The following is a 144,179-nucleotide window of genomic DNA, read 5'->3' on the forward strand; positions in this document are numbered from 1 at the left end:
TTAAAAGAAAGCATTTCTTCCATTAACCTATGGGACTCATTAGCACGTGAGGGAAACTTACATTTTTTGTTGTTAGCTGCGAAGTCGTGTCCGACTCTTATGGACAACCTTCCTCCAGGCCTTCCTGTCCTCTACCATCTTCTGGAGTCCATTTAAGCTCACACCTACTGCTTCAGTGACTCCATCCAGCCACCTCATTCTCTGTCGTCCCCTTCTTCTATTGCCCTCAATCTTTCCCAGCATTAGGCTCTTCTCCAGTGAGTCCTTCCTTCTCATTAGGTGGCCAAAGTATTTGAGTTTTAGCTTCAGGATCTGGCCTTCTAAAGAGCAGTCAGGGTTGATCTCCTCTAGGACTGACCGGTTTGATCGCCTTGCAGTCCAAGGGACTCGCAGGAGTCTTCTCCAGCACCATAGTTCAAAGGCCTCAATTCTTTGGCGCTCAGCCTTTTTTATGGTCCAGCTTTCACTGCCATACATTGCAACTGGGAAGACCATAGGCTTGACTATACGCACTTTTGTTGACAGGGTGATGTCTCTGCTTTTTAGTGTGCTGTCTAGATTTGCCATGGCTTTCCTCCCGAGGAGCAAGCATCTTTTAATTTCTTGGCTACAGTCCCCATCTGCAGTGATCTTGGAGCCCAGGAAAATAAAATCTGTCACTACCTCCATTTTTCCCCCATCTATTTGCCAGGAATTGAGAGGGCCGGATGCCATGATCTTGCTTTTCTTAATGTTAAGTTTCAACCCAAGTTCTGCACTCTCCTTCTTCACCCGCAACAAGAGGCTCTTTAGTTCTTCTTCACTTTCTGCCATTAGAGTGGTATCATCTGCATATCTTCCTTCCTTCCTTCTCATTAGGTGGCCAAAGTATTTGAGTTTTAGCTTCAGGATCTGGCCTTCTAAAGAGCAGTCAGGGTTGATCTCCTCTAGGACTGACCGGTTTGATCGCCTTGCAGTCCAAGGGACTCGCAGGAGTCTTCTCCAGCACCATAGTTCAAAGGCCTCAATTCTTTGGCGCTCAGCCTTTTTTATGGTCCAGCTTTCACTGCCATACATTGCAACTGGGAAGACCATAGGCTTGACTATACGCACTTTTGTTGACAGGGTGATGTCTCTGCTTTTTAGTGTGCTGTCTAGATTTGCCATGGCTTTCCTCCCGAGGAGCAAGCATCTTTTAATTTCTTGGCTACAGTCCCCATCTGCAGTGATCTTGGAGCCCAGGAAAATAAAATCTGTCACTACCTCCATTTTTCCCCCATCTATTTGCCAGGAATTGAGAGGGCCGGATGCCATGATCTTGCTTTTCTTAATGTTAAGTTTCAACCCAAGTTCTGCACTCTCCTTCTTCACCCGCAACAAGAGGCTCTTTAGTTCTTCTTCACTTTCTGCCATTAGAGTGGTATCATCTGCATATCTTAAGTTGTTGATATTTCTTCCGGCAATCTTAATTCCAACTTTTGATTCCACTAACCCTGCCTTTCTCATGATACATTCATCAAGAACAGATCTGTCTTAAAAGACTCTGTGGTAACTCCAGATTGAGGTTATCATGCCTCCAAATACCAGTTGCAGAGGGGAATAACTGTAGCAGAAGATAGATCACGTGGTTGGCTACGTTGAAAAACCAGATTCTTGATTAAGATGAGCCAAGGCTTGATCTAGCAAAGCGATTCTTACATTCTTATAAGTATCTTAAATACTTTTACTCTAAGACCAGAGAATCTTGGGGCATAGGTCAAATTAGTAAATGGCAATGCAGATCCTATCCTTTTGAACATATCTGTATGATATTAACAAGTAAGCAAAGGGGATGAGGAATAATGAAGAGAAGGAGGAGGAGGAAGGGACCTTGGAGGTCTTCTAGTCCAATATGCTGCTCAGGCAGGAAACCCTATACCATTTCAAATGGTTGTCCAGTCTTCTTAAAAACTTCCAGTGTTGGAGCATTCTGGAGGCAGGTTGTTCCACTGATTGTTCTGTCAGGAAATTTCTCAATTCTAGGTTGCTTCTCTCTTTGATTAGTTTCCATCAATAGCTTCTTGACCTAACCTCAGGTGCTTTGGAGAATAGCTTGATTGCCTCTTCTTTGTGGCAACCCCTTTGTATCACGACATTCTGTCCATTATCTTGCAGTTAATAATAACCTCCCCCCACGGCACCCCCTACCTAGGACAGTTTGGTCATGCAAAGGGTCGGAAAAGAGTCAAATATGTCAAAAACGTGATTGAAAATAGTGATCACCCTGCTCTCAATTTTAATGTACTGTGTATGTAAAGGGGAAACAACAAAGGAGCTGCACACAACTGACATGTGACTTCAGGGAGGATACTTTTAGAAAATGAGAAAGACAAAAAATGGAAAAGTAAAATCAAGATCAAATCCTTACTCATTTTAAAAGATTATTGTAAACCATAATAATAGCTCACCTAGAATGTATGCCACAGGTCAGAAATAACTGATTTATTCTTTATTTTTCTTTCTCTCTATATAGTGGGTTTCTTTCTTAAGAATCCTTCCTTTTTTTCTTTCTGCCTCCCTCCCTTCTTTCCCACCTCTCTTTACACATGTAATAGTAACAAAAAGGAAAAAATCTAAGAGCTCATTTTTTTATCTCTCTCATAATAAAACTCTTTACTTTCTGCTAATATCAGGTTTCTTTTAGAACATTACAGGTCCAGACTGGACTAGGCTAGGATTGTCTTTTGTTTTATTATTGTTTCTTCTTAGCAATTTAGCAAACTTGTTAAAAAAACAGAACTGTATAAATTCAAGGGCAAACAAAATAAACTCAGCTTTTCTGTAACAGCTTTTCAAGTATGGTTTAGGATCAAAGGATTCCTAAGAGTAACATCAATCTACTTGCTGTTCTTGAATTGCTGCTTTGTGCCTTAAATAAAGGCACTTTGTTTTCAAAACCTTGTTTTATTACAAACTGCTGCTATTCTACAATGTCTCTTTGGAATTTCACTGTTTTTTCATAATTCCTCTGAGTGTTTGAGAATACAACTGAAGATAAATCTGTTCTAGTCAGAGAGGTTATATCTGAACTTGGTTTTTTTCATATTTCTAATTCATATTTAAATGAGCCAGCTCTTTATATGTTTTATAGATTAGCTTACTGTTTCCTTTTTCAAATTTTAGTTTCAGAGGAAATATTAAAAAATGTTTATCTGAACAGTTGCATCTTATGAATGGTTCAAAAGAACTTCAAATTAGATACTGAAGAAAACCCATAAAATCAATAAAATTGAAGGAAGTAGGGTTTTGAAAGATGGATTCAGAAATGATGTTGGAAGGATTTGCTAACTAGAGCAATTGCTTTGTAATGCTGATCACCATGCTTGTTGGTCTTGCACTTAATATGACTTCACAGTGACACTATTCCCAGGCAGATATTTTAGTTTATTAGGATTTGGTCCACATCCTGCATACAATAACTGGACTCACACCTCAGATTGGAAGTAAGGGAAATCAAAGACAGTTCTATGAAAACAGTGAGTAGACCACTTCCTTGGAATCTCTTAATGAGAATGGAAAATCACTTATTTGCTTCAGTCAGTTGATCCTTGTGAGGAGACTGCAAGTCAATGATTTTCTGCAAGTTTCAACATTCAGACATTACAGGATTACCATATTGTTTGAAACTGGCAGAGACTTTTAAAGGACTGCTTTTAAGCTGTGAGAGAACTTTGGAATTAACAGATTTGAAAATGCAGAGTGAGTCTATCTTCAATCCTGAATGGAAAAAAAATTGATCAAAAGTTTTAAGAATTTAAAGAATCTGAAATAAACAGCAAGGAGATTTCAATTTCAGAATGTTATAAACAGAGTAAAAATACTAAATTTTTTACAAATACAGTAATTATAAAGCACTAACAGTTTCTTATGGGAAATAGACCAATTTTGATTATTACAAGACATGTTTCATATATTTCATGATTTCAAAAACTGGATGCTAGAGGGAATTGTTTTTTAGGTAGAGGAATCATACAGGCATATAAGACGATGCAAAACATGACAATAAAAATATTGAAGGAAACTTTTGAAGAATGGAATCAGAAAACAATAGTCTCAATATCGACAATGTCAGTACTGTAATAATGTCTGCTTCTATGGATAGACTATATCCAAAAGATATTACTACATAAATTTCAGATGGAGAACAAATCTTACGTGACAAAATAGAGATCATATTGAAAGTGAATTTACAACTGATAGGCTGAAAGAATGATTTAGAAATGGACGTTCTACAAAAGAAACTGGCTGAGGTGTTGAAATTTAGGAGGGAAATAAAAATGACAAACCAAGAGTGTGACTTAGATAATTTTTTCCAATTAGATTTACAAAAGAGGCTTGTTAAAATATTGAAAAACTCCGTGGTACGGGGCAAAGAAGAAATGAAGAAAAATCAAATCCTACAACAATATTTGATTAAGAAGTAAAAGGAAGGAATACAAAGTTGGTTTATTAGACCAAAATTAAAGCAAGATGTGTTGGTATTTCTGGTTATCTTTTCTGGACTTTCTATTGACACTAGGACTAAAAAGATGATGTTTTATAAATTTGTTTATAGATAAGAGATGGGACATGAGATGAAGAAATAAATATTTGTAACTTTAGAGAGGGGAAGAAACCTACGATAATCCACTGTCCATACGTTTGACAAATTAATTTCTTATATAGGGAAGGCAGGAAAAGGGAAACAACAATTTTAATACCATATAATGAGTGAATAGGAAAAAAGATAAACTTGCCATTTTAATCATATGCAAATTATTGCACAAAGGTGTGACTACATACTTTTAAGATGCATCATTCATAGCAAAGCAAGAAGAAAAGCATTTCTAAATACAAAGTATGGCACTGCTTTTCATGTCCATTTCGTTATATCAAATAGTAATTTATTTTCAAATAAAATTTGAGAAGAATCCTGCAGTAGCTGAACAGCCCATTTAGTCCAGCACTTTGTGTCACATAATGCTTGACCAATTATTAGTTGTTGTTTTTTGAAAGCTTACCAACTAGGAAAGGAGGATGGTAGCTCTTCTATACTGTTATTCTCTGACAGCTAATAATCAAGACACACAATACTTTGTTCTTAAGCTAGTAGCATCAAGATAAGTATCTCTTGGTAGCCCCAAACTCCATGGATATGGTGTAGAATGTAGATTTACCATATCTGGGTCACAACTGAATGACCAACCACTAGATGGTGCCAAAGACATACTAATTCTTTGGGTTGAAGGCATCTAGATTTTCCCAGGCCCTATTTGGGGGTTCCATACATACAGATTATTTTTAAAGCCATCTAAACAATTAGCATCCTGTTTGCTTTGTTCCACCACTAGGGATGGCAAGAGGATTAGGGACAAGGTTTCTATAGCTTTATAGCCAGATTTGTACAAAAAGTGTTCAAGTCATAATGTAGTTTGTTTGGATTTTGCTTAGCATGTTGCATGAATTTGCTCAATAAGGATGCTAACTTATGGTTTATGGATTAATATGTTAGCTAATTAATTTGTTCAAACCATAATAAAATAAGCATGATTTAGCAATGAGTACAAGCACATCCTAAAAGATTCAACATGAGCTCAATGTACAACTTACATCTGCCAAAATTTTCCCTTCCTTAGATATGGAAGATGCAGATATTTTTTATACAATACCACCCACACTTGTATTTGCCCAAATAAATAAAAAGCATGAGAGGAAGCAGATACTAATTTGCAGTGAACACTGCTGAGAATGAAACATTATCTTGAAGAATGCAGACAATTACCTAATCTGGCTTTATGACTATGTGGGGCTGTAATTCCCAACTTTCGTAATCTGTATAACTTTGAAAAAAATAGGATTAATGTAAGCTATAGCAGTAAAACAAATATAACAATAAAAACCAAACAGGTACATGAGTTCTCTGAGCTTGAATTATAGAAGCATTTCTATTTCATGTATTCTGCAATGGCCTCTTCATTTTTTGAAAAGTTTCCAGAAACTATCTTCTGTCCATACGACTAAGAAGGAAAAGATTTTTACCCATTACATTAAACATTAAAATCCACTGGTAATTCTTGATACTACACTGAAACTTGGGAGTGGGGAGGCAACAGGTTGTACAGCCAAGGAGATTGCAGTCGTGCAATTATTTTATATAAAATTCAGTAAATAATCCAAGCCTGGGTCTACCCAGGACTAAGTCCAAATAAATTACTCTGAGGCAAACAGAAACAAAATCTTAATCTATAGCGAACAGGTTGAGGATAGGTTGTAGTAGACCTCACTGAACCAAGCAAAACATACTTCCAGATAGATATGTCAGTCACTATCCTATTACTTTTGTATGTAATTTAAAGGCAGCATCAGTCTACAAATGACATGAACCTCCTCCAGGTTTTTAAGAGACCTTTTCCAGATTATGAATTTTGACAGCAGTTGACTCCATACTCACATACTAATATACAATAGTTTTACAAACCAGTCTTAGGTACTGTGATTTTATAGGGTGTCCTAACTCTGTTCTTTTTCTTGTTATTTGTATCCTGCCTGTTTATATATAATTCGAAGCAACAAACACACCTAATCCACCTATTTTCTCCACAATAACTTCTGAGGTGGTTGGGCTGATAAAGTGACTAGCCCAAAGTCACCCAGCCGGCTTTCATGCCTAAGGAGTCCTAGTTTAAGCTGTTGCTTTAAAAAGACTATTTCCACTGAGCTTTCCCTCTCCCGTTTTACATTGAACCTTGCATTCATTTAAATCCTGTGCAAGATATTCTAAGTGTGGATGATCTAGTAAATATTTTCACAGTAGCAATTTTCATCAATAGTAGGCATGTCCAACCTTTTGGCTTGCTGGGCCACAATGAGTGGAGAGGAATTGTCTTGGGCCGCATATAAAATAAATATATAAAATATGTATCTATATATCTATCTATATCCCTATCATTCTAGAAAGAACGTAGGAAAAATTTGCTCTTTATTACGGCTTACAAAATACGAATTTCAAACACCCAGCCAACCACAAGATGTCAGACTTTCCTTAATGACATGTTATGGTCTTCTAATCCTTGCAATCCAAATAGCGTTGCTCATTCAGAAGCAGAATTTGCGCACGGCACATGCGCCACTTAGTTTAGGATTGCGCATGCGTAGTAAAAGAGGTGGCCTGGCCATTTTGCTATCATGGCAAGATCAAACTCCGAGGACGGGTCGGTCGAAGCTGATTCATCAGGAATCCCTCCTCCCATGGAGGGTCTGCAGTTGATCCAGCAGGGAGCCGAAGCCCGCCTCTACCGGGGCCAATTCTTAGGCAGGCCGACCGTGATGAAACTCCGATTCCCGAAACATTACCGGCACCCAACGCTGGATGAGAGGCTCAGCCACAAGCGAACGGCGCAGGAGGCCCGTTCGTTGCTACGCTGTCGACGAGCAGGTGGGGCGGGGCTTAGCTAGGGATTGGATGAGGCAGGAAGTGGGTGGGCTGTTCTTGACGGCCAATCAAAGAACACCGGATCCGCTCTCCCCCCCCCATGAATAAGTAAAAGAGCAGCAATTGTACTATGTTCTAAAATAGGCTAAAGCAGGGAGATCGCAAAAGCGCTTGATTGACAAAGGAAAATATATATGAATATATATGTTGTTGTCCTTGGGATATTGATCCGTTTTTACTAAAACTTGATTCAAGTTTTTTTCACTTCCATTTATTGGAGATGCTATCTGAAATACGTAGCTAAGGAAGTAGATCTAATTTTTTAAAATGTAATGGATAGGTTAAACACGTTTGAATGTGTCTTATTTGGAGAAGATATACCACCACTTATTTGGAGTATTACAAAAATCCCTCTTCTATAATACTTTCAAATTTAATGTATTTTATTTGCTGTCATCAATTTCTCACAAATATTGCCATAATATGGGAAGTGTTAATGGTAGGAGCCAGTAATGTATTGAGTATCTTCCTGATCAAGTATGGCTTGTGTTTTACATTTTCACAATTAAATTTACTAAACCAGTTGGATATCAGACTGCTAGAAGTTGGATTTTTGCTTGGGGTAGTGGTTATGACATTATGACCTTCATTCTCAGCCATGGACGCTCACTGGGTGATTTGGAGGCAGCTCTTCATTTCAGCCCATATTCCTCTTTAGAGGCGTTGGACAAAAATGGAGGGCAGAGTGCTATGTTAGTGCCCTTGAGCACCTGGAGGAAAGAGAGGATGCAAGTTTTAATGTATAAAACGTGCCAGCCTTAAAATATTTTTTTTCTGTTTTAAAACATTTCTTAGCCATATCTTGTCAGTACATGAGCATTCCCAGTTTCTCCTGTATTTTTTTTAAATTCTGAAAGTTCTCATAATAGCCAGCTGTAGATAACATGGCAAGGTATTGATTGTTAACTACTTTAAAGCTCAAAAACAAGAAAGATAACGCATACAGTAGGACATGCCTGTGATAAGGGAAAGGGTAGAATGGTAACAATTTTGTCTGGAAGAAGGGTGAGCACTGAACAGAATATCAGTCTATCTCCTATTATGATATAATACACAGGTGTCAAACTCACCGCGTCACGTGTTGCATCATATCGTGACTTTTTGCATTACTGGAGCTGAGGTGGGTGCGGCCTCCATATGATGCAACCAGCTCGCGGATCGCCAGTTTGACACCCCTGGTATAATATATTCCATCCAAAACTAATGGTTTTTACTGTCCTCTTTTTAGGGATTTCTGCACCCGTTGTGTACTTTGTGGACTATGTTGCTAACTGTATATATCTTGAAGATGTTGTAGGATCAACTACTGTTCGGGACTATATAATCTCCCAGCAGCAATCTGGTGAAGGGATCAGCAGTCTTATTCAATTAGCTGAAAAGATAGGTGAGATATTGGCACGAATGCATGATGAAGACCTCGTCCATGGGGATCTCACAACTTCTAACATGCTTTTGCGACCACCAGAGGAGAATCTGGAGTTGATGTTAATAGATTTTGGACTAAGTTTTATTTCTGGCCTTCCTGAGGATAAGGGTGTTGATTTATATGTTTTAGAGAAAGCCTTTTTGAGTACCCATCCAAACACAGAAGCTCTGTTTGAAGCACTTTTGAAGAAATACTCAGCTGCATCTAAAAAATCAATTCCGGTGATTAAAAAGCTGGATGAAGTACGATTGAGGGGAAGAAAAAGATCTATGGTTGGATAAAGAATGTAGACAACACAGGGAGAAAAGGAAGAAGAATAATTTTATATGTGTTTGAAATATTTCCATTTATATCTAATAATAAAATTGAATTTGGCCATTTAATTTCATATTTATGTAGTAGAACTTTATTACTAGGATTTATATAATGATAGTAAAAAATTCAACAACAGAAGTTGGTATTTTCTTCTTTGTAATCTGTTTATTTCCTGAATCAGTCGGAATTTGACCCACAATCCTATTGTGAAGATGTAAATCCTTGACGTAATATCTTATACAACTCAATCATATGTTTCAAGTAGTTTGGGGCATTTCAAGGTTTGCAAGTGCCTATTAATCTCTTAAGATTTTATTTGCATCACTCTGTTTTATGCCAAGAGTACATTTATGGCCGCAGTAAAAAGTACTGTTGGATATTCCTAAGTCTACTGCCATCTGTGGTGTTAGATTCATTTCTTAGATTTGCTGCCCATTTTGCCTTGGGCAATTGGATAGGAATATCCCTTTTTTCCTGTCAGACTTCCTGTCCCCTTGACTACTTACTCCTTTGATAAGTATTTTTAATAGGAACTGCATAATGCAAAACAAAAGGTCAGCTCCATCCTCATATTTATTTCCAAGAAAGTTTCTGATTTGCTTACCGTAATTTTTTATTTCTGCAGTTCAGTACTTTGTCTTGATGCATATTCATCTGTCTAGAATTAAAAGATAGCTAAGTGTACTTGGGGAATGTGGCAGGTATCATTCTGGTATATGAGTAAGTGGGAATGTCATTCATAGTACCTCTATTGTGATTATGCCCCTGGGGTTCTTGATATTTCAAATGCATATTATTCCAGAGAGGTTGAGGGTCATAAGTCTATCTTTCACGTAAACCCACTTTGAATCGAATGAAGTTTGTTTCTAAATATATCCATGGAAGATGAACTATCTGACTGCAGTTCTGACTACTGGAAGAAATGAACAAGAAATGCCTCTTGTTTATTTTTGTCTTTTAATTTAAATGAATATCCTGTTGAAGCTATAGGAAAGAAATCATGTATCGCCCGAAGGGCTACTACAGATTAGATGCTAGTCTAGACGCATATTATAGATTCCCCCTCTAATACATTTCCCCCCTTCAAATAATAGCAGAATCACTTCAGGGTTTTTCAAGAAATAGAAAAGGTACTAATGTTGGATTTCCTTTAAAGTTGGAGCTTATTTGAGCTTTCAGAATAGAAAAATTAAAAAATTGTACAGGCTACGTTGCCTTCTCAGAAACCTCAGAAGTTCAACCTTTTAAAGTATATATTTGTATAAATTGTTAGAAATTAATAGCATTTAGCAGTTGCTTCTTATGAAGTTGCTGAAATGAAATAAATTATGGAAATTCATTTATAGAACATTAAAGTTACATTTTTCCCATTTCTCCTGTAGCAGCTCTTGCTAAATAGATGATAAAGATACAGTATACATTGGCAACTTTTATTATTTCTATAAATAATTCAAGACGGTGAACATACCTAATACTCCTTCCTCCAGTTTTTCCCTACAACAACTGTGAGGTGAATTGGGCTGAGAGGGTATGAGCCAGCCATGTGGCTTTTCTTAGGATTATGATTAAATAATTAAATTGTATTAAAATTTATTTATTAAATTAATGGAATTTGACAGATTTTCTTCTGCAAGTTTCTTGTAATAATCATCTGGCAGGTAAATATTCATTTCCCAACATGCAGGGTTTCCCAGAATTAGAGGTACAAATGCGCACAAAAAAATCTTTACCTATTCATTGCCTGCCTGTTATGAAGCTGTTAAGAGTATACAATACTTAGCAATGCAAAAGTGGCAATTCCAATAAATATGTCATCTTCCATAAAAGATTTATATCTTTTTTCCCATTTGGCAAACGATACAGTAAGTAGAACGCTGAGGTCGTATCATACAGTAGTAGTAGCTTTAGAAAAATAAAATTAGCTTAGTTCTGTGTGGATTTAGGACCTGAGGTAAATTTCAGCCATGGGCAGATGCATGGATGCCAAATTTCTACAAATAGTTGCCAAAGCCTCAGAAGAGGGAGAAAAATAATAGATATTAAGAAGGCAGATACAAGTGAGGTGTTTTAGTTAGGAAAACTAGTGGGAAAGGATTAGTTTTCCTCCCTGCATATTCCGTATAGCACAGTACGAGATTTCTGTGTCGCCTTCGCTCTCCTATTCAAGGCGTGGCGTTACATGCGGCAGGTTGTCTGCTGGGTTCCTTAGAGACATTACACTGGAGTAAGCGAGTGCAGCAGCGTCCTGGTTTACATCTGCTCTCTTAGGCAACTCTTCCAAAAGACTTGGTGGGGGCGATGGACTGGATTTACTTTGAGGGTAAAGGTTCCTTCTCCGAACTTGTGGGTTGGTTTCCGAACGTTTCGTTACCAGGCTCCGAGAACGAACCTTCACCCTCACCTACATCCGAGCTACAGATATTCGCCACTATTGGATTTACTTTCCCGGAGGGTTGCAAATGTCGAAATATCGTATAAGCTTCATGAAAGGCCATACACCCAGGGGATGAAGCTGATCGTCACTCCAGAACGATGGTTACGACTCTAGAAAATGTATAGAACGGCTTGGCGGAATCTGCTTCCATTTTATTCGCCTAAAAACAACGCCGCTGCTTCCAAACTACCGTGGCGCAGCGGCAACGAGCAACTGCAGTTAGTTATGAAAAGCTCAGCGGGTATCGAGTTCGAGACCGCGCTCTGTCTGTCTCCCGTCTCCCTGCAAGCGTCCTAGCGCCTGAGACTGCTCGTGTCAGAGGCGTATTCACTTACTTGCTAGAAAAGTTGCTCCAGGCCAAGTGCCCATTTCCCCGTGGATCCAGGGTTCCACCGGCCAGGGCATAATTTTAACCTGCTACGATCACTTCTCCGGTTCCCAATTTTTTCGCGTTCCTTGCACGAGGGATGTAGATGCCCCAGGACCCAAACAAGGGGCAGAACTTTCTCTACCCCAATGCCAACCTCATGCCTTTCTTTCTGAATAGCCATAGATCTCTTCCAGCATTTTTTGTCATGGGCATGTCTAAACCATTGTTTTTCAAACTTTTCCCAGAATTCATGGCTGGCTGGGAATTCTGGGAGTTGAACCCATCCATCTGAAAGCTGCCAAGCCTGGTCTAGAGCCGTTTTCTGCAGTCCCTGAACCACATGGAAACATGCCAGTTTTAAAATGTGCTGCCTGCATTATTGGCCCCTAGTGTAGGATTAGGAGTTCTGACCACAAGAAAAGCTGACTGAGTGGGGAAGAAAGAGAAGGGAGCCAAATCACTAAGATCTTTTATGAGGCTGGAGAATTGGTGCCAAAGCAGCTACACTCTCTGATTATAAGAACAGGAGGGGGAAGAAATGTGGGGGAAGTCTAGACTGTAGGGGCCAGTTCTCTTCCTTTGCCCCCTTAATTCTCTCAATCTCAGCAAATATAAGATATGTAGACCTCAGTTCTCAAAATTTCCTAGTCAGCATGCTAGTTGAAGTTCACATGTCTTAAGTTTGCTGAGGTTGAGAAACAATGCTCTAGGCCAGGGGTAGGCAACCTCGACTCTTTTATGACTCATGGACTTCAACTCCCAGAATTCCTGAGTCAGCATAACTGACTCAGGAATTCTGGGAGTTGAAGTCCATGAGTCATAAAAGAGCCGAGGTTGCCTACCCCTGCTCTAGGGAGTTGGGTGGGTGGGTGAGCTGAAGAGCCCCTTCTCTTCCACTTGCTTTAAAGAACAACCACCACAAGTAGTTCATATTCACTATCAACACTGGAGCTTAGAGGAGTTTTTCAAGCATGCTGGCTGGGGAATTTTGGGAGATGAAATCCACACATCTTAAAAGTTATACCAAGTTTGAAAAATACTGACTTGGAATATTTACTAGCTAGAATATGTGTGTGAGAGAGAGGGAGAGAGAGAAGGTCAAGATATTTTTGCAATTCAAGCTCTAATGTGTGTTACGTGCATGGTGGCTGTAACCAAATCACAGGTACCATCTTGACTTTTTTGACCCCTTAATAGATATCTCTGCTGAAGCTCACAGACAGATTTACTCCTGTTTTCCACAAGCATTTATAATTTCAGCAAACTTTTTTATTTTCAGTGCTGCTTAATCAGGTGCTTTATATTTTTACAGGGTGCCAAAAAAGCCCAGCTCCCTTGAGCCTATGCTCTCTTTCCTAATTATGTTCCTTAACACTAGGAAACAAAAAAAGGCCACAATCTTGTTTTCAGGATTAATTAACTTCTAGTAATCACAGACAGCATTTACAATAGAAAGCCTAATCTTGTATAAGCTATTTTCTAAAGAGTTTCAGTTTGCAATGTGAGGATCATCTAAATCAGGGGTGTCAAACTGCCGGCCCGCGGGCCGGACGCATCGCGACGAAACCGCGCCCACCCCATTGCCGGTAATGGGGAAAAAGCTCTGATACGTTGCGCGACGTCATGTGACGTCGCAAGTTTGACATGCCTGATCTAAATAAAGTGATGGAAATCTGATAATCTACATTATGTTGATTTTCTTCAGCTGGACCCAGTAATCCTTTCTTATATAAAAAAACATTTGAAAGAAGTTGCCAAGTTTGAAAAATATTGGCTTAGAATATCACAGAACTGGACAATGGCCTGTTTTCATCCAACAGGGCTCACTCCAGAAATACTCTGAATTCCCATGGCCAGTTGAGTTAAATTGCTGAACCACACATTTTTCTCCTAGTTTGAGCCATGTGATTTGGTTCCAAGATAAGGAACCATTAAATGTTGGGGTCTCTCACATAGACTCTGTAATTGGCACCAATGGTTTGTACTCCAGAAGCCTTCTGAGAGTTACATTGATGATGGAAATTGAGAAATATGAGGCTTACTTGCAGGGCAGAACACAGAGCATTAAAATATAATGTAGAAATTGTACATACATATTTAGAAGCATGCTGAGTCCTGTCTGTTTGAACAGCTGAATTGATAAAATCTTTGACCAAACAACATGGGGGCTGAAACGAGGGCAAAAATGCACTCTTGATAAAGCCACGTGAATAGAAAAGCAGTGAGGCAGCAACTTAAATGTGACCTGACCTGCATTCTGACACTCTTTCACTGCAGGATGCACAGCAGCACATTTTGGCTTTCCGTCTGAAATGGTCATCTGTGAAAATACCACATACTGTGGCAAGGAGATTAAAATTTGCCTACAGAGAGCTTTGAAGAGGTTCATTTCTAATTATTAATGTTATGGTGTAGCTATTACAATCAAAGCCATGACTGTTCCCTGTGACTGCAAGTAATGTGAACACGGACAGATCGGCCCCCGGATTTTACAGCTGGTGGGACCTCTGAGAGGCAAAGTACTTCTGACCCTGTTTGCACAGCACTGTTAACTTGCAAACACTCCAACCCAGTTAATTAACCTCAACAACAATTAACTCAGAGGGAGTTAACTTCAGTGCTAAGCGCCCCAGGACTACACTAACTCACTCGTTCTGGTCAGTAGTGTCATGCAAACTGCTAACTGGGGAAAATAATTGTTCATTTCCACTTCTGAGGCAGAACTGAAGCTCTAGAATGGTCCATGAAAATGGAAGTTCACCAGACATGAGGCCTCCATCTCCTGCTTGTCCTTTTCCTTTGGGTACATTGTGGGTGGATGAAATGGAACTGAAGATGTTGGTGTGTTAAGCCCACTTGATACAGCCTACGATGGTGCTAACCTTGAATTTTTTTAATTTACCCTGGTAACCAAAATAACACAAATGGTATTCACCTTCTTTTGAAGTTTCTTTCTGTACTTCAAAATGACAGATTCCGAATTAAATAAGTTAATGGGATATTTTTCCCCCAAATTAGGAACTCTTGATTATTTCCTGGGAGAAATAATCAAATTACACCTGGAAGTAATTTGCAGCTGGCAACAAGAGTAGAAATTATAATGGCCTGTCTACTAGAATCAGGGTGTGTGACTTCCCAGGTGGAAAAAAGACTTATTTTGAGAAATGAGGAAGAATGAATATTGGTAAAAAATACTTGTGGATTTACTCAGCAGTAAAAACAAAATGCCACAGCTAAGTGCCGATGATTGGATTAAGCATTCAGGCTGGAATAATAATTGCACTTATTTTTGCAAATGCAAAATTGTAAACGGGTAAAAACAGTGACATCCATTTAAGGTGAGTACTTGGGATTTTTTTTTAACAAAATGATTTCTGGGGATTTTGTTTTAAAACGGGTGTCAAACTGGCGGCCTGTGGGCCAGATGTGTCATGAGCAGGCCACGCCCACCCCAGCTCTGCAAAGGCAAAAAACATCCCGTTACGTCATGATACGTCATGTGACGTGATCGAGTGTGATACCCATGTTTTAAAAAAACAATTGGTAAAAGGGGATGATATTTCCAGATTCTATTGCTGTATTCTGATTTCCTTGCCTAAGTTTGCTTATTTTCTATTACTTTCAGATTAATGCAGAGACTATGCCCTGTTTAGGATGACTGTGCCTCAGCCAGGCTTCCTTGCCTAAAAGTACTCTTTATTTAAGGAAGGAAGCTGTTTAATATAAGCAGTTAATTTACTTTGAAAGGCAGGGGTATCTGCACATTAAAACTGAGTGGAGCTTTTACTGTATTGCCACAGGTCTCTTGACCTTTTGACCAAACCATACAGGCACACCTGTTTTGAAGCATATGTTCAACAAATGAAAATTGCCCTCATTTGTATTTGTGCCTTTAATAAAAGATTGGACAACTGAAATCAGCAAGTGATTATTTTCACAAGAGTAAAATTACTAATTAATATCTATAAAACAAGCTGCTGTTAAAGATACAGTTACAATGACTGCAGTTAAAAGTCGGCAACCTGAAAACCTGAATATATTTTACAAATATTTTCTATATTGATGGAAACTTGAACAGTATTTTTCAAATGGAAATGAATACAATATAATGTAAAAGGAAACCAAGTAGCGTAATTTGATTGAGCATCGACTTGAAAAGTGAAATATTGTCCACAGCCAACAGATGTCGCTCTCCCTTTTTCAACTAAGCTCTGGTCATTGTTCCTTCTCCAGCTGTAGAATTTATATATATTTTCTTTATTTAATGAAAAGAGAACAAAGGGAGGAAAACAGTAGAAAAGAACTGTTACAGTAAAATTATATATTATAAACGCTGATTTGTATTTCACCTTTAACATGTAATTTAAAAAGGTATCTTCAATGACAAAGAAAATACTCTGCAACAAATTTTCCTATATAATACCTGAATATATCTTTATATACAGATGTAGGCATTTGGGCATGTATGGGGTTTCTAATGAAGTAAACTACAACTGATTTGGCTACAATGGTCTGTACAATTTAGAAGATGCATTTCTTATGCTCAAATAACTTTATATTCCACTCTCCTATTAAAAATCACAAATTAACTTATAGCTCTGATTCTTTAGAAAGTACATCCATGTGTGATCATTAAGAGTTGACATCAACTTGATGGCATATAAATTTAATAAATAAAAAATAAATTAAAAATGATTTTTAATAATAAGACATCAAATACAAAATCCAAAGAACTAAAGGCAATGCAATTGAAAAGTTGTTCATTTGTGTTGTTCATGTTGGCAGTGCCAACACCATAAAGCTCCTTTTGTATGTACTGCCAGATTCATCTAGTTGTTAAATGACTTACATATCAGCACCATCTTAAATGTGAAAATCAGTGGGAAGACAGTGAGCATCACAGAGAATAAGTATGATTTTGATGTTATGTTTTATTTTATAATTATGCCACAGTAATATTCCAGCCAATCTAAAGCCTCCCAAAAATCTTCCACAACTCAGAAAAGAATCTAGATCAGTGGGATGAACAGACCCAGATGATCCATTGGAATCTAAGAAGATGTTAGAATATTGTTTTTTTCATCATTAGATCATACTTTTAAATATTGATGTTTTTTATAATGTATCTAATATATTGATTTCTAAGTGCTATATTGTTGTCATATACATTCTAAATAAATAAATAAACATTTTATATTGGGGGTTTAGACCCAATTGTTTTGACTGAACTGGTGATTGGCAGGGCTATTTCCTGCTGACTCGTGATACAGAGAAAAGAGTAGACTGAAGCTAGAAGAGTCAACCAACCAATTTGCTTATCACGTGCTTCATATGAAAAATCAGGACAGCATTATACTGGCATGACTGGGAACAAACGCAATAGAAGCTGAATAGGGATCAACAATGGAGGCAGTAGTATAGTAGTACTGATACTATAGTTTTCTGCAAGGTAATGCTATAATTCAGCAGTTGGAAAAGATCCTATTCCATAAAGGTGAGCACCTGGCACTACAATTATCCAAAGTTAGCAGGGCATTCTGAGATGCCGTCCACCAGAAGTTTCATTTCTGATTGTTTTGTGACTTGAGGATTTCCTTCTTTCCAAATTAATCCAATAATTATTCAATTGAGCTTTTCCTGTGTATACCTCCAGTGTAAGGTGCAACTTCAGCTCACTGTGATAGAATTGTTTTACAGCTAATATATAATTCTATCTCTTCCATCTAGTACTTCCATCTCTCTTGCTGGATAGTTATGTAGGAAGTACAAAGCTTGTCTGTCACTGTTACAAGGTTTGTTTATCAATGTCTAGAACAAGTACTAAGAAGTATTACGGATACCATAAAAATAGAAAGAGTTTAGTTGTTTCGTTTTCTTGTTATGGAGATTTTTTTCTTAAACACATCAGATCAGTGAGGCTGAAGGCAAATCCAGCTGATAATTGTCCTTCACTCTCTTATCTTTCTATGCTTTGATATCTTCTTCTACTGTATTTCATGATAAAACGTGGCATGAAAGTGGTATTTTTTTCTTTTTCCCTGTAGCTGAGATTCTCTTATTAGCTCCCTTGTTGAAATGGCTGGTTTTGCATTGCCTTCTTGTCAATTTTCTCTGTTTATGGAACTGAAAAGCTATAGTGCCTGATTTTTTGTAATGTATCAGTTATGGCAAGATTTGCTTATGTATAAATTGTTATTTTATGAGGCAAACTTTGGGTACAAAACAATTCTCCTAAATTACATCTTTTTGCTGCATGCTTCACTTTATATGCATAAAATAAGTGAACATATGTACATAAATCCTTGCATTCATCTGGAATGTAGACACATTCATAAACCTGACAGTGGAGTGCTTGGTTTTGACAACATGACCAACTGTTTTATTTAAAAAACAGCATGTTGTGTGAATCCAAAGACCCAGTCATTTCTGGCTCAGGATCCAGCTCCTATTAAGTATAAATAACTCAATTGTTCTGTGTGATTTACTTTAATTCAGACAGCTCACATTATGCATGAAAAAAGGATTAACATATGATAATTGTCTGAAGAAGCCTTAGATGACCCTATAGAATGAGGGTTTTCAAGGCACAGCCATACATTTTCAAATGCACCTATGAGTTCTGGAATTTCCCCAGTGTTAGCTATGATTACATCCTGACTTAGTAGATGGAGTAAATTTGCATATTTTCCCTTCATTTTTTTCTAGCAAACTCTTTTTTTTTATATGTAAGTTAGCCTTTGACATGGAAAACATAGCTGCTGACTCAGCCCTAGTAACAGAGCTTTGACATTTGCACAGGTTCTGGCTAAGATCTTTTCAAATAGAAGGATCTTTATTACACAAGAGCACATTATCAATTGTTGCCAAATTGTTTCAGTGTAGAATTGGTGCTTCCTTATTCTGGATAAAGAGGGTGAACCTGCCACCAGACTAAATGAATGGTCAGAGAGCATAGGATCATGTTCTAAACAGGTTAATAAATAGAAGTACTGTAACCCAAATATTCATTTACTAAAATAACTTAAGTATACATGTCCAGTGTTTTTCAATGGAACTGTTCTTTACAGGATGCCTTATCAACTGTTTATATGTAACCTTTGACATGTATGTGTTTCACTGCCCTTTAATCCTTCATTTCATTCAATAGTCTCCCACTTGTACTCAGTGGCCTTTAAGTTTGGTGGTTCATTTTAAACCCCACCTTGATTTGTTCTAATTAGTTGTGGTGCATATTGATAACTTTTAGTTAATACCAATACAGTACAAAGTATCTTAATAAATCCCTCATTCTATCCCTTAAGATGTGCTGTGGTGGCACAGTAGTTAAAATGCAGTATTGCAGGCTAACCCACTGCTCACTGTCAGGAGTTTGATCCTGACCGGCTCAAGGTTGACTCAGCCTTCCATCCTTCCCAGGTCAGTAAAATGAGGACTCAGATTGTTGGGGGCAATATGCTGACTCTGTAAACCACTTAGAGAGGGCTGTAAAGCACTACAAAGTGATATTTATGTATAAGTGCTATTATTATTGCTATTTTTGGGACAAAAGAGAATGTGTATTGTAACTATTCCATCACATGTAGGATATCTTTCTTTCCATTTACGCTGATGATAGTGATGCTTGGTTTAAATTATAATTCTGCAATTTAAATTTTATTATATGATTACAAATGCAGCCTTTCCCATTCAAGTTTCAGTCAGACATTTTCTTCTCTATATATTAATAACTGAAGTTCTGGATGTTAGCATTTACTTATTTATTTGTTCAACTTATGAGTTGCCTCAATCTCTGCATTGACTCTAGATGATATATAGTATATTTTAAAAGGTAGGAAAAAAACAATGACCTAAACTTTGAAACATGTTAAGCTTCTTTCAGGGAATGTAAACACCATAAACACCAAGGGATTAATATTTGAATTTCAAGATGGGGTCACAAATTGCCCTGCCCCAGGATTTGCTGTGAAGCAACACACTTAGAGATTTTGAAAAAATAGGATACATCAGTAGAGGGTTATTTTTCCAGAGGACTGGGTTCTATAGAAAAGTACTTCTATGTAATGTGTTCAGCATAAGTTCTGAAAGTGGGCTCTGAATTATGGATTGGACTAAAATGGTCCACTGCTATCTTTTTCTATATTTACTTCCCCAGATTTCTCATTACTTCCCTTCATCCTATATTGAGTAGATTTTGTTCTAATGCACCAGGGTGCAGATGTTCACTAAGAAAGCTTATGGAATCTTATTTGAGCCAAGAGAGAGTCTGTGATATAAATATGATGCTGAAGGCTAGCTAGCACTTTCTTTTGCAAGATGACAACTTTTCCATTTTTAAATTGTTATTTTTTAAAATTAAATATCAGGTGGGCCATGGAACAGGAAGTATTTTCAGGCTCCAATCTGGGTTGGTCACTGGGACCAGAGGTTTAGTTTTCCAAGCTTTCAGACTCATGCTGGAGTACATCATTCAGGGAACTTCTCTCTCACCAGAATACTACTACTATGTGTAGTAGTTATGTGGTGCTTAGTTGTGTGTGGCTTTTTAGTTGTTAATTGGGATGTTGATAGTCAGTTATTAAGTTGTTGGCTGTTGTTTCCTTGTGTTAACAAGTCTTCAGTTCCTACCTGATAAACTGGTGGTAAATCAGCACTCCTGTTGACTGACCAGTTTCCCAAGCTTCAATAATTCCCCTGGCTATTTTTGTACCTGCTCGGTCAACAATTTGAACAAACTGACTGTACGTCTTTGTTCATTGCAGTGTGAGGCTACCAATGAGTTTGGGTCTCCTCATCTGACCACTTGCTTGTGTTCTTGCAGTCTGATGGTTAGATTCCTCCTCATCTGTCCTACATAGTCACAGGGGCAATTCATGTAGGGGATCCATTAGATTACATGAGAAGTGTATCCCACCTCCCAGTGTATTGCAGGCATATTAGCATCATTAGATACCATGGTGGGTATCCCAGATGTAAAGGATTAAACATTATTTTGGCTTAAATTCAGGAGAATATCGGAATTGCATTTGGTAATGGAATCAATCATATGGGAATGGGTGGGTTTTCCTTTACTGTAAACCTTTAAGGAGAAATTGGAGTGTTGTCTGAACTATTCTATATTTGCCTTTGGAACAACATCCCCTGGGATCCCATTTTACTTGCCTTCAAGCCATATTCAAAAATCTGTCCTGCCGACTAGGCTTTGGGTTATGCTTCAGGTAGCCCTTTTTTCTTGCAGGGAATGAGTGGAGTGATGTAAAAATATGTTACAGAACATTGTCCATCTGACAATTGCTGTATGTTTACATTATACTGTTTTTCTTCCTTTTAGATAATATTGCTGTTTCTTTTAACTTCATGAAGCTGTCCAGAGTTGCTTTGGTCTAGAAATCTGACAAAAAATCAATAGATAAATGATTAGGCTTGTTTATTTTTATCAAGCAAAGACAAAGGATACCCAATCTATATCTTCAATTTGGAATTTGATGATTCTGCATGGGCTTCCATTATTCTTCCAGTTATGTTGGACCACAGGTCCCATAATTTCTAGATTGACTGGCATTGGCTGGGGGTGTCCTGATTCTGGGGGCATTTCATCTTTAGTTTTGAATTCAGAACTATTGTGCAATTTGGGGGTCCTGCCTCTTGCTGGAAGTGCAAACAGTACCATACCAACATGCAAATCTACCTTATGTAAGAATTCTTCTTGTTCCTAGGTTAGGAGGCTCTGCTCAATGTCACCCATTCTTAAATCACCTCCTCTTTGGACTATTGAAGTGCACTGTCCACGGGGTTGCCCTGAAAGAACATGTAGAGGCTGCAATTGGTCCAAAATATGGTAGTGCAGAAAACATGGGTTCACCGTGGCACATCTATATAACACTGCTGTTCCACAAATTGCATTAGCTTCCTATAAAATTCCAGGTGCACTTTGTAATCTTAGTTTAAAGCTATTCATGGGGTAGGGCTCAATTTGCCAGACTGCCTATTTCTGATTCTTTGCCTGTCCCATGAGATCTGGCAGGGTGGACATGCTTCAAATCTCCTCTGTGAAAGAGTCACCTAGGAAACACATCTTCTTGGAATAGCAAATCTTCGGTGATATAAATGGCTCTAATGCTGTTGGAATTCCAAAAGCTTCATTTTCTTCTAAGTATTGGGTTAGTTGGATGAGTTCATCCTGTCCTACTTTTAGATTGGAATATGTTGGCAACTTGGCCTCATTTTTTTTAATAGGCCTCATCAGTGCTTTCTCCAAAAACTGAACAGAGAGGGGTGGCCAATATGAAGACTGAATTGAAGACTCACCCATACACACACACACACACACACAAAGTGGATTCATGCTGCACAGAAATATATATATTTTAAAGTGGGGAGCACATTTACTGCAGGTAGTTCTTGACTTGTAATCATTTGTTTAATCACTTCAAAATCATAACAGCACTGAAAAAAGCGATTCAAGACCAGTCCTCACTACAACCATGGCAGCATCCCTATGATCATGTGATTACAATGCAGGCTTTTGGGAACCAACATATTTACAACAGCTACAGCATCCCAGAGTCACACGATCATCATTTGTGACCTTCGCAAGGGGCTTCCAACCAAGTCAATGGGAGAAAAGCAGGATTCTCTTAATCACTGTGTGATTTGCTTAATGACCTTGATGAAAACAGTTCTAAATTGGACATAACTCAATGACCACATCACTTAGTGATGGTAATTCCGGTCCCAATTGTGATCAGAGGCTGAGGACTACCTATTTACATTTTTCATTTCCCATCTTCCTGACCTTCTGATATTTTTGTACCAATTCATTCATCAACCTTCTGAGACTTTGGGGTTTCTTTATTCCCCCATGATCAAGTGACTCTTTCAGGATTGAACATTACAGTTTTGATGGAGGGGAAGGGAAGGCCCAAAAAGAGCTGCACATCAAAGCGTTGCGTTTGGACACTTGCCCTGTGGAACAACTTGTCCTCTGGTGTGAGGTTGGCCCTGACGCTCCTGACCTTCTGGAAAGAGCATGAAGGCCTGGACTTTGCCAGATAGCTTGGGGCTCTAATGGGGGAGTATCACAGTGGAGGGGGTTGATCAATTAACAATGGATCAATTAACCTTTTCCCCCATCCTGCTCCTGCCCAACCCCCATTTTTTAATTGGGCCATGAAGCTCTGCAATTTATAATAACTTATCTATGTTTTTAGTTTATATAGTTTTTTATTTTTTATAATTGTCAACCGCCAGAGTTACCTTCAGGTAAGATGGGTGGCCTATAAATTTTATAAATAAACTACCCACAAGTGAATTCCACGGAAGTGGAACGAGCAGACCTAGAGCAATACAAAAGAGGGCAAAGATGGATTGGAGTATAGGCAATCCAAGACTTATGACTACAATTGATCCAACATTTCTGTTGCTAAGTGAGACACTTGTTAAGTGAGTTTTGCCCCATTTTACAGCTCTTCTTGCCACAGATTAAGTGAATCACTGCAGTTAGTGACACAGAATCTGGCTTCCCCATTGACTTTGCTTGTCAGAAGATCACAAAATGTGAACACATGACCTTGGGACACAGCAACAGTCGTAACTATGAACCAGTTGCCAAGCATCTGAATTTCGATCACATGGGGATGTAACAAAGGTAGTACCGTAAGTGTAAGTGTGAAAAACGGTCATAAGTCACTTTTTTCAGTGCCAAGTTTGAATGGTCACTAAATGAACTGTTATAAGTCGAGGATTACCTGGATTATCCCTGCTCGAAGATGACAACCATCCGTTGGGCAGACTGACCTCAGAGGACAGGCAATGGGAGTCAGATGGGTGGGCAGGGCTGACGCCTCGTTTCTTTCTGGCCTCGCGCCGCTCTGATCCCGCCGCACTTTAGGGATAATTTCTGCCCTTCCACTTTTCTCGCCGCTTCCTCACGAACCAACCAGCAGAGTTTTCAAAAGAGCCGTGCGCCTCCTGGGCTGGGGCTGTTGTGGCGCTGAGCCGCCCTCTCGATTCCCCTCCGGCGGGTAGACACGGCGTGAGGGGGCGGGCCCCGAGGAGGAGCCAGCGAGCCTGGAGGCTCGTTTTCCTGGGTCCGAGTGCTGGTACGGGGTGGGAATCGGTCGGAGGAGCCCCCTGCTCCGGTCCGGCCGGCTATTCCCCCCCCCGCCCCCCGCCCAGGTAAAAACCTTTCCGCCTCCTCCGCCTCCTTCTCCTCTCTCCTCCCCTGAGATAAAACCTCGGTCCCGGCGCTGCGGCTGGTCTCCCTTAAGCCGCTCCCGTGCGGGTGTTTGTCAGGGTATGGCAGCGCTTGGAGCCGTAGTGAAGAAAGTGTGGTGTATCCGCCGCTATTTGGTGATTCTGTGCGCTCCGCTGGTGCTGCTCCCTATCCTCTTCAGCTTACCCCCCAAGGTAACGCCTTGCCCGCCATCCTTTTTAGGGTATTACTTGCACTTCTGGTAGCCCTATAAGAAGCTTCTTTTCCTTTCGTGCTTTCCTTGACCCCCATCCCGGACTCCGTGTCCCTCCTCTGCGGAGTAACCACCGAGCTGCTCCAGCCACCAAGTTGGGGGCCCCAGTCTTTCCAACTTTGTGTTTGACTAAGATAAGCTACATCTGAGCGGGTGATGTTTTCCTCTTAGTGTGGTGTGGGAAGCGCGATTCAAATAACTTTCTGACTGTCAGCACTGGCATGTAGTAGTTAAAGCAGCGGGGGTGGGGTGGGGGGAAGTACTACGTCCTCTACTTTGCTGAACTAAATCTCTGCCTTCATTATTTCTTCAGTAAAGCAACATTAGCTTCAATTAAGGTTATGTCTTTCATAAAGTACTGTTCTCTGGAACAGCCCAGAGATTCTGAGACCTTGGCCCCTGTTCCTCTTCCCCACTCCTCTGGTAACTTGATTTTTTTTCTCCGTTTCCCTCTTTATCAACTATCCTACTTAATGTTCCAACCACTTAATCCATGCCATACCTCTCTGCTCTCTCAGGATTTTAAAATATTACTATCACATTCTATGGGAATAATTACTAGCTTTTTGATCTCAGCAAACTTATTTTTTTATTTCAAATATTTTTATGCTGCCTTTTCCTTTTACAGTTCAGAGAAGCTTAAAAGTTGTTGGCCTTCATCTTGGTCTCCTATAATTTACTCATTGTACATCCCAGGGAATTTAATTTTTGATGACTGAAGGTCATAATGACTCAAAACATAGCTCTAATCCAGTGTGTTTGAAGGGCAGCAACTTGGAAATAACTGACCAAATAAGAATCTTTCAAAATACACGATGACTTTCTATGATAGTTGTTCTGTATTATATGCACCAAATGTATTTCCTTTCTTCTTTTCCAGGTTTCTTCCCTTTCCCCCCCAGCCTTTTTATCCCTAGGAAAAAATTGCCTCAAAGGAGTATTTTTTCTTCAGATCTAAATCATTAATCTCTCTGTACAAAAGTAATATTTCTCTGTCTTTAAAGTTCCAGTTTCTTCTCTGCTGTGTTAGAAGACTTGCAGCTGTAGGTGAATAACTCTTCCCTACCATCCAGTCAAGAATACTATGAGCCATGTACTGTTCTCTCGAATTAATTCTATCCAGCTAAACATTGTAGCAACTGTTCTCTGGCCTGATTCCCTGGTACAAGATTGTCTCTTAATGCAGCGTCCTTCTAAGTCTGAATATTTTAACTGAAGAAGACTGACTATTTCAAGTTATTGGAGAAACCTTCATTCCATTTTGTAAAAGAATTGTAAATTACAGTTCCAGATTGCTTTTTCATAGCAAAACGAATGTAGTTAGTTTGGTTCAAGAACTGCCTCTCATTTATATCACAAGGATAAGAATATTTTTTTCCTGGAGAAATAACCAAAACTTGATCAGTACTGTTCTTTCAGACGCCAAGTCCAGACAAACATTTTTGTACCAATAAAGGAGAATATTTATAGCTCAGGGTTGAAATGAGGGGTCCTTGGTGCTCTCTGAGCTTGGTTGTTTTCTTGCAGATGTTTCATTACCTGTACTAGGTAATACCATCAGCGCTAGTGACAAAAACATTTTTATTTCTGTGCTCCAAGCAAACATGGTCAATAAAATAACATCGCTTCATTCCAATTTTTCGTCTCTTCTTTCTTGGTCATTGCTTCCAAAATATTTTGTTGTTACATTTTATATTTTAATCACAAAAGATTTTGCAGAGAGAATGCTCAGAATAGAATAAGTAAATTCTGTACATTTTAATATACAAGCAGGTTCCATTGTAGTAGTTTAAGATTATAATCCAGTGCAATTTATTTTTAAGAAAAACTATAAAACAATTTGATCAAGAGTTTTCTAAGCAATTTTTGGTCCACTTCCTATATTTGTCACTCCATGCATAGTTTGCTACATAATTGTAGATTATTTTTAGCTCTTCAGTACATTTATAGGTGATACATACTGATGTACAATAATATTAGAGAAGGAATAGGATTTTTTAAAAATAGAATCAAACAGAAAAATGATACAGAATTTTCTTATAAATGCTAGGATTGTCATCCTTTTTCCCCCTCTTGCCAAGTTCTAATTGAGATATTCAGAGCTTTGTTGACACAAGGGAGACCAACAACTAGGACACCCAATTCCGATTGTCTGACAAAATGTCACTGTCTTACCTGCAGCTTCAGTCCTTAAATGTCTTTCAGATTAAAAGATCTGCAATCGTGCAATAAAATCCAGCACTATTGCTTTCAAGGACTGTCTCTCATTGTATATTGTATTTTGACCGTTCCTGAATATGTTCAGGATAACGGTGTAGCACTGTTGACCCAATTTAATGTTCTTCTAAACTGCATTCCCATCAATCAGATAGAAATCTTGTGGTATTTTTCCTTATACCATGAAAATGAAATTGTTTCTACAGGTAGTTCTCATTTAGCGTCTGCAATTAGGTCTAACAGCTCAGTCATTTTTTTTTATTGAAAAGTTTTTCAATACATTTTATCTTTAACAATCCCAAATAACAAGTCGTGGCCTTCAAGATTTAATAATCTCCCTTGTGTTAAATTAATCCAATCACTTATCGCTGACAAAGCAGCAGCTTCATAGTATAATTTAAAGTTGGGCATTTTGAGACCACCTCTTTCACGCGTGTCCTGCATAATCTTAAATTTAACTCGTGGCCTTTTCCCTGCCCATACAAATTTATTGATACCCTTTTGCTATTCCTCCAAATTTGAATCCTTTTTAAGAATAGGTATCATTTGAAATAAGAATAAAAATTTAGGCAGAACATTCATTTTCACTGCTGCAATTCTTCCCAATAGAGACAATTGTAATTTTTTCCAGCTTTCCAATTCTTTTTGAATTTTTCCCCATAATTTTTCATAATTATTTTTATATAACTTTGCATTTGAGGGTGACAAATACACCCCCAAATATTTAACCCTTTTAACAATCTCAAATCCAGTTAACCCCTCTAAAAGGGCCTTTTGCGATACTGTCATATTTTTAGCCAATATTTTAGTTTTTTGTATATTAACCTTGAATCCAGAAACCTTCCCATATTGCATTATTATCTCCATCAGGTCCACAACAGAATTTTTTGGCTGAGTCACCGTAACAACCAGATCGTCTGCAAACGCCCTCAATCTATAATCCTGATCTCTAATTTGAATTCCCTTAATTTTTTCCGAATTCCGTATTTTAATCAATAATATCTCCAATGTTAAAACAAATAATAAAGGTGATAACGGACACCCTTGTCTTGTGCCCTTTTCAATATTACATACTTCACTCAAACTATTATTTACTATTATTCGGGCTGTTTGTTTTTGATATAATGCCCTAATTGGTTGTAAGAATTTATCCCCAAAATTCATTTTATCTAATACTTTCATCAAAAATTGCCAATCCAGTTGATCAAAGGCTTTTTCGGCGTCTAGAAAGATCAGCGCCGCAGGGATCTGGTTGTTCCTTTCCAAAAATTCCAACAAGTCTACTATATGCCTCACATTATTTTTCATTTGTCTGCCACTAATAAACCCAGTTTGATCACCATGAATTATCTGTTGCAAAACCCTCATCCATCTGTTAGCTAAAACCTTAGCAAATATCTTGTAGTCTGTATTCAAAAGTGATATTGGTCTGTAATTTCTTACTTGAGTAACATCCTGATCTTCCTTCGGAATCAGAGAAATAAAAGCAGTTCTCCAAGACGGAGGCACCCCTCCTCCCCTTTGAATTGTCTGAAACAATTCCCTTAATGGCTTTATCATCTCCAATTGTAAATTTTTATAATACACCGCCGTCAGTCCATCCGTGCCTGGCACTTTATCCACCTTCAATTGTTTAATTGCTAAAAGAATTTCTTCTTCTGTTATCAATTGATTAATCTCTTCCTTTTGTTCTTGTGTAAGAACCGGGATGTTAGCATTCCTCAAATATACATCAATATCTGCTTCGTTGATCTTATCTTTAGCATATAGCTCAGTCATTAAGCAAAGTAGTTGCTAAGTGAAAAATCATGTGACTGCAAATGTGCTTATGATTTTATACAGGATGATGTGTACTAACTGACCATAATGTGAACACAGAACTGAAAAAGAGAGAGATGCTGTGAAGATGGTAAATGTGGACAATAGTCGCAAAATTATTTTTTCAGCACTCTTGTAATTGCAAACAGTCACTGTCTGAGAGAGCTGCTAAGTAAGGACTACCTGTATTAATGTAACTCTATATCATGTGACCCCCTGTTAAATTTCCTTATCCATTGATCTGCTTACTTGGCAGAGCTATAAAACTCACTGGAAATGAAGATTTTTCTTTTTTAGTGCCTTCAAATTAGTCTGCACTCCTGGCAATTGCCTGAAGAAGTCCATGTGGTTTTCTTGGGACATTTTAGAAGTGGTTTGCCATTGTCGTTTTCCTAGGGCTAGGCTGACCCTAAGTCTCACTATAAGTCAGCTTTGCCTAAAGCAGGACTGGAATTCCCGATATCCTGGTTTTTAGCCTGGTGTTTATAATCATTACACCAAATTGGATCTCTTTAGAAGCTTTGTTTACTAATTAAACTTTCTCTAACTGCATTCAAATACATGTTCACACAAACCAGAATGAATAGAAAAATACTAAGGCTCTTTATTTTTACCATTGAAGATAGTGTTTTAAGATGGCTGGGATATGAATCTGGCCATTTACTTGGAAGTTCAGTTGTTGGATAAGACAGTGTGGCATTTTTTGCCTATACATAGGACATCTCCTGGCTTTTTCTTCTACCTTTTTGAGCCATAGACTCCTGGCTATTTCCCAGCCTTGAGCATTGGGGACATCTATAATGTTGTGGTTTTTTTTTTTTTAAAAACACAATTCTTTCTGGGCTAAGAATTAAGTCTTCCCAATTCACTAGTTTCAGGTTTAGAGTATGTTGGACTTTCATAAATTTTTTATGACCTCACATTTGACTTCATAAATGTGCTGCCCTAAATTCCTGGTGAATATAAAAACCACTGTTTTGCTATTCATTTATAATTCAGTCCTTTGTAAAGAATTTCTGCTGATGAAAAAGGGCAAATTGGTTTTTTCTGTCGGAATTGGCTTTATTGTTTATATGTAGTGGATGTTTTTCTTTACATCACCTATGCAACATCTGTGGGAAATAAGATACGAACATTACGCAAGGCAGAAACTAGAAATCTTGATCTTTTCTCCAACACCAGTGGACAAATATGCTTCCTATAAGTTTACAGATCTCAGCAATAAAGACTGAAGGGGTTCCGGCTTTCTTTTTCTTGAACAGGACTAGAAGCTCCTTACCAATCAAAAATCCTATGAAAACAGGTCCTTGACTCCCAGGAAGTATATTCTTTACCTGAGACACTTCCTATTGAATTAGTAATGTGCAATAAAAAATTAAGAAAAATATTAAACAGTAACTACTGTTTATATATAATTACAAATAAACATGATAAAAAATTAAACATTTAATATCAAGGAGACAGGTAACTTTCTCTCCCAAACCATTCTTCCCTCAGTAGGAGAAAAGAAGTAAGTAGTACATTTTAAGGCAGTAATTTTCAAGCTTGGCAACTGAAAGATATGTGCAATTCCCAGGAGTGAATGTGGAATTCTGAGAGTTGAAGTTCACACATATTACAGTTGCAAAGATTGCAAAAACACTGCTTTAAGGGAAAGTCTAGTTTAAACATTGAATGTACATATCCACTCTTTTTCCAACATGCAATTCATAGGCTTCCAGTCACCATTAAATGTAGATAATGTCTTTTCTCTAATCAAGAAAAAATCAATTTACCGTATTTTCCGGCGTATAAGACGACTGGGCGTATAAGATGACCCCCCCAACTTTTGAGATGATTTTCAAGATTTTTCGTCTTATACGCCGGAAAATCAGCGAGCCCGGGAAGGCACGCCCTTCCCTCTCACTGTGGAGGAAGCAGGGCAGGCTGGCATCTGGCGGGAGCCGGCAGGGCAGTTCTGCGCACACGCGCGCTCCCCGGCTCCTAAGGAGTCCTCGGGGAGCCATGGCAGGCGCCTCACGCTCTTCCCTCTTGAGGCAGCATCGGCGGAGCCGTCCGGCGTCGGGCGGGAGCTGGCAGGGCAGTCCTGCGCACGCACGCGCTCCCCGGCTGTTAGCAGGACTGCCCTGCCGGCTCCCGCCCGATGCCGGACAGCTCCGCCGATGCTGCCTCAAGAGGGAAGAGCGTGAGGCACCTACCATGGCTCCCCGAGGACTCCTTAGGAGCTGGGGAGCACGCACATGCGCAGGACTGCCCTGCTGGCTCCCGCCAGACGCCAGCCTGCCCTGCTTCCTCCACAGTGAGAGGGGAGGGCATGCATTCCCGGGCTCGCTGACTTGCAGGCAAGCCGGAGCCGAAAGGGGCTTTTCCTTCCACCCACCCTTTGGGGTCTGGTGTTTGCAAGGGGGAGGGGAAGGGACTGAGAGGCTCTTGGGGGTGGGAAGGGAGAGTCACGTTGGAGGGGGGACTTGACTAAGGAGGCTTGAAGTTGCTTTGCAAGAACGGGGGCGCTCGATTGATTTATGTACTATTTTCCGGCGTATAAGACGACTGGGCGTATAAGACGACCCCCCCAACTTTTGAGATGATTTTCATGGGTTAAAAAGTCATCTTATACGCCGGAAAATACGTTACCAATTTCAAAAAAAATCTGTCGGTTTCACCAACCAGTCTTCCATAGTGGATTGTGTCGAATCTTTGCATCTCTGTGAATATAGTAATCTTGCTGAAATAATCATATTGAAATATTTTTCTACTGCATTTTTCTAACTGTTCATCCGTTAATCCTAAAAGGAGAACTTCTGACTTTAGTTGAATGACCTCTATTTAATCTTTGTCCTTTTTTTTTCTGGACAGCAGTGTATACTTACAAAAAAAGCACTGATATGGCCTTCTCTGCAATTTTAGAAAGGGGATTAAACTTGGTTTTTCAAGCAGGCTTTGGGAAACAGATGTATTGTGAATTCTTTCCTCTTTGAATATGATATGTTTGTTTGAATTGAGTTTATATACCTGCCCCTGACACACAGGTCTGTAAAGGTACTTTTTATTTTTATGTATATATTTAGCAAAGGAAGGGGTGGCTCAGTGGGTTAGGACGCTGAGCTTGTCGATCGGAAGGTCGGCAGTTTGGCGGGTCGAATCCCAAGTGCCGCGTAACAGAGTGAGCGCCTGTTACTCGTCCCAGCTTCTGCCTACCTAGCAGTTCGAAAGCACGTAAAAATGGAAGTAGAAAAATAGGGACCACTATGGTAGGAAGGTAACAGCGTTCCATGCGCCTTTGGCGTCTAGTCATGCCGGCCACATGACCACGGAGACGTACTCGGACAAACAGTGGCTCTTCGGCTTTGAAATGGAGATGAGCACCGGCCCCTAGAGTTGGAAACGACTAGCACGCATGTGCGGGGGAACCTTTACCTTTATATATTTAGCCTTAGTTTGGTTGCTCAGAATTGAAGTGGCATTTAAGGTTCATAAAACAAAAATATTTATATTTATTTAAGTATAAAATGTCAGGTGGAGTGTTGAATTTGGCAGGTATGAAGGAACCTGTTGGGAACACAAATACTCATGACTGTATTAGGTACGCTTATACCAGATGAAAGTGTACTAAAACTTTCCATTGTAATACTGCTAGCACTTGGATCATACTGTGATTGAAATAAAACAAGAAAACAGTTTTGCTGGATCAGATCAGTCTTACCTAGTCTAGCATCCAGTTACATAAAGTGTTGTTCACTTACTTCTGAGTGATACCGAAACAGAGCTTGCTCCTGTTGTCCCTTTCAGTAATACATAATTCAGAGCAATTCCTGAATTTCAGATCCTGAAAGCAGAAGCAGCATTTATTTAATAAGCAGTAGCCAATACTGTAATTTCCCATTAAACTGTTGATTCTGTTTTAAAGTCTTTTGCTCCTACATTAGTGGCCATCAGCATGTCTTCTATTACTTTAGTGACTTCTCCATATTAATTCCTCAGAAAAGCATTTTTTCTCTCTTTGTCCTGACTCTTTTGCCAAACAGCTTCATTGGCTAACTCCTGTTTCTAGTGTTTGCTTTGCTATGAGTATAGCACAGAGATGAGCAACCTATACTCTAGAATTGCATGCTCAGACATAGACACAAACACAGACACACACAAACGCACATAGAGTGTATCTTAGAGGCTTCACTGATCACTTTTGCTGAATGTCAGTTGTGGGTTTCCAGCTATTTTGAAACAGCAAACACAAATGTTGCAATGAAATCCATGAAAAATGCTTAGCATGGAGGCAGAGATGGAGAAGGGAATTCTACTATCATCTTGCCCATTAAACTTAGGAAGGATAACAGTCTGCCCAAGGTTTATTTGTAGATGGAAGGGAATGTATCCCAGTTTTGTTAGTTTTGTCAGTTTATTAATTGTAGTCAGTGTTTTTCAGGCTTGATACCTTTAAGATGTGGGGACTTTAAATCCAAGAATTGTTCAGCCAGTATATTTATTTCTTTTCTCTGAAACCTTCCAAAAAAAGAAAGATTTTGGAAATTCTAAGATTTGAAATTGCACAGGCTAATATCTAATAAGAAAATAATTCATTTGTACCATTAATAAACAATTTATTTTTTGCTATTTTAATTTTATTTACATTTTTCCTACTCTACCACATTCATAGTTTACAGTAAAGCAAGCTATGTTTTTCCTATTCACGATACAAGAATTTTATTGTATACATCCTACATATAATTAGCAAGATCCAAATTGGTCATCATATTTAAGAGAACTAAATCTGAGGAATAAATTTCTGGCACCTTCTAAAATGGTTAATCACATCACCTGTTCCCTCCTATATAATATGTAATAAGTACTTATTAACTGGATTTTGGTGCTTTCACTTTGTTTGCCTTCTTGTCACCAACCATTCCCAGCCTCTGTAATATTATCTCTAACAAAATTATCACATTTTAGTCCCATAAATATATTTAATAATTTAAATATGATGTACATATTTAGCAATGTATTGAAAATGTGTGTGTGTGTGTATTAGCAATGGAAATAAAACACTGCTTTTTAAAAACAAAATTGGTCATCATTATATTTAGGAGAACTAAATCTGAGGAATAAATTTCTGGGACCTTCAAAAAAATGGTTTAGTATTCCAAGAGTAATTAGACTCTTTAAAAACTGAGACAGTACTTGCAGACAAGCTGTTTCACAGGTTTGCTGCTATTTTCTTGTCAAATGTATTATATGTGCTTATATTTCATTGCAGAAAATACGTAAAATATGATTTGAATGTAGATTACTATAATAATGAATTCAGCTTAAATTTGTAATTGAATGAATCCAAAATTGATGTGATTCAACTCTTATAGTCAGTTTTAATTTTATAAAAAATGTTCACCAAAGGCTAAAAACTAGTTTAGTCACATTGGACAATAGGGTTATTGATAGATTATTAAATGTAAATTGCCAGAAATAGACTCAGAGAAATTTTAGAAAAATTAAAAGGAAAAATGAGTCCTGGGGAACATGATGTTGTAATTGCAATTAATATCAAGAGGGAAGAGTGCTGTTTGGTGATAATCAGAATCCCAACACAGCAAGGGGGGTCAGTGTAGAGAAGCATCTGCAAGGAATGAAGGAATTATTAAGAACTCAAATGTATTAACAAGTAAATCTCCTCTATCAAGTTACGTCAGCTTTACTTGGTTTGTGAGTATAGCCGTGGGGAGGGGAAGATTAAGATAGAAAAAGATGGGATGATTTATTTGTGAAAGTTCCCACAGAAAATTAGGGAAATTTGGCTAGTATTTTAAGTAGAATTTGATAAAATTCCAATGACCTCTCTTCATTGCTTCCTTCTCTTTTAATATAATCTGTAGTAAGTATACTGTATCTGCATGTGCTTAGATACCAATAAAAATCAATGTGCTTGGTTACTAATAAAAAAAAATCAATGTTTGGATCTTCAGAGAATTTCTTTGTACCATTCAACTGAAATACCTGGTGGTTATACCATCCAATGCAAAAGTGCTGGAAAATGACATCTGTTTTATATATACTGTTATATATATACATGTCCATCACATTCTTCCCTTTCCAGACAAGTAGCATTATGCAGACTTCAGAAAAAGAGTTATAAATAGCACGCAAAAGATCCTACATAACAGACGGGTCATTGAAAGGGTTCATGAACTTGCATCTTTGTTAGTTAGCAAATACCTTTTTTGGTTCATGAATCATCTAAATGTCTCCTTTCAAATCAATGAAATCATTAAATGCAAGATCACAACATTGAAAGTATTAATATTCAGGAATAGACTGCTTTAATTTAGTTTAATTCCGAAGAATCCTGGGCACAGTGATCAATTCCCAGCCAGCAATGGTGTCTAAATTCAACCAACCTGCTAAAAGGGATGCCCTTGAGAGAATGTTACAAAAAGTTGAGGTTGTAACTGCATTTGGTATTCATACACTGGCTGGGGGATTCTGGGAGTTGAAGTCCAGACATTTTAAAGTTGCCAAGGTTGAGAAACATTGTTCTGAAGAAACACTGAAGATAGTTGGAAGTTACTGGTTTTTTTTCTTTTTTACCTTGCACGTATTAGTCCCTTCTTTCTGATCTTTATTTTTATTTATAAAAATGATATAATAAACTAATAAAAATGTAAAAAAGAGACAATGCTGCAAGGGTGAAATCATTATGGAGTCTAGCCTATTAGGCTGGGAAGCTCAGTTTCTCAGTCATTCAACTCATGGGTCCAAATCCAAGGTGGAGTTATGCCTCTCCATCAATGAATTAGAGACTAGGACGGTATAGCTAGCTTTACAAGCCTTTGTGCCACAATAAAAGAGCACCGTATTCAGATTTTGGCAGTGTCTCCATAAAAGCACACTTGAGCATTCAATGGGGGACAAAGCCAAAATGGGCACCAAAATCTAAGCTTCAATGCCATTAAACAAAGAGTCAACACAAGGTAATTCAGAGCAAATCTTTTGCTATCTATTCTAAGTGATACCAGCAAGAACGTTAGTTCTACATACCTATCAATTTAGGGAAACTGACATGCACCTAGGCCCTATTAATTCTATGCAGTGCTACTGAAAAGAGCAGCAACATCTTCAGAAGCAGCAGCTCCCAGTTTCATAAATTCAACAGGCACATTTTATGATAGACAGCAATATGTACAGAAAGAATATTATACCTGGAGCTCCCTCCTTAATGTTGAAGTTCACCTCTCATCCTTTCCAAAAGAGAGTCAGAGACAAGCGAGCTCCAGAAATCTTCCTACACTTAATATATGTATTTATATATATTATTCATATAATTAATATACGTTACTGTATATATAGCATATTTTTGAGCAGGAGAGATATTGGAAGCTAACCACACTGCTACTAAATATCCCCTGAGAAGAGGTAGAGTCCACCAAAAAGGCCACTGTGATTATTGGTATTCAGGCCTGCACTTGAGCTTGCACAAGACACTCCAAGGAGGCCCACAATTTGTCCCAATATTGAAAAAGTTCTTTTCACAGCTTTTCTGCCATCTATATACTGTAATTCTGCTGCCGGGAACGAATTCCCATCGCCCAGTACGCTCACACAGAGAAGGCCTCCTCAGGGTACCATCAGCTAGGCAATGTTGGCTGGCGACCCCCAGGGGGAGGGCCTTCTCTGTGGGAGCACCAGTCCTATGGAATCAGCTCCCCCCTGAGCTTCGGATGGCCCAAAATCTCCAATCCTTTCGCCGTGGCCTCAAAACACTCCTATTCCACCAGGCTGACCTGGACTGACAGGCATTTTAATTAATTATATTTACAATTTTTAATTTATTTTTAGTTTTTAATTTTAATTTATTGCACAGATGATTTTAATTTTATTTTTATCTTAATTTCTGTACTTATTATATGTTTTGTTGTTAGCCGCCCTGAGTCCTTCGGGAGATAGGGCGGGATATAAATCCCATTAATAAATAAATAAATAAATAAATTCTGAAAAAAGGATGCTATATAGAAGAGGAAAAGGCAAAACAAAAACAGTGAATGGGTGGGAGGAGAGAGAAGAAGAGGGAGATCACAAAAGGAAGAAGGCACAGAAATATCATGGTCTCTTTTAGAGCGTTCTGTAGACCATTGCCCTCTATGGGAGATCTTACTCAGCTGTCAGTTGTTGAGATGGAACTCAGCCATCTTGGTAATTGAAAACTTTTTGCTGTTGATTAAATACAAAGTTATAGCAAAGGCAGATATTAAGAGATATTTTGAGCAATTATTCCCACAATCTTGTAATAATGGCATTCTGTCTGCACTGATGGGAATGGAAGTCCGAAAATAAGTAAATAAGAGAGAACAATGACGAAAGATATTCTTTTTTCTCTGTGGTAACAGATTATGTAAAATATGTCTTGGATAACTGAAGAAAAAACCACTCAGCTGGCAATTATTACATAGTTGGAAAATTAACTCAGTCACAAGACTCATAAGAAAGTTTGCATTTGTAACAAAAAAGTCATTTGAACTTTAATCAAGTCAAATAATTATTTTTTTAAAAAAAACATTTGGACTCATTCAGAGGCTGTATTAAACGAATTGGTCATTGCCGTAGAGCACAGTAAGGTAGATGTCAAAGCTGGTGGAATCAAGAAAGATGCTATTTACATATTTTTCTCTTTCCATGGGAGCTGATGCCCTTTGACCAAATTCACCATGTGGATGCTTTGTGCAGGAATTTTGGTTCCCAAACGTTTTTATGTTAAAATTGAGAGAAATTTGATTGCTTTGACAGATATGTTCAGAAACCTGTTTGGAAACCTGTAGAACAGGTGGACAACACAAATAGCCCATTTGTCAGGACTGCAAATTCCCATTTTTTCAAATTACATATGATACTTCTTTGCAGCCAGTTCTCAAAACTTTAGAATTACATTGCCTAAAGTTGGTGATCCTGTGGCTGTGACTTCTGTATTCGAATAAAGATTAATCACTTCATATGGCTTGTGGAAATGTAGGTGATGTTATTTACTAGCACTTTTATTGGTCAATGACAGAAATAAAGTTTTGTTGCCAACTCTTGTTGCCAACTCAGATTCTGCATGCTGCATTTAAGTGGGTGTTTAAGTAGATTTCTTAGTTCAGCTTGTATAGTTTCCATTCCAGTATGTGCCCAGCACTTCTGAAATATCAAATGATGAGCTAATGATAATGTTCTTCTTTCCTTGGCTCTTTTCATACTTGGATTTTTTTCACCTGAATGACTATTTTATTTTCTTATCTGATCTCTCTCCATTAATGAAATTAATCCATCTGATGCATATCTTTAACTTAAAATTCTACTTGCATCTTTAAATCCATTTAAAAAAAAAGAAATCTACTGAGTGCTCATGTAGAGCATAAATGATTTATTTATTTATTTATAATCAACCACACTTATAAAGCACCTTTTGCATAATTCAGGTATTTCTTGTTTATAGTCAAACTTTAATATAATAGATCACTATTATAATAAATATGAAGATATGCAGTGGTATAGAAATGCACAAGACATGGTGGAAGCCACCTTGAGCTTCATGGACAGACTGACCCCTTTCTGTCAAAAGAAAATTGTACCTGGTTCTACTGAGCTGCAGAACTGCCATACACCCCTAGAGAATGTCAGCATTTGTGTAGGCTGGCACAATGGGTAAGGGCAAGGAAAGCAGGCTGTAGGTGGTAGAGAACCTCAGTGGGTGCTGATTAGGGTAGCTACTAGATGGCTTTAAAGAGCTACAGAAACACTTAATCTTTGTTTCTATCTAGGGTTCATCTGGGTGCAAACTTTCAGCCCCCGCCCTTTCCCCCAAGGGAAGCCCAAGATGCCTGGCTCAGGCATCACCACGGATATACTTCCTTGAAGGCAGCTGCTAACACTCACTGATGACAAGTGTTGGTGACAAGAGGAAAGAGCTACAGCCGTAGACAATGGTCCAATCAATGAAAATTGAATCTGAAAGAGGAGGGTGGATGAAAATACGGCAGAAGGCACCCTCCATAGCTTTTATGGAGAGTGGTGTACCATCAGACTTGCATGATTCTGTTTAATATAACCAATAATAATACATACTACTAATGGGATTTTTATATTTTTTTCAACCTGAGTTTTTATATGTAGTTTTACCTGTTTGTTCTGTGCCACTCCGAGTTACTTTGATGAAATGGTCAGCTATTTACCTTTGATTAAACAATATATCAATAAATCTTGCAAAAGTTATACTCCTGACTGTGATTGTCTGCACTTCTTTGCAAGGCTAACAGAAACCTAATTTGTAGCGTTGCTATTGTAATCAATGAGAATAAAATATGAATAACAAAAGTCTTTGCAACTTTCCAAGTGGTTTAGAAATCCTTTATAATACTTTTTTTTTCATTGCAGGAAGGAAAATGTCTCTATGTCATTTTGGTGATGGCGATATATTGGTGCACCGAAGCTCTGCCTTTATCAGTGACTGCTCTTCTCCCTATAATTCTGTTTCCTTTCCTTGGAATTCTCCCAGCCAACAAAGTTTGTCCCCAATACTTTTTAGACACCAACTTCCTCTTTTTGAGTGGCTTGACTATGGCAGCTGCCATTGAAGAGTGGAATCTGCATCGTAGAATTGCATTAAGAATCCTTATGTTAGTGGGAGTCCAACCAGCCAGGTAAGTAATTACAGGAGCAACTAAAACTAGAGTTTAGTTGTGTCCAAAATAAGAAAAGAAGGGGTAGATTAACACTGCACTTGTCACAGTGACCTATTATAAGGCAGAAATGTGTGGATCCCAGTCACGTATTATTTGTTATATTTATTTCCTATCCTCCAAGAACAAAAGATGGCATAAGGTACTCTCTGTTTGCACTGCCTTCCTCCCCCCCAACCACAATGCTGTGGTGTAGGTTGTGCACAATTATGCAGTAACTTTGCCTGGCCTTTAACCCAGGTTAGTCAGATTCTTTTTTTTAATTTGTTGAATTTGGATGATGAATAGCAATAGCACTTAGTCTTCTATACCGCTTCATAGTGCTTTACAGCACTCTCTGAGGGGTTTACAAAGTCAGCAAGTTGCCTTGAACAACCTGGGTCATCATTATACTGACCTTGGAAGAATGGAAGGCTGAGTCAATCTTGAGCTGATTAGGGTCAAACTCCAGGCTGTTGGCAGAGTTAGCCTGTAATACTGTATTCTAACCACCATGGCTCCTGTAGTTTTGTTTAAAAAGATTTCTATAGCATTTGCAAATAAGCTGGTATGGTATGGTATGATGTATGGTATGATGTATGGTATGGTATGGTATGGTATAGATTTTTATTTGATTTGTATGGCGGCCTGTCTTGTCCTGACCACTCTAGGTGGCTACCTACATAGGAAAATACAATAAAAATAAACACAACCACTTGAAAATCTATGATAATGTAGCCTTACAATAAAATAGAATTAATTCATCTAATTGTGTCCCCTGTCTGATTTACCTGGGAGAGTTGGCATCAGTCTTGCAAGTCTGAAAGTACAGAATTCTCACCACCACTTCCATAGGGTGGGTCCTTCCTAAGCTAAGTCATTAGGAATTCCTGCCTTTCTTATCTGATTGTTTCCTAGGCAGCATCTCTTCCCTTCTTCCCCAAGGTCATCCGCATATTCCCTTACATTATGAGACTTAGATTTACTTCTTTGTGATTTCATTTAGAAGCAGCTATGGTTGAACCCACTAATACTTGCTTTGGAGTTTCCTGGTGGAAAGAACTTCTAAGTAAACATCCCTAAAATTATACCATTCAACTGGCCCCTGTCTCTGGAATATTCTCCTTTCAGATATCAGGATGACCCTGTTGGCTTTTCGCAAGGTTGTGAAGTCTTGATTGTGAGCCCAGTCCTGGACCCAACAACCCAAGTGTGTTAAGGGCCCCATATCCTGCTTGTATTAATACCTGTAAGAACAGTTTATTTGATGCCATATGTATTTATTTTGTGCAATTTAGCTACTTTTAATTGTTATTATGACTCATGATGTATACCACTGAAAGTCACTTATTGAGACGGGCAATTATAAAAAAATAAAATAAAATAAAATGGCTAAACTAAATTTTCAGCTGATTTTGGGATAAGCTTCATTAAACTCCATGTGTAGACTTGAATAAATATATAAATCTCCCTTTGAAATGATGGAACCCAAGTGATTTATTTTTAATGTGTTTCCCATATGGGGGAAGGGAAATGATGAAAATCACATATTGCTTAACATAAATGTCAAAGATTAAGTCACAGTGATAACTGTAGCCAGGGGTCACAATCAAGAGCTAAATTGTCTCTGTGAATGAGAAGCATGAATGAGAAATGACTCCAGAAAACAAGTTTCACAATTCAAAACATGTCAGGAATATAAAATGCAGTGCATGCTTGACACTGGTTAAATTAAAACAGATGTATAGCTTAGGTTGCCACAAAGCTATTGCAGGGGTTGGCAATATGTGATATTCAAAGATGCAGTTGGACAGTTGGCCACACTAAGTAGAGCTCATGAGGATTGGAATTCACTAACAGCTGGCAAGTCCGATTCCATATATTGTCCATCTCTTCTTTACTTTGTACAATCTGTTGCAGTAGGCATGCAGGAAAAGAAGCACTTGGAGTTAAATGACTAGGATATTGTTTTCTTTTAATAAAATCTCCTCTATGTTTACCTGGGGTTCAAAAGTTCAGTCTGAAGTGCAAAAACTGGAGTGATAGTGGTGCTGGCCTTTAAGGATCTCTTGATGGCCTTTGGTAACATTGGGCAAGGTATCTTTCTGGATTACTTTGGAAGGATTAGTATGGAGGGCACAGTGGTTACAGTGGTTCTTCTCTTTCTACTGGGGCAGGTTCCTGTCAGTGTTGGTGGGGGTTCCATGTAGTGTTAAGCCCCTGCTTTGCAGGTTTCCTCAGGACTCTGCTCTCTTCCCATTCTTGTTAAACACCTATATGGGATGATGCCATCAGTTGGAGTGGGGTTAATCATCATCAATATTCTGATGACACCCAATTACATATACTACCTCTGCACCAGGCCAAGCAAGTGATGACATCAAGGTTTTGTCCATAAGTTCAAAGAGTGTGAGGAACTGGAGAGGGAAAAAGAGATTTTGACTTAGCTCTAGCAAGATTGAATGGCTAGGAATCTTAGGGCTCACTAAACCAGAGGATTTTCCATCATTTGTTGTGGTTGGGATAGCATTTTCACAAAAAGTATCACAAAGAGTGTACAGTTTGGGAGACTTCCTAGATTCTCAGCTTTAACTTGACAAAAAGGGGACACAAATCCATTTTGTGCACCACTTATAGCTGTTCCGGAATTGGGAAGCCTTACTTATCATGCCTTGGTCACTTCCCATTCAGATTACTGCAACACAATCTACATGGAGTTTTACTTGAAGACTTATCAAAAGCTGCAACAGGTCCAGAATGTAGTGGTGTGAATAGTTAAGGATGCGCTAAGTTACTTTCAGGTAACATACTTCTGCACAAGCTGCACATGCTCCCAGTGGACTTCTAGGTGCAACTGAAGATGCTGGTTATCACCTATGAAATCCTTCATGGTGTAGGTTTGGTTATAATCTCTTATTATTTTGACACAGAGCAACACAAGGTGCCCACAACTACTCATATTGCTGCAAGATTTCATAGGGCAGACTTGCTTAGAAAAATATTTCCAAAATGGCTGCTCATTGAAAATAATTACAAAACATAAAACTTGTTTAACATATACTATGGATGTGGCTGTCACCTTGACAACAAATCAAGTTGTTTCTATTCTCGTAGTTTTCATTTTCTGCTGCATTTTAAGTAAGTAAAGTCAGAGAGCCAGCCTGGTGTGGTGGTTAAAGCATCAGGCTAGAAACCAGGAGGTTGTGAGTTCTAGGTACAAAGCCAGCTGAGTGACCTTGCGCCAGTCACTGTCTCTCAGCCCTGGGAACGAGACAATGGCAGACCATTCCAAAACACTTTAGCCAAAAAACTTTCAGGCATTAGTCGAGGCAATTGCCAGAAGTGAGAAAGTAAAATAAAGGAATTTTTGAGTCAATCTCAGCTCCTGTTGACTACATGAACACATTTGTATTGCTGTCATTGCTGTCTTCTAGGATATTGTTTGAATTTTTCAACCTATTCAACCATCCTGTGGCTTTCTGGTGTCTTTTATCTAAATACAAATTGGGTCTGTCCCAGCTCAAGTTTTTTGAGATCAGCCAGGATTTTTAATCCTGTTCCTATTAGTTCCTTATTAATTGTGTTGTACTCTGGCTCAATTTTGCTTATCCACAGTCAGAACAGAGAAGGCCAGTTATAGTCCAACATATATGGAAGTATAGAGAATAAAGAAGATGATCTTTTTTTTTATTAAAAAGTTTTAGAAAAAATTTTTTTTACAAAACATCCCCAAAACCCACCCACCCCAAACCCCCCTTCCCCCCCACTTCCCAGAGCTGAATACAGGGTCATAAATATAATAATCATATTCTAACTAAAATTATCCATTATAAAATTAACCAAATTCATAATGTGCTTTAACTCTAACATTGATACATTCAAATTATTAGAAACATAATAATAATAACTTAAACAAAATATAATCAATACTAATACTGAAATTAATAAAAATCTAAGATCTACTCATAAGCTAAATGGAACTTTTTAGTCCCATATTTATTCTGAATATAATCTATCCATCTCCTCCAAACTGAAATATATCTTTCTTGTGAATGATCCTTCAAATAAGCAGAAATCTTAGACATTTCTGCAAGATTTGATACCTTAAGTACCCATTCTTCTATAGAAGGCAAACTATCCTTCTTCCAATATTGTCCCACCAGTAACCGTGCTGCTGTTATCAAATTCAACATCAAATTAGTTTCTTTAGTATCACAATCTATAACAATACCCAATAAAAACAATTGCGGAGAAAACTTTATCTTTCTCTTAAAAATCTTTTGAATGTTCCACCAAATTTTAATCCAAAAAGCTTTTATATTTCTACAAGTCCACCACATGTGAAAATAAGTAGCATCTAAACTACTGCATCTCCAGCATTTAGACTGTAAATTAGGATACATGTTAGACAACTTTTTGGGATCCAAATGCCATCTATAAAACATTTTATAAAAATTTTCTCTTAAATTTTGAGCCTGAGTAAATTTAACATAGGGACGCGGTGGCTCAGTGGGTTAGGACGCTGAGCTTGTCGATCGGAAGGTCGGCAGTTTGGCGGGTCGAATCCCGAGTGCCGCGTAACAGAGTGAGCGCCTGTTACTCGTCCCAGCTTCTGCCAACCTAGCAGTTCGAAAGCACGTAAAAATGCAAGTAGAAAAATAGGGACCACTCCGGTGGGAAGGTAACAGCGTTCCGTGCGCCTTTGGCGTCTAGTCATGCCGGCCACATGACCACGGAGACGTCCTCGGACAAGCGCTGGCTCTTCGGCCTTGAAACGGAGATGAGCACCGGCCCCTAGAGTCGGAAACGACTAGCACGCATGTGCGGGGGAACCTTTACCTTTACCTAAATTTAACATTTCTGACCCAGATTACCTCCCAAGTATCCAACGGAATTGGTTCCTGTATGTTTTGTGCCCACTTTATCATACAATCTTTAATTAATTCCGTTTCCGAGTCCAATTCAATTAAAACATTATATATCCTCTTTATATGTGCACGATTTGAATCTCTAATTTGTTTTACTAAGTTTTCATCTGTAATTGTAATGCCAACCTTCTGATCCAGCTTCCACCTAGCTTTCAGTTGGGTGTATTGGAACCAAGAGTAATTTATGTTTTCTTGTTTTAACTCATCTAATAATTTAAGTTGCCAATTATTCCCTTCCAATATAAGTAATTCCTTATAGGAAACCATATCCAAACTCACTCCCATAGATACACCTTCTATCGCGTGTCCGGGAATTCCCCAAATCGGTATTTTATAATTTAATTTATAATAATACTTTTTCCAGACACGTAACAAAGCAGAAGATGATCTTGATAGAGCGAATGAAGTTAAAAAGCAGATAAACATTGTGGAAGCCCAAATGTGGCAAGAAAGATTTGAAAATGCCTCAGATAGACAACCCTTTATGTGAATTCACATGAACATAAAAAAGATAGGAGCAGGAGCACATTCAGACTTGCAAGACTGTTATTATAGCCATTTTTAACAAAAGTAGTTTTAGGCATACCTGGAATCTGTTTTTGGGTCTGGCTATCTGATAAGCCTGACAGTAAGGCACCAAACTGGTATATGCTGGTAGGTGATATTGTACTGTACTGATTAATCTTGAACGGTGTCACCATGGAATTTTCTTAATTGAAATGAAAAAAAATATAAGATTTTTTAGCCTCTCCTCTCCTCTCCTCTCCTCTCCTCTCCTCTCCTCTCCTTTCCTCTCCTCTCCTCTCCTCTCCTCTCCTCTCCTCTCCTCTCTTTCAGGCTCATTTTAGGCATGATGCTAACAACTTCCTTTTTGTCTATGTGGCTGAGTAACACAGCCTCTACTGCTATGATGCTACCAATTGCACTGGCAGTTTTAAAAAGCCTTTTCGGAGATAAGGAAACATCTAATGATTGCAATAAGGTAAAAGAAGAAAATAAAGGTAAGTATGATTGACCCATTTCAATGTTCCTAAAAGTATAAGTGTATATACAAAGGGGTGTGGTGGCTCAGCAGTTAAAGAAACTGAGCTTGTCAGTTGGAGATCTGACAGCCCAGATTCAAGACTCAAGTGCTACACAACGGGGTTTCCTCCTGTTACTTGCCCCAGCTCCTGCCAACCTAGCAGTTTGAAAGCATGCAAATGCGAGTAGATTAATAGGTACCACTCTGGTGGGAAGGTACAGTGTTCCATGCACCTTTGGCATATAACCATGCTGACCACATGAGTACGGAAATTGTCTTTGGACAGCACTGGTTCCCTCGACCAAGAAATGGAGATGAGCACCATACCCTAGAGTTGGACACGACTGACAGGGAAACCTTTACCTGTATATGTATATGCATATTAGTGCCCATGGTGCTGCAACAAGGAATAAGAAGGACATTAGATCCATGGATGTACACAGTGTTCAAACCTGCCTTTTCCTGTATTCTAACAACAGTGACTTAGTATGGGAAAATGTTTCTTCTGACAACAAGAGTACAAACTGAAGGGAAAAAAAATCTGATTTAAACCTCACCTGAGCACAAGAAAGCAGATCAGAGCTGCTCATATTGCTTGGATGGACAGTATCTTCTATACTTTTTGAAATAATATGATAACAGTTACAGACATGAGTGGTGGAGTAGGCAGAGCCTGCCAGATTTCAGAAATATCAGTATAAATATTTTATGACTTACTATTCAAGTTATTTTTTAAAGAATTATTGGCATACTAATAACAATAATAATAATCTGACTTTGCAAAAAAAATCTTATTTGGAACTGCCTATATACTCAGATGTTACCTTAACAGTTCTTAGGTCCTTGGTTAGGACTTGAACTGTTAAGGTTAATAGTAACAACAACAACAACAACAACAACAACAACAACAACAACAACAATAATAATAATGGCAAGAATGATTATAAATTACTACGGTGTAAATTACAATAGTAATGTTCCTGTTACTATCTGAAAAAGGGTACTCAAGATGGCTACTGTCATCAGAAATATAAAAACCAATGACTCAAAAATAATTAAGGTAAGACATAAAATAATTATGGCTAATGAATATTTTTTTAAAAAATGTAAGTTTAAGAGTTTAATGTTCATATTCTGCTTAAAAGCAGGGAGAATAGTCATTAGTTAAGGTTTTAGAAGTTATGAGCTGCACAGTTTGGGAAGAACAACAGAGAATGTTAAAAGGGGTGGGGGTTTGATTGCCGAGTCATGCCCAGTTCACATTGTTTTTACACTATTGACAACCCCTTCCCCTTTCCTAGGGATGCCCTGTTTCAGGTTGCTATGTCCTACTATATTTGTGGCTCTTAGTCTTAAACGCCTTAAACTGAGTTTGGATAATGGTTGGTAATCAACCAAGATTTTTCAGTATGGATATGATGGGATTATGGTATTTTCTACATGATAGCAAATTAGCTACTTCACTGCTTGCCAACTAAAGCTTTTTGTTATTTTTCAAGGGTAGTCTCAAATAGAATTATGTGCTACCAAGGCATGGATAACTGTGGCCAGATCCAACCAGCACTAGTTCACTTGTATCCTGGCACCACCATCATCAGTAGATCTAAAATAGCCAGGGACAAGAAGTTCTTGATTACCTGCTGTGTCAGAGAACATAATCCTTTTCCTAACAGTTTGAACAAACTTAAAAACTAGATTGTATCAACATTTGATCAGTCTGAGACATACATTTTTTTTGTACTGTTGAATGGAAAATGCATCCGGAGTATATTATTGTTTTAATTCCTTCTCTGTTGTTCTAATCATGAGCTGTGAGACCCCATTTTATTGCTTAAATAAGAAAGAATGCCAGGATTGGTGAAATAGTGAAGTATAAAACATGACAGTGCAAAAGTCACAGGTTCACTGAGCAGTAAGACACATACTTTCAACAGCAGAGTGAGCAGGTTCATAGACTTTGCCCACCTTGTGCTTTTCTCTAATATCCTGTCTGTCTCAGTATGAAGAAAGAAGTAAAAGCAGATGACAGTTCCAAGTGGAAAAGTTTATACAAGAAGATCTAGGGTCAAAAAAGCACTTGTTCTATTAAAATCAAGGCTCAACAGGGTAGTTTAATCCCTAATGATCCTAATCCTGGCCCTCTGCAAAAAATGTAGTAATAAGATTCTAATAAGATGAAAACAAGCATTTCACCGAGGTACAATACCAATAAGTATATTTTTCTTTAAAAAGGCTTCAAAGTTACAGATGATTTTTGTAAATTATGAATCTTGAAAAATTTTAATAAAATGAGTAAAATAAGTATGGTGCCATCAAAGGGAAAAAGTTCCAGAGAATTTGTCTGCTATAGTAGATATGAAACTGCAAGTAGATTTATTGTTCTTTTTTTTAAAGCCAAAACAAACATTAATGTAATATTATTGGGATCCTTAGTGCTCTCTGAGCTTGGTGGTATAATACTTTAAAGCAAAAAGCAACCAAATCATATTCTGAACCATTATGATTTGTGAACCATTTTATGATACCATGTAGTACCTAGCAAACTTTTAAATTGATCTTAGAGCAGAGGTCCCAACCTTTTGAGCACCAGGGACCAGTTCTGTGGAGAGATGTTTTTCTGTGGACCGGAGGGGGCGTGGTTTCATGTACTGCCTGCATCCCACAGATGGGACTTTGCTTGTTTGCGCAGCCCGGTTTCTGGCATGCCGCGGCCCTGTGCCGGTCTATGGACTGGGGATTGGGGACCCCTGTCTTACAGCCTCAAAAAAAATCAAACAGTAATATTCCATGCAGCACAGTGAGACTAGCAACTCTGCTTCTACAAATGGTAGAGATTGATTAAAAGTATATGGCTTTAAGAGATGATTACATATATTCATGGAGCACTAAGGTATGAGACTACTAATTCAGGATGGCTGTATTTTGTTTCTAGTATAAGCAATATGGTTTTGTAGTGAAATTTGTGTGTGTGTATGGGGGAGGCTGCAACAATTCTAGTGAGATCAGAACAGCACATTCTCTTAGGGCCAGGTTAATCTATTTATTACATTTTAAAAAATAATTACGGTGAATATTAACCTTTATTTCAGTGTAGTCTGAGATGAGTTTTATGAATATCCAGAAGCGGATATGCATTTTCTCCATTTTTTGAAAAACAGACATCAAGGAACACCACTTTTGATAAGGAGGAGTAAATGCGATTCACATATACTGTATACAAATTGGATAAATATGATAATAATATAAATATATTTCAAAAACATTTTTCTGTTTTGTGTAAAAACTCTTTTGAAATATCTATTTTTTTAGCTTCAGTACATCAGAATAAACTTCACATGGTGCCAACTGAGATGCAGCTTCTAACAAATATTAATGAGTAAGTTGCTATTGAAAAGGAAGACATTATCTGTATGAAATATGAAACTGCTTGCTTGGCAGTAATCACCATGGCATATATTCCTGTTTTTATAGAAATATCTTGCTATATTTTGTAAAAGTTGGGGAACTGAGATGGGGATTTCTGATTTTCTTACTGGGGTAAGACATTTTGTAAACAAGGGATACATGGCAGGAACCTTCACAGTTGAGAAACAAGCACAGATTTTGATGCAAAAAGATGGTAAGAAGATGCCTAGGATTTGGATCTGGGGATGAATTTATAGAAAAGGTAGGATTCTAAGGTGCTATATGAAGAATATCTTTCTATATATGTTTTTTGTAATTCTGTGCAATAAATCTACTTTATTGCACTTTATAGCACACCCATCCTCATTAGTAGCATTTCCAGATACTGCTTGCAGATCACAGTTCTCTCAATTTTCAAGAACACCAGACTTCTGGGCATTGTTCCCTACAACTGGATGAGAAATTTTTTTTGGAGAAATTTTGAATTTGGGGTTTGTGTATGCTTTCTTCCATTTTCTGTGGATATGGTTCCAGGGAGAAAATCACCTGCTTCCATTTTCAAGAAGCTGCCATTTATCAGGATGTCTTTCTAACCAGGACTAATTATGGTTAGTTTTAGTACTTAGTACAAATCAGTATTAAAATATGGTTGTACTCCTTGCTTGCTAAATCAGTGCCTGGGGAATCTTTTAATTTTCTAAAACATAGATGCAGTTTAGTGTCTCCCTGTACTCATATTCCCAATATCCCACTGGTTTGTTATGCTAAAGAGATCTCTCTTTTCTCCATATGGGTTTCCTATGAATTCAATCAATAGAAAGGGAGGCTGCTGTAATGGTACTATGTTTTTTTCCTGACAATCATCTCCCTATATCATGATACCAAGTGTAATTATAATGGTGGAATAGGATCGCAGCACAGTCCTTCCATCATTTATTTGTCTGATTGGAATAAAAAGCTTCTGCATTGGGGAAAAAGCATTTTGTTGGGAAGGTGAAGACACTGCAATGCAGTGTTGGTAACTCTGTGGCCACCTTAGTGGCCTCCAAAGCTGAAAAGATTGTGTTACCTTGATTAAATTTCAGTTCAAATCAACTACGGCAGGGGTCCCCAACCCCTGGTCCGTGGACCAGTACCAGGCCGCAGCATGCCAGCAACCGGTCCACACAAACCAGGAAAACCCCATCCATAGGATGCAGGCAACACACACAACCACGCCCTCCTTCGGTCCGTGGAAAAATCTCTCTCCACGTAACCGGTCCCTGGTGCCCAAAAGGTTGGTGACCTCTGGACTATTGATACAATAGTTGATACAGTTGTACAGTTGATTCAATCAACAAGACTGTAATTAATTGACAATGGAAGCAAAACTTACTTTTTTGCTTTGCCAGCATAAGAAAATGGAAAGGAAAGCAGGTTCACACATGTGTTGTTAAATCTGTTAAGTAGTGATTTTACACAAAATCCAACAAGGGCATTGTTCAATAAGGGTGTTATAAGGATATTGGGCATCTCCAGATTGAGTTGGGAAAGATCTCTTCCTAAAAATCTATGAAGCTTCTGCAAATCAGTGTTGATTGTATTGGACAAATGGACCTAGTCTATAGTTTATCTATGATTCAACTATGAATACGCCTATTGTATATGAGGCAGTGTCTTCTCTTCCTTCCTTCTGGCAAACATTCCTTGCTTTTAGGCAAGAGGTCTTTTATTTCATTTAACAGTAAGTGTTGAAGATTGAACCTTGAGCCCTCTGCAAATTAAGTGCATGTTCTGATACCAGGTTTATGGGCCATCAAGTTTCTCCTTTTGTCTTTGAAGGGAACAAACGTCTAGAATTTAAGTATTTTTTATACTTGCATAAAAGATAAAAAAACAAAGGACTTGTCATGCAGGAGATAAAAAACCTGTGGCTGCTGAAATTTCATCTTCTACATACTTTGAAAGCAGGGATGGGAAAAATGGAAAAAAAAACCCTAATCTAAGTTTTCTTGTTCATATAAAATAGCTTCAACCACTTTACATTATAATGCCATCCTTCCAAAAATATTGACCACGTCCCATGGTCAGCAATGGCATTCCCATCTCTGTATTAAATGTAGAGTGATACTATTTTTAACTTTGCATTCATTTAAAGATAATCACAAACCTAACCAAAAAAGATTAAAATTAATTAAAAGATTGGGTGTCACTAGTGCCGTCTATTGCTGCTTCAACTTAATCGAACCTGAACCCACAAAAGTCTTACCCCCCTGCAGAAGAATTAATCCTATTATGTATAGAATATACAATATTCTGTACAGAATATATAAATTGCCCCCAATATTTCTCTCTGAAGGTAACAGTAGACTTATAAGCAAAAATGTATTTCAATTGCTATATTTTTATTTGGAATGTTTTGAAGGAAAGATATGACTGAAGAGAAGGAAGTCACAGTTGACATTTCCTTGGATATAACGAAGGAAGAACATGACAAGACAAATGTATGGAAAGCATTTCTGATTTCTATCCCTTATGCTGCTAGTATTGGTGGAACAGCAACACTGACTGGGACAGCCCCAAACCTCATTCTTTCAGGACAGTTAAAGAGGTACCGTTTTTGTCAGAAATGGGCATCTGGTATTTGTAGAAAAGTAACAACACAATAATAGGAAATGTTCAGATACTGGACAGGTTCACACAAGGCACTTAGCCATAATGTGACTTTTTGATATTGGTGTATTATATTATGTGAATCCAGCCACCATATTTTGTGACCCCCAAATAGGTGAAGCAACTTATTATGACCTATTTAAAAAATGTTTATTAAGTACAGCATAGATTAATGCAATCTATGAAGTCAGTCTGTGTACGTGTCAGGAATTGCAGAATTAGGATAGTTGAGTAGGATTTTCCTAGAGAATGTGGAAAAAAAATCAGATAATCTTGGCTGATCTTTTATTAATTGCATTTTATAAATTGATTTTGGAGGGTTGTAAGACATATTGTATTGGTTATATATTTCATATTTGAAATGTACTCAGCGATATTTTGTCCACTTTATATTAATTGGTCTTTTTCTTTCTCTAAGTTATTTTCCAGGATGTGATGTTGTGAACTTTGGATCTTGGTTTGTGTTTGCCTTTCCCTTAATGCTACTTTTCCTTTTTCTTGGATGGCTCTGGATATGCTTCCTTTATGGATGCATTAGTTTAAGGTAGTGTTACATCAGAGTTATATGCATAATTTGAATTTGTTTTCATTTGCTGTTGAAATAATTAATTTAACTTGGTGTTCATTCAAACGCTGGAATGGGGGACACCTTTATTTGAATGTATATTTAACCTCTTTCGTTGATATAATTTTCTGTGATGTCCTTCATTTTTTTAAAAATCATTTTTGGGGTTTGTTTCTTTTGTTCCTTAAGCATGCTGACTTTTAAAATTGAAAATTTCCACTTTACACAAAAGATACACGGCAAGATATTTCAATTGAGAAATGGAAGTTGTAAAGATATTTCTCTTCCAGCCTGTTGTTTGCTAAGCCTGGAAGAGTCCTCATTTCTTTCTACGCTTATTCTTTCCTCATGATAAAAATTCTGTAACTGATGTTGCCATAGTTTTGTTGAGAGCTGCAGAGAGTTTCACTAATTTACTGTAATGAGTACAGGGTTCAAAGACTAGTATTTTTTTTTAAAAAAAATGTTGAATATTCAGTAACTAGAAGAAATGTTCTGTTCTTGTAGTTATTGATTTTCTTTAAATGTTCTGTGATGACAGTAAATATTCACATTTTATGAAAGTAAAAAGCTTATGGGTTTTTCCTTCTTTCAAGCTTCAGTGATTTTGCAGAATTAGAGTTAAAGTATCTCCCTGGAAATTTGGACCAGGGCATGTTACATCTGACAAGGGTTAAACTTCAGTGACTTCATTACGCAATTTGTTAATTGGTAACTCTTTTATTGTAAACCTTTTGTAATATGGATACTTACAACCTCCACTTCTCATCTCCACTGATTCCTTCTTCATTTGCTTTCAAACTGAAGGCATTTCTAAGGACTTCAGGGGCATTTCAAAAGAGGATTTTGTAAACTTTAAAGATAATCATTATAATAGTAATCTGCCCATAGCACAGGATAAGATGTCTGAGCTAGTTCACAGCTATTTTTAATAGTTTTTAATTTGGTTTTGTTGATGTTTTATTTTTTATGTTAATTGCTTTGACTGCCAAGATGAGGTGATGAAGATTACAATAATGCAATATCTGTATTTGAAATAATACTATATGTAAAATAATCTGTGTTATAAAATAATGTAATTTGACATTCACATATTCTTTCCCCAAAGAAAGCACATTACCTTAATTTCTGAATAAGAAATTATATACAATCTGTGCAAATTTTTAAAGAATTCATCTAAGTTAAATAGAAATTTGTCTCACCATAGTGGAGAAGACTATGACTAGCTGAACTATGTACAGTACCTGCTCCATAAACCTGTTCAGGTACTATAAATGGGTTCCTTTAAAGGCCTCAGTTTCCTTATTGTATTCTTTTTTTTTGTTTTAAAGATGTTGGCTTTTTATGATGAAAATTATTTTATGATGAAAATTATTCTCTACAAGAGCTTTTTTCTTCTGAATCAAATTTAAATAGGTTTACGTTTAAATGTCAATAGGTGATAGCATCTGGCTGACCTTGTCTTGGATCTAAAGATAAATAGAGTTAAACATCATTAGTACTTCAGGTAGGCTAGGCTGGAAAGTGAAAAGAAACATCACTGCACATCTTCATAGTATTACTAAAAAAAACTTTATGAGTATATCCCGTTGAAAACTTGAGCTTCATTCAGATGCATCCTTACCTTTTAAACCTAAGTACTTGTCAGACTGCTTATTCATATTGATTGATTGAATAAAGGTAAAGGTAAAGGTTCCCCCACACATGTGTGCTAGTCGTTTCCAACTCTAGGGGCCGGTGCTCATCTCCATTTCAAAGCCGAAGAGCCAGCGCTTGTCCGAGGACATCTCCGTGGTCATGTGGCCGGCATGACTAGACGCCAAAGGCGCATGGAACAGTTACCTTCCCACCGTAGTGGTCCCTATTTTTCTACTTGCATTTTTAAGTGCTTTCAAACTGCTAGGTTGGCAGAAGCTGGGACGAGTAACAGGTTGATTGCAATTATTTTTCCCCTGCCCCATTGTAAGAAAACAAATAGCTGCCAGATTTGCTTTAAAAAACGGAAACATAGGCAAAGATCTTTTTCTTCAAAACCCTTAGTTATACATTTGATAGCTTCCCAATATAAACTTTTATTTGACAGAATGGATCAAGACTTTTTAGTGTTAATAGAAATCCAGCAACACATTTAACATTGTGACATGGATATGACTAGATATGACTAGAAATGGAATGTGTTTTTATGCATACTATTGATAGTATTTTGCAGAGATATGTGGAATAACAAGATGGGTCAAATCACATATGAGCCAAATCCTACTCATTTAAAGGGACTTAGTCTGACTAATAAGCAAGAACATATTTGATGTCCACAAAATTCCTCATATTGTTTTTTTTTCTAAGTGAGCACTAATTTACATAACTAGACTAGCTGGAAACTGAGAAATCCCTTTGAAATGGAGCAACTTTATGATGAAATAAAAAAAAATCTACTAATCTAAAATAATGCACAGAGATAATGCATGGCTGCAGAAGATTGGAGATTTGTGAAGGTAGTTTTTATAGTTACAAGGACATTGTTTTTACAACTAGGGAGGGTGATTCTTTATTTTTCTTTTGCATTTACAATATTTTCAGGGCTTACTGATAGGAGAAAAGAAAGATGTTCAGTTATTTTACTGACTAAAAATTAAAAAAAAATCTTGAGTTTCTTACAGTTCTCTGAATAGTTCTCTGAACAGTTCTCAACATCATAGCTGCTTAAATTCTATTTCACATTGGTTTAAAGAACATTTCATTTGCCACATTTTGTGGAAATTCTCAACAATTTTCTCCCACATTATTTTAACTCTTTCCAGTTTTATAATTGGTATTTGTCAAAAATGAACATTCTCAACATGTACCAATGTCCAGGCAGACTGGTGTGAACCTTGCATCTTCCTCATTATGGCACTTTCTTTAGAATTCTTTCTCAAAAACAGGACTTTATAGGCATTAAATTGAACCTTTGGCTGCTGAAATAGTGATAATATATTTTTTAAAATGCCACAATAATGCTGAATATAGTTAGTACATTATATGTAAATAGCATATTTTCATAGCACGACAAAATTATCATTCAGAGGTATCTTTTAGACATATAGGCTATTTTCTCTAAAGTTAAAACATTTTTTTTTAAAATGTTAAAAAATAACCAACCAAAACTTTAAAATCAGAAAAATCAGAAAATAGAATCATATTCATCAAGAGCAGTGTGAATTCTTTTCTGCAAGCCAGGATCTTACAATAAGTATTGTGGATGATCTGGAGAAATATTGGCTACACAACTTAAACTGAGCAACTTTTTTTCCTTTTCTGGTTATCAGAGGCTGCAGAAAGAAGAAAACGGAGATAAGAGCTGATGCAGAAGGCAGAGCTCGGGCAGTTATAAAGGAAGACTATGAGAAACTGGGACCAATAAAGTAAGTCACAATGGGAATAACAAACATCACAAGAAAGAAGACGAAATTACCGTATTTGGAAAGGATGTGAGATATCACATAGATGCATTAGAATGGTAACATTTCTATTCAGTCACATTTAACATCATAGGTATCTGCAGGTCAAAAAAGTTATGATAGTGGTTGAGATGATGCAGTGGAAGCTGTGCTATTTTTTAATGTGCAATATGTGTTTAAATGTCTTTATTTATTTATTTATTTATTTATTTATTCGGTTTATATACCGCCCTATTCCCAAAGGACTCAGGGCGGTTTACAAGGCAAAATTTAAAAACAATCCAATATAAAATTAAAATAAAATTAAATTAAGTCTAGCCGCAAAAATTAAATCACAATTTAAAAACATTAAACCCCTCAGTCCAGACCAGATAGCTCAAAGAGCCAGGTTTTTAGGTCCCGGCGAAATGAACGAAGGTCGGGGGCAGTCCGGAGTTCCGTTGGCAGTTGATTCCATAGGGCAGGCGCACCCACAGAGAACGCCCTCCCCCTGTGGATTGCCCGTCGGCAATCCTTGACCGGCAGTACCCTGAGGAGGCCCTCCCTGTGGGAGCGCACAGGACGATGGGAAATTGACGCTGGCAGCAGTTGTTCCCTTAGATAATCCGGGCCCATGCCATTTAGGGCTTTATAGGTCATCACCAGCACCTTGAATCTCACCCGGAGGGCAACCAGAAGCCAATGCAGCTCGCGGAGAAGAGGTGTTACATGGGAGTATCGGGAGACTCCCATCACAACTCGCACAGCTGCATTCTGCACCAGCTGAAGCCTCCGAGTGGTCCTCAGGGGCAGCCCCATGTAGAGAGCATTGCAGTAGTCTAGCCGGGAGGTCACGAGCGCATGGGTGACTGTGCGTAGCGCATCTCGGTCCAGATAGGGCCGTAACTGGCGCACCAGGCAAACCTGGGCAAAAGCCCCCCTGGCCACGGCTCCTATATGATCTTCCAAACTGAGCCGTGAATCCAGGATGACACCCAAGTTGCGGGCCCTATCAACAGGGGGTAACACCTCACCCCCCATAGTTAACGATGGAAAAGATTGGTTAGTCTGAGATGCCGGTATGCACAGCCACTCAGTCTTGGCAGGATTGAGACAAAGCCTGTTTCTCCCCATCCAAAGCCGGACCGCTTCCAGGCAACGGGACATCACGTCGAGGGAATCACTGGGTTGGTTCGGGGTGGAAAGAAAAAGCTGGGTATCATCAGCATACCCCACCCCGAAACCCCGAAACCACTTTGTTTATGATTGTATATCTAGGTCAGAATTAAGGACCCTAGAATTAATTTAATCTGATGTCAGTAATGTCATCTAATAATGGGGATTTTTCACAAATTTCAGATTTGAATGCATATCATCTGCTGCACTTAACCCTTTTACAAGAAAAATCATTGTAGTGATAAGAATGTTCATGAAATACAGATTCTCCTATGGCTTTTCTGTTTCTGTTTTCATGTCTTCTTTTCATTGATGAAGACTGCTTAGTTGGAGCCATGCTTCGAGAGCAGATTTCAAATGACAGAATCAGTTTGAAATATTGTAGCTATTGTTGTGTTTAATTATCTCTACTAAATTATTTAAGTAAAGAGTGAGCTAATTCTTTAATTAGCTAGTCCATTGAGTTTTGAAAATTTGTAGCTCAGGGCACTCAAGAACAATCCTAAAGTAATAAATGATGTCCTTCATAAATTATCATGTATATAATGATTACAAAAGCTGAAAAACGTCAGCCCACATAATTAGAGGGCTGTTCTATATATTATTCATGGAGATCATTACTTTCACTTTTCCTCTTTAATAAGGTAGTTAGCTCGTGCAGCTTCAGTAGTTGTGTATTGCATCTATATTTATGCATTCTCAGATAGAATAATAAAAGGGACGTTTTCAGAAAAAGCCAGACAACCTTTTTAATTATTCACTTCCCTCAAATTTTTGTTGTTTTTGCTTTATACTTTTACCTTTATAAACCTGATGTTTAAAATCTGTGTATAGCTATTGCATAGATACTGCAAAAATAAGGTAGGACAGATTACCCAAAAAGCTGCTTATAAGATTTCATCATTAAGGGATGGTTATGCAAGAAATTAGTTTTCCACTCCACCATTCAAGTGATTATAAATCAGAAACCTGCAAAATGTCACCGAAAAAAATCAAAGGCCTTTTACTGTTTTAAGAATATAAAAACTCCATTAAATCAGCCCCTGCCAATTTGATTAGCAATTCCAGATTTCTTTGAAATGGCTTCTGTTTTTTGTTTGTTTCTTTAAATCTATTGATGGTTTTCTGCTTTTATTTATTTATTTGCTTTTGATGCTTTGGTTGCCTTTAGAGTGTTTTTTGATGCTGTGGTTGTTTAGTAATGAATCTCCTTTTAAATACTCGGTTATACTGCCCCTTCTCAACATCCAGCAACTGAGATTTTAACTGATTATTAAATTAGACTTTTAGTACACAGTGTTATATTTAATATAACCAAATTAAATTTAAATTGTTTTTGCATTCCTGGAAAACAATGCATATATGGAACAAAGCAGTTTCTATTTCTGACTCTGACCATTATATGCTACACTCCTATATGAATCTTGAAACAAACATACTCTCCATGTGTACAAAATCTATTTATTGAAAAACAAAGTTCACCTTTCAGGGTACTATCATCAGCCATTGATGTATAAATCACAAAGCATTTGAAAATATAGGTCAAAATGTACACACAAAAAGGCAGCAAGATAGTGGTGGGATGCAAATATGTGAACAACTGGTTCTCTGTGTGGATGCCCTTCCAGAAGTCCATTCTGGGCCTGGGCAACAAAAATTAGCTACCGGTTCTGCTGAACTGGTACGAACTGGCTGAATCCCACCACTGCACCACGATGATTTAATGCATCAAATTTATCTGTACCTGCCAATTTATCAGTTCTCACTGTCTAGCCAGAGAATAAGTTTTCCAACCCACTCTTAAAATACGGGCAGGTTCATAAAGTCCAAAAACATCATTTTGAATTGTGCATGGAAACAATAAGCAGCCAAAGTAATCAGTAGAAGATTATCTCCATTGCCACAAGTATATTGGCATTGTATTCCATATCTATTATAATTTCTTAATAGCTTCAAGGGCAGTCTCATTCATAGCACATGACAATCATTTAATGTGAATATAACCAAGGTATGGAACATCATGACAAACTTATTTCAGATATAAATATAGGCAAGACTCCTTTCGGTTGAGTGTCCCAGAGATATCCATTCATGTGTCTTGGCAATAGTATGGAAATGGATTGCTGATGCCTTCTTCTGGAATTGTTTTGACTTCCTAATTTTGTTCTCATGGTTCTGATTCTTATATTGTCAAAGCAAAAACATCCAATGTTTGCAGTGTTGACACTTATCTAAACCAGACATGTCAAACACAAGGCCCGGGGGCCGGATCCGGCCCGCGAAGTGGTTTCATGTGGCCCGCGAAGCCATCCTGGATACAGTGAGGGAACGGCCCCCACTGCCTTGGCCCTGGCCCAGAGACCCTCCTTCTGCCAGAGACCCTCAGATCTGTCCCACTCCTGCCCAGGCCCCCGTAGGCACTCTTGATGCCAATGATGTAGAGCTGGCCATGCCCACCCAGTAGGCCACACCCACTCTAGCCATGCCCACCCAGTAGACCACACCTACCCTGGCCATACCCACCCGGCCCCTTGAGGGCAACCGCAATGCTGATGCGGCCCTCAATGAAATTGAGTTTTGACACCCCTGCTATAAACAATGGGCTTATAGCCAGGTTTTACTCCAATCAGAGCAAGCTGCATGTACTTCTCAGTTTTGCCACTACAGTAGATGTCATTAGATGTCCATTCCCACCATACCTTGAAAAAAGTTTAAGAGGTTAAAAAACCGATGGTTTCCAAACAAAAAATAATAAAAAAAAGATTTATAAAACCAAAAGTTTTCCGAAGTTATCCTTCTTTTATGCCTCAAGTCAGTTTTAATTTCCCCAAAGCTTAAACCACCACTTAAAGTTCAGGAGGGAGGGGTAAGGAAACCCCCCCCTTCCTGGAGCTAAGGGCTTTGCTGTTGAATGCTGTTTCCCAGAACCGCTATTTCCATTTATAGAGAGATAAGGAAAGTAGTCTCACCCAGATCGGCTGTTTTGCCTTCCGCTTTAAAAATTCGTTGTCTCTGACAATCATCTGCTTCTGGAAGACCACATGGGTGGGGTCAGTCTTTCTTCCTGCCGGTCCCAAGGGCTCCTTTGAATCAAGCAGGCCAGCTATCACTGGCCCTTGATCTGCAAATTTTCAACCTTTGGCCAGTCGCCTCTACGGGGCGACTTTCGGTCCTATTGGACTCCCCAGCTGGTAGAAATCGGGCTTGGGGAAGGGAGATTCATTCCCCAGTGCCCATCTTGCAGCGACGTCACCGGAAACTCTCCCCATCGATGCCCTTTTGAAATTCTACCTGGGAATTGATGGAGATTGCCCAATCTTTTTTCATCTAGGACACGGGTGTCAAATTCACCACGTCATGTGATGTGATGCGACGTATCGCGAATCTTTGTGCATTGCTGCCAATGGGGTGAGGGCGGCTTTGGTATGATGAAACCGGCCCGCAGGCCAGCAGTTTAACACCCCTGATCTAGAAGCTGGGTCTGTTTTTCCCCTGGCCTATGATTAGTGAAATGAAAGATCAAAATGACCTTCCCTTCCCCATCTCTCTCTTTCTCTCTTGTGCTTTCCTGTCTTCAAAATGTAGTATAGATAGAAGTCAGGCTTTCCTATCTTCATACATTTCTGAATCTAGCTTTTACCTCAGATGTAATAAGCATCTGTTAGCATTTGCTGACAGCTGCACTGAGCCTATAATCTGCATCCAAGAGGGTCACATAATGAACAGTCTTTTTTTAAAGAGGGACACACAACATTGTTCCTCAGAATTCATTCAGCATTCTCCTTATATTTGAGAGCACATCCTCTAACATGGGTTCCTGCTGAATTCAAGCCACCAAGAGAAACCCATGTTTTCCATTTACCATAGATCCTGGCTGAGGAATTCTGGGAGTTGAAGTCCACAAGTCATAAAAGGGCCAAGTTTGAAGACCCCTGGCCTAGACATTTAAACAACTGGAAAGAGGCAGACTAAAAATTAAGATCCCCAGGAATGGCACATTCCTGACCGGAAGCTAGAATAAGGGTTAGGGAAATTGTAAGTATTCAGGGAAGGCTGAAATGAGGTAGAATAATTTGTAGTTCAGAATGTCTCAGGGTTGTCTGTAGCAAAGCAGGGCAATCCATCATTGCACAACTCCTTTCTTTCAATTACTATGTTGCGACACTCTTGCAGAGCATGGCTTGCATACTGGATAACTGCATGCTCCATGAAAGCTCATCTTGTTCCTTGCTTAAGAGTGAATAACAGGCTCAGCAGTTTGCTTTCTACTAGTAATTACCTACCACCAACTGAGCTCTTAACACCATTTTTAAATTTTGCCTTCCTTTACCTAGAGTTATTTTTAAAAAATCAGGGAATCGAGTTGTGTTAACTGTTTTGACTGGCTATAGTGCAGGTGTCCTATTAATCATTGTCTTAGCCTGTTGTGTGATGTTAGTGCATTGATATAATTGTTTTGGTTGCTTAAATGTTGTATGAATACAACATTGGGTCTTGTTGAGGTTTTGTGTTTTCTCTGTGTCTAGATGAAAATAATGGCTGATCAGGGATTTAACTTGCTTTATGAATATACTGTTGATTTTGCTAAAACTGGGGTTGTGCGACCCATTTCTAAACCTCACTTATTTTCCAATTTATCCAAGGAAACTTAAGAGAGGGATAAAATGAATTCATTCATTCATTCATTCATTCATTCATTCATTCATTCATTCATTCATTCCCCTTGTAGAACAGTTATATACAGTATTTCTCAGTGGTCACTCATTTAAATACTACCCAGGTCTGGCTCTGCTTAGGTTTTCATAATTAGCCCAGGTCAGCTGCTGCTGCTGCCTACTCAAGACCTTCCAGATATACATAAGCCATTTCAGACCTCAGTTCCTCAAATGGAATAAAAGTGTACGTAAGAAAATTCATGTTTGTTTGTACTGATATCACATTATTTGAATGCCCGAAGGTAGATTATATCCATGTTTATGTACAACCAAGATTCAAATAAGAAGGTGTAGTGGCTCTTGGCAATTGAATGGAGAAATTGCTGGAGGTTTCTTGGCAGCATTTCCGGAAGTGATCTTTTGCTGCCTTCTCCTTATAGCTAAGAAAAGTGACTGGCCAAAATCACCCAGTTGGCTTCATGTTTAAAGCAACATAAAAGCTCAGATTCACCCATGCCTAATCCAATAAACCAAACTGACTTTCATTATACAACATAACTATATGTTACATAACATATGAATAACATTTGGAGTTATATTCATTTCATAGGTTTTTTCCTGCATTTTATTGACTTTCACATGCAAAACACCTTAAATTATTTGTTCCTCTTCATGTTTCTTACCATTTGCTATTTCAGGCAAATATTTAAAGCAATGCTTAATTTTATTCCAAAACAGGTTTGCAGAGCAGGCAGTGTTCGTTCTCTTCTGTTTATTTGCCATCCTGCTATTCTCCAGAGATCCAAAATTCATCACAGGTTGGGCAAGCTTATTTAAACCAGGGTAAGCTTTTACTTTTAGTTTATTTGAACTCATTCAGGTAAATAGGAGATTTAGGAATGCTGTCCTTTACTGAATGGAAAATTTAACCAAATGTTCACATATTTTTTGAAAATATCATTCTAATTTGACTTTAACAACAACAACAACAACAATTTTGCTGTAAAACATCTATCAGGTTAATGCAGCTATATGGTGATTTGAAAAGTGAAACCATGCTTCCAATTTTCTCTGATAACACACTTTATAAACTTTGTTGGGATTGAATTGTATAATCCACTGACCTCAATTGTCTTCAAAAACAGCATGTATTGCATTTTAAATCTTTTTCCTGTATCTAAGAAATTACGTGATGCCAAATTTTGATGATGTCTTAGTTGAAGTTCCCAGATCTACCTCTTCTTTGCTGTGTTTGTTAGAGAAAGATGGAAATTATATCTCATTATGCCCAAAGGGCATCATGTAAGGGAGAACTGTCATATTTCATGTATCAGAGGAAAGAGTCATAGGTTTTTCTTTTTTATTTCCACCTAGATAATGGTTGTATTGTAGGATAATACTTTACATGGAAATTAAACACCTGGTATATCCAATTAAAAGCAAACTTGCTATCTAGAAATTGAAAGACTTTTACTTAAGGCTCCAGAGCAAAGACTGGCAAACTTCTAAAGACTACACTTAATATTTGCCAGGAGGGTATTTGAATTTTCATCATGCAGTGGACAGGGCCAAGATTTGGATGCTCACCTGACTTTTGGAAAAGTAGTTTTTTTATATTGCTAAGATAGGCTAAGCCTAATTTCCACTTCAACCCTGTATTGAAAAAGCTGCATTGCTACACTTGCTTTTTGAATCCAGTTCAAAAGCCAGTAGGGGGTTTCAATGTCCTACATCCACATTACTTTCAGGATCCTCTATTACTGTACAGTCATCCTACTCTTCCAGGTCTTTAACAAGGCATATTCACTGGGTCCCCTACTGGATATATGGTATCTGATTCTGAAATTCTTTGGCCTGTACATGGTGAAATAGCCTAGACTCTTCATTTTAGAATATGATTATTTCAATTATTGTACTCAAAAATTTGTCTGTTATCAATAATCACTCAATGATTAAAGACTAGGCTTGATTAAAAAAAATAAAGGATTCTTGTCAAGCTTTCTCTAATTTGTAATTTTAGGTTCCAAATTATTTTCTAATTTATGGCAATAATTTGTAGGTTTTTTTTAAAAAAGAATAATTATAAACTATAAATGTTCATTAAACCTGATGTAAAAACTTATTCTTTGACAAAATATGATTTGCTTACATAGAATCTTCTTTCCATTTCTGTTAGGTTTGTCTCAGATGCAGTTACTGGAATCACAATAGTGATAATACTATTCTTCTTCCCAGCGAAAAAGCCATCTCTTAAATGGTGGTTTGATCTAAAAGGTACGTTGCTGGTTTATCAAAGTTTGCTCTCAAGTGTCATATTTTTGAGTTCTCTCTAGATTATGTTGTGACACTGGTTTCCACAGCCCCATAGAAAACATTGATTGATAGGTTTCTAATTTTTAACACATTTATCCTATGGAGGATTAAAAATATTCAACTAGGCAAACAGGGACAAGGGACAACATTTACTGATGTTAGAACTGTGCCTCACATTGGACTGAAAAAAAAATAGGTTCCTTGGAGTGCACAGAGGCTTTCACATAACACCTTTCAGCACTTTGAAAACAACTGTATCTTTCCTCAAAATAATGTGGTTGCTTTCTATTATGTCAGGCATGTCAAACTGCCGGCCTGTGGGCCGGATGCATCACATTGAAACTGCACCCACCCCACTGCCGGCAATGGGGAAAAAGTCCCGATACGTTGTGCGATGTCACATGATGTTGCAAGTTTGACATGCCTGGTATTATGTGATCCCGGGGGGAAAAAAACCTCATTGGGCTTAAAGATTAGGCAGATGTTATGCATACCCAAACATGTTCTGAAGAACCTTGAGGAAGGAAGGACAATGAAGATCTGAAAGGGGTAACCACCAATGAGTTCATTGATAATGTGTTCTGTCAGGTGCCAACTTCTCTGTACACCACAAATCACCATGTTCTCTGCTCTCTTCAGCACAGATTGTAGAGGGCATTGGAAGCAATGACTATTGAAAATCCTCACTCTAGTTCCTCAAATTGTTTGCCTTCCCACGCCTTTCTTTCCAACAGCACCTGTTCTAGTGATGTATATAGACATTGACTAATTTATAGACATTTGGATAAGTAATACAGAGACAATATTGCAGAAAATTATTTTACTTGGCTAACTTTGTCCTCAGTATAAGGATATCATTTGAGAACTATAGTAATGACAGAAAACAGCTATTTCAGTTGTTTTGTGGGGTGGATATAATTTGGATAAATACATAAATACACAAATGTGCTTACTCTAGTAATAAGAATCCTGTTAGATGTCAGGATGCCTTGTTTTGCAAAAATCCATTTATAAACCTTTTCTGATAAGATTTGGATTATTTGTTGCCATAAGTGTTATGTTTGAACTATGAGTGGAAAATTAACCCTTTAAATCCAAAGTGTAAACTATTTTTTTAAAATGCCCACTGTTGCATTAGATTTTTTAAATATTTTTTTTATTTGAAATAAGCAAAAATCAAGTCCAAAACCTTAAATAGCAAATAAATAATAAGCATACGATAAAAGCAAAAGCCACAAAAGTGATTTCAAAGACAAGTGTAAAAATGTTGCTCATACATAGTCAATATTTCTGCTCTGATATTTGTATAGACAAAGGTCATTAGATAAATATTGAAGTTACAATATATCTGCACGCTATATCCTAAAATATATATTACTTGACTAAAGGGATAAGGTTACAGATTGAATTCGTTAGATTTTTCCATTTTTTCTTTGCAGCAAGTGTTGAATCACATTTACTGGAAGAAGTTTATTTATCAATTTACACATGCATTCATCCTTTGTTTGACCAGAAATTGCAATGTGGTAGATTTTCTGATCCATATTTTTCATAATCTGAAGTTGTTTCAGTAAAAAATGCTCTTATATATCATAGTGGTATAAGTCAGGTTTAATTATCTGGTATTCTTCAGACACTACATTATTGCTCCTTGTTTCTAGCCAAAATGGCCAATGATTGAATAGGCTGATTGAATGGGTGCTGATTATGGAAATCATAACCTATCATATTTGGAATGCAACAGTATGGTTGTGTACGAAATGAATTAAATGACATATTTTTATTTTCTTTCACTTCTGTGACTTTTAAGGCCCAATCAAAGTATTTCTTTTCAGGGTTTCTGTAAATCTGAAATGCTGGTATTAACATTACCATTTATATTATACTGAAAAGCCTTGTCTTCCCAAGCATTTGTATAAAATCAATTCCTGGTTCATTGGTCTGTGAAATTTTGATTCATATGCATAAAATTTCATAAATGGATTTCTTTAATGGAAGTTAGTTTATGACATAAGAGATAGCCATTACAACAGGAAAATAATTCATAATTTAGCATCATGAACTCAGCTCCTATCACCCCTCCCCTCCCCCCTCCCCCCACCGGCATAGCCATGAGGATTCCAGAGGATTTGCTCTTATATTTGCTTAAGCACTGCTTATCATGTTGCCTGAACTAGGAAATCATAGTTAATATTAACTAGTTTATTTGAAAGCTTGAGGCTTGGCAAAAGATGCAAAAACAGCTGCATGTATTATGGTTGCCTTGAATTTGGAGAAGGGCAAAAGACGTCAGCTTAGCTTTATCTAGGCTCCTTCACATGTTAAGCTATTATTTAGGGTAGCCTATTCAAACCTGGTGCCCTCTACTACATTGAGATTACAGTTTCCAGAACTCCTATACAAATTGATGATTCTGTTTGATTTATTTCTTATATTTGATATATTTGACCCTCTAGACCAGTAGTTCTCAACCTTTCCTTCACCATGGCCCCCCTTTAAATACCTGTTGTGGCCATGGACCATGGCCATGCACTCCAAAGACTTAACTCAAAATTTAAATCATAACATTTCTTCAAGCCTTCGCGGACCCCCTGTGACAACATTGCAGATCGAACCACTGCTCTAGATATATACAAAAGAAAATCAATTTGTAATAACTTTATTATGCAAATATGCAGAAAGGATACCAGTTTAAGGCTACACTAGACTACCCATGCCCCCTGGGTCATCGTTTCAAAAATATTTCTTTACCTAAACAGAGAAACGGTAGGATCATGGACAGGCGAAAAAAGCAGTAGCAGCGGGAGCAACTTCTAACTTTCTGCTGGCCTCCCCATTGTCTTTGCTTGTGGGAAGCTAGCATGGAATGTCAGAAATCCCAATCACTGACTGTGGCTACAGTACTGCAGTGACTACAACATTGTGAATACAACTGGTTTGAAGATCCTTGAAATTTCAATTACAAGGAAATAACGGGTCCTGGATTTTGTATGCATTGTTTTAAGTTAGCAGATTTAAGGTACCTCAATACAAAAAAAAGTGCTATGTTGGGACTGTAACTTCCATCATTCCTAACCACCTTTATTCCTGGGCTGACTGGTTAAGGATGCTGGACTTGTACTTCCAAAACATCTGGATAATCCCAACATATCTGGAGGCTCTAGGCTGGGAAGGCTGCCATAGACTATATTACTAATTTCTGTCCTTCTTCATTACAAACCTTTTCATCTAGCATCAAATGTTGAGAATAAACCTTTGCTAACTTGGAGCAAAGCCCAAGAAAGCGTGCCTTGGAATATAATCCTGTTGCTTGGAGGAGGGTTTGCAATGGCAAAAGGATGTGAGGTACGTCTGTTAAAGTTCAGCCTGTGAAACATTGTGTCTATGTGTCTGATCTTCTATAGGCACTATTGTGATATATGACTTTATATTATATTATGCTACATGCACATACCGTGGCCTGGTTCACACGTTATACTAAATTCAATGTAATTGGATCAGTGTGTGTATGAAACTGGCCACTTTATTTGTTTATTTGTTTGTTTATTCAATTTCTATAGCTGTGCAACTCAACCAAGTGATAAGGCAGCATAATATAGTTTGTTTAACTAGCCTGGAGACTAAAACATATGAAGAATGGCTCCAGGACCTGGGTTTGGCTAGTCTAAAGAAAAGAAGAAACGGGTGACATGATAGCAGTATTCCAGTATTTGGGGGGCTGCCTCAAAGAAGAGGGGGTCAAACTATTCTCCAAAGCACCAGACAGCAGGACAAGAAACAATGGTTAGAAACTGACCCAAAAGAGAAGCAACATGGAATTAAGGAGAAACTTCTTAACAGTAAGGACAGTTAACCAGTGAAACAGCTTGCCTTCAGAAATTGTGGGCGCTCCATCGCTGGAGGTTTTTAAGAAGAGACTAGACCAGGGGTCAGCAACCTGCAACAGTGAAAGAGCCACTTGGAACCGGTTCCCTCACAAAAGGAAAAACTGGGAGCTGCAAAAAATGTGTGCACATGCACGTACATGCGCGCATGTGCAAAACAGGGTTTGACTGAAGAGTGGAGCCAAGGCAAGATATGCACCTACCCTGCATATTTGAATTGATTGGTTGAACTTTTTTAGTCCCACTTTTTTTTTGGACTGCACATGGCAGAGAACTGGGAGCCACAGGAGACGTCTGAAAGAGCTGCATGCAGCTCCGGAGCCGTGGGTTGCAGACCTGTGGACTAGACAGTCACTTGTCTGAAATGGTATAGGTTCTCCTGCTTGAACAGGAGGCTGGACTAGAAGACCTCCAAGATCCCTTCCAGCTCTATTCTATTCTGTTCTAGCTAAAAATCAATTTGGTTTAGTGGTTAAGATACTTGGCTAGAAGTGGGGAAATTTGAGTTCTAGTCCTGCCTTAGGTCCAGAAACCAGCTGGGTGACTTTGCTCACTTGCTTTTTTTTAGCCCTAGGAAGAAGTTAGTGGCAAATAACTAGACAGGGATTTGTTCATATAATTGCTAGGAGTCATATTTAGCTGAAATGCAAAATAAATAGATCATAGAAAATTCATCATATGAACCTGAAGGGGAAAAAACTATAGTGACTGCTTAATTGAAAACAACCACAGATGTTGGTAATAATTCAAAACACAAATGTGCACGTCTTTTACAATTAATTATCTGGTCCCAAGAAGCTTGGATGTCTTTATTATCCTAATAGTATAAAGAGGTATTTTGTCACACCAACAATATATGAGGCAGTAAATATAAAGGGTAAAATGGCTGCCTTTATTCATCTCCCTGGTCCTCCTGGCTGGTGTCCTCCAGGGTTGCCTGTCAACTGTCAGTTAAATGATTTGTCCCAAATGCTGTCATTGCATGATAAGAACTGGAGATTTTTAAGAGTTTAAATATTATTGATTCTCTTACATAACTTTGGGGAATTTCTTTTCTTGCTATAGGAATCAGGTTTGTCTGTCTGGATTGGAGGTCGTCTTGACCCTCTAGAGAATCTCCCTCCTCCTGTGGCTGTAATTCTCATCACAGCAGTCATAGCTATGTTCACAGAATTTGCCAGTAACACAGCTACAATCATCATCTTCTTGCCTGTCTTGGCAGAACTGGTAAAAAAAACTCATATGTATCTTTGGAACAGCTTGCAGCATTACCTCTCTTTTCTCTTATCAGTGAGGAGATCTTGGCCCAGGCAGTAGCCAGCAATAGCTGCCCTTACTGTCATTTTTTCTTCTGGGTTGCATTATATCCTTGCTTGTGGCAACCTTTTTATGATAAGCACATTTGTAGAAGCCTTTTCATAGGACTTGGAACTTTGAATTTGTGTAGATCTCCATTGAATCTGAGGAGACTTCAGAAAGGGAGTTCCTTTTCTTGATGATCTTATTTTGATGATCTTATTTTAGAGATCCCATGAACATGATGCTTTCCTTGAATTATTCTGTCAAGTAGGTTCATATGGAATTATTTAGTGAAAGCATGTACAAAATGCCAGATACTATTCATTTATTAAATTTATTTGCTGCTTATCTTGTTCCTGCAAATCTGGGTGGCTTACAATAAAACAATATTATAAAAGATTAAAACAGTAAGATAATAAATACATTAAAATTAACAAAGAAATAGCCAAGTTGGTAGGGGTATACAACAGAATAGAAATGGGATCTTCTAATCCAAAAACCAGTTACAGGATGATAGATTTTTAGTCCTTTATGGAATGTCAAATGGGTTGGAGCAAATCTCATATCGGAGAAATATGATGCTCCACTGGTTGGTGCTGTGACAGAAAAAGGTCTTCTCCTGGAAACCCCCCCCCCCAGCTGAAATTCCTTGGCCAATGGGGTCCACAGCATGCCCTTATTACTGGTGCAAGTGAGGTGGGCCAATTGCATTGGGCTGAGATGGTTCCTCAGTTGATCTAGAGTCCCATGCCACACAGGGCATTATAGATAATAATATTTTGAATTGGACCCAGAAGCAAACTGGCAACCAGTGCAGCTCACATAATAGAGATGGAGAGATATATCTTCAGTCCTTCATCAGAGATATGTAATTCACTAATAAATTTTCATTTAAAATCCCTTTATTTTTAATTTCTGCTTTTCAAAGGCCATTCGTTTGAAGGTGAATCCTCTCTACTTAATGATACCAGGAACTGTAGGATGCTCTTTTGCTTTCATGCTTCCAGTCTCTACACCCCCAAATTCCATTGCTTTTGCTTCTGGGCATTTGATGGTGAAAGACATGGTAAGTTGCTTTATGAGGTAATTACTACTGTAGCAAAATTACCAAATATAGAGGAAGATGGATATTTTGGCCCCATAGGCCCAGATAGTTTGCAGTACCACATGTCAACGTAGTTACCATTTCTTTTATAGATCATTTATCATATGAAACTTAAAATTAGTTTAAAGTGAGAGATTAAAAAAAATCAGTAGAAAATGGGTACAGGATGCTCTTTTGCTTTCATGCTTCCAGTCTCTATACCCCCAAATTCCATTGCTTTTGCTTCTGGGCATTTGATGGTGAAAGACATGGTAAGTTGCTTTATGAGGTAATTACTACTGTAGCAAAATTACCAAATATAGAGGAAGATGGATATTTTGGCCCCATAGGCCCAGATAGTTTGCAGTACCACATGTCAACGTAGTTACCATTTCTTTTATAGATCATTTATCATATGAAACTTAAAATTAGTTTAAAGTGAGAGATTAAAAAAAATCAGTAGAAAATGGGTACAGGTAGGTGTGCCAGATAGAGATTTCAAGCTAGTGGTAAGGGATATGTTTACATTTGAATTGCATACAGCTAGTATTTTGAATTTACCATCAAATTTGTGGGGAGAAAAAATGGGTGGATGGTTTTGTCGTCGCTTTTGAAAAGAAAAAAAACCCCTATGAATATTATGAAAAGTTCCTTTCCAGGCTCTTTATCTGAAATTTGACTGAAGCATGGGAAGCTAGGGAGGCTACAGACAGCTGGAGAAATTATTTTCCAATGAAAGACAAGACATTCATCATACATTAAGGGTGTTGGAAATATTTCCAATTCTAATCATTTTGAATTCTAAGAACTTTGAAATACTGTTCCCCGAGTTTCAAGTACTTCCATAATGACTGGAGAAGCTCATTATGTAAAAGATGTTTTGTATTAAATCCAATTGCCACACTTCTTCCATGAGAATTTCAGATTTATTGTTCTCTCATCTGCCAAAAAAGAAAAAATTCTAAAGCAATTTCTCTGTCACATTGATAAATCTATTCATCCGACACTAGAATTCATTTGTTTTGTTTTGTTTACATTATAATACACATTTAAGAAAGAACTTAATTAGCAATGATTAAGCAATGATTAACTTCTCTCTCATTTCCCCAATCTTCCTTCATAGCTTTGATTTGCACCACAAAGGAAACACGTACAGTATGATATGACACGGCATGTAACTCTGCCTGGTAGCTGTGTATTTTACTTAACGGAAGACATCATAGCTTTATAGCAGTGGAATACAACTAGTGAAAAGAGCATAGGGGAAAAAACAATTAACAATTCTTCTCTTCCCCCTCATTTCCAGCTTCCCAATTTAGCTACCAGCCTGTCATAAGTATAGAACTGTTGAGATGGAGTCCTTGGACTTTCAAAGACCATGTGTTTACCAAAGGATTCTGAATAAATATGCACATCTGTATAAAAGTATTATTTCTCTTTTGGATTGGTTAAAGAACATAAAGGGCTGAATATTCTTATGCTAATGAACCAGTTCTTACAAATTTCCCCATAATTTGTCTGAGGTTAAAGTAGAGTAATTCATTGGCACGGTTGCACATGAGGCAACAATTTTAGGAAGAAATTGAAAAAAAGGAATTCCAAAGCACTCCAAAACCAATTCATGACCTATGAAGCAACTCACAATTTATGGAGCACATCCTGTCATTATTATTTCTATGATCTTTGGAGGCCATTAATAATAACAAAGAAAAACTATGACCAAAACCTATTGCTTATTTCTGCCCAAACTGCAAGATGGTTCCTGTGTTCTATGATTATGCAGAGATTTCCATTTTGTCCACTGCTATCCAAATTCACTAAAACGTTGTAAGAATATAACAGTAGACACCAGCTGGAACTTTTGCAGAAGTACATGAATCATCTCCATATCTTTTGTAGCTACTACACACCTTGCTTTTTAGAGACATAGGGGTTCAGTGGCTTAATGATGCTGGAGATGGTCTTTGCTTAGTGCAGAGGTTCCCAACCAGGGGTGCTTGCATCCCCTGTGGGTGTGAGATGATATTCCAGGGGGGTGCAAAAACTTGGCTTTTCAAAATTAGAGTATATATGCATAATTTGTTGCTGTTATTTCGAACTTTTATAAAGAGTATGAGAATATATCAGAAGCGTTTTAGGAGTGCGGGGTATAGAAAAGATTGGGAGCCACTGCTCTAGCGGTTCAAATCCTAGCACTGTGTGTTGGGGTGAGTTCTCGTCACTCATCTCAACTTTTGTCCATCTAACCATTCAAAAGTATGTTCTATGCGAGTAGATAAATAGGTACCACTTTGGTGCAGCGACGAACTGGTGCTATGTGAAAGCACTCAGATTCCTTTCGGCTCTGAATCTTCCCGGTCTCGGTGCCCATTTACAAAGTGGCCCCAAGTAAGGGAGGGATTACTCTGAAGGAAGAGTTGCTCATCTCTCTTTCTGGTGCAAAACCAGCTCGCCCTGCTGTGGCATACCTTGGGAAGTGTGAGTGTGTCCTACAACAGACCTGGTAAATTGGAGATCTCCTGGCTAATGTAACAACACCATATGATGACAGTGATGATGAGGATGATGAAGATGATGATGATGATGAAGAAAAAGAAGATACAAATTCACCATCAGTCAATTGTAAAAGGCAGCTTTACTTAGAACAGCTTCTATTCTGCGACAATATCTATAATACCACCAAACATTGAGATCTGCCTATCCCAGGTCCTTGGAAAGGACTCGATAGGTAGACAAAAATGCTAAACCCAGTCTGAACATTTGGATGACTGTGCAGTGAACCACAATATTAACAACCTTGCTATATATATACAGCATTAGGAATGCATCCAGCAATATAGTATGGCTGTATTCCAGCCAGAGCAGAGACATTAGCAAGTGAGGTCTAAACAGATAATCCTGGGAAAATTATTCCTTGGATTGGTAAATATCTAGTTTGAGCTTTGAGCAAGTAACTAAAAACTGTCCCATTTTATTAATGATCAGGTTTGCAGGACCTGAGGATATTAATTTATCATTGTCTTGTTTTAAAATAGAAAATAGTACAGTAATTATTTGCATATTAATCTTTTAGCAGCTCATTATCAAATATTCATTAAAAAACACCTTCTCTCTCCCCTCATTGCCTAAAATGCACATTTTCCACATTAACTCATTGAACACATTTCTGTACTATCACTGGAATTTAACTCACCATGAAGTTCTTGCACTGAAATATTCTTGGCTTCCTTGATCAGGAAACAGTGTCTGAAATCCCATGCTTAAGGCAGTTGCACAGATGATTTTCTGGAAGATGAGATGGGAAGCTATTAATGAAAACAAATAGCACAGATTATTTTGATTTAGTTCTAAGAGTTCTAAGTTAAGATGGATGTATTTCAACTGAATATTATTAGAGGAAATATCCTAATAACACACACACACACACACACACACACACACACACACACACACACACACACATCCAACTCCAGAAGAAAATATTTGGTATGCCATTGAATCTCTCTCCAGACCAAGGTTGAACAGCCACTAGTACCGTAGGTCATGGAGCTCTAAATGTCTTAGATTGATGACTTTTAAAGCCTGCTTCAGTTTTCTAAGTCTGTAATGACCCATTTTCTCCCTTTGCTTTCTTTCCTTACAGGCTAGGACTGGCCTATTGATGAATTTGATGGGAATCTGTCTTCTGAGCTTGGCCATCAATACTTGGGCTATGAGCATTTTTCAGCTAGGCAGCTTTCCTTCCTGGGCCAACATCCATACAGGAAATGCAACCACCGTAATGGGAGATGCTCAAAACATTACTTTGAACTTAACTATCAATAAACTAATATAATTATTACTTAACTATAAGTAAAGCAACTTTATTGAGATTGGGTGAGAAAACATCTGTCCTCAAATCTGAGCACTAAATTAAATCAATTTTGAATGCAGGTATGCATGGAAAGACATACTGCGGATGTGCCTGCATCATAGGACCATCAAGTACTTTTGTTTGTTTTTTACAAATCTTTGTAAATGTTCATTGATTATTTGAAAGACATAAAAGACTTTTATTTTCATTCAAAGAATTATCAAGTAGCTCTAGATACGCCTAGTCTTTCACTGTTTGAGGCCTGGAAGATCTTTTACCATCTTTCCTTGTTCAAAGAAAGGTGATTATTTTACTTTACTAATGATGATCATTCCCTAAATGCAGAAATATCTGGCTATTTAATGTAGGAACATATTGCCATCTGAATACAGAAGCACACAAGCAATTTAAACAATGTATCTTCCCTTGAATCACAAAGCCTATTGTAAACTATATATTTTCTGCCAGATACAGCCAGAGCAGGTTATCAAAGCAGAAATGTTTTTTAAAAAACATATGACCTTGTTTGACTAGGATGGTGACAACTTGGTTTAATCTGTGGTTTTTAGAAGAATCCAGGAGGACAGGTAAATTATAAATCCGAGTTGTTTTGAAAGATAAGAAAGATAAAATGGAAAAGGAATGGGTTTGTATGTATGTGCAAATATGGGTGGGAAAGTATTGAATATAATAAGAAAGAAAAGTGTTTACCATCCTTATTTTCTATGTGATATTTATTGACCACTTATAAATAAAATAGTCATAATAAGGCCAAATAAGGCTACTCAGAACTGGCAGGACAGCCAATTCTGTTGAACATTGATAGGAATTTATAGTAAAGTAAATGCTGTTATGTTCTTGGGCCAGGGTTTCATTTCTCAAAATTGTTGAAAACATTGATATGTGTTAAAGGGCATGTCAGTAGATCAATATTCTTGACTTGGTGCCTTTTATGTCTGTTTCTTGAGGCCAAAGTACCAGTGGTGGGATTCAAATATGTGAACAACCGGTTCTCTGTGTGGATGCCACTTCCGGAAGTCTATTCTGGGGTTGGGCAACAAAAAATTAGCTACCAGTTCTGCCAAAGAGGTGTAAACTGGCTGAATCCCACCATTGCAAAGTACTTATTTTGTTTTTTTTTATTTTGTCTGAATACGTACACTCTTTCCTCCCAGAATTACACACTTAGGGATTTTAATTATATTATTGATAAATTCTATATGTGCACGGTGATCTCTAAACCATTTCTCCACTGATATAAACTCTGAAGTTAAGCTGTATGGAAGAATTGGATATAGCATCCCAGAAAGTTGCTCTCAAATTGTAGTATTTTATGTGATAAAAAGGGACAATTGCTAAATATATGGCTAGAGAGTAGTCATTAGACATATAATTAATGTTAATTGCACGTAAATATGAGCAAAATGAAATTATGTAGGGTTATTGCCATGGATATGTCCATGAAGTTTAGGACACAATGTTCAAGTTCAAATGAGTCCTGCAGAACATAAAATGTTGGGTGCCCACAAGTGCCACACACAAGCTTATTAGTCCAGTAAATGTTAAACAATAAACTGGAGGAAAAAAGTTAGGAATGCAGACTTTCTTAATTAAAATTATCCTTTCACAAAAAGCAATTACTATAAAAAATTGTCAACAGTAAGATTATGAAATGGGAGCCTAGCCAGTTCTAGACCCTACCATGTCTTATTTCAGGCTTGCTAGATTCTTTCAGTGTGTTCTTGATCCCATTAATGGCAGGAACTTGAGGTAATCCAAAATAAAGTGGAAAGTAAAGCTGAATATTGGTCTGCTCTCATTGAAAAGTACCATTAAGCTTAAGAGATCAGTTACCCTTAGCATCATTCTAGATTTTTACAGTAGGCAGCAAAGTATATGAAGGAGATCTGAACTGGTACTAAGGTTTGTTTTGTACTGTTGTCCTCTAGAGCAGGGCTTTTCAACCAGTGGTATGGGTACCACCTGTGGTACATTGGCACCTGGCAGGTGGTATGCGGCCATCCTAGAAAAGTGGTAGCGGGGGAGGGGAGTGAGCTGAATTGGTGGTAGCACCGCACAAGCCTGAGCGAGAGATGGCTGGATCTGCAGGGCTGCCAGGGCTCAGCAGAAGCGCCAGGATCAGTGCCAGGCTCCAGCTGGAGCTCGGCACTGATCCTGGCGCTTCTGCTGAGCCCAGATGAAGCACCGATCAGCTGGAATGTTGCAGCATCTCCAGGGTCTTGTGATTTACATTCAGATGCTTGGCAACTGATTCATATTTATGATGGTCACAGTGTCCCAGGGCCGTGAAGTGACCAAAACCTGCTGCAACCACCCAGCAGACAGGGGGAATAAAAACCAAACACCCCTACCCCATCCCTGCTGCCAATCCTCAACAGAAATGCTCACAACAATGAAAACCTCAGTAAAGGAGGAAGAGCGCCACCAGGCGGGCAGGCAGGTGTCTTGCTCGGCTGTGGCTTGGGGGGCACTTTTTTCAATGCCATTGTAACTTTGAACAGTCACTAAGCGAAATACTACCTGTACTTCATCATTTCCCCCCCTCCTTTTTTTTGAGTCATCAAGTTTTTGACATCTTGCTAGGTGACTGGTGGTACTCGGATGTTGCCATATCCTAAAAGTTGTACAATGGGTGAAAAGGTTGAAAAACTCTGCTCTGGAGTGTGTTAAATTCCAGCAAATTCACTATCTGACTTCATATAGAATAAGTTAGTATGCTGGGTATAGGATAGAGCGGTGTTTCTCAACACTGAAGAGGTATGGACGTCAACTCCCAGAATTCAGTTTCCCATGCTAGCTAGGGAAATCTGGGAGTTGAAGTCCACACATCTTCAAGTGACTTAGGTTGAGCAAAACTGGAATAGGGTGTGACTTCTTTTTAGATGTGTCATTGTTCACTGGAGAAATTTATCTGGTATGAAGTAAAGTGACAAAGCTGACGTGGTAGCATTAGTTATTGATAGCATCATACCTGAGAATGCTTTATCACAGATCATAGTGACCATATGTGCCAAATCATGAAAATGGTAAAAGTTCTGATTGTTGATCTTCTCATGTCCATTAGTCTTTTGTGGGGAATTATTTGTTGCTTGGATTTGAGAGATGGATGTTAAAATCTGATCAGTTTTTTATTGATTGATGATCTGTGTACTTTCAGTGAAAGTGTTTGTGTATGAATATTGATTCCAATCAACACTTTAAACCTGATTCTGTATTATATTATTAAAAATGTATGTATAAGAAATGGACCTTAAGCAATTATAAGATCGATGTTGAAAGCATGCTTTGGAAAATATAATATAAGGAATTGTGCTGAGAGGCTGTAAGGAAGTTCAGCCATGAATTTTTGCTATGATTAATTTTGTTATTCCTTGCCTAGACTTAATTCAGGATTTGTTTCTGGAGCATATGTGGCCTTTCTTACTCTTTCTTGTTAAGGTTCATGTTATTATAAAAATTATATTAAATCAACATCACCAATATGAAAATAGGAAAAGGTCAAGCTAAAATCATTGACATATAACCACCCAAGCATCACAAGTACCCAAGATTAAATGAAATAACTCCAGATACCTAAGGTGCATAACTGTGATCACTGAGACATTCTGTGTTTGTGAGTCACAAGGAAGGGATGATCCTTAGATTTTTTTTCCATGAACATGATGTATTGTCCAAATAAACTTTTCTATTAATTCCCACACTATAAAACAATATATGTCGACTAAGCTAGTTATACAGTATAATTGTAGAAGATCTGGGCTGAAAAAATCCACTCGATGGCAGTGGTTGTCTGAATTTGTGCAGGTTGGATCTGGTAGCCTTAAGGGAATGAAATATTTTTGCTAAAACTGCAAAACTGTATTGATTTTTTTGACATAAGTATTATGAAGCTTCTAAAAAAATACATAGAAGAAATATAACTGATAAATCACCATGCTTATAAATAACTGATAAAAACAATAAAATCATTGCTTTAAAAAATACTGAGGCACCAGTAATGTCAGCATTTTGAATGACAGAACTTATTCAACACCCTTCTTTGTTAGCTTATATTATGGCTGCCATGCACCTCTGACTGGGGAACAAAATTTTAAGTATTGAAATTTTTACTTCTATAAAAGCATGCATGGAAAATAAACTAGCTATTGAATGTTTAAGTATTGGGCATGATTACAAATGCAACCATTAAAAAACACACCTTAATTTGGTCTCTATAAACTTAGCATCTGTTTTTTCAGGAATTTTGCATCTATCATACTGTATAGCTTTTACTTTGAAGAGAGTGGGCCCACCTATTTTTAGTTATGGGTGCAGCTACTTCTGCCATGTTGTGTTTGTTGTATGTGCTTGCCCAGATCCTAAAAAAATAAAGGCTTCTGTGATCAAGCTTGATTCTTGGCAGTGTAATTTATTTGGTAATAATGTATTTGACATTCCTTTCTTCTAAGATGTGTTTTGTTTTCCTTGCCTTAAAGAAGCTATGCAAGTACGTCTTCCTTTTTTAAAATATGCTTTCCTGCTGGAGAATTTTGAGATTTGTATTGGTTTGAGCCTCAAGATTGCCTTCCCTTAAAGGGTCCTTATCTTGCTTTAAATGTTATATATTAGCTACTGAACAAAAGGAAGCACTATGCACACACTTTCATCCTTATTGTGATTCTTAGACATAGATATTCTTCATGCTAAATGTTCTATGTTCAACCCAATGTTTAACTCTTGAACCCACAAGCTTAACTATGTGATGCATTTAGCTTTACAGTCATCTTGGCCTGTAGTCAGTAGCTTACAGAAAAGGTCAGTAGGGATGTAACTGGTTGGGTAGTGCCTTCTATTGGTCAGTAGCTAATATAACATTTCCCTGTCTAGCCAACAAGTCTGTGCTATCTTGGTGGTCTCCCATTCAGGTATTAATCAAGTCCAACTTTGCTTAAATTTTCAACATCAGCCTAGGTTGGCTAAGTGCTGCCAAAGTTTCTCTACCATATGACTTATGATGACTATTGAATGCTCTATAATGCAGGATATAGAAACATTTGGAGACACATACCATAATAGCAAGCATTCAGGAATGGTCACTTTACCAAACAAGTATTATCAAAACAACACATAGAAATTGCACTTCCTTGAAACATGACCAGCATTTCTACTATTATAAAGTTTAACTCCTGATCTTCTTTCATCCATTTTAACCTCTTGGAAGCTGGATTAAACTTCTTGGATCTACATGCACTGTGAAATTATCTTGGCAACAGCATGGAAATGGTTTGCCATGGCTGCCTTCTGGGGATGTCTTTCTGACTTCCCAGTTTAGCATATGGTTATAGGATTTCTGGGGGTCTTCTATCTGAGTACTAACCTGGTTGGACTCTCCTTAACTTTTTTGCAATCATTTTATATAGTGAATATTTATTTATTTAAGTGATTGATATCATTGCCAGTCACATCTATCCGACCCAGTAGAGTGGGGAGGCAAGGAATGTTGCATATCCTGTCCCATAAGGAGATACATCAGGCGGGACCCAGAAGAAGGGTTTTCTCTGTGGTGGCTCCTTCTCTCTGGAATATCAGTCCCCCAGAGCTTAGACTGGCCCCCACTCTAACACTCTTCCGGAAGGCCCTAAAGATCTGGTTCTGCCAGCAGACCTGGGGAACCCACAGCAGGCTAGATACCATTAAATGGTTAGTTTGAATGTGTTGTGGCCAGCATGGGATGGTGGGCGGTTATGGAGTGTTTTTATATCTGTGTTAAGCCAGTAGGCAGCAATATAAATTTTCTAAATAAAAATAAAATAAATATTGCCACTCATCCTACTAAATATATTCCTCTGCAGCTAACAGCAATTAACCACAGTAAACATATAAACTCCCTTTTTATGACCCTATAATTCCTCATTTTTTTTAAAAAAAAAAAATTTTTAAAAAATTAAACCATCACATACCAGATCATACAATAAGCCTGTAAATCTCAAGATCCCTGATTATTTTACATTTCTAGGTGATTGGGTCTTTTATCTCCTAAAAAATTATCTTTTTAGCATAACTATTCAACCATTAGCTTTAAAACAATTGACTGATGTGACTTAACATTAATTCATCTTATTGTTATGACACAACCACCCAAATTAGAGACATGACTTTTAGTTGATTATTTGAGATGTTCCTATCTAAACAATGGAAATAATTGCTAGTTTGTTTTATGATACACACTGTTGCTTTGCATTTATACTCATAATAAAGTGACCTCTGGTCACAATGCAGAACAATGTGCATTTTCAGGCAGCATTGTAGTAAAATTACAGCTTTGGCCACAAGGAGCCAGTATTGTGTTATACAGCAGTATTGTGTTAATAATACCACAGAATATATTTTTTTCACATGCTTTAGAGTAGACAACACTCCAGCAGACCACCAAGATCACTGATGAATTACTCAAAGGAGAGCTGCTGTTTAAAAGCTTGTGCTCTTTCTCTCTCTTTTTTTTCTGAACAAGAACCACCATAAGATGCTTTGATTAACATTTTCTAAAAAGTTTTTTGTACAAACATTTTCACTAGTCATCAACCAGAGAGCAAATAAATGAGTTCATGAAGACACATGCATTGAACATATCAACTGCAGAAATTATTAAGATGTGTCTCTGAATCAGGGATCTGAGAATGTTAACACTAGATCAAGGATGACGACAAACAAAACGTTTTGCAATTACTAGAATTCAGGTTTGGAGAAGTCTATTACAAGCTTGCAAATGATGGGTTTGCATTCACCACAGGAGTAGGGGTGCAGAGAGAAGAACTCTATGCAAGCTCTATTCTCTGCAGCTGCCTATGTCCCCCAAAACTCTGGAGAACTGGGGCGAATCCTTAGGAACAGCTTTTCTTAACTGGGGTTCTGCAGAATGACAAGAGATTGCTAGGGGTTCTGTGAGAATTCCTGATCTTTTTTTTTTGTAAAAACGTTTTAAATAACGTTTTGTATTATGCAATGCTGGTACTTGCAGTGGTTGAAATTTTTATGTGCCGTGACTCGGCTGCTGACCTGTCATTCATGGACTGTATACGTTAGATGCGGATTCTATTGTGAAGTTTTTGTATTTTGGCCATTTTTGTACAAGTGTTCCTTGATACCTGAAAATGGTTTCAATGATTTATTTACTTTGGTTTATCCAGGGTAAAAATAAAGGCTGGTTTGGAGCCTCATGAGAGATAACAAACAGGGGAAATCATTAGCTCCAATTTCCTTGTGCTTTCATAAACTGAATGAATCTGCTCATTCCCAGCTAAATCAAAAATCAAATCGACCATGTTTCCTTTCCTCAGGTACTTGTCTGATGGATAAGAGAGGAATAGGCATGTTGATAGCTGAAATAGCACTTCTGAAGGACTGTTTCTTAAGATGGCATTGAGATTATGCCAAGAAATCATTGCAGGACTGTGATTTAGGACTAGCCTTAAATGTTGTGAAATGGTAGAGCACTACAGTTGGATGTGAGAATTATTGCAAGGAGGCACAATCAAGCAGGAGATATGGCTCTTAGTAGGCTTTACTCTATTACTAAATGCTTCAAATCATAGGTTTAGTTTTTAAAATATAAGGATATCAATATACATTAATGTTCAAACAATTTGCTAAGAAGAGATTAATGTATGTTGCTATTATATCAAATGCCTAGTAAGATCTCACTCTTGTAGACTTGGACAATTTGGGGATTAAATTTAAGAAACAACTTGATAACTTGTATAGTCTATAAAGCGAAGTTATTTGATACATATAATATTTTGTAATTTTAAATCTTGGAAGGACACTCTTATCAATTAAGATTTTTCTCTGACAAACCTCTACAATTTTATTTATCTGCAATAAATGAAAGGAAGAGGGTAAAAAGGAGAAAAACATTCACGTCCCAAGGTGCTGCAAAAGAATGTACATGTCAGCAGGGCAAACTATGTAAGCCAATGATACAGCAAAGCATTAACAAAAAAAATAATCAAATAAAGCTTGATAAGGTTGTGTGTGATCTCTAGTTAACTTCTAATAAAACCAGCTGTGCTTGAATTCAAATCCACATATTAGATACTTAGTGGCAGAACCAGATGCATAGAGATCATCTCTTGTTACTCTTTGCCTCCGGTCAAAGAATGTCGACTGGTGGCCCCCAGGGGGAGGGCGTTCTCTATGGGCGCACCGGATTTGTGGAACCGTCTTCCGGTTGAGCTCCGAATGGCGCCCGACCTTTGCTCCTTCCGGCGCGATCTAAAGACCTACTTGTTCGAACAAGCCGGCCTGGCCTGATGGGTGATGGGTTTGGGTTTTACTGTTTTTTAATGTATTTTAACTTATTGCTGTAGTTTTTGGGCATCTTGTTTAATCTCTTTTAATATTTGTATTCTTGTTTTTTAACATGTATTGCCCTGTTCACCGCCCTGAGTCCTTCGGGAGAAGGGTGGTATACAAATAATAATAATAATAATAATAATAATAATAATAATAATAATAATAATAATAATAATAATAATAATAATAATAATAATAATAATAATAATTTATATAAAACGTGTGGCAAAATAGGTATTCTTTAAAACTCCTCAAATCAGGCCTATTTTACCATTTAGGGATGGCTGAAAATGATACCATAAGCCGCTGCACATGTGAGAATACCCATTAAATCTCAAAAAGAAAAGTAAAAGGAAAAAAAAATCAAGAAAAATTCACTCTCACCCATCACTAAAACCAATGATGTCAGGATATCCATGACTTTAGCTCTGAGCCGGAAACAAATAGTGAACATAAAATAAAAAATAAAATAAAATCCTGCTATAATGTCAAGGAAAATTACTGAAATTTTAATGAAATAGTCTTCATTATGAAGAGGGCAGCTTTGAGTCATAATTGTGGCAAGGATAGAAATGGAGCTGAAGAATTTATGTCTCTTTCCCTCTCTCCTTCTTTTGTCTGTAAACAGTATTACTTGTCTCTAATGCATTACCAAGAGACAGAAAGAGGAGAAAGAAAATGCATCACCTTAAAAATCTAGCACAAACATGGATCATGGCTATGACTGAAATAGGATTGAAATGTACCTCAACTTAAGAAGATGACTATGAGTGATGTGCCTACTCAGTCTTCTGATCAAATGTGGGGGCTATGGGGACAAGTATTTATTTATTTTATTTATTTATTTAGATTTATATACCGCCCTTTCCCGAAGGACTCAGGGCGGTTTACAGGGCATTCAAAAAAAAGTCAATACAAACGTTAAAACAAATTAAAAAAGATTAAATAGAACCCTGAGAAAATTAAAACCCAGTTAAAATTAAGATTAAAAAATTCTCAGCCTGGGCCAGAGAGCTCGAAGAGCCAGGTCTTCAGGTCCTGGCGGAATGAACGGAGGTTGGGGGCAGTCTTAAGCTCCGTAGGCAGCTGGTTCCACAGGGCAGGCGCACCCACTGAGAAGGCCCTACCCCTGGGTGTTACCCGCCGGCAGTCTTTAACCGGCGGCACCCTGAGGAGACCCTCCCTGTGGGAGCGCACTGGACGAAGGGAACTTGATGCTCGCAGCAGGTGTTCCCTCAAATATCCCGGACCCTCGCCATTTAGGGCTTTATAGGTCATCACCAGCACCTTGAATCTCACCCGAAGGGCAACTGGAAGCCAATGCAGCTCGTGGAGTAGAGGTGTTACATGGGAGTATCAGGAGACCCCCATCACGACTTGCACGGCTGCATTCTGCACCAGCTGAAGCCTCCGGGTGATCCTCAAGGGCAGCCCCATGTAGAAAGCGTTGCAGTAGTCTAAACGGGAGGTCACGAGCGCATGAGTGACTGTGCGTAGGGCATCTCAGTCCAGGTAGGGTCGCAACTGGTGCACCAGGCGAACCTGGGCAAAAGCCCCCCTGGTCACGGCTCCTATATGGTCTTCAAAAGTGAGCTGCGAATCCAGTAACCCCCCCATCACTCTTTCTCTCTTCTTAATTTTCTTTTTCTTTAAACTAATCTTGAATCAGTTTTGCACTGCTCGTCTCCCATGCTTCTCCAAGCAGTTTCTTAAGCCACCTCTTCCAGTGGATTGCAGTGGGTTGGCAACGCAGCTGGACTGGTTCTTAATCTGGACTATGACCACTACAATATCTGATTGTTCATTTCTCCGCTTTGTGCCTTTCACATCCCTGCGAGGAAAGCAAGACTCACTGGATGGCTCCTGTTGTGGCCTGATTTACCAGCCCCTGGTTTTTCTTCTTAGAGATTTTCCATCCTAATAAAAAGGTAGTCTTTAAGTTAGCCAAGGATCCATCCTGATCCAAACCACTCCCAGTTTGGTCTCTCTCAGTCCAGAGTCTCAGATCTTCCAAGATCATGGTTAACTCTCTGTAGGGCAGGGGTGTCAAACTCGCAACATGACGTGTCGCGATGTATCACGACTTTTTTGCCATTGCCGGGGTAGGCACGGTTTCACTATGATGCATCCAGCCCATGGGCCGGAGGTTTGACACCCCTGCTATAGGGGAATTTGCCTCTATGATGCCTCACCAGTGCTTTCCAAAGTACTCCTAATATGCAGAGATTTGGGGTTCATTTTTAAACTGGGGAAGAGAGTTCTTGTGTCTGTATACTTTGTGTTGATGATTCTATGACTAATGAGTACAGTATAGGTTTTTCACTGTGTTTTCTAATCAGGGGTTCCATGTGACTCCTTTTTAAAAGTCTTTTTCATTATTTGGGGAAGTGTCATTTTGCCTTATCCATGAGCTATTTCACAATGTTGTCAGTACTACCGTGATGAGGGAGGGAACACCCCAGGGCTCCTTACAGCCCCACTTCTGTACTTGTGATCTTTGTTTGGATTATTTCTGAGCACAGATCTAGTATTCTTAGTCTCTAATTCCACACTGAAAAATAACTGAGATAACTGGTCAACTTGCCCTGCTTCATGTTAGAGGGAACAGCAGGTTGTCATCTCTTACACCGGCAGGTAATGCTTGGTGGGAGAGAAAATTCTCAAGTCCTTTCTTTAAGTGGCCCCATATTAAAATTGAAATGGTTGGAATGGTTTCTCCAGGACTGGAGAGAGAGAACTGTGGGCACAAGTCATACATGAGAATAGGACATAAATGGGATGCTTTGGGAACATGTAAAAGGAAAGCACTTTCCTAAGCCCCCTGTAGTCTCTGGCTCTTGGATTCCTCAAAGGAGAAAAAAGGAGATTCAGAAACTCTTGCACAAGCAGGGATTTGGGTAGAAAGAGCTTTTCAAGATGGCGGACTTGTCGAGCTGAGCTCCGTGAGCTCCGTGAGTTCGGCGTTAATTGGTGGTCTTGGGGGTGCCCTAGGGGGTGCACTATGCTTCCGTGTTAGGGTTGGGTGATCAGACTGCCTTACCATCGCTGCTTTTTGGGGAGTCAGTGCCTTCCATGTCGGTGAGAGGCAGCTGGAAGTCTTGCTGGGAGATTGTGGTGGAGGCTCCAGCTCCGTTTTGAAACACCGCAGCTTGAAACGCCCCAATCAGCTGGTTTTTGGGGTGGATAGAGCCGCGGCTTGGAATGGCTGGAGGAACCGCGGCGGGAGTGAACGCTCCAGCCTGGAACGCTCCAGCTTGGAATGGCCGGAGAAACCGGAGGAACTTCGGCATGAGTGAATGCTGCTGGAGGAGCCGTGGCTTGAAACGCCCCAATCAGCTGGTTTTCGGGGCAGATAGAGCCATGGCTTGGGATGGCTGGAGCAACCGGAGGAACTGTGGTGTGAGTGAATGCTGCTGGAGGAGCCGTGGCGTGGGTGTGTTGGAATGCTGCGGTTCGCCCAGCGCAGAGTCCTGCATGTCGGTCCTTGCACGACGGTCCTTGTTGCGGACTGCCGGGCGGCGTGGACCATCTTGGTTTGGGGCCTGGCAGAAGATCAGCGGGATACTCCTATCTACTCCCCGCCTGTTTCTATCTGCTACCTACTGCTACCTACTCCCCGCTTGTTTCAAAGCAGCCATTGGAGACCATCGAGGAGGAGATCAGGACAGTGGTGGACTCCTATGTTGGCTAAGACCTGCTGCCTTTAAGGGATCTGAGGCAGCTTGGGCTGCTTCCCAGGTTCTTGGAAGGTTAGGTGGTGTACTGGCCTGTTGGTTAGCAACAGGAGTTATGGCTTCCAGGATCCTCCCCCTTGTGGTGAGGTGCCTCGGTCTCATGACAGTCAGCACGGCATGGGCCGGGGCCGGGGCTGGGGCCGGGCTCGCTTATCACCTATATGGAGATGGACTCCTGCATTCTGTTTCCCTTGTCCTCCAAAGACTCAGAAGGACCCAGGGTGAAGAGTCGCTGTGAGAGGGCGGTTCAGTTTTTTTCCATCTGCTACCTCTCCGGAAATGAGAGATCCGTGAGGGTATGCTGTTTTCCCCTGGATGGGGTCTCCATCCGCCTCCCAGATCAGTCTTGTGGTCGGGGTGAGAGAATGACTGCTGACTTGTTCTGGGGTGCCCAGTGCAAGTGAGAGTGGTGCTGGACTGGCGGTTTTGGACTCATATACTCCTTCTGATTTGATATCATCTTTATTCAACATCTGACTGCCTTTTGCCGAACTTACATGGCTACTTATGGTGCACTTACGTTATTCTGGCACGGACTTGTATGCCCTCAGGGGTGCCCCCCCTTCCTGGGTGCGACCCGCCTTTTTTTCTACCTCTCCTCTTGATGACGGGCCCAATTGTTGGGACCCTGAGAGATGGTTAGGCATGGATTGGGGTCTCTGGTTTATTTCTAGGAAGAGACCCCTGATCTGTTTTTTAGCTAAATTTTTAAGGGGTTAAGGGGGAGGGTTGGATTGCGGTTTGGGTTGGAATTTGGGGGGCTTCCACCAACCGAGGTTCAGTCCAGGCTTGTGACAGTTCGCGGTGGGATCGGGCTTGGGTTGGGTGCCTCCGGGTCTCCAGAATGGGGGGTGGGGTTGTGGATCCCCACGATGATTGGGAATGGCAACAGGTGGTTGCACAGGGGGCCGCATCAATATTTGGGAGCGTGCCCCCGCTATCTTCAAGAGGTGGCGTGCTCCGACCCCCCGGATTTACCCTGTATTCCCGGGAGCAGGGATGAGCAGGCCCCTGAGCTCAGGCTGGTGTACTTTAATGCCAGATCAGTAGTTAATAAGGCTCCCCTTATCTGAGAGTTGGTTGAGGAGGAGCGTGCCGATCTGGCTTGCATTACTGAGACCTGGTTGGGCCCAGAGGGAGGTGTCCCTCTGACTGAACTTTGCCCACCAGGTTTCCATGTGCTTCACCAGCCTCGGGCTCAGAGAAGGGGTGGGTGTGTTGCAGTGGTTGTAAGGGAGACCTTGTGTCCGTGGGAGGCTACCGTTACTCAGATATTCGGGTGTGAGTCGCTCCTCCTGAGATTTGGCTCTGGGGCTCAGTTGGGCTTGTTCCTGGCGTATCTTTCACCTACCTGTGTAGCAGCAGCCCTGCCCAAGCTCCTCGACACCCTCTCTGGATTGGCGGTTGAGTTCCCCAGATTTATGGTTCTGGGGGACTTTAACCTGCCATCCCTAGGAGGTTCATCGGGGTTGGCTTGGGAGTTTATGGCCTCCATGATGGCCATGGACCTGACCCAGGTAATTCAGGGCCCAACTCATGGGGGGGTCACACACTCAATCTTATTTTTCTATCTGGACGGTGGCTTGATGATCTGGGAGGGGGATCTCCAGCTATTACACCCTTGTCATGGACCGATCATCACCTCCTGCGGCTGGCCTTCCGTTTCGCCCCCCCCTGTCGCGGGGTTATGGAACCGACCAGGTGGTTCCATCCCAGGTGCCTAATGGACCCTGAACGGTTCCAGGAGGCGCTTGGATCTGTGCCTGCCATCTTCGCTCACAGCCTGGTCGATGCCTTAGTGGAAGCCTGGGAAAGGGCAGCCACGGAGGCACTGGACCGCGTTGTTCCCATGCGGCCCCTGACCGGGCGCAGATCCCGGTGGGCACCATGGTTCTCCGTGGAGCTCCGGGAGATGAAGCGTCGGAGATGGAGCCTAGAGAGCTGTTGGAGGTCCAGCCAGTCTGAGTCTGATCGATTGTGGTTAAGAACCTTCATGAGGTCTTATCTCGCAGTGATGGAGGCAGCAAAGTCTAATTACTTCGCTGCCCTCATCGCGTCCACAGATAATCGCCCGGCCGCCCTGTTTGGCTATTTGAACTTGCTGGCCTGGACTGAGGGATTGGGATTTTAGATTTTAGATTTTAAATTTTAGAACGTGTTTTATTGTTTAGGGCTACTTGGTTTAATTTATTTTAATTTTTGTATATTATGTGTTGTATATAGTGTTTTAATTGCCCTGTACACCGCCCTGAGTCCTTCGGGAGAGGGGCGGTATATAAATCCAAATAATAAATAAATAAATAAATAAATAAATAAATAAATAAATAAATAAATAAATAAATAAATAAATAAATACATACATACATACATACATACATACATACATACATACATAAATACATAAATACATAAATACATAAATAAATAAGTCCTTAAACCACCAAAGCATTCAGCAAGAAGAATTTTTGAACTATTAGCAAAACAAACTGAAATATAATTCTCGCCTTCTGTAAAAAAGCAAACCTTTTTCTTGCTCTTTGCAGGGTTTTAGAACCCATCACATGTATATACAGACACATACATCTATAAATGGAAATGGCTTTTTGATGAGATCAGCTATGATTTTAGGTAGTATGAAGAGACACAAAGCTGAACCAATGGGAAAAGTGTAGGCTTTTAAAAGAATGGCCTTTCTAATGAGAAATATTCCCATTCCCACACTCTTCTACCAAAACCTAAGTGGGGTATAACTTCCTTTCAACGTAACCACTGAAGGCAGGAGTGCAGATAATGTGGTCTAAAAGTCTCAGACTGAATGAGGCCAATCAATTTAGCTTTTTTAAAGCAAGTTTTGAGGGCAAAATGAATGCCTTAGCTTACAGCAACCATTTTATCCCTTTATTTCCCTACGTGAGTGTCTGCAAAGCCTGCTTTGGTCCTAAAGTCATGTACATTCCTGCTGTAAGAAGATTTTAAATGAAACACAGAAGAAATTTCCATTAATAGTCAATAAAGAAAATTTTTCTTTTCTGTGAAAGAGGAAGGGGAAGTGAGTGATATTACATTTCTTCAACATTTGGTTTTTGAGGTAAATGATTTCAGCAGTTTCATGAGGAAAAAGGTTTCATGGGATGTTATTACTCTATTAAACTACACGATTATAATATTAGTAACAAATGCTGCCTACTCAGGCACTATATATGTATTTATTTCTTCCATGTTTCTCTGAATCATTCATGTGAAAAGCATGCTCTTAGCTCAGTCATGGAATAAACATTTCCCCTAAATGTGGGGGAAAGACTTACGGGAAGCTGAGCTGGAAAGAGCATAGAACAGCCAAGCCTCCTCATCATCTTGTAAAATGTTTTTCCCCCCTTAATCTCTTTATATAGAATTAATAACATGAATTGCAGTTAAGAAGTACAGGTAGTCCTTGATTTACAACAGTTCATTTAGTGACTGTTCAGTTACAACATCCCTGAAAAAATATGTTATGACCATTTTTCACACTTACGACCATTACAACATCCCCATGGTTATCTGATCAAAATTCAGATTCTTGGCAACTGACTCATATTTATGACGGTTGCAGTGTGCAGAAGTCACGTGATCACCTTTTGTGACCTTCTAACAAGCAAAGTCAATGGGGAAACTAGTTTCACTTAGCAACCGTGTTACAAATTTAGCAACTGCAATGATTCACTTAACAACTGTGGCAAGAAAAAAATGTAAAATGGAGCAAAACTCACTTAACAAATGTTTCACTTAGCAACATACATTTTTGGCTCCATTGTAGTTGTAAGTTGAGGACTAGCTGTACCCTAAGAAATTCATAAAGATGGAGGATTGCCCTTTATTTCATGTCATAGGTCCAGTCAAAAGATATCTCTTCAAGCTGGTATTTATATTGTTTGCTTTTCAAGTGGGAAATTCTATTATAAACCAAGCAGAAAGAATTGAATATTCACCCTCCAGTTCTAATTTAGCTGCCACTGACTTAACAGAACATGTTGATTTCAATGACAACACTATCAAGTCTAGTTTGACTCAAAGTTAAGAAATGGCTGGTTATTTGGATCATACTGAGGGCAATATTTGGAGTTTGTAAGCATTTTTAGAATTTTAGAACACGTCATGACATTCTAATAAAATGGTTGTCTTGGTAGGCTTGGCTAGTCACAAAAAATCAGACTCACCTTATTATTTCCCTTCTGCTGTAAAACCTCTCTGATACTGTTTTTGAGATATGGGCAACTAGAAAACAGTTAGGAAATTAAATAATAATTATGGTACTTGTTGTGTTTATCATTGATCTCTTACTAATGTCCAAAAACTGATTGAATTTTGCATTGGTATAATGCATTGAATGAACAGATATTTTAAGTTTGGGAACATGATTTCTAAGTGAGCACAGTGCCATCAAAATATTTATTTATCTAAATCATTTATATAGTTGCCCATTTATATCAAACTCTGAGCAGCTCCCAATCAGCAATTAAAACAATAATAAAACAACACTGCATAAATATATTAAAGTAGGTAGCAATCAGATGATTAAGTTAACCACCATGATTCAGTGATAATTCCGAGTGACCAATCTCAGTATAATGTAAAAATAAATATTCCCTAGCTTCTGCTTTTTCTGAATCTACTTTTGCAATACTAAGTGTAGTTTTAACAATATACTACTAGCACAAGGAAACAGACTGGCAGAGATCCTCTAGAACTATAATTATTAATATTAGGTTTAATATTCTTGGTACGATATTCAATCAGGGACAGGCACAAATGGAGGAAATGTTATGTATTCTTATTTAGGATATACTGCACATTGGATTAACAATTTAAATGAACAGTTAAAGTTATTTTTTTAAAAAAATAACATTTTAAATTTAATTTAATAACTTGTTATCTAAATCCAGATTTTCTGGGTGATTCTATCCCATTTTGTTGATGGGTTTCAATTAATTTATTTTATTTTTTAATCTTAAAATAAGATGAATATTTTCAGGACTGCTGACTGTTTCCAAAGGATCTGGGGACTTCTTCATAAAACTGGGTATGTGTAGTTTTTTTAAAAATATTTTAATTTATATACTATAATACCCTCTCTTGTGTTAACAAAGAAAACAAAAAAATAACATTGCTAGTAAGAACTATTCCATTGAAGAAAATATCAGTCTGTTAAACCTTATTTTGAGAATGCTTTCATTAAAAAGATTTGGGTAATATAGCTGAGAGTTGAATGGTTGTATTAACATAACCTATATTTTTCTTATTCTAATATATAAATAATTAAATTATGGCCTCACGAAATCATAAAATGTCAGTTCTTAGAGACAGAAAGGAGTTCGTGTTCAAAATATATGTTTTAAATTCTCAGAATTCTCATTCAAACTTGAATGTGTGCATGTATGTATGGATAGAGAAGTGTGTGAGTGTAAATGGAATATGTGTAAATATGTGTGTAAAACATTTTTTAGCAATTGAAACTACTTTATTCATTACTGGCACAGGTTGGGAATCTGGACCTACATTTGGGATATAAAATTCCTAAAGATACAAGAATTCATGGTGGATATCTGGCTTGCTTACTCCATACCATTACCATCCAGCCACAGCCAATTGTTATCCTTATTTGTGATCTGCTCCTGCATTGCAGCATCTATCGGAGGTCTCTTCCACTGCTGGATGTTTTCCTCTCTGCAATATTCCTTCCAGTTTTCTGCCTGGGCATCCTCTGTCCTTAGTTTCTTGGTGTTCTTAATCCTCTTTTTGGTGCATCCAGTCCGGTGCCTGTTTACTATAATTGTGCCTACATTAGGGACGAGACAAGGGCGAAGGCTGCTGCTATCTGCCTGCTTTATGATTATAGCTATCAACATTATCCCAAATATTATGAACAATATCCAAGCAATCCTGAAAATCATTAAATGCACCTGCAAGAATTCCATGGACAGTCTTGTGACCTCAATGCTCCTGTTGGGTAATGCTTCCTGGGACTTCAGCCATTCTCTCAAAAGCATAATTGACAACATGCCAGACAAATTACTGAGTTCAAGGAATAGCCATGTTCAGTTTAAAAATCATAGTAATATCTTCCAACTCAATGAGAAAATGGTTAACAGTAGCCAAAGTATCAAGGAAGATTTTTTATATGCTGATAAGCTCGTCCAGAAGGTCATACTCCTGACCAATCGGGTGACAGCTGGTTTTTTTCTCTTCTATCTCCTTTTCCAAGCAACATGGTACCTGAAGAGTTATCTTACAGATATTTGTTTTGATAATATTTACATTACCCCAAAGCTGGAAGATCTGGCTCGTGTAAACAAAACAACTGATTTGCTGATTTGCACAACCAGGAAGTTAATTAAACCAACCAGCTTCAAATTGTCCCAAAAAGAACTCAAGGCTTCTCTCAGACACGTTTTTCTTCTCACATTAGTCCTGGTGGTGATGCTGCTTGTCATAGCAACTGATTACATTGCTTTTCATTTGGCACAAACAGCTGTAACTGAAGTCACTCAGATCCCTGTTGTCCCAGTTACTTTCTGGATAAAATACGAAGTGAGTACTGAAGTCTCTAGTTTGGGCTTAAATCAGTCTCTTTCAGCCTGGAACTTTTCAGATAAGATGGTGTTGCAACCTCCAAGATTTCAAATGAAATAGCATTTGTCAATGCATGTCAGATGAATGTTTCTTGATTCATTATGGAATTAATATAGGCAATAAAACAGCATAGCTGAGCCCATAGGACAGGAGGCTTAAGATCTCAATCATCAAACACTACTATTTTCAGGAAGAACTTCATTTGGCTTCCTTCCCCTAATTCCTGTGTATGATACAGGGAAGGTTTTCACAACCTGTGCTGCATTTCTGTCAATTATAATGTAAAAACAAAACAAAAATAAATGTATCAAACAAACAAATTAACAAGCCAAGTAGTAATTTCAATCTCCTAGTTTCCCCTCCAAAGATAAACCAATCTCATAAGAGATAAACAAAATCAAATTTGATTAGAAAAAGATAAATGGTGAAAATTTTAAATGTACACAGTATAAAAATTCAGGTCTAAAATATTCAGGTACATTGCAAAAGACAATGTAACATTCTGATGTTTGTATGATTTTTTTCCCTTTGAGGTAGCTTCTACATTTCTAATTAATTCATTTTATTGTTTCAGATCAAACTAAGTTTTGTTGGTTTCCAACCTTCCCTAATGGTTCCATTTGAGAGAAATTACCATCAGAACCTGACTTTTGTTTCTTCTAACTGCTTCATGCAAAAGCCAAATCCTCCCAACACAGCTTTGGTTCTGGCTGTGGTGCTTCTCTTTTGCATCATTTATGCTACAGTATTTTTGGAAGCATACTCACACCGTCTGTGCCGAAAAATTTCAGCCTCCTTTTTTGAGAATCAGGAAAACCAGAGAATCCAGTACCTCTACAACAAGCTCATTAGGAAGCACAAGAAACAAGAGCAACAGGAGGCATCAGTACTTTGTTGAATGCTATTTTTCAAGAGCATTTTGCACCATTGTGGTGCCAATATTATATAATCACAGTTCCAAAGGATAAAAGCAATAGAGGACAATATAGAAACTGGATGATACATAACTCAAAGGAGTTTGAATATACAGATTTATCATAAAATAAAAACGTTTCAATTGAACCAAGCACAACTCCTGATGATTACATAGGCATAGACATATGCTTTTATTTATTTATTTGTTTATTATGTTTTTAGAGCTGCCTAATTTGCAACAACTCTGAACAGGATACAGATTTTTTTTAAAAAAAAACCTAATATAAAAGATGAAAGATGCCAGTAACCAGAGAACCAACATAACCTGCACAGCCACCAACATAAATAGCACAATTGCTTTTCAGAACACGAACTTCAGGTAAGTCACAGCCTGAGAGGGGAGAAAACAGGTCTTCAAGGTCCATGTAAAGGACAGGACGGTAAGGCTATTTAAAAATCTGGGGAAGACAATTCCAGATGCACATTAAAAGAAGTAGGGCCTTGATTGTGCAGTTTGCTGCCGTTTTGATTTTCTTTATATCCTCCCCCTTCATGGATATTCCTGATTTACAGTATAGTTTCTGCATTACTTCCTGCCTCAAAACATCAGAAAACTGTGATACCTAATGTTGTGTAACTGGTTCTTTGCAGGCAATAAGCGATACATTACACCTAAACCTTTGGCAATCATGGTATCAAGAGTCACAAAAAGTGCAAAGAAGAAAGAGAGAGAGAGAGAGAGAAAGAGAAAGAGAGAAGAGAGATTGGTGGCTAGTTGCTTGCAACCCTTAGGCTTTATTGGTTAGTTAGTATTAGACTTGGATAGTGTCTCACTCCCAAAAGAGTGTCTTACAATACACAGTGAGAAACCAAACAATACAATCACACATGTACATTATCCAGAAAACAGCCAAACCTAGGAGAAACCAAAATTCAACATTGGCTTTGCGCCCATCCTAATCCTAGGCCTGGAAGCTCAGTCACATTTCTAACAATGTCTGCAAGAGCTGTAGGGCAGGAACCATATGAATTTCCGGGGGAGATGCTCTTATAGAGGACTGCTCAGTGCTCACTTACATTAATATGTTTGGTCACGCCAATGGTTCTCTTTCTTGCAATTCTTCAAATATTGTTGCAAGCCCAATTTCCAACACATCCAGTCTCATGGATGGGTTTGGGGCAGTGGAGAGTTGGCATGGATTCCTTAGTCCTCAGGAATTGATAAAATGTTCTTATTTAAATGTTTCTCTTAACATTTCTATGGGCATGTCACTGCCTGCCATTCTTTTCTTAAGCCCATTTGCAGGAGGGGAGAACTGTATGCCTGGCGTTTTTCACCCTGCCTCTTGAAGCTGACTAATTCTACCCACATTAAAACAAACAAACAAAAAACACCCAACTCTGTGTGTAACATCCACAGCAAAGTTCACAGCAAACTACAGTACTGGAGGAATTACCCTCCCTGACCCAGAGATACAAAATAAACTTCTTGCTAAATTAAGGGATTCACCTCAAATGCAGCCCACAGTTTTTGTTTGTTTGAAAACATGTGATTAAACTTCATTCTCCTCAGAGCTTTATTTATTTTCTTTTATGTTAAATTCTGCCTCCAAAATGGCACCAGTATTAATTATATTTTGGCTTGCTTAAAAATTCCACACTAATCTGCTAGAGCTAAAAAGGATGATAGTAATTATATCTATGCACGAAACTTACTCAAACGGACTCTATAATCTACAATCTATATCTCTACACAGTTTCATATCTCTGAAGTCAAAGGGGAGTTACATTGGCCACTAAACAGCTGCTGAGCTGAATATGATTCAACACTCCTGCATTCTTCTTTCCAATAATAGGGATCAGTTCCAGAAAATATTTATTTGAAGCATTTATAAGCAAACGTTAAGAGTACAATCTCCTTCAATATAGTTTGTTATAATACAAAAGGAAAAGAAAATTGAGGGAGAAAAGATTGACACACCCCCTTCTTCTATTCATAGTAATCCTAAAAGGACTCTTATTCTTAATTATGCAACAGCAAGATTACTAAAAAGGGGAACAAAAATACAATCTCTCCACCTACCCAATTTTGCAGATATTTTGTTGTTTATTTATTTATCAAATTTAGAAACCACCCGTCTCATTGATGTTGCTGATCTTTGCAATCTTTCAAACAGCTAAGTATAGCTGCACAGATGATGGGCTTGATGTGATCTGTGCGTCTTTGGTGTTCTTTGAGGTTGGTTGTTTGCTTTCAGATATTCGATTACCCAAATAAATAACATCATCTGTTACATGCTGGCTGGGGAATACTAGGAGCTGAAGTCCGCTCATCTTAAAGTACTGGTCTATATATAGAACACAAATAATCTGTGGCATTTTCACCCCCTCATCCTTTATTTATTTGACTCTGCAATTCAAAAATACCCTCCCACACACCATCTCCTTTTCTTCCTGGTGATCTTTTCAGATTTTTTTTTAATCTTTTCACATTTTTCCTATAGTGTTATAAGATAGAATTGAAGTATTTTCATTGCATAATCATGATGCCCAATGGTGATATTCACATTAAGCAATAAGGAGAATGCTTTGCAAGCTAAAAGCATATTCAGAGAATATCCTACCTAACCACATGCTACCTATTTCGATCCCTAGAGAATTTCAAGATGTATGACTCACACTTGTTATCTGGATAGTTTGGCATTTTGAAAAACAAGGTTATACTTGTGTCTCTGCAGCAGCTATGCATCTCTTTGAGAGCTGACAACACTTAAGGCTTCTGTTGGCTTTGGAAGGATGGCTTAGAAAAGTGCATGTTGACATTCCCCAACTGAAAAACAACAACAACAACAACCAGAAAAGTGTGATAAGCATTTCTAGCATCCAAACACAGCAGCAATAGAATGCATGTTCATTGTTATTTTCGCATTATGTTTTGTTCAATATTCATCAGCTTTTGCTTGTCACAATAGAGCATTTTGGTAACAGTTAGAAAAGCCTATTTTGGAACAAACAAGATTGTAATTAAAAACACAGAGAAGCGGGTTATAATTTTATTATTATTACCAACGTGAATATACTTTAAGAAAGCCAAGCGCTTGTTTAAATGTAAATTCTGACTGGAGACAATGATGTATTTTAAGTGTCTGATTCACAGGGGCTTTATTATTATAAAGAATCATTTCTTCCATGCCATTATTATATAATTTAATATAATTTAATTCTTTGTTAGCAATCTAAAAAAAAGTTTACACAAATATGAGCTGTCACTGTTGTGACTATTGCCTGTGGATGGCCTTCAGATAGGCCGAAACAGGAAATAAAGATTTGTCCCATGTTTGGGGCCTAGCAAGGTAATCTAAAAGTTAACAAGCATTTAATATATATATATATATATATATATATATATATATATATATATATATATATATATATATATGTCAAATGTTAACTATTTAGATTACCTTGCTAGGCCCCAAACATGGGGCAAATCTTTATTTCCTGTTTTCAGCCTATCTTGAAGGTCATCGAACAGGCAGTAGTCACACAGGACAGCTCATATATTTGTGTAAATTACTAACAAAGAATTAAGGGAGACTGAAATGCATTTCAAACTTATTAGTTTTCATCAGTCAGCCATACCCTTCTGAGATTCGAACATGGGCTGATTTCACATTAGGCAGTTGTTTTTACCTCTTGAGCCACAGGATCTAAATAGTAATCTAAATAGTTAACATTTGACACATATCTCCCCTTGCAGAAGCTAACAAAGCGAGAGAGATCCTGTGGCTCAAGAGGTAAAAACAACTGCCTAATGTGCAATCAGCCCAGGTTCGAATCTCAGAAGGGTATGGCTGACTGATGAAAACTAATAAGTTTGGCTTCCGGCAGCGGCGCGGCGCCGGAGACAGCCGTTTCGGGCTGCCCGCTGCTCAGCTGAGTTGTTTTCACCCGAAACAGCGCCGATCAGCTGTTCGGGTGGATTTGAAGCCCCCTCCTCGGGAGAAGAGGAGGGGGTGAGGCCCCAGGTACGGGTTGAGTTCTCCGGGGCCGCCTGAGCTTAAAGCTTGGGCGGCTGAAGGATTGAACTCCCCCGTAGCCTGGGTTGCTCCCAGCTGTTCAGCGTCTCTACTCCGGGATTTTTGGAGCAGAGCCAAGCGTTTGCGACCACCCCTGCCAGAAGGAAAGACCTTGGAATAAAAGGAGCAGGCAGAGCGGTACAGGAGGTCAAGGTGAAGAGGACTTTTATTTTTACTCTCTAGCTTAATGGACTTTATAAACTTAAAGTGAAAGTGCGCAACAAGTGAAAGTGAAAAGATGGCGGCTAAACCTCCCTCAAAAACTCTTCGGAGTGCGGGAACTTCCCCGGTGCAACAGACATCGTTGCAAGCTTTGCTTCCTCCTGCTGCACTGACATCGAAGGATTTAGAAGATGCTTTGGAAAAACAATCCCAGGTAATATCAGAAATGCTGGGTGACAAGTTGGCAAAGGTGGAGAAGAAATTGGAGAAATTGGAGGAGAGGATAGAAGAGAAGTTTAGTGCGATGAGGGTAGACATTTTGTCTATAGTGCAAAGCGTGGCTGAATGTGTGCAAAGTTTGGACGAAAAAGTGGAGGATCTGAGTCAAAAGAATGCTATATTAGAAGTAAAGGTACTGGAGAATGAAGATTTAAGGGATAGAATGGACGGAGAATTGAGTCTTGTCCAGTATCACCAGATGCAGTATGCTATCAGAATCAGGGGCTTAAAAGAGAATCCTAAAGAAGACCTAAAGCAGCTGATTTCTGAGGCTTTGGAAGAAGTATTGGATCAGCCAGCATCTGAAATAAAGGGATGCATGGATAAAGTCTTTCGTGTAAACTCATGGATTGCTAGACAGAGAAAGCTACCTAGAGATGTGGTGGTTTATTTTACTAAGAGAGAAACCAGAGATGAAGTTATTCAAGCCGCTTATGATACTAAAGTTGTGATTGCTGACCAAGAAGTTTTGGTTTTAAAAGAAATTCCTCCAAAGATTTTAAGGAGAAGGAAGGATTTTGCATTTCTTGTGCAAGAACTTAAGCAACGTGAAATAAAGTTTAGATGGGAGATTCCTGTCGGATTGGTGGTGATGTATGAAGGTAAAAGATACCGTCTGGTTACTGTGACACAGGCACGTGACTTCTACAATAATGTTTTAAAAGCGACCCCACTATCACTTCTGGAAGCTGCAAAGGGATTTGGAGAATGGATATCCTAAGAGGCTGAAGGTGGACAGAAAGAGGAGAATGGTGCTGGAGGGGATCAAATTATAGCCTCGTTGGCTGTTGCTGGAGAGCAGAGGGTGACACGTGCCACTTTAAAACGAGCAAAACAAATAAAAGAGCAAGACCAACAGAAGTTTATGGAACTTTCAAAGCGTACTTACAGTGAAGCAGTGGGAGGAGCGCGGCCCAAAGAAGATAGAGGGGCTATTAAAGATGTGCTCCAACAGCTTCGGGATGCCACGCATGGTGACTAAATTTCTAACCTGGAATGTTAATGGACTAAATTCACCACAGAAGAGAAAGAAAGTTTTTCAATATTTAAAACAATTCAAGATTGATGTTATATGTTTGCAAGAAACGCATATTAGGGCTATGGACCAAAAGTATTTATCGAACTCAAGATTGGGCACGCAATTTGTTGCATCTGCGATAAATAAGAAAAATGGAGTGGTTGTTTATGTCAAAAGCGCTTTATCAGCGGAATTAATTGAAGCAGATAAGCATGGAAGATATGTTATGATAGATTTGCTGCTTGAAGGCAAAAAAACGCTTTTAGTTGGACTGTATGCTCCTAATCAACAGCAAGCTGATTTTTTTAGCTCACTTCATACAAAGCTTACTCAATTGGATTACAAATCGTTTATTTTTATGGGGTATTGGAATGGTGTTTTGGATGTACAGATGGATAAGGCTGGTTCTTTTAAGTGCTCTCCGAGTCATGCCAGATTGCCTAAATCTTTTTTTGAAATGAAGGATGATCTGGAACTGCGAGATATTTGGCGTGACACTCACCTGCATGAAAAGGATTATACTTTTTTTTCTGATAGACATCAATCTTTTTCCAGGATTGATTTTATTTTGCTGACTAATGATTTTTTTTCTAGGATTAAGAAGGTAAAGATCTGTGCAAGAGCTATTTCTGACCATAGTCCAGTGTGGTTAGAGATCAATAAGGACAATAGAGATAGGCGCTCGTGGCGCGTAAATGAGAACTTGTTTAGAAATCAGAGAAATGTGGAAGAATGTAAACAGCGGATGAAGGATTTTTTTGAAATTAATATGAATAAGGATACCTCTATGGATATGGTTTGGGATGCTAGCAAGGCCTATATGAGAGGGGTGTTGATATATATGAATAACAAACACAGACGTACTTTGGAAGCCAGAAGGAAAGAATTGGAGAACGAAATTAGGGAAAAAGAAAAGGCCTTGATCTTGAACCCATTGGATGTGAAGGCTAAGGAGGTTATTAAGCTATTAAGAGGACAATTTGACAAATTAATGGCTGACCAAGTGGCAACCAATTTGCGGTTTGCTAGGCATAATACTTTTTGCAATGCTAATAAGCCAGGTAGATGGCTAGCTTATAGACTTAGGAAAAAGCAAAGGGCTTCTAATATAGACAAAATTGAACATAAGGGAAAGGTGGTGTTTCAACAGGATCTTATTAAGGAAGCCTTTCTGGACTTTTATTCTAAGTTATATGCTAAGGAGAAGATTAATGAAAAGGATATTGATGTATATTTGGAGAATGCTAGCATCCCGGTTCTTACGCAGGCACAAAAAGAGGAGATTAACCAATTAATAACAGAAGAAGAAATTCTTACAGCAATTAAGGAATTGAAGTTGGATAAAGCACCAGGTACGGATGGTTTGACTGCGGTTTATTACAGAAATTTACAAATGGAGTTGATAAAGCCATTAAAGGAACTGTTTCAGATAATTCAGAGAGGGGGAAAGGTGCCTCCGTCTTGGAGAACTGCTTTTATTTCTTTGATACCGAAGGAAGATCAAGATGCTACTCAAGTAAAAAATTATAGACCGATATCACTTTTAAATACAGATTATAAGATATTTGCTAAGGTGTTGGCTAATAGACTGATGAGGGTTCTGCAACAGGTGATTCATGGGGATCAAACTGGGTTTATCAGTGGTAGGCAAATGAAAAATAATGTGAGGCATATAGTTGATGTGTTAGAGTTTTTGGAAAGGAACAACCGGATCCCTGCGGCGCTAATTTTTTTAGATGCGGAAAAAGCTTTTGATCAATTGAATTGGCAATTTTTGATGAAAGTTTTAGATAAAATGAATTTTGGGGATAAATTTTTGCAACCAATTAGGGCATTATATCAAAAACAAATTGCCCGAATAATAGTTAACAATAGTTTGACTGAAGCTTGTAATATTGAGAAGGGCACAAGGCAAGGGTGTCCGTTATCGCCTTTGTTATTTGTGTTAACATTGGAGATATTATTGGTAAAAATACGGAGTTCGGAAAGAATTAAGGGGATACAAATTAGAGATCAGGATTATAGATTGAGAGCGTTCGCAGATGATCTGGTTGTTACAGTGACCCAGCCAGAGAACTCTGTTGTGGACCTGATGGAGATAATAATGCAATATGGGAAGGTTTCTGGATTTAAAGTTAATGCACAAAAAACTAAAATTCTGGCCAAAAATATGACAGTATCGCAAAAGGCTCTTTTAGAAGGACTAACTGGATTTGAGATTGTTAAAAGGGTCAAATATTTGGGGGTGTTTTTGTCACCCTCTAATACAAAGTTATATAAAAATAACTATGAAAGATTGTGGGGAAAAATCCAAAAAGAAATGGAGAGCTGGGAAAAATTGCAATTGTCTTTGTTGGGGCGAATCGCAGCAGTGAAAATGAATGTCCTGCCTAAATTTTTATTCTTATTTCAAATGATACCGGTTCTTAAGAAAGATTCTAATCTGGAGGAATGGCAGCGAGGTATCAATAAATTTGTTTGGGCAGGGAAAAAGCCACGAGTTAAACTTAAGATTATGCAGGATACTCGTGAAAGAGGTGGTCTTAAAATGCCCAATCTTAAATTATATTATGAAGCTGCTGCGTTAGCAGGAATAAGTGATTGGATTAATTTGACACAAGAGAGATTATTAAATCTTGAGGGCCATGACTTGTTGTTTGGCTGGCATGCATATTTGTTGTATGATAAAAAGGTAGATAATGTGTTTAAAGCGCATATTTTAAGACAAGCATTGTTGAGAGTTTGGAAGAAGTACAGACATAAGTTAGGTTGTAAGATACCATTGTGGGCAATCCCAAAACACGTAATAGAAAATATAAATGTTGGTTTCAAACATGATGTGACTACGTATAAGGAGATTTTAAGTTTGGAAAGAAATGTTTGGTGTCTGAAACCGTACAGTCTCTTGCGAGATGAGAAGATTGTTCAAACTTGGTTCCAATATATTCAGCTACGGGCCAGGTGGAAAGAAGATCAGAAAACTGGTTTTACAATGACTGATGAAAATCTGATAAAGCAAATTAGAAAGCAGGGTCCAGCACATATCAAATGGATATATCTTGCATTGATAGAAATTGACTCAGAAACAGAACTTGTTAAAGATTGTATGATAAAATGGGCCCAAAATATTCAAGAAGTTATTACAATGGACACGTGGGAAAAGATCTGGGTGAGGAACGTAAAATTTACACAAGCTCAAAACTTAAGAGAGAACTTTTCTAAAATGTTTTATAGATGGCATCTAGATCCTAAAAAGCTTGCAAGTATGTATCCGAATTATCAGCCCAAGTGCTGGAGGTGTGGCGATGAAGATGCAACATATTTTCACATATGGTGGACTTGTAAAAAGGTTAAGGCCTTTTGGATAAAAATTTGGTGGAACATGCAGAAGATTTTCAAGCAAAGGATAAAGTTTTGCCCGCAATTTTTTTTGTTAGGTATAATTACAGATGCTGCGGTTGTGGACACTAAGTTGATGTTGAATTTAACTACGGCAGCAAGACTCTTAATAGGTCAATATTGGAAGAAGGAGGAATTGCCGACTATAGAAGAATGGACTTTAAAGGTTTCTGACCTGGCAGAGATGGCAAAGATTTCGGCTTATTTGAAAGATCACTCGCAAGAACGTTATATTATGGAGTGGAGAAAATGGATTGAGTATATCCAGAACAAATATGGGACTAAAAAGTTTCATGTAGCATTTGAATAAGTCTTCCTTTCTTTTCTTTTTTCTTTTTTTATAGTTAATAGTAATAGTGTTTGTAGTTATCCTATATGAGCTAGAGAGTGATAGATTTTAGAGTTTATGGTTGCTAGCATTTGGATGTTCATGAGTGGTTTTTTTTGTTTTTATACCCTGTACTTAGCTCTGGGAAGTCGGGGGGGGGAGGGGGGGAGGGGTAGGGAGGGATGGGTGTGGGAGGGGGAGGGGGGATTGTTAAAGATAAAATGTATGTTAAAACTTTTTAATAAAAAAAAAGAAAACTAATAAGTTTGAAATGCATTTCAGTCTCCCTTAATTCTTTGTTAGTAATTTACACAAATATATGAGCTGTCCTGTGTGACTACTGCCTGTTCAATGGCCTTCAAGATAGGCTGAAAACAGGAAATAAAGATTTGCCCCATGTTTGGGGCCTAGCAAGGTAATCTAAATAGTTAACATTTGACACATATCTCCCCTTGCAGAAGCTAACAAAGTGAGAGAGATCCTGTGGCTCAAGAGGTAAAAACAACTGCCTAATGTGCAATCAGCCCAGGTTCAAATCTCAGAAGGGTATGGCTGACTGATGAAAACTAATAAGTTTGAAATGCATTTCAGTCTCCCTTAATTCTTTGTTAGTAATTTACACACACACACACACATACACACATACACACACACACACACACACATACAATTTTATTTTCCCATTTCTTCTACAAACAAGTCAACAAATATATCGCCATATACATAAAATACACATACAGTAAGTTTAGGTGCTGCTCGTCCATTTCCCCTTTCACTATATACACCCTCCTTCTCTCTCTTCCCTCTTCTCTACCTTCTTTCTCCCTTTCTTCTTTCTTTCCTACTTCCCTCTTCTTCCTCTCCTCTCCTCTTTCCCTCACCACTCCCCTCCCGTTTCTCTCCACTTCTCCTCCTCTTTCCCTCCAACCTTCCTACTTCCTTCCCCCTCCTCTACTCTCTTCCCTCTCTCCTCTCCTTTTTTCCCTCCCATTCCTCTTCTGATACAATTCAGGGGTAATGTCCGAGCAGCTCCTCTCCTTAGATTTTCAATGTCTATATTAGGTATGATAATATCCTTATCTCCTCATTTTTCTTCCAACTAAATTAGTGTTAGCTGTCTTTTAAGCATATTCTCTTTTTCACCCACTCATAAAATTTTCCCCAAATTTCATAATATTCTGACTCTGTCTTATCTTTAATTATCATTGTTAATCTATTCATTTCCACACATTCCATTATTTTCCTGATCACCTCTTCTTCTGGAGGAGCTTTCAGTGCCTTCAAGTTTTGTGCAAACACAATCCTATGCAGTGGTTATATGAATAATCAAATATGTGTTCTCTTTGCTATATTTCTCTGGTAAAATACCCAACAGGAATATTTCTTGTTAGGTCGTGGGCTCTGGTGAGCAGGAATGAAGACACACAGCTGAGTACAGAGAAACTCATTCTTTTATTCAAGCTGGAACTGTACTGGGGACTTGGGGTGCACCCTGCCACAATATATAGCCAAACCCTCTGGTAGCAACCAATCAGATTGAACCCATGCTTGCCGCCCAAGGTTGACCAATTGCAGGGCCGGAGACGTCCTGTCTGGGTTGCTAGAGAGCTGTTAACTCTCCAGCAACGCACATGGTGAGGTACCAAAAGCCTAGTACATAACATTTCTGGTCTTAATTCTATACGTTGTTGTATCATCTTTTCTATCCATGATTTGATTATGTTCCAATAGGTTTTAGCTTCTGCACACGTCCACCACATATGATAGAAAGATTTGATGGCATTTCCAACATTTCATAGATCTGTCCTTAAACATTTTAGCTAGTCTTTCTGGAGACATATGCCATCTGTAGAACATCTTGTACATATTTTCTTTATACGCTGTCGCCATTGTCAGTTTATAGTTTCTTTCCCACAATTGCTGCCATCTACTGTATCTAATTCAATCATATATCCAAAATTTCTTGACCATTTTATCATTGACTCCTTAACTTGTTCCTCCTCTAATTCCTTATATAATAAGTAGCTATACATTTAATCCATTTTTCTTCAGTTCCTGTAAGTATTTCGTCTAACTCTGTTCTCCCCAAATTAAAACCATCTATTTTAGCATCTTTTTCATATCTAGATTGTATTTGCGTTCTCATGTACTAATCTATCTTTATTCCTTGTTCCTCTAATTTTTGTTTGGTTTTCAGCTTCCCCGTGTCTGTTAGTAGGTCTTTATATCTTATAATGTTTCCCATGTTAAAGATATTGGGGTGTATTAACGCTTCCATCGTTGAGAGCCAATCTGGAATCCTCAAGTAATGCTTCCTCTTTATTTTCTTCCAAACCATCAATAAAGAATTCCTGATATGATGTCTCTAGAAATAGCTGTGTACTCTATTTTTCCCATACCATATGAACGCATGCCATCCCAACTGTAAATCATGTCCCTCTAATGTCAATAATCTACGTACTATTCCTCAGTAAAATCCATTCTCTCATCCATGACATTACTGCAGCCTGGTAATATAATTCCCAATTAGGTAAGCTAAACCCACCTCTGAGTCTTGCATCCTGTAACATTTTTAAATTAATCCTTGCCATTTTCCCCTGCCAAATATATTTCAAAATTATTTTATTTAGCCCCTCAAAATATTTCTTTCCCAATCTTATTGGTATTGTTGAAAACAAAAACAACAATCGTGGTAATATATTCATTTTGATTATTGCAATCCTACCCATTAACGATAGTTGTACCTTTTTCCATTTATCCAAATCTACTTCGATTTGTCTTTTCAATTTGTAATAATTTTCTTCTTTAATTGTTGTACATCTTGCTGTCAGGTGAATCCCCAGATATTTTACCTTCTTTACAATCTGTATCTCTAACTTTCCCATCAATTCTTTTTTTTGTTTTTCAGTAATAATTTTCACTAACATTTTTGTTTTATCTTTATTAATCTTCAAACCTGCTACCTCACCATATTTTTCTATTTGTTCTATTAATACAGGTCCTGTCTCTAGTGGCTCCTCCAAGATAAATACTAAATCATCTGCGAAAGCTTGTAGCTTATATTCTTCTCTCTTAACTTTCATACCTTTTATATCCTTATTCTGTCTTATAGTTCTATTTAGTACCTCTAGTGTCAATACAAACAATAATGGGGATAAAGGGCATCCCTGCCTTGTTCCCTTCATAATGTTAATCTTTTCAGTCATATCTCCATTAATCATTATTTTGGCTATTTGCTTATTGTAAATTGCTTTAATTACATTTATAAATTTCTCTCCCAAATCCATAATCTGTAGTTATCTTATCATGAATTGCCAATTCACATTGTCGAATGCTTTCTGCGCATCCAAAAACATCAATGCCATCTGTTTTTTGGGATGTGTTTCATAATATTCTAATGTGTTTAATATAATTCACATATTGTCTCTAATCTGTCTTTTGGGCAGGAACCCATTTTGATCCATATGTATAAATTCATTTAGGAACTTTTTAAGCCTTTCGGCCATGATTGATGCAAATATTTTATAGTCCACATTCAGCAAGGAAATCGGTCTATAGTTCTTTATTTTCTGTATTTCTGTTTCTTCCTTTGGTATCAGGGTAATAAGTGCTTCCGACCACGAATCTGGTATCTTAGCTTCAGAGAGGAGTTCATTATAGAGTTCCAGCATTACATTGCCTAACAGTTCCTGCAATGTTCTATATAGTTCCGCTGGTAACCTATCTGGTCCTGGTGTTTTGCTTCTGTTAATTCCATCATTGTCATTTTCTCTTCTAGTAGCTTTTTAAATTTCTCTGGTACTTTAGATATCTCTGTTTTTTCCAAGAATTGTTTTATCCTATCATTGTTGCTTATATAAATTCTCATAATATTCCCAAGCTATTTTTTTCTTTTCTTCATTCCGGTGTTGTAAAGTTTCCTCGGCATCTTCCAGTTGTTTAATCCATCTCTTCTCTGTCTCCTTTTTAATTTTATATGTCAACCATCTCCCTGGTTGGTTTGCATGTTCAAAAAAGGTTTGTTTAGCTGCCTTTATTTTCCTTGCCACTTCTTCATTTTCTATTAAGTTCATTTTATGCTTGTTCAACTGCATTATTCTTTTTATCTTTTTGTTTTGTGTATCTTTCTGTAATTCTTTCTCAAGAGTGTGATATTCTTCCTCCAGTTTTTCCCTAATTTGTCTTTTCTGTTTATTCTTTTTCCCCATGTAAGATATAGCAAGTCCTCTTATGTACGCTTTCACCGTATCCTAGACATTTTGAAGTGAGGTATCTTCTGTTTTGTTTTCCTTAAAGAAGAAAGTCATTTCTTTTTCCATATATTGCTGGAAGTCTTTTTCATTCAATACAGTTTGATTTAATGTCCATCTTGTTCTTTTTTTTTGTCCTTTCCATGTAATTGTGACTGGGTTGTAGTCCGCCCATGTGCTTGTTTCTATGTTTATATTTTGTGTACTTGTAAATAAGTCTATTAATGTCCATATCATATCTATTCTCAACCAGGACAGGTGTCTGTTAGAATAGAATGTATATTGCTTCTTTTCTGCATATTTTTCTCTCCAAACATCTAGTATATTTAATTCGTCCACCATATTATGAAAAGATTTTGGAAGTGTTCTCCTTAGGGTCTTTTTTTTTTTTGTCGTATTATAATCCAGCCGGCCTTTACAATAGAATTGAAATCTCCAATCATACATATGCTTTCGAATTCCAATTCTATTATTTTCTGGTGTAATTTTGAATAAAAATTTTCTTGGTTTTCATTTGGGGCGTAAATCACTACCAATAAAGTTATTTTACAATTCATAATTACTTCCACCATTAAAATTCGCCCTTCTTCATCTGAATATAACAATGTAGTTTGTATTGCTTTTTGAATATATAATACCACACCTCTTTTACTCTGATCTGCAAGTGAGGTATATAATTCTCCCAATTTTGGATATTCTAGTAGATTTTTATGTTGTTTCTTAATATGAACTTCTTGTAAACAAATTATATCCATTTTTAATTTCCCCAATTTATTTAGTGTTTGTTGTGTATTTACTAATTGTTATTATATTGAGTTAAACAGAAGTTACAAGGGCTGAGGTAAAACCGCGGCAGCTTTTGACAGCTGTCAAAAGCTGCCGGGCGAAACCGCGCAAGCGCCAACAATTGACAGTTCAACACGCGCTACAGATGACAGCTCCGAGCTGTCAAAACCGGACGGCTCCGATTGGCGGAGACTACGGCGCGGGAATAGACTCACCTCTGATTGGTCAAGCCGCCGGCAGCTGTCAGTATAAATAGATGTCTTGTTCCCTTGTTCTTTGCCTGGTTCAGAATAAAAAGTTAAACTGTTAACTTGCTGTCTCGCCTGCTTCTTAAGCAAAGCACTGGCGACGAGGATGGGATGCTGCTTGCTTAGCTGAAGTCACTACCTAAGGGGAGAAGAGATTTTTTCCCTTAGCCGAGCTGGTCACTTGCTGAAGTCACTGGAAGTCAAACTTCCATTCAACGCAAGCAGCGGCACCTCAATTACAGACAGCATGACGAACCACGGCCACATTCGAGAATTCGATACCCGCCACCCAGAAGGCTGGGAATCGCATCTGGGCCAGGTAGAAGGGTACCTGGTAGTCAAGAAGATCACGGATGACCGGGCCAAGGCGGCCGCCCTCCTCTGGCTCAGCGGCCCCGCCGTTTATGATGCCGCTGTGGGGATCTTCACCCCGGAGCCGGTCGCCACCATCTCCTATGCAGACCTCACTGAGGGGCTGAGTAAATACTTCATGCCCCTCAAGTCAGAACTCTACTGGAGAGTGAACTTCGCTCGGAAACTCCAGCTTCCTGACGAGCCAGCAAATGACTTCATAACCAGGGTCAGGCATGCCGCACGTCGGTGCCGGTTCCCGGATTTGGAAGACCGAATCCGGGACCAGATTGTCATAGGGCTCAAGGACGAACGGCTGAGGAAGAAGCTGATCGCCAAGCCTGAAATGACAATGACCGATGTGGCTAGGGAAGTCATCGCATACGAAGACTGCCACGGAGACGACCGACGGGTACCGGACAGCGGACCACGGGGGTCCGTGCACCAGGAAGACGGCAGGTTCAGCGGGTCTGAGGACGATGACGGCCCCACAGATATAGACGCGGTGCAACGGCGGTTCGAGAAACTGAGGATGCAACGCAACTACAGGGGGGGCCCTGCCAACAATCAGAGGGGGCCCAACTTCCCGACAAACAGGGCGAAGTGTGCCAGTTGCGGCGGAAGCCACCCTAGGGCAACGTGCCGGTTCCGCAGTGCCAAATGCCACGGGTGCGGGAAGACAGGCCACCTCAAAGCCGTGTGCCGCAGCCGGAGCCGGGAAAACCTGCACGACCTGGAGGTGACAGCCGAAGGTATGGCCCCATATACACTCAGAGCTAGGCACAGCCCCAGAACCCCAGTGTCTAATGTAAGGGGGAGGGCGGAGAAACATACAGTCCACAGCATTCTTAAGCCCAAAATCAAGGTGGACGTCCGGATTCAAGGAATTCCCTGTGAGATGGAGGTGGACTCTGGGTCCTCCGTCTCACTAATCTCATGGCAAACGTACAGAGACATTTGTAACCGAAGTAGGAAAAGGCCCGCCCTTAGACCCACCAAACTCCGCCTAGCCGACTTCCAGAAAACGCCCATTAAACTCCGGGGAAAACCTTCCGTCCCCGTAGAGTTCAAAAAATTTAAAGGATCCCTTCCTATTTTGGTGACCCAAGAAAACAGAATAAGCCTGCTAGGATTAGACTGGTTTGAGGCACTAGGAATAGCGTTGACAGGTGTCAACGCCATTCAGCTGTCAAAATTGGAATCCGTCTGCTGTCAATTCGCGGACGTTTTTGACAGCTCACTAGGGAAATACACGGGACCGCCCGTATCACTTAAACTGAACCCAAATGTGATGCCTGTCAGAATCAAGGCCAGAAGGGTTCCCTTCGCCTTGAGGGAAAAAATAGAAGCGGAGCTTGACAGATTAACAAACTTAGGGGTCCTCGAACCGGTAGAAGGGGCCGAGTGGGAGACACCCATAGTGACCCCAGTTAAACCAAACGGCCAAATTAGATTATGTGCCGATTATAAAGCGACCCTCAACCTCGCTTTAAACGCACATGCCTACCCGGTCCCGGCTGTCAAAGACATCCTCGCGGCCATTAAGTCAGGCGCCATATTTGCCAAGTTAGACTTGGCGCAGGCGTATTTACAGTTGCCTGTCACCCCTGACACCGCTCTGGCTCAAACAATAGTCACCCACAAGGGAGCATTCAAAATTAACCGCCTTCAATTCGGCATCTCTGCAGCCCCGGGAATCTTCCAGGAAATCATGGAGAAAACACTTAAGGGAATTCCCGGGGTCTGCCCATATTTTGACGACGTCCTAATTGCAGGGGAATCAGAAAATGACCTGGCTGACAAACTAACTAAGGTACTCCTAAGGTTCAGGAAGGCCGGTCTCAAATTAAAAAGAGACAAATGCTCCATCGGGGTGCCCTCAACAGAGTTCTTAGGTTTTAAAATAGACGCTAAGGGAATTCACCCCACGGACACAAAAATTAAAGCTATCAAAACAGCACCGACCCCCAAAAACAAACAAGAACTTCAGGCTTTCTTAGGGTTAGTCAACTTTTACCACACCTTCCTACCGCATAAAGCCTCCATTGCAGAACCCTTACATAGATTATTAGACAAGGGCAAACCCTGGACGTGGACCCCTGAGCATGATAAAAGTTTTAACCTCCTAAAAAACTTACTCTCCAGCAGCACAACGGTAGCCCTGTTTAACGATCAGCTGCCCTTATGTCTCGCCTGCGATGCCTCCCCGTACGGCATCGGAGCGGTCCTAAGCCATTTAACTAAAGAAGGAATACAGACCCCTGTAGCGTTCTATTCGAGAACGCTGTCAAAACCGGAGCGGAATTACGCTCAAATCGACAAAGAGGCTCTAGCTATAGTGGCCAGCGTAAAAAAATTTCATGATTACCTGTATGGTCGACCATTTACTATTTATACTGATCATAAACCCCTGTTATGATACAGTACATAACAGTAAACAGGCTAACACCACAAATATTATCTCCCCGCATCCTGAGATGGTCTACATTTCTATCAGCCTATTCGTACAAACTAGAATACAGACCAGGGAAAACCATGGGCCATGCAGACGGCCTGAGCAGACTGCCACAACCAATTGTTGACCCAGACCCAGCACCAGCTGGAAGAATACTGGCTATCTCAGAGCTGCCAGAATGCCCCTTATCTGTCAAAGATATCTCCGCAGCTACCGCGGCAGACAAAATCCTAGGCAGAGTCCTAGGCTATGTCACAACGGGCTGGCAATATTCACCCCAGGAACCACAATTCCAACCTTACTTCTTAAAACAAAAGGAATTATCCACCCATCAGGGATGTCTCTTATGGGGCAGCAGAGTAATCATCCCTGACAAACACAGACTTAAAGTACTAGAGAGCCTCCACGAAGGGCACCCGGGCACCGTCAAAATGAAGGCTCTGGCCAGGAGCTATGTTTGGTGGCCGGGTATAGACAAACACATTGAGGCACACGTAGCTGGCTGCTATTCCTGCCAGCTAGTTAGAGCAGCCCAGCCACAGGCGTCCATACATAGATGGGAAACGACAAAGTCACCTTGGTCTCGCATTCATATAGATTATGCAGGTCCGTTCCAGGGACAATCATTCCTAATTGTCGTAGACAGCTTTTCAAAATGGCTAGAAGTGGCGCCAGTAGCCAATACAACTTCCTCGGCCACTATACAAGTTTTAAGGGGATTATTCGCCACACATGGCCTCCCTGATGTTATAGTTTCCGATAACGGCCCCCAATTTACCTCCTACGAATTCCAGAGTTTCACAACGGCGAACTCTATTAGGCACACCACCTCGGCTCCCTTTCACCCATCGTCGAACGGCTTGGCAGAGGTGATGGTAAAATCAACCAAGGAGGCACTGCGCAAGATCATCTCCGGCAACTGGCACCAAAGACTGGCACAATTTCTTCTCTCTCAACACACCACGCCTTGCACAACTACCGGAAAGTCCCCAGCAGAGCTTCGCTGGGGCAAAAGATTGACCACCAGACTGGACCGTCTCCACCCAGACAGATCCCCTCCAGACCCAGAACTACCCCTCCATCATAGAACTCTCAACACTGGGCAAGCTGTCTGGGCTAGAAACTATGGGGGAGGGAACAAATGGACACAAGGGGTGGTCATCGAACAAACAGGCCCCTTGTCATACATCATTGACATTGGACAAAATATACATATCCGCCGACACATAGACCAACTACGCCAACGCAGTCCTCAAAACATAGGGGGTAGGGGGGACGACGAAATACCGACAGAAGCACCGGCGCAAAGACTGGCACGTCAAGACTCCCCTGACCGGAACATACCATTTCAACACCCCACTCCAATCAACGCAGATCCAGCAGAGCCAAACCCCCCACCCCCGGAGCCAACCCAAGAAGCGCCAAAAGAACCAGAACATACTACCGAGACTACCCCCCGGCGCTCCGAGAGATTAAAGAAACCTCCCACATACCTGAAAGACTACGAATGGGGAAACCCAAAAAAGAAACAGTTGGGGTAAATTCAACTCAATCAGAGGGAGGGGGAAGGGGTGTTGTGTATTTACTAATTGTTATTATATTGAGTTAAACAGAAGTTACAAGGGCTGAGGTAAAACCGCGGCAGCTTTTGACAGCTGTCAAAAGCTGCCGGGCGAAACCGCGCAAGCGCCAACAATTGACAGTTCAACACGCGCTACAGATGACAGCTCCGAGCTGTCAAAACCGGACAGCTCCGATTGGCGGAGACTACGGCGCGGGAATAGACTCACCCCTGATTGGTCAAGCCGCCGGCAGCTGTCAGTATAAATAGATGTCTTGTTCCCTTGTTCTTTGCCTGGTTCAGAATAAAAAGTTAAACTGTTAACTTGCTGTCTCGCCTGCTTCTTAAGCAAAGCAGTGTTCTTTTTCTTTTTATAGTCGAATTTAGTCCATTTACGTTTATTGAAATTGCTTTTATTTCTCCTTCCATGATTATTTATTTGAAGTTTTAGTTGCTCTCGTTTTTCTCATCTCTCTTTGCTCTTTTGCCTCTTTTGCTCTTGTCCCTTCTCTCAACACCCTTTCCTCCTGTTCTATGCTATACTTACTGCGTTGCTTCTCTGTATCGTCTCCTTGCTGTCTGATTACTCTTTCCCCTCTCAGCCTTTCTTCTTCTTGCTGCCCAAAGTATTGATCATAGAAAAGTTCTGCTTTCTCTATTGTGTCCAGTCTATGTCTCTGTTCTTGCTAATTTATCATTACTCCTTCTGGTATTAACCATCTAAAATTTATCCCTTTTTTAATTAAGCATTTTTTCAGAAATTGATACTCCTTTCTCAGGTCTCTCACTCTTCTTGGGATCTGTTTTACCATCACTCTCTCTCTCCCTTTGTATTTTATTTTAACATTTCTCAGCTTCTGTAGTATATCTACCCTTAATGCTTTTTTAGTAAATCTTATATGCACCTCTCTGGGGAGAGTATTTCTCGTTGCATATCTAGTGTGTATTCTAAATATCTCATCTATATCATTAATTATCTTTTCCTTGCTTTCCTCCAATGCTTCTGCTAATATTCCTGCCATTACATCTGCTAGGTTCTCTCCCTTTTCTTCTTCAACATTTTGGAATCTTAAATAATAATCAGCTCTATCCATCTCTAAAGCAATGATCATTTTCTCCTGGTTCCTGTCTGTTAATGTAAGTCGGTTATCAATCTCCTCTAGTCTCTTATCTGTTAATTCAACTCTTTCTTTCGCTTGTTGCAATCTTTGTTCATTTTTCTCCATCAGTTCTTTGACCTCTTTTAGATCCTCTTCTAGTTTGCCAATCCCTTCTTTGAAGTCTGTGTGTAGAGCCAGTATCATATTTTTCAATTCCATGTTGGATCTATCTTGCTGCATTGTGTTGTCCAGTGATTTCTGTGCCACCGGACTCTGTGATATTAGGGCAGCTGTTGCTGGGTGTGTTGTGGTCTTCTTCATTTACTCCAGTAGCTTGTAATCCAAATGTTGATGGGGTATTATAATCCAAATGTGCTCCCCCCCAAAAAAAAAAGAGTATGAAAAATTTCAGCAACAAGTAAAGGTGAGAATAAAGGGAAAAGGAAAGAAAAAGAGAAGGAAAAAGCCAAATATCCTTATATCTAAAAAAAGAAAGAAATTAATCCATACAGTTACGTTCTTTGTTCGTTTCAGAGTCTCTGTGCCTTAGTCCAAAAGAAAAAAAATCAAAGTAAAAAACAATCCACCATTCCGCAAACTAAAAAAACAGACTCTGTAAACTTCTTATTAGTGAGTCCAGCAGCTGTCATTCAAGGTCACTTACTCTCCCTTTTTTTCTTAAGACTCAAGGGTATTCTCAGATGAGATACTTGATTCATTACCTTTTTTTGCCTTCCATTGTTATCCGCCACTGCAGTTCCAGGAGAGGAGCAGTTTAAAAATCCGCTCCCCCCCCACTTCTCCACAGCATCAAATTCTTCTTATTCCCCCCCCCCCAATTTCCAGCATTTAAGGATTCTCAATCTTCTCACCCAGGCAATCCTCCAAACTTACTTTCAAGATCTTCCAAGTGGCCACCCTGGCTTGTGACAGCTCACAATGGCCGTCTGACAGCTGCTGGTCTGGGAAGCTTCCGTCGGCTCTCCAGGAGGTTGTGATCCCTCCTGTGCTGCCAAAACTGTGCCTCCCTTCTTCACCATCCCTACAGGACAGCTCTGATCTGTCTGAAACTCAGACAGATCCCCCAAACAGCTGAAAAGCGACAATCCTTTGGGAGCTTCCAAAGGATGTCATCCTGCCACGGCGCTGGCCCCACCCGTCCTTTTCTTCCATGCCATTATTGTTTGCATAGGGAATTAAGCTAGAATGCAAATGAAAGAATGCAAAAGATGGAACTGAAAATAAAATGAAGGGTTTAAGCCAATTATTATACTATTTTTCTTGACATGGGTTATGTAGTGCTTTTGCCACTGAAATCACAATAGTCAGAACAAAGCCACCAACAGCTTATGCAGTAAGGTAGTATTTGTATATCAACTAAAATTGTTTTGGAGTGGAGAAAGCAGAAAACAGTAAAATGCAATTTTAGTCTTCAGAGGGTGATAAAGTGCTCTGTAGTAGGGGAAAGTATTAAAAAGAAATTTGTTTGGTTTGCCCTTGAAAATGAACTTACCTAATTCATGCTTTGAAACAAATTACATGATCTGAAACAAAAATAACTTATAAAATTACACTGTTCTTAATTTTTCAGTATAACTGCTTAATTAAAAAAAATCTGAAAATATGTTTAATCGAAGAAAGGGTGCATATATCACCAAATCTGTAAATTAATTGAAATTAAATGTTGAGAACATTCCAAATAAAATGTATAAGTGGCTTTTGATACAAAAGGCAACTGCATGCAACTGTAGGTGAAGTGCATATGTATTATCACATAGACTTTTACATGTCTATGGAGATTCTCAGTCATTCAGGTCATGGTTGTCCCAAAGATGCTTTTTCATGAAGCAACTAGACTTTCTTTCTTCCCCTCTGAAGATGTTTTGCTTCTCATCCAAGAAGCTTCATCAGCTCTGACTGGATGGTGGGGAATGGAACCTTAAGACTGAAAACATGGAAAACTGAAATAAATCAGCTGTGACAGATTTATCCTACCCTAGCGACAGGTCATTGAAAAAAGACAAATATAGAAAAAAGCATGAATATAAGCATGTTTAAATAAACTCCATGTGCAACATCTTAAGTAACACCAGCTCCCTGCAATTAGTGCAGGTTCGAGTCCCACCAGGCTCAAGGTTGACTCAGCCTTCCATCCTTCCGAGGTAGGTAAAATGAGGACCCAGATTATTGGGGGCAATAAGCTGACTTTGTAATAATGCCGCTTGGGGGGTGCCGAAAGCCCTAATAAGCAGGCATATACATAGAATGAAGGCTATTGCTAAGCACATTGATTTGTGTTTTAGATTGTAAGCCGCCCTGAGTCTTCGGAGAAGGGTGGGATATAAATGGGATTAAAAAAAAGTTGATTTAAATCAAATCTGGCTAGTTTAGTATTATTTCTTACTGACTAGCAATGGCTCCCTTTCCTATCTTTTCTAGGAAAAAATTGATCATTAACCCTCAGACCTTTTGCAAGTAAACCAGGCTTTAAAAGCAAATGACATCCAACTCCCCCCCAAACCCCCAAGTAATAGCAGCTGGAACTACAACTTTGCTATGTGCTGTTCAGATTTTGGCTGACTTAAAATCATGTAAACTTCACCCCACTATCTCTAGATGCCTTTACAAAGAATTTCCTTGATATAGTTTGAGGAATGGGGAAAGTCAAGTTTAAATTGTATTTAAGATTGTTTCCTGATTTGATCTTCTTTCTTTTCACTGTTAGGTATTTAATTTTTCAAATTAATGATGCTGCTGGAATGTGATTTATTAGATTTTATAAATGACTCTGTGGGGATTTGTTTAAGAACAGCTCATAAGTTTGCAAAATGTTTAAGTGTATTGGTACAAAGTTAAAAAGTAATGAAAACATTCTTTATTTGAGATAACAATATTTTGATGGACTTCTCTGGTGATAAGGCAATTTGAATAACAATCAGCTGAATCCAGAATGTCAGGGGGGGAAAAAAGCTTGGTTCAGTAAACTGATGTGATACTCCTAAACCAGAAACACTGTTTTAGTTTTTTTTTTAAATGATCTTTAACAAAGATTAACAAAGTGATTAACAAAGCAATAGAATTCGACCATTTTCAGGAAGCTACTAGGAAATCTTCTGTCCCAGTTTTTTCATTTGTACTTTTCCTTCAGCTTTTCATTCATATGCTGTTTGTTACAACTGCCCATTTTTTTCTTCTTTTTGGTAGAAGGAAAATATTTCTTTTTCTAGTACATTGGCAAGGCAAGGCAAGGGAAAGGTGCACACACAATGAGGTTCACCAGCTGAAACTATTTTTTTATTTTAACAACCTTGTAATCCCTTGCATCTGGGTGGAGTCAAGACGACTGAATGGAGCTGAGCATTTACTGGCTGCATGCTCTTCCTGATTCCTATGTGGAGTTCACAGCAGATATTTTCTCTTTGCACCCAGAGAGAGAAATATCTGTGGCTACCCAGGATCAAACTCACAGCCTGATTGTGAGGCGAGAGCTCCACCTCTAGGCCACCAGGGCACCCTCACCAGCTAAAACTATGATCTCTTTTAATTTAAAAGCAAATGTAGTGACACCCAGATCAGTCAGGCACAGCCTGTCAAATTAAGACACCAGAGTGTCTCTTGGGCCATTATTGCTACAGCATACCATTTGACACTGGGTATCATTGATTTATTTTTCTTCTGTTCAATTATGTCCGATTTTCAAAGGCTGCTTGGACAAGCCCTGCAGTTTTCTTGGCAAGGTTTTTCAGAAGTGGTTTGCCATTGTCTCTTTCTAGACCTGAGTGAAAGTGACTGGCCCAAGGTCACTCAGCTGGCTTTGTGCCCAAAGTGATACTAGAACTTACAGTCTCCTGGTCTCTAGCCTGATGCCTTAATGATTACACCAAACTGGCTCTACAATTGATTACCAATCTCTAATCAAATGTTCTCATAAAGACAAGAGGCCTGACAGCCATTTGTCTGAAATGGTATAGGGTTTCCTGCCTGAGAAGGGGTTGGACTAGATGACCTCCAAGGACCCTTCCATCATCATCATCATCATCATTATTATTAAACTTTTATTCATAAAGCATGAAATTCAGTCAACTGAACACTCAAATTGACTGGCACTAATGGTTGACACGGGTTGTTGCCAGCATCCTAAGTATCAACCAGGTATCTTCTTAAAATGTAAGATGTTCCGAGTAACACAGTTTTTTGTAGTTTTGCTGAAGTTATTGCAGGAAGCTGCAATTTCTTGATGTATTTTGCAAAGGTTTTGGACATAGTTCCCAGTGCCTTGATGACAATGAGTATCACTGTTACACGTTTCATCCATAATCGCGCAGTTTTGATGACCAGGTCATGGTACTTTGTAATTTTTTACAGTTCTTTTTCTTAGACTCTGGCATCTCCTGGTACAGCGATATCAATCAACTGTACGCTTCGGTTCTCTATGACTGCGATATCTGGCATGTTGTGTTCCAAATGGTGATCTGTCTGTATTTGGAAGTCCCACAAGATCTTCACCCTCTCATTCTCGACAACTTTTTCCACCCTACGTTCCCATGACTTTTCGGACACAGGCAAGTCATATTTTTTACACAATGCCCAGTGGATTAGTTTAGCAACTCGGTTATGTCTAGCTTTGTAATCAGTTTGCGCAATTTTGCTGCACTCACATATTAAATGTGAAACAGTTTCAACTTTATAGTTGCAAAGTCGGCAATTTGGATTGTCAGTAGATTTTTGTATCTTCGCTTTCATGGCATTAGTTTGTAGTGCTTGTTCTTGAGCAGCCAGTATTAAGCCTTCCGTTTCTTTCTTGATGGTTCCCATCTTAAGCCATACCCATGTCAAGTTGTTATCACATTTTCCTTCAATGCTTTTAAAATGCTGTCCATGCAAAGCTTTGGTTTTCCATCTATTTAATCTGTCATCCAGCCGTTTTTCCTTATATTCTGCCTTTGTTTCTGTTATTTTTATAATGCTCTCTGTTTTCACAGCCTGTAGCAATTTTTCTGTACTTTGATTTACATAGTCATTCAAACTTCGTTTTTCTTCTTCTACAGTTTGGTGGATTTGCAGTACGCCCCTATTCTTCTTGGCAGATACAACCTGTCAATGTCACTTTGTGGATGTAGAGCGTTGTGCATATTCAAAAGTTTATGCATTTTCCGGGCTAGGTGTTCCAATTCAGCCAAAGTCCAGTTGATAATTCCATCTGGGTAGCATATTTATTTTATTTATTTTATTAAATTTATATACCGCCCTTTCCCAAAGGACTCAGGGCGGTTTACAGGGCATTTAAAACAACCAGTACAAAAGTTAAAAACAAATTAAAAAAGATGAAATCATCCCTAAAATTAAAAACCCCAGTTAAAAATTCTCAGCCTGGGCCGGAGAGCTCAAAGAGCCAGGTTTTCAGGTCCCGGCGAAATGTGCGAAGGTCGGGGGCAGTCCTAAGCTCCACGGGCAGCTGGTTCCAGAGGGCAGGCGCACCCGCAGAGAAGGCCCTTCCCCTGGGTGTTATCCGCCAACAGTCTTTTATCGGCGGCACCCTGAGAAGACCCTCCCTGTGGGAGCGCACTGGATGAAGGGAGCTTGATGCCGGAGCTTGATACATGGGACTGTCCATGTATTAATGGCTTTGATTATATTTCCAGCATTTAGCTTTGATTTTAGTATTTTGCAGACTCTCCTGATGTATTCCTTTTGTGTTGACTCTTTGACTTTTCCATTCAAGATGTTATCTGCTTCCAATATGCCTAGGTATTTGTAACCATCATCCTTTGCTAATGCTTTCATAATGCTTCCATTTTCCAGTTGTATTATTATTATTGTTATTATTATATAGATTACTGACTGCTGGAAAAGTGGATAGAGGAGAACATAGAGATTAAACACACTGAAGCATTCAGATTTCGCTTTAGTAGAGGATTCCTGCACTGTGCATGGAGTTAGGTTAGATCAGTATTTGTCAACCCTGGGAACTTTAAGATATGTGGACCTCAACTCCCAGCATAAGTAGCTGGAGAATTCTGGGAGCTGAAATCCACTCATATCCCAAGGCTGAACAAAATACTGAGTTATATGATCTCCAAGATTCCTTCTTCCTATCATTCTATAAATTCAGGGGTAATTATCTGTATCTTATTTCCTTATATTTGCATATTGTATATTTTCCCTTTATTTATATTCATTTTACTTATAGTTGTTCAAAATATTAAATAAAATTAATTTTAAAAAAGAAAATCAACTGTCACAGAAGGAGTATTATGTATGTTCACTACCTTGAGTTACTTGTAAAGTAATAAAGATGGGATAAAAATGAAATGCATAAATAAATAAAAGTAAACTTTATGAGAAAACTGCCATGCTGAATATTGGGCAGGGGTGACTCTCTCTCTCTCTCTCTCTCTCTCTCTCTCTCTCTCTCTCTGTGTGTGTGTGTGTGTTTCAAAATATTGTAGCCATAATCCTATGATCAAAGCCTCATCCTTCTTAATGTGTGTTGCAATGCATGTAAAATAGGATGTGCTGATTGTAAGGTTCTACCACTGTTTTGACTTTTTTGATCTCTCTCCCTGCAGACAGCACTGAAGTTGGGGAATGTTTGGGGCCAAATTGCAATAATTGAGGGCAATCTAATTCTAGAAGCTTTTTCAGAACTAATATGGACTTGACATCTCCATGTTGCCAGGGCAACTGCCAGACCTTTTGTTCATGTAATTGAACAAAATCATAATAAACCTTTAAAGTTTTTCTTTGTGACTGGTTGGATAAAGAAAAGGCCCCAGTTGAGAAAAGACAAATACTGTCATTAACAAAGCTGGATATTTTAGCTGTTTTGTTTTGAATGGCAGCCCAGGTATATTTTAAAGGAAATTAATAAAATGAAATAAATAGATTGAGGAGACTCTTGCTAACAGTTTAAATTAAAATACTTTCAATATGGTTATTTCTAGTTGCTAACTAAAGTTTGCTTTTTAACTTTGAATAAAGTTCTTTTCTTAAAATTCACCAAGCTTAAGAGCAGAAGATAAGAAGAACATTCAAATCAGTTACTTTTAATGATAATCTCATATCATGACTTCTGTAGAAGCTAGTAATCCAGTCATTATATTTATATAAATGCTCCTAGGTTTAAATCCTATATCTCTTTATTCTACTTTTTGTGGAAACACTTTTCTTCCACCCATTTCCAAGCCTTGGATGTTGAAGGCATCTCCAAAGACAACAGCCATGACTAGTCCCAGATTCTTCACTTCCGTTACTTTACTGGTACTCTCCGGTATTCCTACTTTGTCTGTAGTTAACTTAGTCCTCTCCATCTGCTTAAGAACAAACTACCATTCAGTTTAATATTTCCACACCAAAATTGAGAAAGCTTTATCATCACAAAGTCTTAATAGTATTAACAAATATTGGAGATAACAAAACTTCTATTTTTTTTTACTTGTTTACTGTAGAACATTTTCCTCATTTTACTACTTTACACTCCAAGTGATTAATAAGATAATTGAAGAATTATCTGCTTTTTATGTTCCCTTCAATGCATGGTTGAAAACAAACATTTTAATCAAACAACTTAGAGTGCAGGAGATCATATCATCTATCTCATACACCAATCAAATGAATAGAGCTAAAGTAACATATATGATTAATTCCTAGTGTGGAGAATAATCTATTAAATCTTATTTATATACAGAGTTTCTATATATATTGTTCCTATGACAGAACAATATTTTTGATCCTTTCTGAGATTTTGAAAGATTTATTTGGTAAGAATAAATCTCCTTCCCTTTCAAAGAACAGCTAGAGTGATTAATTGGGAGGATTAATTAGGAGAGTGATACTAATTCAGAGTGCCACATGTAATACAATGAATAGTTCAGAAATATGTATGATGGGGTCAATACAATTTTGAAAGGGAAGGTTGAGTTCATTGGTTTTCCATGCATGTTATTCCCCTTTTTGTTACTGTTGCTATAGATTCAGACTGAATCTGTAAACCTTTTCACACATTTTGGCTAAACTGAGTAGGAAGGAATGAACAAAGCTGATCTCAGCTTCTACATCTGGGATGTAGAACATATAAAAAAATCTTCCCGCCCTCTTACACATTCTAATATGAAACAACATGTAAAATGAAAGCAAAGCAACCCATCTCCCAGAATAATCTGGGAATGCTGTTGGAATTTACCTAAATCCCTTTGCTCTGCTTGGAAAATAAAAATGTTCAGTGTCTGCTGTTCAGTCTTCATTGAGAAATATAACCAATGGTCTACAAAGAAGATAAAGATTTTCTGTAAGTTAAAAATATCAGAATTTTTCCTCCTTAATGTATTTCTCTTTTCCTTGGCATTGAGTATTTATATTTATTACATTGCTGAACATTTGATGAGACATAATCATAGGGATTTCAGGTCACATTTGCGCACTCAGAAAAAGAAATGATACTCATTCAGAAATGGAGTTGATATTCATCCAGAAAAGGAATTGAGCAGATATACTACCATAGGAAGCAAAATTCTTTGTGAAGATCCCTACTTGGGTTCTCACAAGTTCTCTGCACTGTGCTTTATAATACCTACAATTTCTTCCTCAGTTGGTTACATTTGTCGATTAAGCTTAGCACAATAATCCTCTTGAAATAGTCTTTTCTGCTCTGTTTAATGAAAGGTTCTGTGTCATTTAATGCTTGATAATGTTTTAAACAATTGCCAGTTTGATAAGATATTATTATATCTATATTTTCATTTTTATTCTCAATATGCCAAAGTTGGCAAAGTTCCTGGATCATCCCTGCCAGCAGCACTATCTACTTACTGTATGATTCTAAATGACTATTAATTATTTGGGGTTTTAAAATATAAAATATAAATACACAAAGTGTAGGCCAACAATCCTGTCTGATAATGAAGTTGTCCAGGAGAGTATGAAAATATCCCAGCAAAAGTACTGTGAGAAAGGAAATGCTCATGTTATTAAAAGAGCAGTCTGAATTGCAACAGATTCCTATCATTAAAACTGAACCCTGACAAAAAGCAAAAGCTTTTTTTAATTCATTTTTTGGCAAGCTTTTTAATGTTTTCTTTTTATTTTCTATATTTTGGATATATAATAATCAGCTTCAGTGTACATCTGTATATTGTATATTTACATACAAATTGTCTGTCTGAAGCTAATTTCAGCATGCTTGTAAGCAAGGATATCTAGGGTGGTGGTGGTGGTGGGACAAACTATGAGGTAAAATGGTGGGTGAAGCTGGGAAATCAAATCCTCAACCATTTTTAAACTTACATTGCATGTATTGTGGACTCAAAAGGAAAAGGGACTTGGATTGCCCTTTTGTACTACTATTTCATTCTCCCTGTGGGCACCCTTGTCTGTAGCACCAAATTCAAGCAAGAATCCAAGATCCAGGTTTCAAGATCCAATCTGGCTCAGCCATGGGGACCAGAGGACTCATGCTAGAGGCCATCTACAGGGGACTTCTCTCTAGTCTAGAGAGAAGTTCCCTGAGGATGGGGACTCCAGTACAAGTCCAAACATTTGGAAGACAAAACCTATGGACCTGGTGACCAACTCAGACTGGATCCTGGAACATTATCCTGGGACACGTATATTTGCCTTCATTCATAAGCACGGTTTCAATCATACCATTTTGGGGCACCAAACTATACATTCAGTGTCATGTTATACTATTACAGTAGGTCATTTACGAAGAGAAAATGTACGTGGGAAGGAGTGTTGAATTATTCCCTAATTTGCTGATTCTTCCTCTCTCCAACACTTGTACTCCTTTGCTAGCTTTTAAAGAGATTCCTGCTGTCAGAAACTCACGTTTCTGTTATGCAGAAAAGAATTCCTTCTAAGCTATCAAATTCACATCTGCAGTTGTCTCCGGAGGCGCTTCTTTCTCTTTTAGGATAAGACTTAAGATTTTACTCCTCACTCATGCCTTTTGAGCCAGACTAATAAAAATATGGTCATGGTAGGAGATGATTGGCACTTGAATGGGAGACGATCAAGAATCTCATGATTGCAGACTGAACTGGAAAGTTAAACAAACAAACAAAGAATTCAAGGGCAACTATTTCCTGACTCTTGGTAATAAAATTGCATGAACATGGACATATAATAACCAGGAGTCATGCTTGACTCAGACTTTACCTAAAAATAATTTTAGCTATTTACTTGGTTTTATTTGTTTATAATTTATTTTAGATTATTAGACTTGTCTGATGCCTTACAAGCAAAAAGGGTTGGTTTTTTTTTACATATTTAAATAATTTGCTGGTTCCAAAACCAAAATAAATGTGGAATAGGAAGAGGGTCCAGTAACAGAGTAGATTACAAAGAATGAAACTGTAGATAGATATTGGGATGGGAGAAAAAAATCATTTAGTTTGCATATGAATGAAAATTTATTTAAGTTCACATTTTTAAAGCCACATGCACATGCCAAAACACTGGGTCATAGATTTAGAGTTACAAAGCAGGTATAGAATTTCCCAACAGTGTAACATCAGTCTTTCTGTTAGCCCCACTGGATAGATTAGAAAGAAAATCAACTCTGCAGGAAGATTTCAGATTTAATTCTGTTGAGATAGACTATAATAACAGAATTTTGCAAATCTGACTATATTTTATCTCCCATCCTTCTTATTCCTCAGTGAAGCAGTGAGATGTTTCCCTTAGCTGCTTCTGAATATTGTCTTAGTCCCAAAAATTTAAGTATGTTTCAGCCCATTTTGCTTAGCATATTTGTATATTTCTGACAAGGTAATCTCGATAGGAAGCAAGCAATGGCCAATCATTTCTGAAAATATCTTGCCAAGAAAACTGTAGGGATGTCCAGGCAGTTTCCAGGAGTAAAAAAATTGACTCGAAGGCATTGCAAATAAACAAACATTGATAGGAATAAATAAGGATACATGCATTTTATACAATTCCTGTCCTCTATTCTGTTAGTTCATCTGCTTTCCTTTGGTGTTGAATAAGAGGCTACTTGACACATACCCAAAAGGGGGAGGGGGCAGTCTGAAAGACAAGATCAGTCCTTCCCCCACAAAACAGCCTTATTTTGGAATGTTCCTCTGTTAGCATTAGGCTGCTTCTCACATGCCACTGCAAAAAGTAAATGTGTCAGTTATATGAATGTTGAACAAAATGTGAATCAATATTTAATAATACATTTTCCCCCAGATACCTTAAATTGGTTTCTGTAATATGTTTTCCTAAGTAAAACTCTGTATAAAATGTTTCCACTGGTTTCATATTTCTTTGCTATTAAAAATACAGTGAGTTGGTTTTGTTTTACATATTGCCTGTCTTGCAGAATACAAAAAAGTCTTTCAAAAAGGAAGAACAACTTTACTAAACAAGCCAACTATACTTTAATAAAAAAAAATTGCATTGCCAAATTAAGAGAAGAGGTAACTGCTACACTGCATATTTTGAACCTGCATTTTTTTAATTATCCTGTTTTTTCTTCTTTCTGTAAAAAGAAATAACTTATTGGTCATCTGTGAATTATAAAACCTAGATGACAACCTTTGGATAAGAATGCAATCAAAGACTAAGTATCGACTTCAGTCTGAAAACTGTCTAGGAATAAAATTTTAAAAAGGACTTCAAGGATATGTATGATTCTATAGTGTGAAGGAACATGGCATGGATATGGTGATGTCACCAGAAGCCCCAGGACCAACATTTTCAGCTAGCAATCCAATGAGAAATATTATCTTCGTTGCTGCTGACTGAACTTTGCTGAAGAAGCAACTATTTCATGGCTTTATTCATGCCAACATGGAAGTACAGCTTTTGCACAGCCAGGGGTCAGAATTCTGGAGTAGCTAGCTGTGGCCTCTGCCTGTAACATGGCTTTTTCACAGTGCAGATTTGATAACCCCCTTTGGAGTAATTTCTACAGGGTAATCTATTTGTTGGTAGCACTGCTCCTGCTGCTGCTGAGAAATGTGCAGAAAAAGAAACATGGATGGAGTCATAAATCTTTTTTGCAACCCCTGTAGTAGCTCCACTTTGCTCCTCTAACAGAATAACAGAGTTGGAAGGAACCTTGGAGCTTTTTTATTTTATTTTTATATTTTATATAGTTTCATATAAGTTTTCAATTGTTTTACACTGTTGTATTTTGTATATTATGTTTTAGCTGATAGTTTAATGTCAGTTTATTCCCATTCTCTTCACCATTGTGGGGTCCTCTATAGTACTCAGAAATGTTTTTTTTAAGATAAAAGTATCCCCTTGAATATCTGAAGTGTACATCTGAAGTTAATACAAAATGCAGCAGCCTGCTTGCTGGCAAATGAGAACTGCTCTATTGCACATATCTGTATTGGTAAGAGCTGACTTTAACCTCTAAAGCAGGAGTTTCCAATCTTGGCTGGCTGAGAATTTCTGGGAGTTGAAGTCCACATGTCTTAAAGTTGCCACAATTGGGAACCCCGATATGGCTTGCTTCCTAAATATTTATAAGATCATGTCCTACAATAGAACCTGAGTGAATATGCTTCAGATTCCTCATGTATGAGAGGTGAGAAGCCAGGGGGCCCAGAGAGAACATTTCATATCAGGGCCCCAACCTTATTGACCTGCCTCTCACATAAGGCCTAGTTGCAATTGGGATTATTCCATAAGGCTTTTAAAACAGAGCACTTCTCCAATGACTTCGAGGCTTAGAGGTTTTGTTTTTTTAAAAAATCCCATTTATATCCCGCCCTTCTCCGAAGACTCAGGGCGGCTTACAATTTAAAGCACAAATCAATGTGCTTAGCAATAGCCTTCATTCTATGTATATGCCTGCTTATTAGGGCTTTCGCCCCCCCCTCAAGCGGCATTATTACAAAGTCAGCTTAATTGCCCCCAACAATCTGGGTCCTCATTTTACCTACCTCGGAAGGATGGAAGGCTGAGTCAACCTTGAGCCTGGTGGGACTCGAACCTGCACTAATTGCAGGCAGCTGGTGTTACTTAAGGAGGCATTAGCCCACTGCTCCACCTCTAATAGACTGTCTATTAGTTGCCTCTAATAGACTGGGTTGGCTCTAGTGATTTTAATGTATCTTTGTGTGTATGATGTATTTGTATAAAGCACTGTGAATTATTTTAGATTCAGTGAGATAGATGATAGAAGGGAGAGGATTAGATCCAAAATTAGAAGCATAATTAAAAGAACCAGTGCATGAGGGAATAGAATTCAGCAAAACAATTATATTTTCAGCATAAACTTGTATTTTAAGAAAAATAGTGTGAAAGATTGTTCAGTTCTTATCAAATTTAATGTAGTAGTGATGGTTGACTACATTACTTTACATGAATTGCATTACAATCTTAAAAATTAATATCAAGCAGAAAAGAAAATGACTGCAAAATGCAACATTTTGCTTCAACTATCAGATACTGAAGAAACCAATGGATATATTCTGAATTGAACTGTGGGAAATTAGCTGAAGCCACCTGATAGATAACTGAAACTGTTATCAACAACCAATGTAATCAATGATACCAAGAAATAAAAAGGCAAAAAGGCAATTTTTCAGAAGACTAAATAAATGATACAAGATGACAGTAGAATATGAACAGTCAACTAGACTATTTGAAAAAGATATTAGAAAATAGAGCTGTCTGGAGAAATAACAGTGTGTGGAAATAACTCTTCAAGAGAAAAAAAAAGACAATCACAAGAAATCAGTAAAATAGCTTAAGGTAAAGGTAAAGGTTCCCCCGCACATGCGTGCTAGTCGTTTCCGACTCTAGGGGCCGGTGCTCATCTCCGTTTCAAAGCCGAAGAGCCAGCGCTTGTCCGAGGACGTCTCCGTGGTCATGTGGCCGGCATGACTAGACGCCAAAGGCGCACGGAACGCTGTTACCTTCCCACCGTAGTGGTCCCTATTTTTCTACTAGCATTTTTACGTGCTTTCGAACTGCTAGGTGGGCAGAAGCTGGGACGAGTAACAGGCGCTCACTCTGTTACGCGGCACTCGGGATTCGACCCGCCAAACTGCCGACCTTCTGATCGACAAGCTCAGCGTCCTAACCCACTGAGCCACCGCGTCTAGAATGCATCAAAACCTCTACTGTGAATTATATGCTGACAATGCATAACAACTGAACACCTCGAACTATTTGAATGCTGGGGTTTTTTTATATAATTCCAGCAAAAGTAGAAGATGCTATTCACAACTTTTAACATGACAAAGGAACTGGCAAAACTCACTGGCGATATTTCTTTACTCGTGTGGTAGTGTAACACACAAAACATTGCAGAATTGTTTGGTGTTCAAAACTCATTGCTGAGCAAGTGTGATAACATTTTTTTAATGCACCTCATGTTATTTTGACTTTTTTGACCATATCCTGCTGAGATGCCTGTTGTGTCACCTCTCAAGCACAGGAATCATCTCTCAAACACAGAACCAACTTCTGTTATAATTGGAGCTTCATAAACTTGGGCTATAAAAATTTGGATGAAGACTAAGTTCAGCACAGGAGTATCTAGATAGATAAAGAAAACAGTAACTCTTTGCTGATATTATGTGTTCATTTAGTTTTTTTGGAATCCAGATATGACTCTTGCCTGATCCAGTAAGATGTTATTATGCAGAAGAATAAAAGAATCTCAACAGCAAGAGGTGAAAATGAGACAGCCCCTTCCTGTGCATAGATCACTAAATAACAGCCATTCTTTGCAGTTTCATTTAGATTCAATGGTGAGCTTTCATTAGCAGTGTCACAAAGAGACTGTTAACAATTTTGTGCATTTTAATATAAGACCAAACTGAAGAATAATAACTACACTTCCACATTCCCAGAGGGTTGTAATAAATCAACACTATGTTCTGACTTTTTACAAAAATTACAGAATAACACGTAGCATTTGTAATTGTGGTGCTAAAAAGTTGACAGATATAGGCGTTGAATTTAACTGTAATTACAACTGCATTTTTCTCCCAGGGACCTCTGTTTTTCCAAGAAAGCACCTGATCTTTGTGTCTCCCATCTGCTTCATCTCTATCATTATCTTTTCAGAAACATTTGTTGCAACTGTTCACCTTGCAGAGATCTATTTTCAGGAAGTTCTTCTATCTGCTCTAGGCTGTTGCATTCTAATTGTGTTCCCACATTTCAGATTTCAAGACTGTGAATTTGATGTAATCGAAGCAGTGCTTTAACCCAACCCCATATGTGAACCCTGTGATTTTGTTGTGATTCAGGGTCAGCCTGTGGGTTCGGCAGTTGGGTCGGATGACTCAGATGAGGGGGAGGAGGGGGGTGTTGAAGAACTTGCTGACGATGGCTTTGAGGCTCCGCAGAGCCCCCAGCCAGGCCCCTCCTACCTGGTGGAGACCCAGACCCAGCTGTGTGAGCCTGACAGTGTGGATGAAGATGACCCACAGCTGGCCCTGTTCAAGGACGCCCGACGCAGGAGGCAGTCAAGTAGGAGCAAGCAGAGGAAGGCTGTGGGACTTCTCGGAAGGAGGCAAAGAGAGGCCACGCCCTGAACTCTTTATAAAGGGAATGTTTGGGGGAGGGCTGGTTTGCTGAAAGCATCCGCTCCGATAGAGTTTCAAAGCTCCGGTATCTTGTTTCATGTTTTGTTTGTTTTTGTAATAAATTTGGCAGACGTATTCCAGCCTTTTGCCGTCTGTAACGGGGTTGCCTTTTCTGCAAGGCTGGTAGCAGGCTGGTACAGAACAGATTTTACTTTATTTGAATCCTACACATAGAGACAAATAAAACAGAACTCTGAGGCTTGCAAATTCCTCAAAGAACATGTTTATTGGTTACAAAATTTCGGCACGGTCAAAAGTGAAACCAAGTCTGAATACCCCATAACAATTCCCCAGTTACAAAGCATAAAGTTCCCACTCCCAAAACTATGTAAGTGACTACGTTCCCCAATAAATGCAAAAGGTGGGCTTTTTTTATACAACACCCAGTTCCTGGTCGCAGGAGCAACAGACAGCTGATTATTTTGACTAGCAAAGCATCTGGGCAAGCCCCCTCCCTCCGTTCCATGTGGCAACCTCAAATGAGGGGGAAAAAATGAGCCAGGCTCATTTGCAGACTTGGCACCATATTTTTTATATGGTTTGAATTGTACCAGACTGCTTTACAATACTTTAGATTTCTTGTTCTTAAAACCATTCTGTTTGGTAAATAACTAATGTTTACATTATATAAACATAGAATTCAGCCTTTGAAGTATTGGGAACATAATTCCCAGCTACCAAACTTTGCCTTCATGGTGCAAAATAGAGGAGGGATCACCTGGTATCCTACTTTCCATCTCTGTTCTGTTATTATTGTTATGTAGATAAAAGGGTTGAAACTGGAGTAATCAAAGTCCACTTTCTTTGGGGCCGTCCATGCTATTTATCTACCATATTTTCATCTCCCATATGATAGATATATTGTATAAATTGTTGTCTATTGTTCATGCCTTTCCTTTCTGATTTTTCCTGCCTTTTATTTTGTCAGTGATATGTTTTTGATGTTTGCTAATGTTTATTTAATAAACATCAATCTCCTCTTTGCTAGGTGAATTGAGAGGTATGTACAGGTGTGGGTGTATTTGTTGTGATCTGGATATAGAGATGGACTGGGAGTAAGCTGAATGTAGATTAAACTGGAAATTACAATGAATTTCCTGCATGAAGATACTGCTATTGTCAGACTATCAATAAAGACATAATTCAGGATAATTGGAAGAGCTCACTTCCATAGCTTATAACATATTGTCATATTAGGTCTTACACAATTGATGCAATTGAGTTACTACCTTGTGCCAATAGTGGAAAGCTAGACTTTTAGTTCTGAATGCTTTGAAAGGTTTGGAGAATTTGTGGGCAATCTCAAATCCTCTCCTTGTCTGCAGAAGAATTATCCAAGATCTGGTCTACTCGTTGGCTCTTCGTTTTATAATAGCCGGTGGCTCCATTTTTCATGAAACCATCTTCAGTTTGCCATTTCTTCCCTGGAAATGATTAACAACTCCAGTTTCCAATATCATATTGGTGTAATTCCAGACAATTCTGTGATCTGTTGTGACATAGTTACTTTAACTCTGTTCCAAGCAAGCTTCAGAGCAATTTATAGCCACATTCCATTTATCTCTTTTAATATTTTTTCATATAGAGTTATCATCTCTCTTCATCCAAATACTGCCTTCAAACTTGTTTCTTATAGTTTTTTCCATGTTTATTCCTTCTTCTGCCTTCATTGTTGACATTATCGAATAATGTTCCCAGAACCTGTCATCAACTATTGTTCACAACTGTTTTCAAACTTTCACATAAATAATCAAATTAATCATGCTTTTAGATTTATATTAATTCTTTTGCTATACATATACATGATACAGTTACACTTAAATTATGTATTGAATCTAACTATTTCTAAGGAGATACTCACCAAACAATCACAGTTCTCTTGGATCTTTGAATAGCTCTATATTTTTTTCTTTACACTTATGTCTCATTTCCACCCAGTCATTGATGTGATAGAACATCTTTTCTCCTGGATTCCATTCATTCAGAATGTTCCACATTTTCTCCCAAAGTCATCTCTGGTTCTATAATCACCACACAGTTGATTGTAACATGAAACTGTTGGTTTCCTTTCCATCAGCCCTATATATAAATATGCTGTACAGATTTGCTGCTTGTTTTTTGTTTCCTGGATTGTAATGGCTATAGAAAAAGTATGTTTTGGAGATGGGAAATTGATATCATCGTAATGCTGCATAGTCTTGTAGGAAGTCAGCAGCACCCCGCCCCCTCTTAGAGTAAGAAATATTTTGGGGGATATTTAAAAAGGCAGAATATTATATTTCCCTAAAAGAATAATGGAAGAAAAAAATCTTAAAAGGTTTTTTCCCCAGGCAGAAACAGAACAGGCCAGCTCTGTAGAAATGCAGATTTGACAATCTTATTTGGAAAGACTGGGCCACCTATTCATAAGCAAAATGCTTTCAACACAGCCCCAGAGAAGAATTTGAGCTGATGGGATTAGAAAAACAAAGACTCCCAAGGACGGAATATGACCTTTAGGATATAACAGGATTAACACACCACCATTAGAATACCAAAAACTCAGGTCAAAGTACATGACACAGGAACAGGAACAATCTCAAACAGGAACAACTCCAAACCCAGAACCCAAAAAAGGTATAAAAACCCACCCACTTCCAGCTCCATCCTGTGTCATCCTGTGTCACTGAAGTTTCTGGCAACTAAATAAACTGAACTTTCTTTCCTACGCAGTCTCCATTTTGTTTATTCCCAGCTTGGACTTGACCCTGATGAAGATTTTTCTTTCAACAGTCTTATACAGTCCTCCAGGACAGGAAGGCCTGGAGGAACATTGTCCATGGGGTCACGATGGGTCGGACATGACTTCGCAACTAACAACAACATACAGTTCTAGAACACAAGAATAGTCATTATATGCTAGTATATTCTAGTCACATTCTCATATCATTCTCCATATGCTTACAAGCTTTAGAAATATATGACTTGAATGTCAGTATTGCATTTAAAGGGACGCGGTGGCTCAGTGGGTTAGGACGCTGAGCTTGTCGATCAGATGGTCTGCAGTTTGGCGGGTCAAATCCTGAGTGCCGCGTAGCAGAGTGAGCGCCTATTACTCGTCCCAGCTTCTGCCAACCTAGCAGTTCGAAAGCACGTAAAAATGCAAGTAGAAAAATAGGGACCACTACGGTGGGAAGGTAACAGCGCTCCGTGCGCCTTTGGCGTCTAGTCATGCTGGCCACATGACCACAGAGATGTCCTCGGACAAGCGCTGGCTCTTCGGCTTTGAAACGGAGATGAGCACCGGCCCCTAGAGTCGGAAACGACTAGCACGCATGTGCGGGGGAACCTTTACCTTTACCTTTTACTGCATTTAAAAGAAATCAAATAAGATTTCTTTTCGATAGATTATGGAATATAACATAGATCAAGCAAAGACTAAGCATGTTTGGGAATTTTAAAACCCCACAATTTATTTGGAAGTTTTCAAAACATCAAAGAGATAAAACTGATCAGGAACTACAGAATTAGCCTTGTCTAACATAATTCAAATTGAATAGATAGCCCATCTTCACTCCCTTGATACCATTAACCAGTCTATCTTTCCGTATTTTTCTGAAAGAGTTTGAGGCACTATTTCATAGTGTTTTGACTCTACTTTAGTGGAGGGTTCTAATTGGTGCAGATTGGGAAAGAAAATATTGGTTTGATGGCTGTTCACTTGAGGGTGTCATACAAGTCAGACCTCTTTCTTTGGTGAAGTCATTTACTAGTCTGGAGCAAGTTATCCTAAGCATGCCAATGATACCCAGTTAAACATCACTATCTAAGCTAAGCCAGTGATGCTGCTGAAGTTTTGTCCAAACATTTGGAGGCTGTTGGACTTTCTGGGTGGGACAAAACAAGTTGAAGTTCAATCCAATGAAGTAGCTCTCTGTTCATCAGGGTTCTCTGTTCACTTTGGTGTTGTATTTTTGGGGAGGAGGGAAATATCCCTTTGAGGGAGCATATCTATAACTTAGGAGTCCTCATGGACTCCTGGATACTGCTGGACAGGCAGGTGAAGATTGTGGCCAGGAACTCCTTTGACCAAGGATGCACCAGTTGCAGATGAAGATGGAACAGAAGAGTATCTCATCTCTTCATCACTACTTCATTGGGCTACTGTGATGCATTCTACATGTAGTACTTTTGAAGATTGCTTAGAAACTGAAAAGTTAGTACAGAATGCAGTGGCTTAGTTATTAACCAGTGTTAGTTGCCAGGATCAAATTAATCTTGTGGCTGTGACCAAGAAGTTTCCTAGTTCAATTCAAAGCTCAGGTTTAAATTTATAAGATCTTATATGGCTTAGCCGAAAGAAACATGCAAAATTGTCTTTTCCAACTAATATATTCATTTTGAAAAAGAGTCTCTTGGCAATCCCGCACTTTTATAACATAAGATGATTGAAACTTGGGGGCATCTTTCCTTTGCTATGACCCTAGTATTGTGGAATCATCTCCTCCTGAGAATTAAGGTTTGCAGTACTAACTTCTGTCTGAAAACTGATAGAATCCTTCTAAAGTACTTAGGATAGGCTGATTAGCTAATGCTCCATTTTTATGAATGGGTTCAATGATTCCTTAAATATAATGACTGTAGGTATTTGAATTTAATTGACTTAATTAATTTTTAATTTTAATTTACTGTGGGCATTTTGATTTGCACATTGTATTGTTAACTGCTAGGCATCTTAGTGAAATACAGTAGCATAGATAGATAGATAGATAGATAGATAGATAGATAGATAGATAGATAGATGCTAGATACTGTAAATTTTAAAAACTTTGGTATGCACACAATTGAGAGAATCCTTTATAACATGCTGTCCATAACAGCTGTAACAAGTAATATGTGGCTGCTGTTCACACTTTATATATGTAAAAAGTGGTGTAATTCTATTCAGCATGATGTAAATTGTGAAGTATCCCACAGTGAATGTTTTTGCTTGAAATGATTCCTTTTTTCTTACTTTTCAGCAGTGTTAGCAAACCTCATTTATGCTCAAAGTATTAACTTTCTCTTTTATAATGAACATTTTATTGCTTGGAGAAAATAATTACAATGCAAAAGGGAGGTGTAGTGGTAGGTTTATTTTATTTATTTCTTAGATTAGCAAGTGTTGGACACAATAACTAAGGTCCGGCCATCTGGTTCTTTATGGTACAGAATAGTGTAATATAGAAATTGACTGGAAGTGTACTGGGTATAAACTAAATTGGAAATTATCACGGTTAGGAAGTATAAGTACAGAATTGTCATGCATCTTATAGCATAGTCCACAGTCTAAATCCATGCCACAGATCAATAAATATAAGGGGAAGAACTGCAAGAGACATAAAATAATGCTTGAGGTGCAAAGAGAAGACTACACACACATATGATCTGGTCATAGCCTCCCTGCTAACATTTGAATTTCTAGTCAAATGAGAGCAGGTGGCAACATTTCACCTACAGTCAAACTTGATGTGGAAGGCTAATTGGTATAACAGTAATGCTGTAATTTTTTGTCTTAATTTAGACCTCAGAAATAAGAAAGGTAACTGTTACAAATTCACAAGAGCCAGCATTTATTTTGTGTAATACTGAAAGATAAGTGTCCTTTACTTCCTTGTCCAAATCTTACTGCAATAATGGAGAATATATGTAGTTCAGGGTTGAATTCTTGAGTTCTTGGTGCTTCCAGAGCTTGCTTCTTGCAGACATTTCATTACTTAGCCTCAACAAGCTCAGGCAATACCAAAAACCCAACCTTAACTTATTCTCCAGACTTGTTTTCAGATTTACATAAATATTTGGAAGGGGAAAAAATTGCTGTATGTGGTCATGCTCCCCTTTTCACCTAGATTTAATTTCCAGAAGAGGGCCTTTTTGTATTTGGACCATATCTGTAGGGAGTTGCATTCTTCCATTAGAGTTATCTTCTGGATTTCTGTAAATGTACTTTTTTTTTTGCTCCAGCTGTGCTCAGCTCAAAAAGAGAAATGATTCCCAAATGTCTTTCGAGGATAGAGCCACAGCAGATGGTGAAACAAAGTGGTAGCAAGTGTTGCAGCATTAAGGAAAAAATAGAGGCAGGGCTTCTCGTGGTAATCCCTGAAGAAGAAAGCATCAGAAAGAGTGATCTGGGACTGGAGAGCAGGTTTTATTTTTATTTTTTTATGGCAACCAGAGAGAAAAAAAGTGATGATTTAAACACTGATACAGTGTTTCATGCAACACACTTTGACTTAGGGACAAATACTTGTGATTTCCTACTCACACAAGCACTAATTTAGCTCACACTTATTGCCATCACTGATGTAAGCGGCAGAGACTTCTGACGTTCTGATTCAAGCCACTGAGCTTGGATGGGAGTAACCAGAGGAAATGTAACAAGATTTATTGAGACAATCTCACTTTGGCAGACCAGCATAATTAAATGATCTGCACATAGAGTTTGTTTCAAAATTTGAAACATGGAACTCTCCTTATGATCAGAAATAAAAGAGGCTTGACCTTCTCTGCTTCCTCACAATGGTCCAGTCCATCCTGGAAAGACATCTGAACTGTTTGAAGGGAATGGGGCAAAAAGAGTAAAGATTGGCAGTTATGCAACTGAAGCCCCACGTCTTTTTGTATGCACCGGAGGGGCAGAGTTTCAAACACATGAGGCCTCTCTTACCTTGTAGAGCATTCTTCCAGCCCCATAGGTTGAGGATCATTCAGAGAATAGAATAGAATAGAATAGAATAGAATAGAATAGAATAGAATAGAATAGAATAGAATAGAATAGAATAGAATAGAATAGAATAGAGCTGGAAGGGACCTTGGAGGTCTTCTAGTCCAGCCCCTTGCTCGAGCAGGAGAACCTATATCATCTCAGACATGTAGATGTCCACTCTCTTCTTAAAAATCTCCAGTGATGGAGCACCCATGATTTCTGGGGGTAAGCTGTTCCACTGGTTGATTGTCCTCACTGTCAGGAAATTTCTCCTTAGTTCCAGGTTGCTTCTCTCTTTGGTCAGTTTCCAACCATTGTTTCTCGTCCTTCCATCTGGTGCTTTGGTGAACAACCTGGCCCCCTCTGCCTTATAGCAGCCCCTCAGATACTGGAACAGTATGCTTTTGATTCAAGGCAAAAAGAGGTTTCAGACCATGTGGGAACTTTCATGTTGCACTAGTTTGCAGGTTATTTAACCAAAGGCATATTTTTCTGGAATCACATGAAGCAGTTGTCAATGCTGCTAACATTGGATATTCTTGCTTTGACAACCGATGGGAATGCAGGCATTTTTCTCTATTGCTTTTAGAGTTAGTTGATGCCGGGAGGGGGAATGTGGATGAGAGTCCATCTAATCATAACAATAATAACTCAGCCATGGGAACCCAAGGTCATTGGACCCAGAGTTGATAGAGTTTTGGCAGGCTGGAGAGCTGGGGAGAAAGCCCACGCTTCAAGCTAATTGGGGGATGTGATTTATGACTGTTTATTGGAGGAGGGAATTGTGCTTTGTTACTTTTTTATCCATGAGAGGGGAATTTAGTTTTTGGTTTCAACTATGTAGTGCCAATACTTTGTTTCTCGAATAAAAGATTCTTTAAGGTAAACAATGCCTCAAAGTTCTTTTGAAAAGTTTCATCTGTCAGAACCATGACAGCAGCTTCATGATCCTCTGAAAGGAATCAGCAGCTGCTTTAAGGAATTGCAGATAGGTGCTGTACATGCCTCCTGGGTGTACCAGCCTTCTTTTTGCCTTTTTACTGCAAAGTGCCAGAAAGGCCTATCAAGAATATTCCAAAATTGGCCCCAAAATGGGGAAAATATGTCCATAGCCCACTTAGGACTGCCTCGCTTTAACAGACTATAGCACTGTTTCTCAACCTCAGCAACTTTACAATGTGTGGATTTCGATTCCCAGAATTCCCCAGTTGCCATACTGGTTGGGGAATTCTGGGAGTTTACGCCAACATATTTCAAACTGGCCAAGGTAGGGAACCATTGCACTAAACCGAAGCCGACCAAGGAAAGAAAACAAATGCAATTTGATCCAAAGTTTTGTTTTGTTTTTTAACCAGTTTCCATCAGTTGCAAAAGAACATTTCTAGGCACCTTTGCTGTTTATTGAAGTTATGTATTTGAATTTTATTTTAAGGAGAAAAGAATGCATTCTCCATTTCTTCTGATGTGTACTTTCCCCTCCCCCCAGTAGTACGCTTGAAGACACCTGTCTCAATTTTTCTAGAGAAATGGTGGCGCTTCATAAGAGTTCCTCTCCAGCCTCATCATGCTCTCTTTACCTTGTGCCGTGGATTGTGTCTGCATAATGCTTGATTGGAGCAACACAAAATATTTGGTTGCCCTCCTTGTTCATAATTTCTATATCTCTGAGGAAGCATTCATCCACAGCACTGAGCTGTCTGCTATAATCTGCTCAACACCTGGCTGTGCCTTTGAAACATGTGCAGGGATGAGAGAGACGCAGAAAGAGATAAAGAAGTATAAATGCATTCCTCCCCTCCAAGCAGTGGAATAAATATTTTTCCCTAATATAATTCAACAGAAACTTAATTGAGCAAATAAACAATGAACCACTGGTTCGAAAAATGATAGTAAGAAGATAGCTTGCAGGGGAAATAAGGAAGAATTATTTTTTAATTAAAAATTACAGTTAAAAGGATAAAAACAGATACAAACTAAAAAAAATTAAAAGAAAAATAAAAATAGAAAAGAAAAAGAAAAGTAGAATAATAATAATAATAATTTTATTTATATACCGCCCTTCTCCCGAAGGACTCAGGGCGGTGAACAGGGCAGATATATAAAAAATACAAAAATACAAAAGTTAAAAGAAAATTAAACATATGCCCAACTAAAAACAGTAAATACAGATATTAAAAATGACCATAAAAATCCAACCCATCCCCCATCAGGCCAGGCCGGCTTGTTCAAATAAGAGTGTCTTCAGATCGCAACGGAAGGAGCGAAGGTCGGGCGCCATCCGGAGCTCAACCAGCAACCGATTCCATAGCTCCGGGGCGCCCACAGAGAAGGACCTCCCCCTGGGGGCCACCAATCAACATTCTCTGATCGGTGGCACCCTGAGGAGGCCCTCTCTGTGGGAGCGCACAGGGCGGAGGGAAGTTGATGCCAGCAGCACATGCTCCCTAAGGTACTCCGGACCCATGCCATGTAGGGCCTTAAACACCATTACCAGTACCTTGAATCTCACCCGGAAGACAACTGGTAACCAATGCAGCTCACGGAGCAGAGGTGTAACATGGGAGTATCAGGAGACTCCCAACACAACTCTCGCGGCTGCATTCTGTACCAGTTGGAGCCTCCGAGTGGTCCTCAAGGGCAGCCCCATGTAGAGAGAAAAGACATAAAAAATAAGAATATAGTAAAGAAAAAGCAAATAAACATATAAAGAAATGGCTTTTCATCATCTCAGCTATGAACAATTTTAGTAACTCATCATCTTCCGTTGAAATACAAATAATCTCTTCTTCCCATATCCCATCTCTTATCTATAAACAAAGTCAAAAAGTATTATAGCTTTTCCTGTAATGTAATACTTCTGTTTAACATGGTATCCCCCACCTTCCATGGTTGTAAGACAGGAACTCAACACTGTATAGCTTACACTGGAAAAGACTTGTATAAAATTATATAGGAGAAGGCGGATGGATACAGCCTACCAAGCAAATGCTCTGCTAAGTAGGAACTCAAAGTGATGGGGAAGAGAAAAGGAGGGGCACCCAACTTCCAGACTTTTCAGCTTAAAATAATTGCTGACAATGGCCCCTGTTGAAAGCTCCATCTTTCTGCTCAGTTTTCTTTACCTAGCAGGGGTGGACGTTATGAGAATTTGGACCCAGTAATGTACCTAGAAAGGTAGAGAGCAAGTTAATTAATGGTCCTTAAATCTCTGCATAAAATAGAATAATATTATGATATATAAACAAAATAGAGCATTTTGATATAACATGCATACTTAGGACTTCTATTTAACTTAGGCACAACTTGTCCTAACAAGAATTTGCTATGCTAGCTCTTTAAAAGGAGGTATAAATTAATAATCAGTGTGTTTATATATATATTTAAAAAGCTTATTTTAGCAAAGATTCAAAAACAAGAGAATCAATTTATTATATCAGTAACAATTTCCAGACATCCTTTTTATTTTTCCCGTATTTCTTCTTTGCAGAAGCTTTCGTAAATCATGAGTTGATCTATATTACATCATCATCATCATCATCATCATCATCATCATCATCATCATCATCATCATAATAATAATAATAATAATAAATAACAATAACAATAACAAGAAGAAGTAGTTGCAAGGGACCTTGGAGGTCATCTAGTCCAACCCCCTGCTCAGGCAGGAAACCCTATACCATTTCAAGCAAATGGCTGTCCAGTCTCTTCTTAAAAACTTCCAGTTTAAATACATATACATATACATATTTAGCACTGATGTGAATAATGAGTTTTTCCCCCCAGAATTTTGATAAGTTGGACACCAAGAAAGTTGGTGGGGTTTTTTTTGCCTTTGTAACTTTTCATATTCCACTTCTGTACATCTACTTTCAACAATCCTAAGTATAGATTCAGAAACCATAGGGCCTTTTTTTCTTATGGTTGTTTATGAAATGGTGAAAATCATTCATCAAAATATTAAATCCTGCTGACACAGGATTTTAATTAGCTTTTCTCTAGAGAGCATAAAAAGTATTATATCTACTTCAAGTAGAATGAAGCAGTCAAGTAATTTGTCTTTTATTTCATATTTTCCTCTTTTGTAACTAGAATATTCATTTGGTTAATGACACTCTGGTATAGTTGTGGTTTTGATGGATGATGTGGCATCAAGCTGGTGTCAACTCTTAGCAATCACATAGATTGTTTTTTTCTCTATGACAACCTGTCCCTAACTTGACCCTTAAAGTCTTCCAATGGTGCACTCATCATTGCTGTAATCAAGTCTATCCACCTTATTGTGGACATGGTAATCTTAATTTTTCCTTTTTGCTGCAAAAGGGAAGCAGACCTCAGACTGAAGGACAGTAGAACCTTTCAGTTTGAATTAACATTTTTGCTTGCTAATTTACAGGGCTCTAATACATCTTTTTAAACAACTAGCACGCATGTGAGGGGGAACTTTTACCTTTTTTAATACATCTTTTTATTTTTTTCTGTAACAGTTTCCTGCTGCTAAGAGGAGACGGCAATCTTGTATGTGTCCTTAAATGGGCAAGTTCTTGAAGAATATCAATCAGTGGTGCCAAATCTGATAAACTTGATTGATTACAGTCTTTTCTTCAGTTCTTTACTCCTATTTAGGCTTTGAAATGCTTATACAAAGCAATATACATTTTCCACACTCTTAGGGCAGCATATAAACTACAAACAGCCCAGTCAAGACCCTACACTGCCTATTATGTCTTGTTTGAATATTTAGATCACTTATGATTCTGTTAAGTTGCCCTTCAGTTATACCATACCTGATTATCTACAATTACCTTAAAGTGATTAATATAATTTATATTGTGTATGGCCTTGTCCAATGCTACCTGCAATGGTTGACTCAACCAAGGCAGGTTTGAGTACTTCTGAGTAATATGAACTACAGTAAGGTTCAACCCAGTATTGTATTGGTGCCAAGATCACGTGAAGTACTTATACCACTTTACAATGCCTTGGTAAGGCCACACCTGGAATACTGCATCCAGTTTTGGTCACCACGATGTAAAAAATATGTCGAGACCCTAGAAAGAGTACAGAGAAGAGCAACAAAGATGATTGGGGGACTGGAGGCTAAAACATATAGGGAACGGTTGCTGGCATTGGGTATGTGTAGTTTAATGAAGAGAAGGGTGAGGGGTGACCTGATAGCAGTGTTCCAATATCTCAGGGGCTGCCACAAAGAAGAGGGAGCCAAGCTATTCTCCAAAGCACCTGAAAGCAGGACAAGAAGCAATGGATGGAAACTAGTCAAGAAGAGAAGCAACCTAGAACTAAGGAGAAACTTCCTGGCAGTTAGAACAATTAACCAGTGGAACAACCTGCCTCCAGAAGTAGTGAATGCTCCAACACTGGAAGTTTTTAAGAAGAGACTGGCCAGCCACTTGTCTGAAATGGTATACTGTAGGGTTTCCTGCCTGAGCAGGGGGTTGGACTAGATGACCTCCAAGGTCCCTTCCAACTTATTATTATTATTATTATTATTATTATTATTATTATTATTATTATTATTATTATTATTATTATTATATTTTATTTTATTTTTATTACAGCCAAATGCAATCATATTAGAAGGTAAATAAGTAATCAAAATAATGACCATTCAAACAGATTAATAAGTCATCTACAATACCTCCTACATTGATTTCTTGACTATCACTGAGATTAGAAGTATCTTCTGGGAATGTAAAAACAAATTCATGATGATCAAGAGCACAGGATTGTGCATTATAGATAATGGACCAAATAATTGTGGGGAACCTGAAAGAGAAGTTCTTTCTCGCATCCTTGTCAAGCCTTCTTTATTCTCTATGTCCCTAAATAAAATCCAGAAATAAATTTACAAGTATTTCTGCTTCTGTTATTTCACATGCTAAATATTTCCATTAGTTTTTGTACAATATGATGATTTATATTCATTGTCATAAAATAAGAATGCAATGATATGCCATAGTGCACTCTATAGTTTTATGGAATCCTATCTCATGACTAATGTCAGAATCTGGTTAAGTCCTTTTTACTTTCTAAATTATATGCAATATTGAAAATATAAACAGTTTTTGATACTTCATTATTATTTAAGTCTTCCATCAAGTTAGGAAGTTCATTTGTTGATTCAACTATTTCTAATAGCAATTCAACTTTATTGTGGCTCTGACAGTCGTGATATTCTTTTATTTTCTTACACAATGACTGCTTCATTGTTTTTCTTTCATCTATACCAGACATGTCAAACTCACAATGTCACATGACACGTGATGTATCAGAACTTTTTCCCCATTGACGGCAATGGGGTGGGCACGGTTTCCTTGTGACGCGTCCGGCCTGCGGGCCGGCAGTTTGACATCCCTGATCTATACCATCAGACCAGTGGTGGGATTCAAATATGTGAACAACTGGTTCTCTGTGTGGATGCTGTTTCCGGAAGTCCGTTCTGGGCCTGGGCAACAAAAAATTAGCTACCAGTTCTGCCGAATTGGTGAGAACTGGCTGAATTCCACCACTGCATCAGACATATATACTTTTTTCCACTGCAGTTACACTTGCATATTATATTCACTTTCTATACTAAGATTAGAATTTATTTTCCTATACATTTTGCAACTTAAAAAAGCATCTTGCAAGTGCTTGATTACTGGAATACTTACACTATTCTAGTATCTAGCAATCTGATAATAAAATATCCACATAATATTTCACAGGAACCACCATAGCATCAGCCCTTTAAAGTAGACCAGACTAGAAAACCAAAGTTATGAATGCTAATATAACTTTTAATAGTTACAGTAACAGAATCTTGCAAAATATGCTTCCTTCCTGCCTCCGTTTATTTTTGGGAACTAGAGAAGTCAAGTCTGAGACACTTTCTGAAATTACATTTCTGCCTCAGGTTAAAATTTCTTTTATCTGACTGTTGCCTTGGTTGCAACTCTTCCTCCTGTTCCTCAAGATGATTCCTACTGCCCATTATACACAGGCTTCCTTATTTTTCTATCTGCAATTTTCTTAGGCTTTATCAATCTTTCATGGGGATGAAGATTATTCACACTCAGCTCAGATAATGCTAACAGACGTGAGAGTAAACATTACTCAACAAAGGCGTAGGATTATTTTATTCACTTTAATGCAGAATTTCAGAAGATGAGATGTAAAACAGAAAGAAATCTAAATTACATGAATCAGATTGAATCAGCTAGATAATAGTTCTGCACATGTTGCTCTACTAAATAAGTGATACATGAAGCTGTGGTAATGAAATATGTGTGGTAAATTATGTGAGTTGATACAATTATAAAAAAATGTAAAAAATGTATCTGTGTTCTATCCACTTGCTAATTAATATTTTCTATGGAATTAACAAACTAAAATCCCATGGTATTGACGTTGCTGGCAGAAATGATTTAGAATTGTTGAGTGCAATCTAAAAATTCCTGGAAAACTGGTGAGATGACAGAAAGCTGGAGAACAGCAAATATAATCCCAGTATTAAAATATTGGGAGGTCTAATATTCAGAATACACATCTTATCTATTTGGACATATTCTATTTCTCACCATCTTACATCAACTAATTGATGAATTATGATAATGGGAACTTTGGTTACTTAAAATTTGGAAATTATAAATACTAAATGTTAAAATTAAACATTAATGGGAAATTAAAAATTGGGAAAACTAATTTATTTTTTATTTATTTATTTTATTAGATTTATATATCGCCCTTTCCCGAAGGACTCAGGGCGGTTTACAGGGTATTTAAAACAAGAAATACAAAAGTTAAAAACAATTTAAAAAATTACATCAATCCCTGAAAAAAAGTAAAAACCCCAATTAAAATTAAAATTAAAATTAAAATTCTCAGCCTGGGCCAGAGAGCTCGAAGAGCCAGGTCTTCAGGTCCCGGCGGAATGAACGGAGGTTGGGGGCAGTCCTGAGCTCCACGGGCAGCTGGTTCCAGAGGGCAGGTGCACCCACTGAGAAGGCTCTCCCCCTGGGTGTTATCCGCCGGCAATCTTTTACTGGCGGCACCCTGAGCAGACCCTCCCTGTGGGAGTGCACTGGACGAAGGGAACTTGATGCTGGCAGCAGGTGTTCCCTCAGATATCCCGGACCCAAGCCATTTAGGGCTTTATAGGTCATCACCAGCACCTTGAATCTCACCCGGAGGGCAACCGGGAGCCAATGCAACTCGTGGAGTAGAGGTGTTACATGGGAGTATTGGGAAACCCCCATCACAACTCACGCGGCCGCATTCTGCACCAGCTGAAGCCTCCGAGTGGTCCTCAAGGGCAGCCCCATGTAGAGAGCATTGCAGTAGTCTAAACAGGAGGTCACGAGCGCATGAGTGACTGTGCATCTTGGTCCAGGTAGGGTCGCAACTGGCACACCAGGCAAACCTGGGCAAAAGCCCCCCTGGTCACAGCTCCTATATGGTCTTCAAAATTGAGCCGGGAGTCAAGGAGCACACCCAAGTTGCGAGCCCTATCAACGGGGGGTAACACCTTACCCCCCATCGTTAAAGGTGGAATGGTCTGGTTAACCTGAGATGCCAATATGCACAGCTACTCAGTCTTGGCAGGATTGAGACGAAGCCTGTTTCTCCCCATCCAGACCTGGACCGCCTCCAGGCAATGGGACATCACGGCGAGGGCATCGCTGGGTTGGTTCGGGGTGGAAAGAAAAAGTTGGGTATCATCAGCGTACTGATGATACCCCACCCTGAAACCACGAATGATCTCACCCAGCGGCTTCATGTAGATGTTGAACAGGAGGGGCGAGAG

General features: G+C 38.6%; 3 protein-coding genes across 3 annotated transcripts; all 3 read left to right on the forward strand.

Moving 5' to 3' along the window:
- The first annotated feature begins 7,064 nt into the window (after positions 1 to 7,064).
- Positions 7,065 to 9,347, forward strand: TP53RK (TP53 regulating kinase). Its single transcript, XM_081325317.1, has 2 exons — positions 7,065 to 7,432; positions 8,718 to 9,347. Exons 1-2 carry the CDS (start codon positions 7,183 to 7,185, stop codon positions 9,194 to 9,196), a joined length of 729 nt encoding a protein of 242 aa, XP_081181443.1. The 5' UTR covers positions 7,065 to 7,182; the 3' UTR covers positions 9,197 to 9,347.
- A 14,981-nt stretch (positions 9,348 to 24,328) lies between these two features.
- On the forward strand, positions 24,329 to 73,445 carry SLC13A3 (solute carrier family 13 member 3; the record flags this gene model as incomplete). Its single annotated transcript, XM_081323907.1, has 13 exons — positions 24,329 to 24,439; positions 38,926 to 39,191; positions 44,975 to 45,138; positions 48,471 to 48,537; positions 50,971 to 51,156; positions 51,637 to 51,762; positions 55,089 to 55,184; positions 61,769 to 61,873; positions 63,207 to 63,304; positions 66,576 to 66,688; positions 68,293 to 68,454; positions 69,455 to 69,592; positions 73,254 to 73,445. 13 exons carry the CDS (start codon positions 24,329 to 24,331, stop codon positions 73,443 to 73,445), a joined length of 1,824 nt encoding a protein of 607 aa, XP_081180033.1.
- Positions 73,446 to 90,546: 17,101 nt separating this feature from the next.
- OCSTAMP (osteoclast stimulatory transmembrane protein) lies at positions 90,547 to 93,056 on the forward strand (the record flags this gene model as incomplete). The annotated part of the gene is made up of 3 exons (XM_081322176.1): positions 90,547 to 90,608; positions 91,066 to 92,116; positions 92,733 to 93,056. The coding sequence occupies 3 exons, from the start codon at positions 90,547 to 90,549 to the stop codon at positions 93,054 to 93,056; spliced, it is 1,437 nt and encodes a 478-aa protein (XP_081178302.1).
- Positions 93,057 to 144,179: the final 51,123 nt, after the last annotated feature.

The sequence above is a fragment of the Vipera berus genome (assembly GCF_964194415.1).
Source record: "Vipera berus genome assembly, chromosome: 3".
In the NCBI taxonomy this organism is placed as follows: Eukaryota; Metazoa; Chordata; class Lepidosauria; order Squamata; family Viperidae; genus Vipera; species Vipera berus.

What these genes read in the sequence shown, in the direction of transcription:
- TP53RK (XM_081325317.1), top strand. Translation starts at nt 7,183, where the DNA reads ATGGCAAGATCAAACTCCGAGGACGGGTCGGTCGAAGCTGATTCATCA. An exon ending in GCTACGCTGTCGACGAGCAG is followed by an intron (nt 7,433 to 8,717) that starts GTGGGGCGGGGC and finishes TCCTCTTTTTAG; the next exon opens with GGATTTCTGCACCCGTTGTG.